General features: G+C 47.1%; 2 protein-coding genes across 3 annotated transcripts; both read right to left on the minus strand.

Moving 5' to 3' along the window:
- Positions 1–28,600: 28,600 nt before the first annotated feature.
- Positions 28,601–52,859, minus strand: Asb1 (ankyrin repeat and SOCS box containing 1). Its single transcript, XM_038340251.1, has 5 exons — positions 52,576–52,859; positions 48,381–48,522; positions 45,402–45,704; positions 35,877–36,262; positions 28,601–33,542 (listed from the first exon to the last, which is right to left on the minus strand). The coding sequence occupies exons 1-5, from the start codon at positions 52,622–52,624 to the stop codon at positions 33,415–33,417; spliced, it is 1,008 nt and encodes a 335-aa protein (XP_038196179.1). The 5' UTR covers positions 52,625–52,859; the 3' UTR covers positions 28,601–33,414.
- An 11,057-nt stretch (positions 52,860–63,916) lies between these two features.
- Traf3ip1 (TRAF3 interacting protein 1) lies at positions 63,917–102,266 on the minus strand. 2 transcript variants are annotated; one of them, XM_038339856.2, is made up of 15 exons: positions 102,056–102,266; positions 98,552–98,620; positions 96,887–97,048; positions 95,534–95,671; positions 95,025–95,441; positions 91,573–91,641; positions 88,841–88,916; positions 77,745–77,765; positions 76,441–76,522; positions 75,921–76,004; positions 74,833–74,956; positions 74,595–74,631; positions 72,736–72,812; positions 65,885–66,108; positions 63,917–64,262 (listed from the first exon to the last, which is right to left on the minus strand). In XM_038339856.2, exons 1-15 carry the CDS (start codon positions 102,176–102,178, stop codon positions 64,097–64,099), a joined length of 1,869 nt encoding a protein of 622 aa, XP_038195784.1. In that variant the 5' UTR covers positions 102,179–102,266; the 3' UTR covers positions 63,917–64,096. The 2 variants fall into 2 exon arrangements, with proteins under 2 accessions (XP_038195784.1, XP_038195783.1); XM_038339855.2 differs by having other exon boundaries at positions 76,441–76,525.
- Positions 102,267–131,485: the final 29,219 nt, after the last annotated feature.

Below are 131,485 nucleotides of genomic sequence, written 5' to 3' on the forward strand. Positions count from 1 at the left end.
GGGATCCTTGAGAAGATAATAAGAAGGTGAACTCCCAAAAAAGATATAGTAATCCTCCTGGATATTGGAAGTAGACACGATCGCCAGGCAAAATTGGGAACTTGAGGGTTGGGCAAGACTGGGCCAAGGGAAGATGGGGAGAGAAAAGTGTGAAGGGGAGAGCGGGGGGAGCTCGGAGGAATGGGGTGCTTGGGATATAGGAAGGGTGGATATGAGAGCAGGGAAGCATATATCTTAATTTAAGGAGCTACCTGAGGGTTGTCAAGAGACTTGACCCTAGAGGGGTTCCCAGGTTTCCAGGGAGACGCCCCCAGTTAGTTCCTTGGGCAGCTGAGGAGAGGGAGCCTGAAAAGGCCAGTTCCTATAGCCATACTGATGAATTTCTTGCATATCACCATAGAATCTCCACCTGACGATAGATGAAGAAAATGACAGAGCCCCACCTTGGAGCACCGGACTGAGCTCCCAAGGTCCTGATGAGGAGCAGAAGGAGAGAGAACATGAGAAAGAAAGTCAGGACCGTGAGGGAACCTCCAGCTGGCGACAGATGGGGAAGATGACTGAGCCCCACATTGGAGCACTGGACTGAGCTCCCAAGGTCCCGATGAGGAGCAGAAGGAGCGAGAACATGAGGGAGAAAGTCAGGAACGAGAGGGGTGCGTTCACTCATGGAAACGGTGGGACAGAACTAATGGGAGATCACCAACTCCAGTTGGAATGGGACTGATGGATCATGCGACCAAACCCGTCTCTCTGAGTGTGGCCAACAGCGGGGGCTGACTGAGAAGCAAAGGACAATGGCTCTGGGCTCTGATTGTTCTTCATGGACGGGCTCTGTGGGAGCCTTCTCAGCTTGGTCGATCACCTTCCTGGACCTGGGGGGAGTTGGGAGGACCTTGGTCTTAGCATAGAGTGGGGAACCCTGATGGCTCCTTGGCCTTGAGAGGGAGGGAGGGGAGGTATGGGTGGAGGGGAGGGGAGGGAAGGGGGAGAAGGAGGGGAGAGAAGGGGGAGAAGGAGGGGAGGGAGGGGGGAGGAGGAGGGAAGGAGATGGAAATTTTTAAATATAAAAAAAATTAAAAAAATAAAAAAAAAAAGAAGAAGTGCTAGACTCCCCATGGAGGCACTGACATGAGCACCTGGCCAGAGACCAGCCTCCATACAGAAAAACCCCAGATACAACCGGTTACTTCCTGTACACCTGTGTGCGTGCACATATATGCAAAGATACACAGGTTTCCTGGCTAGGTTTATGTCAACTTGACACAATCTAGAGTTATCAGAGAAGAGGGAACCTCGATTGAGAAGATACTTCCACAGGATCAGGCTGTAGGAGAGCAAGCCTCTAGGACATTAACTAGTGATTGAAGTATATGAGGGCCCAGCCCACTGTGGAGGGTACCATCCCTGGGCTGGTGGTCCTGAGTTGTGTGAGAAAACGGACTGAGCAAACCGTGAGAAGCAAGTCAGTAGGCAGCACCCCTCCATGGCCTCTACACCAGCTCCTGCCTTCACATCCCTGCCCTGTCTGAGTTCCTGCCCTGACTTCCTTCAGTAAAGGACTGTTGCCAGGAAACAGAAGATGGAATGAATCCTTTCCTCCCCAAATTGCTTTGGCCATGGTGTTTCACCCCGGCAATAGAATCCCTAGGGCCACAGATGTGCACACATACACACACACATCACACATCACACACAGATGTGCACACACACATCACACATCACACACAGATGTGCACACACACACACATCACACATCACACATCACACACAGATGTGCATACACACACATCACACATTACACACAGATGTGCACACACACACACACACATCACACGCACAGGCACAGGCGTTCACACCGGCTCCATACTCAGCCCACGTCCATTCTCCTTGCAGAGCCCAGACTGGGCCCTTGCACATGGTGAGAACGAGCAGCTCCATAGATAAACGCATGACGCCCTTCTTACACCTTTGCTTTGCTCTTTCGGTAAGGCCAGCTGGTCCTACTCTGGTTCTGCATGGCAAGTTCATCACAGCTGCTCTGAAATTCAAATCACGCACTTCCTTCCCCCCCCCCCCCGTTCTCATGTGACCCAGGCTGACCTGAACTTCACGATGTAGGTGAGGATGACGTTGAGCTCAGGTTCTCCTATCGCCTCTTCCTGGGTGCTGAAATTACACACCTACACCACCACACCTAGTTTACGGTGTGCTGGGGATGGAAGCCAGGGCTTTGTCTTCTGACTCACAGCAGCCTGGAGCTAGAAGCTTCAATGACGATCACAGCTCAAGCTTACGGGGAGCAGTGAGGAGAGGACACGAATGTACCCCCTTATTTAACACCCCCCTTTAACACCCCATGGTGTTGTTCTACACAGTAGTTTCCATCTTTCTGGTCAATGAACAAAGCAAAACTGCAACAAAAAGCATTGGCTTGAGGCTGGGGAGATGTGGGCAATGTGCTTGGCCCAGCAGGAGGACATGAGTCTGGTACCAAGCACCCACATGGAAGTGCTAGACAGGCCTGGCGGGTGTGGTGGTGGTGTCTGTAATCTTAACACTGGGGAGGCAGAGACGGGAGGATCCCTGGGGCTGGCTGAGCAGTCAGTCTAGCCTGCTAGGCCAGTTGGCCAGTTCCAGGCTAGTGGAAGACCCTATCACTAAAGAAAGAATGAACAGATGGACAAACGGGCTGGAACACACACACACACACACACACACACACATGTGCGCACACACACACATAATACAGCCGTGTACCTGTACACATATGGAAACGCAAGGAAACAAAAAGTGAGATCACTATCAAGGTGTTCTCGTGCTTTTGTGCTCTGACGGGGCACTAAAGAATACACGTGTCTGTCACCTACAACGGTCCCAAGACATTTCAGCCAGCAGCAGCATCCACTCAACTCCTGGCCGGAGCCAACCCCAAACAGAAATGGCCACTTAAGGACCCTGACAGCATCCACTTGGCAGGCAGCTTTGCTGTCACAGAGCCCTTTGTGTTCTGCTCATAACTAGGCTGGGAGGGAGAGAAAACGCATTTGCCAAAAGGGTTGTTATCACCTTCCCCGTGATTCATGTGAAGGCCCCCCTCCTGGGAATGGTGTTTTATTATGACTTCTCAGCTCCAGCTCCTTCTTACCCACTGTGGGCTGGGCTACATTCCTGCGATCCTGAGCTGTTCATAAAACACAAACAGCCCATTCAACGGGCCAGGCCTCTGGAGGATGCATGGCTCCCACCTACCCCAGCTGCCTCAGCCTCTTGCCCTAGAGGAGCTGGCCAGGAGCCTGTGGGGAGCTTGAGCTGAGGTGCCCTCTGCATCCAGGTCATGATGCAGTACTCTCAGGCCTTAGGAGGAAAGACGTGACCACTCCCAATCCTAGTACTAGGAATTAACAAGACCCATGGGATGGAAACAATGGGATGGACCAGTGATCACGTCCCTCATCTGCTATCTCCTGTCCCACTCATGCTGACTCTATCATCGGCTGGATGCTCAGATCTTGCTCAGTCATTCCCAAGAAGAACTCAATAGTCAAACACCATGAGAAGTCGGCCTCCTGGGGAGGTTTACAAGTCGGGCTTTGCTAGAGAAAGAGTGGGCACAGAAAGCACGCAGTGCATTGTGGTCCTTTCCTCATCGTGGAGACAAAGTATCTGCCAGAGAAATTTAAGGAAGGAAGGGTTTGTTTTGGCTCACTGTGTGAGGGTATCATCCATCATGGTGGGGAAGGCATGGCAACAGGCGGAGGAGGCAGCTGGTCACGCGGCAGCCAAAGTCATGAGGCAGAGAGGGGTGAATGTTGGCAGTGAAACAAATTTAGGTAGAACATGAAATACACGACCTGTCAGAATAAGCATCTGTCCATGAGAGAGGAACAGAAATAAATTAATGAGGGCACCCATGGGCCCAATGTACATCAACATTCATTAGAGGCAAATGCCACTAGCCATCCTTGTGACAAGCAAAGAAGAATCCTTCTCTTCACACACTTGGGGACCCACATTCCCATTTAATAATAGAAATATGGATAGGCTGGGATTGGAGACTCTCTAACATTACAGGATCCAGTGGAATTTACAGAATAGAGGAGCCAAGGACAAGAACACAGGAACATAATTATGAGGATACAAGAGCTTAAGGGCTAAGGCGCAGGCAATGAAGGACTGAACATATGGACCAAGAAAAACAGAAAACAGAAACGAATGACAGAACACAGGGACCAAGGACAGAACACAGGGACCAAGATGGAGTGAACACAGGGAACAAGGACAGAACACGGGGACCAAGGACAGAACACAGGGACCAAGATGGAGTGAACACAGGGAACAAGGACAGAACACGGGGACCAAGGACAAAACACGGGGACCAAGATGGAGTGAACACAGGGACCAAGGACAGAACACGGGGACCAAGGACAGAACACGGGGATCAAGGACAGAACACGGGGACCACGGACAGAACATGGGGACCAAGGACAGAACACGGGGACCAAGGACAGAACATAGGGACCAAGGACTGAACATGGGGACCAAGGACAGAACACGGGGACCACGGACAGAACATGGGGACCAAGGACAGAACACGGGGACCAAGGACAGAACATAGGGACCAAGGACTGAACACGGGGACCACGGACAGAACACGGGGACCACGGACAGAACACGGGGACCAAGGACAGAACATAGGGACCAAGGACTGAACACGGGGACCACGGACAGAACATGGGGACCAAGGACAGAACACGGAGACCAAGGACAGAACACAGGGACCAAGATGGACTGAACACGGGGACCAAGGACAGAACATGGGGACCAAGGACAGAACACGGGGACCAAGGACAGAACATGGGGACCAAGATGGACTGAACACAGGGACCAAGGACAGAACATGGGGACCAAGGACAGAACACAGGGACCAAGGACAGAACACAGGGACCAAGGACTGAACACAGGGACCAAGGACTGAACACAGGAAAAAGGACAGAACACGGGGACCAAGGACTGAACACAGGAAAAAGGACAGAACACAGGGACCAAGAACAGAACACAGGGACCAAGGACAGAACACAGGGACCAAGGACTGAACACAGGGATCAGGAAACCTTGGAACATCAAGATGTTCTTGTAGACCCTGTTTCTCCAGAGCTAGGTTGTAAAGCCAGGGTGAACTGGGCCACCTCGGTGTGGAAGCATTTCCTCTGGCTACTCCCCTTTTCGTCTACAGAGGATTCAATGACTTCCCACTTGTTCAGTCAACATTGGTGCCATCCAATGAACTGTGATACCATTCCTGCACTTGTAAGTCCTTCATTTACAAGTGCAAACTGTCTCTGCTCAGATTCTGGTCTGCAAAGGACCCAAGGAGCATAAGCAGATAGGGCTGGAGAGAGCTAAGAACCATTGCTCAGAAGATGGTTCGATCTTTGTGTTCAGCTGCTTGTAATGCTTTGAATTTGCTTTTTGGTTTCTTGTTTGTTTGTTCACATAGAATGACTCCTAAAAGGCTAGCTTCCAAGAGGTACACATAAGTAGCCCAGAATGTATCAGGGAGCTGCCCCTAGGTGGACCTCCAATGGTAGACCAGAGCCTGTGGTATACCCATCAAGTAGGATGGGCAAGCATCAAGGAGGACTTTAACTCCATGCAGAAGTCTACAAACCAGGCACTAGAACCTGCTTACTCTAGCAAGCTCGTTGCTGTGGCCTATGGTGTCCTTGCTTGCCTACTGTATTAACTGGGGGATCATGGTGTCCCTTTAGAACTCCTTGTGTGAAAGTCATCTCCCTACCCCTGACAGAGAATAAAGATCTATCCAAGCCCCAGGACAGGACCTGAGTGGCCCTTGGGGTAGCAGATCAGCCATGAAGAATGGCTCCACACAACAGACCTCAACTGTGAAGTCCCCACAAAAGCATGGGATTCTTCAATGCTCTAATGACTGGCACACACAGACCCATCAGACCTATATATGGTCAGGATGGTAGGTGACTAGGAAAGAAAGACAAAGCAGAAGAGGACTCAACGACCCTGGGATGAGACATGACTTCATATCAGGGGTGACCAGGAAGGGGCCCATCCCATCCAAGAAGTCTGGGTAGGAATAGCAGTAGGAGATACAAGCTCTGAAGGGTAGGATGCCAGGCAGACAAGTGCCCTATGGCTGGGCATTCTTTCTTCAAGGCGGTGGAAATATGCAAGGCACCCATTTAGACCACTAAGTGCTGGAGCTCTGAACCATTTCCTTTCTGTACCAAAGTCTCCTTGTGGTGGGGGGGACTCTACTCTATCCCCACAACTTGAATCAGGATATGAAGAGGAGGGGAATTGTTGGAGTAGGCTGCTTGTTTGTTTTTCCGGATGCCCAGACTCCCGAAATAATCACACAGAGATCTGTACTAATTGTAATACTGTTTGGTCAATAGCTATCTCCATTAATCTGTGCATCACTACGAGGTCATGGCTGGGAGGGATATATAGAGAGAGGGAGTAGGTGGAGTCAGAGAGAAGCCATGTAGCTGCCACAGGAGACAGACGCCTCCACCGAAGCCCCCTGAAACTTTGCCAGTAGGCTACAACCTCATGGTGACACACAGATTAATGGAGATAGCTATTGGCCAAACAGTATTGCAAATAATATAGTTTCTGTGTGATTACTTTGGGTCTGAGAACAAACGAACAGCCTCCAACAACAAATTGGTGCTCAACATTGGTACCATTTTGTTGAGGGAGGCTGCTTGTTCATTTCCTGGCCACCCAGACTCCCGAAATAATCACACAGAAATCTGTATTAAATGCAATACTTTTTGGCCAATGACTTAAAGTAAAGCCAGGCTGAAAGAGCTATAGAGAGAGAGTAGGTAGAGTCAGAGAAAAGCCATGTAGCCACCCACAGGAGACAGACACACTGGAACCTTGCTGGTAAACCACAGCCACGTGGCAATACACAGATTCATAGAAATGGGTTAATTTAAGACATGAGAGTTAGCCAGTAATACTCTTAAGATATTGGCCAAACAGTATTGTGATTAATAAAGATTTCTGTGTGATTACTTCAGGAGTCTGGGCAGCCAGGAAACAAACAAGCAGTCCCCCCAACAGGGAGGAGCCTCCCGACACTCAGCAGCTGTCCCCAAAGCAGTGCAATTCAAAGGTCCCATTCCTCCTCACCATTTTCCATCATGCATTCCTTGCATCCTTTATCCACACACACAGCCTCTAGCTGGCCCCACAGAGACACTGACTAGTTAATGGAATCACTCAGGGCCCCAACTTCTATACTATTTCCAGAGCTGGATCACCCCCCCCCCCCTGGAGTGGCAGGTCACTCACAGGGGGTATCAACCCTGAGTGCTCCCTTATTCCTAAGCCCTTCCACAGAGGGCTCCTGGCAGTTGGTGAGTTCCTATTGAGAAGAGCCACCACAGACTCCCTCTGGCCATAGGTCCTGCAAGGAGGGTACTCTTGAAAAGAGCCAGGGCCAGCCATGGTGAGTCAACTTGGCCGAGTGCAGGAGGACCCGCAGTCCCGGTCACTCCAGCCTAGCTCCAGGCCTTTCCAAGTGGGGCAGGGAGGGAGAACTGGGAGGGGAAGAAGTTTGTCAAGATGATGCTGGCCAGAGGGCAATAACCACTCAGACTTTGATCAAAGGGCAGCCTCTCCCACTTTTGAACCATTCTAGACACTTTGTAAGAATGGGAACCCCGCCCCCAGCCTCAGCCATGTAGGCCAAAGGTGAGGCTAATTAGAAACAACTTTTGGAAAGTCTTTTCTGGGACATGGGACAACATGGGAGGGAGGTCCCCAGCCCACTGAGCAGTATTTGGGAACCTGTGCCAGCTAAAAGCTGACTCAAACCTTGTCCGGGATGACATCATCGAACGTGAACCATAAACCACAGGCCTTTGTACAGGACACCGTCCATCTACCCTCCCTCATGTCCAGCTGACTGTGTTGTTGTGGAAAAATCCTAGTATCCAACGGTCACCTCCATTATGAGGTCCACAGGCCCCAGAACACTAGAATCAAAGAGTCAAAATCTATCAGGCACATGACTGAGCCCCCTCCCCGGCAGGACCAACATGACAACCCAGCAAGACACTTCTGTCCAGAAGGGCAGGGCACACTGTCTCCCCAGCCAGCTCCTACAGCACTGGGGCAATTGTACTTGCTTCACGCAGTGGCCACTGGGGGTACAGAGCAAATGTGTCTGTATCTCACCTCCAGGTCCCCTCTCCTTACCCCCTCCAGGGACAATGAGCTAATTTAAGTCCCACCCAGCCATAGGATGATGTGGATAACCCAGGTTGTCATCAGCATAGCCATTGGAGAACACTCGACACACCACAAGAATCCACCGAGTCTTTCAGCAATGAGCCTTCCTGCATGGGAAGGGAAGTTTGGATGTAGGAGATCAGGACCATCATGACCAGTGCCCAGACCCGAGATTCTAGCAATGAAAGCAAAGTTACATCATATCCCAAACACACAAGTCAAGCCACAGCCGTGGGAATATACACATAGGGTTGGGTGTGCTTATATAAGGAGTGGGGCAAACAGGAACACGGTATAGGGCGTGTGCATGCATGCATTGTATATGGGATATGTGTGGTGTGTGAGGTGTATGGTGTATATGTGGTATACATAGTATATGATATGTGTATGTATATGTGTGTGATATATATGTATGTGGTGTGTATAGTGTGTGAGGTATGGTACGTGTGTGGTAAATATGGTATGTGAAATTAGTATGTGGTATGCGTAGGTCAGTATGTTATAGGTATGTGTAATATGGGTCCAGGTGGGTTTAGTGAGTGTATATATATATATATATATATATATATATATATATATATATCTTTTTTCTACATGCTACTCATGGTATTTGCCATGTGTGGTATGTGGTATATATGATACATATGGCATATGGCATGTGATACATGTTGGGGAATAGGAGCTATGAGGTGGTTTTATGCTATTTATGGCATGTGAGTGAGGAAGGAGTGGCCATATGTAGCTATAAGATGTGTAGTTCATGTGGCATGTGGTTTGTGGGGTACGCATTGTATGTGTATTACATATGGTACATAGTGTTATAGTTAAATGTTGTGTGTGATATGGGAGTGAGTAACTTTAGTGGGCATATATGTGGTGTAGTGATCATGGTAAAGTGCGCGTGCACACACACGTGTTTGTGTGTGTGTGTGTGTGTGTGTGTGTGTGTGAGAGAGAGAGAGAGAGAGAGAGAGAGAGAGAGAGAGAGAGAGAGAGAGAGAGAGGGTGTGACATATGGTGTGTATATGAGGAGATTGTAGTGTATGTAGGGGGACCTGTCAAGAGTGGGGATATTTTGTACATGGCACGTATGGTATGTGTAGGGAGGGTATGGGGTTTGGTGAGTGATTGTGGGCACAGAGAGTAAGGAGGGTATGGGTCTATGACGGGAGGGCTATGATGTATATACGATATATATCTTCATATGTATATTATTTAAGGAGTTTTTATAGGTAGAGGACTAGATATGCATCATAAGATAAAAATATTTTTAAGAAGCCAGGAAAGGGACTGAAGACAGAGTTCCCTCTCGGCATGCGGGAGGCCCTGGCTCAGTCCATACATCACACAGACAGCATCTCAAAAATTGACAAAAAAAAAGCGAGCAGAGGAGAGCTGGGCATGGTGGCGCTCGCCGGTATTCTCAGCTGCTGTGAAACTCAGGAGAGGATTTCCATCTGAGGCAGCTTGGGCAACTGTCCTGGTTTTCCCGCAGTTGCTAGGATGAAGACCATGGTGAAAAGCAGCCTGGGGGGGTGGGGGGGGGCTTACACGTCGTGATTACAGTCCCCGATTGTAGTCCTGGCTCAACTAAAAAAGGACTGAAGCTGTAACTTGGTAGTGGAGAGCTTACCTGGCATGTAGGAACCAAAGCCATGTTTTTAACAAAAATAAACCAGGAAAGCATGTGTGGCTTCCCCAGTGTGGCATGAGGAAGGTCACTGAAGGCACTCTTTTAGGGCTGGGTCAGTGCCCAATGAGAGGTGTTTGCTCCGGTTTCCATAACAACAGACCTCAGACTAGGCAGAGAACATGCATTTATTCTCTCACGGTTCTGGGGCTGGAAGTTCAAGACCAGCATGCCGTGCGGCCAGCCTCTGGTGAGGGCAATCCTCTGGCTTCAGAGGTTGACTCCCACTCTGTCCTCACACAGCTTCTCGACTGGTCTCTTTTCTTATGTCACCAGTTCAGTGGCTCGGGGTCCACCCTAATGATCTCATTTAACCTTAGTTACTCCTTCGGGGCCCATCTCCAGATTCAGTCGCATCGGGAGCCAGAACTTTCTCGTAAGCGTTTTCAGTGAAGAGGACTCAGCCCATAGCAACAGGGAGTTTGGGGAGAGAGATATCAATGCCAACACTTGTATTTACAAGATACGAAGCTCTGAGGAGAAATGAACCACCAGGCTTGCTGGGGAAGAGGAGGACACCACCCAACTCCTCTCCAGGAGGCTGAAGTGGGAGATGGGAGCACAGTGCATTTGGTAGGGGCTCTAGGAACCACATGTGAGAACACAGATGTGTGGGCTAAGTCTACACCTACAGAAGCACTAAGAAGCTTCCAGATCCTCCATCAGTGGTCAATATGCTTACGTGGGATATGAAGAAAACATGACCCCCTGGGAGCCATGTTACCACGTGCTAAGGGTCAGAAGTGGCATTCTTAGGAGGTCACACATAGACTCCAGAATGCTCGAACCCAGGGAGTCCCAGGCTTGAGGAATGATGGTAGGGATAAAATGCCAGATGTTCTAGAAAATGTACCCTGTCCTCCAAAACTGCACTCGCAAGTCAAATGCCAACGGCGGTGGGAGAAGAGGTCACATGGGTGCCAGACACCCACCCCCACTTCTCCCAAACACACTCGGGGGCAAGGGCTATGTCAGTGCCAACTTAAGAGCCTGCTATTCGCCTGCCACCTGGGAAAGTCCTGCAGATTTCCAGGGAGGACGTAAACAGAGTCTCTTTGGTCTCGATGCTCTCAGAGGGAACAAAGTGAGTTCAGGGTTCGTAAATCGGCCAAGAGCTGAAAACACTAGGACCAAATGCAGTTCATCAAACTGAGCCCAACACGGTTGTTGCTTGGCTCCTCGCGGTGATGGCTAGTTTGCCCTAGAGAGAGCAAAAGCCAAGTGTCTGAAAAAGCTCCCCAGAACTCTCCATGTGTCTTTAGTTTAGGGCACGCCAGGGAGCGCAGAGAACGAATAGGAATGACCAAGGGTCAGAGGAGCCCTACAAAGGCTTAGCTTCACCTTGTCAGCTCATGACCTTCTTGGGTTGAATTGATCCACACTAATCTAACTGCCTGTAGTGAGCGAAAGTGAACATTCTCTAGATGTTAGCGTCTAGAGCACAGTTTCTCAAACGTGGGTCACTAACCGCTTTGGAGGTCGAATGGTCCTTTCACAAGGGTCATATCAGACATTCTGCATATCAGATATTTACATGATGACTCATAACAGTAGCAAAATCACAGTTATGAAGTAGCAACGGGATAATTTTTACAGTCAGGAGTACACCACAGCATGAAGAACTATTAAATTAAAGGGTTGCAGCTTTAGGAAGGTTGAGAACCACTGATCTAGAGGTAGGTGACGTCTTTCAGAGATACAAAAAAAAATGACCTCAATTTTGATGCCCGACATTTATCAGAGTTAGTAGACATTAGCAGGAGAGAGCTCAGCAGTAAAGGATAAAGATAAGGGCTGCTCCTATAGAGTTCACTTCAGCTATCAAGCAGCCCTCTAGAGCTCTGGTTCCAAGGGATCCTGCGCCCTCTTCTGGCCTCTGTGGGCACTGCATACACATGGTGCATAGATAAACATTCAGGCAAAACACATAAAGAAACTAAATCGGTTCTTTTTAATTGTCAGATATACTGGACATGACACCAAAGGAAAAAGGCCACAATACTGTTTTGGAAACAAATGCCCAACAACAACAAAAAAACTGATAAATAAGACACAGGGTTGTTAAGAGCAACCAGGGACAGCTGCTGGGGAACAGTGTGAAGAGACACGGTAAACAAAACTAGTACAGAGAGTGCATACAGGGGAGTCCATGACCAGGAAATTCAAACAGACAAAACCAATCTGCGGGCATAGGGATTTTAGGAACCGATTATCTTTCAAAGAGATGTCAAACACAGAAGACATGGGGAAGACTTTGGAGTCATGGGAACTCAAAACATCTCAAACTGGGTGAACTTCTCAAGGATAGAAAGGTGTGTATGGAGCACCTCATCAGGAAAAAAAAAAAAAACGAGGCCCTACCTGCACATTTTGCTATATGCAAGTTATATACTTCATTGCAAAATAAAGACCTTATTCAAAATCAATGAATAGAAACCCAGGGCCTGACTTCCCAGGCAGCTGAAAGGACAGAGTACCTGGAGAAAAGTCTAGAGAAAATTCCACAGAGAGAGGAAAAGGTGCAGCACTGGGGAGACGGCCCGATAAATAAAGCGTTTGTTGCACAGTTGTGAAAACCTAAAGTCCCCAGGACCCGTGCAAAGCCAGGTGTGAGGATAAGTGTCCTCAACTCCAGTGACTATGATGAGACAGGCAGCAGGGACAGAGTTCCCTAAAGCTCACAGACCAGCTGGCCAGGTGGATGCAGTGGCACAAAAACAAAGAGACCTTGTCCCAAACAAAGTAGAAAGTGAGGAGTGACAGACAAGATTGTCTGTCTTCACACGTGTGCCATGGAACACTCATGAACAGAGAGAGAGAGAGAGAGAGAGAGAGAGAGAGAGAGAGAGAGAGAGAGAGAGAGAGAGAGAGAGAGAGGAAGAGGGAGGAAGAGGGAGAGGAGGGGAGGGGAGGGGAGGGGAGAGGAGGAGAGGAGAGGAGAGGAGAGGAGAGGAGAGGAGAGGAGAGGAGAGAAGAGAAGAGAAGAGAAGAGAAGAGAAGAGAAGAGAAGAGAAGAGAAGAGAAGAGAAGAGAAGAGAAGAGAAGAGAAGAGAGGAGAGGAAAGAAGCAATAAAGCAAAGCAGCGAAGAAGGGCTGGGGAAATGTCCCAGTGGATACAGTGAAGACCTGGCATTTGAATTCCCAACACTAAGGCATGGCATTCTTGGTCTGTAATCTGTTGAAAGACAGGACAGTAGGATTCCAGGGGCTCACTATCCAGGCAGCAGTCTGGCCAATGAGTGAGTTCCAGGGTTAATAAGAGACTATCTCAAAAGCAAGTCTGGAGAGCAATGGAAGAAGACATAGCACTGACCTCTGGCCTCCTGCGTACTCACAAACTACATACTTGGGCCTCCGTCCACAGACACAGGCAGTGGCAGGCACACATGGGGAAAAGGAGGGAGAGAAGGGATTTTCTGCAGATGTATGAGCATGGTCCTAGCAGGGCACCCCTACCGAGACTCATATGACCCAGAAAACGGCTAAGAAATGTGTGTGAACAAAAGCACCCCTAGCATGAACTGACAGGGGGAGACTTAGCACTTCCGGAAAGGAGGCAGCTTGAGTCTGCACACCCTGCTGACTAGGAGGTATGAAACTACTCCACACCTGCACACAACCTTTCACCACGAAGAGAAAGACAGCCCAAGGGAGCAGAGGAAGCAGGGGATCAGAGGTAAGGCCATTGTTTAGCCTTCAAGAGCAACCAAGACACTTCTCATATTTGCTTAGCTGGACTTTAGAACACCTTCAGGCCAGTGACTTGTTCCGTGCTCTGCCTGGGTCACCTCTGCCCGTGAGGCACAAGGCAGAGGGCTGACCACTTCAGTATCGCGGCACACAGCTGTATTCCAGTGACAGCAAGCTTGGAGACGCTTGACCCAAGCTTGGGGGGGAAGGGAAAGATGGATGAAGGGATGCTGGAGTCTGTTCCTGCTGTCACTAAACCCCATCAGCTGGGGTGGTGGGATGGTGGGCTTATGAGCACATGAACCCCCTCTTACAGTTCTGGAAAGGTGAGAGTCCAACACCAAGGAGCTGGCAGATTCAGTATCTGGGGAGAACTTGCCCTTGGGTTCACAGGCTCGGCCTTGTGGTGTGCTCTGGTGATGGGAGAGGCAAGGCCATTGGAGGTCTGTAGGGCACTAACCCCATTCAAGAGGTTCCACCCCATGACTTCATCACCTCATGGAGGGGCCACCTTCTGGTACCACTCCTTTGGTGGACATGTTTTTTACATGAATTTGGGGGTGACACAAATATAATGCAACAGGGAATAATGAGCTAAATTTGGGGATGGCAAAACATTCAGACTATAGCAAGGAAATACAGTTTTGTTTAACAAGACCTTTTTTAGCATTTTATGGAGTATGAGGCTGTAGTATGACCTAAGAATGGATGAAAAGGGGGGCCAGACCCCACTTCTGAGTGCCAAATGTTATATCCTATTAACCTACTCCATATTTTCTCCTGTGTGCCTCACCGTGCCTCAAATTCAACATCTCTACAGTCAAACTCCCTAGTATCTCCAGCTTAGAGAACAAAATGCCCTTTCCAGCAGCACGAACCAAAAATCTAGGCCACACCGTGACACCCTCCTCTTCCTCGTTGTTATTATCTGACCCTCCAAGGTCAGAACACATCCCTTTCTAACAGTTCTGACCCAGGCCTATCTCTACCCCCTCCACCACCCACCACCACCAGCATAGCACACATGACCAGGGCCAACAGGACCCCAGCAATAACCAAACTGCTGGCCGCGCCCAGGCATCAAGGCTACTCCTGCAGTCTGCGGCTCTTTCCATAGTGCACACCCCACTGTGACTACTGTGCCAATCCTTGTCAAACCATCATGTGGATTCTCCAGGCTCACAGAGCACTGACCTTACTAAGGATGCCCCGTGGCCTTTCCTGCTGGCCACTGTGACCTCCGTGGCTTTTCCTGCTGGCCACTGTGACCTCCATGGCCTTTCCTGCTGGCCACTGTGACCCCCGTGGCCTTTCCTGCTGGTCACTGTGACCTCCATTGTTCCTCTGCCTCTGGCACACTCACCGAGTCTTTGGCCCCTCAAGGTGCCAGTGCATGTTCCCATAGATCTCTTCACCTCTGCCCCTTCCTCAATACCTACTCCTAGATGTCAAACATCAGTCAAGTGCAGCTTCCCATCGAAACCCTCTAACTAGCCTGGAGGGATGGTCCACTAGCCAGGAGTCTTTGTTCAGGAACCCTGTTAAACCTCAAGAGAGCAATAGCCGGTTCCCAGCAAGCACCCAGAAGTGCATGCAGGCAAAAAAAAAAAAAACCTGGTGAGGGAGCAAATGAAGCAAATGAACTCCTTTCACCTTTGAGGCAGGCCTGCTACGAACCCAGAGAAATGAAGGGGAATAGTCAAACAGTCACAAAGCCCAAGGCAGGCGCCTCTCCCTGTGGAAGAATCAGAGGCTCTGTTCGCAACTGATTAATGAGGAAAAAATAAGCCACTGGGAATGCACATCACCTTGAGAATTATGCCACAAAGAAAGGAGAAGTAAAGTGCTGGGCAGCACAGGCATGTGTGCTCTCCGACCCCCACACAGCCACTCTCCCGCCTGTTCGGTAGCTAACACGTTCCCTAAGTACTTCCCAAGGAAACAGCCCGAGCGGTCTTTCCCACAGATTTGAAAATTCCTTATAATAAAAATGTCAAGGGTGAAATAAGACAATGCATTTTCCCAGCGCTCCATCAGGCCAAATTACATGTAAGAGCCAACATCTGAACAATAAAACCGGAATGAGGCTCACCTTTAACTTGTTGGAACCCTGGTTGAGGTCGGGATTAAATCGCTCAGAGGTTGAAGTGAAGGTTTTCATTTCCCAAGGCTTTTTCAGACACGAGGCACAAATCTCCTTGGCCCCTTCCCAGCCTCCTCCCTGCCTCCTTCCAGCCTGCCCTGCTTGGCCCCTGTAGCCTGCAGCTAGACCCTACAAACCCTGGAGAGACACTGATGGCTGACGGCTGAGGAGCCATCTTTGCCTTGTGGCTGCGCTGAACCCCTCCATCAGAGGACGATAGGAGCCATTCCTTCCGTGCTCTGTGCTGAGTGAGTGAGGGCTGCCATCAGGGATGTCCCAGGCTGCAATTGTAAGGGCCTTTGGGGGAAATGTCCATGGTTGAGCTGCATGGGATAGACAGTGTAATCTCATGGTCTTAACTCAGAACAACCAGATTCAAATTCCCTGCTCTAACCTAATATTCAGAGTGAATCCAATTTCCCTATTGCCGTGTCTTCCCTACTGATTTTCCCCTTCGCAGACAAGAATGGAATGGCAAAGCAGCACAGATTCATCCTGCAGAGATACCAGCCCTTCTTGGTCTGCGAAGGCAGAAAAGAGCATCCAGAGCAGAGACCCATCCAGTCTCATACTTAAAGCCTTCTCTGCCTGGCAGGTTCTCTATCCACAGTAAGCCTCTCCTTGAATAGAACAATGAGGCCAGCCCCTTCAACACCAGGCCCTGTAGGACTTCAGCAGCACAGCCGGGCCCACATCTCTCCTCTTCCTGGCCCATCTGGCTCTGCAGATAACTGTTTTGGCTTTCGTCCCATGCTCTATGGAGATTGACAGACAAAGCTTGAAATCCATGGACCTCTGAGTATCACTGACAGAGCAGCATTGGGAACAAGACAAACTAGTTCTAGCAACCCCACAGCCAAGGTGATGTCAGAGAAGACCACGCAGTCATGAGCCATTCTTCTCTATCGGACAGAGAGGCCCAGGCTGTCAACTCCCTTCTCAAGTTATGAGACATCAGAGGAAGCCTGATAAACCAGAGCAAGACCAGGATACCCAAATATAGCTGAGACGCACTCATCACACCAAGAAACAGAAGCATCCTGGCTTGAGTCAGAAGAGGGTCAATGAACACGGATGTAGGAAGTCGCTGGTGAGGATTCGGGAAGCCATCATCAAAACGCTCAACAAGGCCCTAGAAACAGGCTGGAAACCTATGAAGTAGAAAAGTCTCAGTGAAGAGGTGGATTCTAAGAAAAGGGGGGAAAATGGCAACGTGGCAACTGGAAAAACACAGTACCAAACTAAGGTGGAAAACTCGCTGGGTGGGCTCCAGGAACAGATAGCAGAGGAAAGAACATGGACAGGGAGGAGAGAACGCACACATCCCACTGCAAGCGACAGGGAAACCCGGTGGCTGGGGAACACGGAGCTCAGGGGCCTGCGAGACCATAACCAGGAAAGCCACGCTCCAGTCTGTCTGCTTCATTCGTTCAGTTCTGGGAGAGATGAGAGTGAGCAAGAGATTGAGAAATCACGGCAAAGAAATAAGCAGCTGAAATTTCCCAAGACGGACCAGGAAAGGGGTTTGGGTGGGAACACAATGGGCTGCCCTGGTTTCATTCCCATTGCTATAATAATAATAATAAAAAAAAAAAAACTGACCAAAAGCCAGCAGGGGGAAAGTGGTTATACGGCTGACAATTCCAAGTCACTGTCTATTGTTGAAGTGAAGTTCCAGCCACGTAGGCATGCAGAACTGAGGTCAGGTCCCAAACACCCACTAACAGCGAGAAGCCCTGTAACCCTAGCACTGGGGCGGTGGACACAGGATGATTGCTGAAGTGTATTGGGCAGTCAGCAAAGCTGAACTGATAAACTTCAAGTTCAGTAGAGACCATCTCAGAAAATTAAAGGTAGAAGAGTTGGAGAGATGGCTTAGAAGTTAAGAGCCCTAGCTGCTCCTCCAGAGGACCAGAGGACCTCTAGCACCCCATATGGTGGCTAACTGCAGTCTCAGGGGATCCTACACTCTCTCCTAGCCTCCTCAGGCACCAGACATGCGTGTGGTACACAGACATACATGCAGACACCCATATGCATAGAGTAAATAAATAATTCAAAAAATTAAAGGCCGAGAGAGGAATACATTCAATGTTGACCTCTGGCTTCCACATACATGTGCACACACATGCACATATAGCACTAACAAGTACATTCAATACACACACACACTTTTTTAAAGAGAGAAAACAAGCAAAGGGGAAATCAAGACACTCCCATGGTAGGGCATCTTGGAGTAACAGGAAGAAAAAGGCAAAAGACTAGAAATACCAGTCAGTGAGGGCTGAAGACTTGGCTCAACAGTTAGCAGCACTCGCAGAAGATCAGGTTAGGTCCCCAGCACCCACACCCAGTGGCTTTACAGCTACTTGTGACTCTAATTTCAGGGGATCCAGTGCCTTCTTCTGAGCCCCATGGACTCCTGCACACACATGGTATGCATAAAATATTTTTTTTAAAAGTCAGTCAATACAATCACCCAGGCTTTAGGGAAATCTTTTGCTAAATGTTCGTGTTTTTCACACTTGGAAAACATCTCAAGGTTCCTGTTGGCAGATAGTGAGCAGCTGGGAAATTGCTGAGTCGCCTTAGGTTGTTTGAAGCTAATTTGGAAGAGGTTCCATTCAGTTTCACTAAGAAAAACAACTTCACCTGATCACTCCGCTTTTCAAAATATTTCCCATCCTTATTTATAAGTTAGATTTCCCACAGAGAGCATCACATACTCATAAAACTTTGAATTTCAATCACAAGCTTATGCCAAATGGAGCTGCCAGATTTAGCCAATAAAAAAAACATCTAAGAGGCTCGATTATTCTGTTTAAATGTTGCATAGAGCACAGTAATAGTAAAAACCGGTCACTGCTTGAGCATCCTGTATACGGAGTGTACATAGGCTGACAGCCTTGTGGGATGCAAGCCTCTCAGTCTGAGACACAGGGCTTCCTTCTGGTCAAAGGAAACAACTGAGAACCCCATCGCTCCAGGAACCCGCCAAGGGGCCCCACATCCCAAGTCAGCAGACCCGGCAATGGCAAGTACAATCATCCTCAGAAGTGTCCATTGCCATGGTGCAGCGTAGACTGTAGGATGGCTCTCAGAGTTTCACAGGATGGAGCATAAGACCCCGTGGGATGCTCTAAGAGGTGATTAGGGCTTGAGGGCTCCATCCTTGTAAGTGGGCTTGGGAGAACTAGCCTGGGTCTGTTGCCATTTTGCCTCTTCTACCATATGGAGACACAGAACTCAAAACACCATCACAGAAGCAGAGACCAGGCCCTCCACAGACACCAGAACTGCTGGCACCTTCATTTTGGATTTCTCCGCCTCTCCAACCCTGAGAAATATACTCTATTGATTTGTTATACTAATGGGGACAGCAAAGACACTTGCATGAGGATTCTCAGGGTTTTTTTTCAAAGTTTTAATTCATACATGGGTAACACAAATCTGGTCCTTCTGGTCTCTGAGAGGAAACAAAAGGTTTAAGTGTCGGGCAGAGACCAACTAGGTGCCTGTTCAAGTGACCCTGGGACATCTCTGCAACCAGGACACTGACCCACTCATGTTCACACTACACCCATCCCAGGCTCTTGAGGCAGGTGAGTGGCCAATCTACATTCCAGCCTTATAACGAACACTCAAGGTAGGATTTGGTCAGGAGCATGATCCTTGCAGAGCGCTGGAGAGCAGCTGCCACCAACATGAAGAAGGGGCAGAGGCAAGAAAATATGGCTGGGGGAGAGGATGGCAAGCAGCCAGGGATGCATTTGCCAGGACAGGGTGAGATGTGTTTCCAAGTGACAGCAGCAGTGGATGAGAAGGGGGAGCAAGCTGGACTTGGCAGGACTCAACCCAAAAAAAGCTTCTCAATGCAAATACAGCTTGTTCTCACACACCTGGACTTCCCATTGCATTTCACAAACCCAGCAATTCGAGCTCTTGGGTAGAGTGAGACTTCTCCCAGCTGGCCCCAGGGTCCCTTGAACTGAGCTCAGAGTCCACAGCTCACCACATCTTGGCTGAGGACCATGGTCACTCCTTCCGAAACAGCATGAACAGCCCACTTGGGATTTCAAAAGCATAAATGCACATTTTCCATGAGTCCCTTATCAGGCTGCTGGGTGTGAAGCCAGACCTCAGATCCAGGAGCTGGAAGAGAAGGTGTTACCTCAGGGAGCCTCAGTGGCCCAGGATAGGACAACAGAACCCCATGGTCTCTGCAGATGGTCCTCTAGAAATAGGTTCAACCTACAAAATGAATTCACTCTTGTCAAAGCATATCCTTCACTCATTCACTCACTCACTCACTCACTCACTCATTCATTCATCTATCCATCCAGCATCTATAAGCACCTATAGGATGCTGGCTCTGTAGGAGTAGGTAAGGTACACAGGAGGAGAATGGGTTGCTCCTTCCCTGACTATGGCCACAGGCTTCTATGGGGAACACCAGCGGGTAGGCTAAAAAGTCCCAAAGAATAGCTTGCTCTTCTGCCCAAGGGCATTGCTGAGTCCAGGTCCAGAGGATGGGGCCTAGTGTGGAAACAGTCTGGGCATGTCCAACAACCATCATGTTGTGAGTGCGACCACAGCCAGCGGCACCTCTGCCTTACCCTGAGCATCCATGTCCTCAGTGAAGACAAAAACAAGCTGAATTCCATGGGCCACTCAAGGACAAAAAAAAAACAAACAAAAACACCTCAAACGAGGGCCAGTCACTGTCTCCACCACTAAAACCACCACTACTGCGTCATCCCAATGCTTAATCTAAAGGGAAGGCAGTCTTCTGCCTTCTGCCTCTATGCAGCTTGTGCCTGCAGGCTGGGCTATGAGGAGCCAGACGGCAGAACAGAGATGGGCAGGAGAATGAGGGAGATCTTTATTCTAAAAGCAGAACAACGGGGCTCTGGATCCCTTATCTAAAGTGCTTAGAGCCAGAAATACTGCAGACTTTGGATTTTTTTCCTGTTTTGGAAATATTTACATAGATATAACGAGAAGGTATCTTGGAAATAGGGTCCAAATCTAAATGTGAAATTCATTTATGCCCCATAAACACCTTATGTATGTATACAATCTAAAGGTAATTTTAGGCAATATTTTTGAGAACACTACACAAAAAGCAAAGAAACAAGCTTTTAGGACATGGAAATTTTGAATTTGCAGCATCGCGTCAATGCAAAAGAAAAGTTTCTGATGTGGGAGCATTTTGGATGTTGGATTTTCACATCAGGAATGCTCCGTTTGTAGCTCCATAGGAGAGTGAAGAGAAGCTACTGGCCTGACATAAGAACATGGGAATCAGGTGACCCTTGCCAGCAGCCTGGAAATCAGAGCTCAAACCACAAGCCTGTGGGGGAGTGGAGGTTTCTACAGTTGGTGCTCAGGGGGCCATATCTGTACTTCAGCTTACTGTGGGAAATCAAGAGTAGCATCTGGGGCAGTTAAGTCAATGAGACCTTCATTCCGTCAGGCCTGGATCTCCACCAATCTCACAAGGAAGCATCAAGCCCTTCCAATTCACTATGACATCTCCCCTGGTCTGTCACAGCCCTACATGACAGAGCCACACAGAATAGGCGAGTCACCAACAGATATCCAGCATCACCACCGGCGTTCTGTCCTTTGTGTCAGGGAGCGGTGAACAGGGAATGACACATGCGCCTGTCACTGGTGTTCAGAGAAGCCTCCATCAACAGAGGCCTCCTGGATACTTGAACCATGGGCCACACATTCCACTAAATACTGGACCTGCCCAGCTGTTAATCCTTCCCAACACACCACAAAGGACATTTGGCCATCCACATTCATGGGTGCTCCATCCACAGATTCAACCACGGATCAAAAATACTCAGGAAATAAAACTTCATCTGTGCTGAACAGGAAAGGAACATTTTTCTTGTCATTTCTCCCTAAACAATAGAGTGTAACAACCATTGGGCCATTTGTGTTATATTAGGTGTTTAGATATTACAACTAATCTGTAGGTGATTTAAGGGATTATGGGGGCATGCATGCAAGTTACGTGCAGATATTACCACCTTCTCATCTAGGCATGATGGTGCATGCCCACGATCCCAGCATGTAGGGATTTTGAGGTCAACCTGGTCTTCCCATCTTTTCCAGCCCAGCCACAGTTATATGGCAAGACCCTGTCAGTAAAGTTAAAAAATAAATAAATAAAATTACCCCTTTTATATTAAGGCTTTAACACCATGGATGTTTGGTTTCCTAGTTTGGGGGTCCTGGGCCCAGTCCCCCATAGATCCAGAGGGATAGCCATACATCACCCTGAAGGTCTGAAGGTCCAGCTTGTAGATGCAGAGACGAGTTCAGGTGTCCCATTGCTCTTCCAAGGGCTCACACTGGTGTTTGAAATCCTAGTCTCAAAGCCTAGCTTGGAAGCCCTGGCTCGGCACCGACCTCAGATATCCCTGTTGTATTTATTAGGGTTTCTACTGCTGTGAAGACACCACGACCATGGCAACTCTTCTAAAGGAAAACATTTAACTGAGGTGGTTGCTTACAGTTTCAAAGGCTCAGTACATTATCATCACGGTGGAGAGCATGGCAGTGTGCAGGCAGACATGACGCTAGCTTCATCTTGATCAGAAAGCAACAGGAAGTGAACTGTGACACTGAATGAAGCTTAAGCAAAAGAGACCTCAAAGCCCCCACAGTGACACACGTCCCTCAACAAGGCCACACCTCCCAATAGTGCCACTCCCTATGAGCTTGTGGGAGCCAATTACATTCAAACTCCCACACGTGTATGGACGGAGGCGAAGCCAGGCCAGGCAGAAACCGCTCACCTCCTTCCCATGCATGTACGTCCCTCTCCTTCTCCCTCCATTTCTACAGGGCCTTCCAATATAGCCCAGACTAGTCTGACAATACGTGTTCCGCAAGTGTTAAGGCTACTGGCATGAGATACCACATCTGATCCCACCCAGTTTTCTTAACCACTCCTTGCTCCAGATGGGCACTTTTGCACTCTACTTTGCAGGAAAAAATAACAAAAACAAAAAACAAAAACAACAACAACAAAAAAAACACCCACCTCCCTGAAGATCTGAAGCTGTCTCAAAGTCAGGCAAGGGAATGGTCAAGTCAGAACTGAAGCAGTCCTGTCTCAGAGCCAAAAGCAAGCTGAGACAGTCTCAGCAGTGCTAGATGGAGAGGGTTCTGTGAAGCAAAGACACACTCCCACCCAGGGCCTCTCAAGCGCACGCTTCTGTGCCCGCTACAGACTGGCTTCTCAGGGGAACGGACCTGGAGATGGTTTCTGGAGGCAAGGACATCTTTTGAGACTGTGGGAGAGGACAGGACACGGGAGTGAGTAAAGCAAGAAACGGACCTCCGTGCAGGCTGATCCGTAGGAAACACAAATGCTGGTTCAACCATTAGAAGTATGGGTACGGTTTGTGTAACCGGCCAAGATGAGATCCCTGGTTGTCCAGGAGAACTGCAACCTGGCGTTTTCATCTCCAGCTCCACCATCCCATGGCGTGTTCGCCGTCTCTAACTGAAAGCAGGAAGAGACAGAGAACATGGCCATAGCTTGGCCCAGCGTTCCTAGGGACATGTGATCAGGTCCACAGCTCAGAGAGTGTGCCATGGAGAAAGGACAACCCTTCCAAGAGAGCCACCTGGTGCCCACTATGTGCCCAGTGCATTGTGTTTAACATGCTGCTAACCCCTTTGCTGTGTTTTCCTTGGGATTTTGCATCTGTGCTTATCAGTGAGATTGGGCAGTATGAGTTTGGGGGGACTTTTTTGTTGGGGTGGGTTTTTGTTTGTTTGCTTGCTTGTTTTTTCGAGACAGGGTTTCTCTATGAAATAATCTTGGCTGTCCTGAAACGCTATAGACCACACTGGCCTCGAACACACACAGCTCTGCCTACCTCTGTCTCCTGAGTGCTGGGATTAACGGCGTGAGCCACCACTGCTCGGCGTTTCCTATCTTCTTTAAACATCGAGGATGCACTCACTTAACATGAGTTTTCTGGCACTAGTTGCCAGAAAGCACACATCTGCTTTAACTCCCCCTTGTGTTGTCGGGCTGCAGTTCTAATTCTTCCCTTGCCTGCTGCCTCAAGGCTAGGCTCTGTCTGCCAGCAGAGGTCGCCAGAGTAACACTGGAGGAGAAAGTACCATCCTTTCCTGGCTCTGAATTCTTCAGTCCATCCCAGTGGCCATGGTCACAAGTGCCATAACCCAGTGAGGGCTCACTTACCAGTGCATTTAGGGGCAACTCAGCCGGGTTCCCCATAGGGGACTCAGAAACACCCAGAGCATACTGAAGACACCCCCAGCCCTCAAACCGCTCCATAAAGGGTTTCTTAGCAGCTAGCTCTTGAATCCAGCTGTGCCAGCAGGCTTCTCGAGTTTGATAGTACCATCCTTCCTCGCAGGCCCCCACAAGGTATGCTGGGGGAGGGCTCTGCCCCCTATGGCAGCTCAGTGCCTTGCTTGCTCATTTTTGCCTCATAAACACAGAGCATCTCATGCTCTGATAATCCAGGAACATGTCTCTGGTATCTGTTGAACTAAAACTACATATGACCTCTCCATTAAGGTCCCCACTTGCGCCTTAGGAAGGGCTTCGTCCCCTGACAGCTCACCCACTTCCTTGGGTACTCTTCCCAAGGGTATTCCATGAAAGTTAGATTCTCTCAAACCTTCCTCGCTCACACTAGTGCAGTTATGGTCACCTGGAATTGGTACAGGAGGCGGCGTGGAAGATGGGTTCCCAAGGACGGGTTTTGGAACTGATCTGTGGTCGTACTTGTGGGCTTATGCCGGGCTCAGCTCACAGTCGATGAAAACGAAGACACCTGTGCTCAGAACTAACTGTGGATTACTAGCATCAGAGCAAGCTGTCACCTTGGAGGACTGGGACACAGTCAACTGAAGCAAGGGTCTTGGGAGCCCCAGTAGCCGCTAGACCAGGGGCTACAGTGTGGGACCGGATCCTCTGAGGGCACTAGGAGCTGGCAGAGAGAATGATAACTAGGTTTGGAAGCAGCACAGATGGTGAGGCAGGGAGAGCAAAAGAGCTCTCGCAATAGTCCTGAAGGAGCCCCCTGCCACCCCACCCCTACACTCACATGCAGGCGGCTGGTCTGAGATTCGGAAACTATCTAATTGCTTTGGCTGTGAACAGTGCTGAACTCACAGCTTTATCATTCTCTCAGCAGAGTCAGGGCATTGGCAGGGAAAGAACAGAACTACAGTATCTTTATTGGACCCAGGTGAAACTTGGAATCTGAAATCCCATCATTTTGAGTTTCACTACTATGAGCAGTTTGACTTCTAGTGCCATCAAAGATGGTACTTCCTTTAACTGGAAATCCAATCTCACTGGCAGTAGAAGCTTTAAAAGGATTGCTCATTCTCCATATTTATAAAACTCATGTTGCCATTAGGCCTGCTGCTAGGGCCATATGTAGATGTGTCCATTGTGGCTGGGCTTCCTGTGATCCATTGATTTCTGCCTTGTGTCCAGTTGTGATATGTGGTGGTCTCCACTTACTGTGAGGATTCTCTGATAAGTAATGGTAACTACACTTATTTGTGGGTGTAAGATTTAGAATTTAGTAAGGATTTATGCCAGTCTAGCAAAGTGATGGGTGCATATTCTTTTAGCAAATGCCAGGCATGGTGGCATCCACATATCTGTAACCCCAGCTCTTGGGATATTAGAAGCAGGAGGATCAGGAATTCAAGGTCATCATCAGCCACACAATGAGTTAGAGATCAGCCTGGGCTATGTGAACCATTTTGGGGGGGGAGGAGAGACTTTGAGCTCCCAAAGTCCAGTTGAAGAGTGGGAGAAGTGGGCTGGAGAGATGGCTCAGTGGTTAAGAGCACTGCCTACTCTTCCAAAGATCCTGAGTTCAATTCCCGGCAACCACATGGTGGCTCACAACCAGCTCACAACCATCTGTAATGAGGTCTGGTGCCCTCTTCTGGCCTGCAGACATACACACAGACAGAATATTGCATACATATAAATATTTTTTTAAAAAAAAGAGTGGGAGAAGTGAGAATATGAGCAAAGAGATCAAGACCATGATGGGGACACCCACTGAAACAGCCTACCTGAGCTAATGGGAGCTCACCAACTACAGCTGAACAGGGAAGGAATCAGCATAGCTAGACCCTCTGAATGTGGATGACAGTTGTATGGCTGGGGCAGACTGCAGAGCCACTGGCAGTGGCACCAGGATTTATCCCTACTGCTTGTACTGGCTTTTTGGAACCCATCCTCTTTAGATGGATACCTTACTCAGTCTAGATATAGTAGGGAGGGCCTTGAACCTTCCCCAAAGCAGTGTGCCTTACCCTCTCTGAGGAGTGGATGGAGGGTGAGGAGTGGGGAAGGTGGAGGGGATGGGAGGAGGTGAGGAAGTGGGAAATAGGATTGATATGTAAAATGAAAAAAAGATAGTTTTTCTTTGTTTTAAAAAATAAAATTAAAAAAATTGGTTTTTTTGTTTTTTTCAAAACAAAGTTTCTCTGTGTAGTCCTGACTGCCTTAGAACTTGTTCTGTAGCCCAGGCTGACCTCAAACTCAGAGATCCGCCTGCCTCTGCCTCCTGAGTACTGGGATTATAGGTGTGCACCACCACCACTCAGCTTTATTGTTTGTGAGTGTTTTGTTTGCATATATGTCTGTGTATCACGAGCATGCCTGGTACCCACAGAAGTCAGAAGTCATCAGACCCCTTGGTCTGGAGTTGGATGGCTACCAGATGCTCTATGGAGGCTAGGAACTGAACCTGGGGTCCTTGCAAGAGCAGCCAGGACTTAACTGCTGAGCCAACGCTCCAGCCCATACATGAGACTCTCTTGAAAAATGTTTCAGTGTGTCTTCTTGCCTACTATCTAAGATTACCCTCACATGCACACCTTTTTGTCTTCAGGGGCAGTAATTCTGAACTCTATGTCTGGGGTATGTCTAGTCAATTTCTGCTCTCTGTTACTGTCCCCTTCTGTTCTCTTCGCTATTTCCTGCCCCACTAATTTTCAGCCTCCTCCTTTTGGGTGACTACTTGCTCCCTCTCTGTGTCAGTGAGGACTGTCGAGCTTCCATGCACATCCTATCCTCAACCTTCCATCCATCCATCCTGGCATGACTAGACTTGCCGCCACTGCTCTTACTATTACCCTCTCTCATCAGGCCCACTTACACACTAATCCCAGCTGTCATGTGATGGTTTTTGTTGTGTTAACTTTTTCTTGTTCAACTACTTTTCATTGTTCTGATACTGATCAGTAATTGTGGTGTTCAGTGTTCAATGCTGAAGACTAAGCAAACATATGCCTGGAGCTTTACCTTTTCATTTTGGAGCCTCAGTTTCCTCTGTAAACCTTCTTCCTTCTTGGCTTACTCCTTCATTTTGAAGTATACCTTCGAGTAATTTACTAAACTTTAAGAGTTCATAAGTCTTTCAGAGTGACTTTTAATTGATCTGGAAATAATTTCTCTTCAGAAATTTGAAGCAGAAGTCCCACTGTCATTTCTAAAGTGCTACCGGGGTGCTGGAGAGATGGCTCAGCAGCTGAGAGCACTGGCTGCTCTTCCAGAGGACCTGGGTTCAATTCCTAGCACTGACATGGCAGCTCACAGCTTTCTGTGGCCCCAGTTTCACAGACATGCATATATGCAGGAAAAACATGAATGCACATGAATTTTTTTTAAAAAGTCAAGTAAAGCACCATGAGGGAATCCCAATGCTGCTGGCTCATGGCACTTAAAGCCACTGTTTACTGGCTCCAACGGTTTCCCAGTCTGAAATCCCAGTGCTCTTCCTGACATTAGCACGAGCTTTCCCTGCTGATCTGGAAAGGGAAGCCTGGTCCTCAGGACTCTCACCTGGAGTCCTCTGGTGAAGACTACTATGGAGCAGAAAGTCTTGCAGGCTGAAGGCTCAAAGTTGTCTCCCTGGGCTGAAGGGGTTCAGTCACTTAGTGTGTGGTAGGCAGGAGCTACTTGCTTCTTAGAAAGCCGGTGGCCAGTCCTCCTGTTTCACCGCTTCCCTCAAATACGTCGGAGGCACCAGATGTCAGTTCCAGACCTCCAAGAGTTCAGGCTCTCTATGTTCCCTTGTTTCTCTTGCAGCGTTTTGTTCTCAGGTTTTTCTGAGTTATTCATCCATTCTCTTGACAGACTCTACCATGTCAGAGGGATTAGGAAGGAGCAATGGCAAACAGTCACACTGAATCATACAGGTGGCTGACTTATGCAGCTCTCACTGGAGTGAACCGAAGTGTCCAGCCTCCAACCGAAACAGTACCCTTGGGGCTGGAGAGATGGCTCAGCGGTTAAGAGCATTGTCTGCTCTTCCGAAGGTCCTGAGTTCAATTCCCAGCAACCACATGGTAGCTCACAACCATCTGTAATGGGGTCTGTGCCCTCTTCTGGCCTGCAGGCATACACACAGACAGAATATTGTATACATAATAAATAAATAAATATTTTTAAAAAGTACCATTATGAGGCAGGCACAATGGTGCACACCTGTGATCCCACCAGATCGGGAAACCAAGGTAATCCTTGGCTATATGAGACCCTGTCTCATAAAAGAGTTCCACATGGAAGATGAAGATGGATGGACGATGCATCCATCCGTCCATGGGCAGGCAGCCTCTGCCACACAAATGGCTGAAGGATGGCAGAGAGATGCTGGGAGACACCTTCCTTCCTTTCAGTATTACAACAGGTGTTAAGGAATGGAGAAAACCCCTGAAAGGGAAGACACAGAGGGCACTAGACAGCCACACACTCAAGATGAAGAAATACCTTTATTCAGTTCATTCCCTCCAGCTTATCCAAAGTTGCCACATCACTACCTTCAAACTGGCAAAATAAATCACAAATACCATTGGACAGAAAATGGCAGTGTTCTCCTCCTCCCCACAGCACAGAATGTCACTGGCTAGAAAGCTGTGAGATGCAACTCTCTTCAATCCAGGAACTCGAGCCACTAGGAGAAACAGGCTGTTAGGTAATTAAATTCTGGGCAACACTATGGGTTCCACCCTGCAGCCCCAGAATTCTCAACAGCTGTAAACTCCCGCAGTAAAGCCTTCTCTCCAGTCAGAGGAAACTCTGCAGGAGCCAGTCCCTTCTACTTTCTCTGTGCACACAGCTGCACATGGGGACTGATAAAATGGCTCAGAGGATAAAGGCACTTTCCACCATACAGCTATCTGAGTCAATCCCTGGAGCCAAACGGTAGAAGGAGAGAACTAACTCCCTTAAGCTGTCCTTTGATCTCCATACCCACACCATAGCTTACATGGGAATGCATGTACACACAAGCATACACATCACGCACAATGGATGAGTGAATGAATGAATGTAAATAAAAGACTGCACATGAAGGAAGCTTCTACCCAGTGAGATACAGGCCACAAAATTAAGGCATTTTGGAGGGAAATCAGAGGGCAAAAAGCATTTTTTTATATAACAATGTATCAAAAATGTTATTGTACTTTTGAAAGCTCTTAACTAGGCACAAGGGCAAAAAACAATCTGTCCTGACCACTGCAAACAAGCACACACTAATCCCCAAATAGCAAAGAGGGGGTTGTAGTGAGCATGTCTCCAACACAAGCACACAGACTCTAGTGCATGATACACACGCCCAACACCAACAGAAGCAGTGGGAGCTGTGCAGACACTACAGGGAGAGCAGGGCTGGTTAGCCATCAGGAGCAAACAGTCACACTGCATGTGCAAGAAAGCCATGTTCATAAATGCCAATCTCCAGTCAGATTTACAAAACAAAGAGGCTGAACACACAGCTCAGTGGTAGAGTACTTGCCTCATATGCACAGGACCAGGGTTCAATCCCCAGGACTGATTGAAAAGAACTCCGTGTCCGACACATGTGGAGGCTCCAGAAGGTCCCTATATCCTTCTCACTTCATCATCTTTTGTCAGGTTATGTAGAGCAAATACTCCACAAATCACTGTCCACTTCAGACCTGTATGTCCCCATCTGTGGGGCTTTCTTGGAATGACCGCAAATCCCTAATATTTAAGCACATGGACCTACTACTTACTTCATGCCGAGGGAGCATGAGAAGGAGAGGGGAACATAAGAAGGATAAGGAAGGAGCTCCCAAGTCAAAGAGACGGCTTCCAGAAATTGCTCTGTACTGATGGAAGCCATTAGACCCCTGCAGGGCAGTGCCTAGAGGGCAGACAGTAAGGAGACAAAAGGACATGCGGACCACCACTGGTGCCATCACCAGCACCCTTGGTGCCACTGGTTCCCAAGGCCTGAGTGGGGGACAAACAATCCTCCCTGGGGGTGGCCTTGTGAATTTGGGGTGGTAGAGGTCCATGTCTAGACTTCTTAGGCCATGCGCAGTGACCCTAGAGAATACTCTTGGACCCCAGGCATGGGAAAGCTGCGAAGCCTTTCACCACCATTCAGGCTATTAAAAATCCAAAATGTCTCATTAGTTTGTAACATCCACTATAACCGGACTGTGCCAGGATATCAGCAACAAGTAAACTTGAAAAAAAAATCTGTGAACTGCAACCAAGAGTGTTTTAAATGCAAAGACATAGACTGCAGCATCACTTCCAAGCCAACATTCTAGTATCTGCCAGGAAGGACATGTCGGCCGAATAAGACAAGTCAGTCAGCTGAGGAAATTGGATTTCCTCAAGCATTACACACTGCCCTTCTCCTTCCTACTGCACAGCTCTCTGTAGATGCTGTACTGTGGGCTGCAATGATCCCACTGTGCTACCAGAGCACAAGGTCAGTACAGCTTGTCACAAGCTACAGCTCCAGCTCTCAACATTGCTACCACCATCAAGTGCACTTCCATTAAGACCATGGGACAGAGACCACTCCCAAAGGGCCTGCCTGTGTCAGCTCTCACAGGACGTCACTGGCGTCCACTGAAAGGCACAGCACAAAGGTCCTCCTGCCTGCAGTAGAGCCTCCACAGCTCCAGGAATTGGCTGAAACAGGTCAGGCATGCTTATCTCTGCTCAGGCCCATATACAGTACTTTTCTTTTCGGGAAATTTTTATCTTAAAAAAAAAATCATATGAGAAGCCAGGCAGTGGTAGCACATGCCTTTAATCCCAGCACTTAGGAGGCAGAGGCAGGTGGATCTCAGTGAGTTCGAGGCCAGCCTGATCTACAGAGCGAGTTCCAGGACAGCCAAGACCGTTTCACAGAGAAACCCTGTCTCAAAACAAACAAACAACAAAAATTTTAGATCATGCACGAAAGAATAGAGGGAAAACTTTCAAACTGATGATCCTTAAGCCTAGTAACAGAAATGGCCAACATTTGAAAATTGCTAATTACCTACTTAAAAAGTATTTTTGCCTAAATTTACCTAATGTCAAAACAAAACAATCAGGGAAGAAGAGTATAAATAAATAAATAAACAAACAAATAAATAAGTGGATGAATAAATAAACAAGCAAATAAATAAAGTGACAAACATTGCAAGTACAATAGCTACAAAATGTATGACATTGGTAGGTTTCTGGAAATATGTCTAAAAGCACACACAAAGATAAATTCTGAGGCATCAGCACTGGCTAAACTCCAGCCTGCCTGGCCAAGACTCAAGGCATAAACCTCTGTTTAAATCAAGTGGCTGCCCCAGGAATAGCAACAATCACACAGACCCCCCCCCCTTGGATGAGCAGGGACAGCTTCAGGCTCCTTCTCTCTGGGCCACTGAGCTCCTCTGCTAGGGCCAGCTCAGCCAGAAGGCAGTAGTGTCACCAGGCCTACCACATTTCTACACTAAGGAGACACCCAGAGCTTTCAGAAGTCTATCAAATAAACAGCAGTCCTTACCAAGGCCACATCAGCTTCCCATGGTGCCTCTCATGAACCTGGGGTGCTCACAATAGCGTTGCTCTTTCCTACCTGTACCTCATCCTTGAGAGCAACAAAATGCAGAACTTCCAGAGCTACTGAGACAAGGAGTGTCCTCAGCCAGCACCAATGCTGTTTTGCATTCAGGTTTGCCAGCTCCAAGTTTTGAACAAGCAGCAGAACCTCACAGTGCTGAGATTCTAAAATAATAAGCACAGGGGACACTACTCATGTCCCCATAAAGTGCTGTGGCCTGGCCCCCCTACAGAACAGCTGGGGGAGGTTGGGGAGGAACAGGCTCTGGCCCAGCTCATTCCCACCCCAGACACAGTACTCACTGGCCAGGGCTGGGGCAAGGCCCACTAGAATTCCATGTAGTGCATTTTGGCCAGCTTGGTGCTGCTGCACAGGGCCATTCTGAGACACTGGGGTAAGGTTTGGAACTCCATCCACAGATGGTCACTAAACCACACGACGGTTCAACAGTAAAGTATCATTACAAGTTAGTTTTCTTTCATGGTCAAAAATTTTAACAGATCTAACATCTGCTTGCCCCTAAACATTCTCAAGTCTACAATCACCACAGATCCACACAATAGTCCTAAGAGGTTTCAAAATGACAAAATGCAATTTCACCAAAAAGGAGCAACCTGAGGATGATCAAGGCTATGCGTAGTTCCTGACCCAACTGCCCATGACCCTCACACCTGGACTGAGCTCATCTCTCTCACCAACAACCCTGGGCAAGACAGGGAAAGATCTCTAGGAGTGCCCACAAAGGCACTGAACTGGAAAGAGGGAGACACAGCCTCTGGTGGGCACCAAGCAGCTGGAACTGCTTAGCCTGGAACCAACCACCCAGGTAGCCCATACAGTTCCCATTTTCTGTATGGGAGGGTCTCTATAGAGCACCCCAGTGTCATCTTATCCTGTGAGAAGTGGCAGTGAGTGCTATTGGGATGGTCCCTGGTCTGAATGTGGGCAGTCACTTCCTGGCTAGTTCTAGGTGGGCCTCCTAAAGGTAATCATTGTCTGAAGATCCCCAGGGTGAGACATCCATCAGAAAACCTTTGCCAGGACAGGTGCTGCACTGTGGACACTGTGCTGGGACCTCCATGCACTGAGACAGCAGGCAGTGTATGCAGCCAAGAAACCATCTTGGAATGAAGACACTTCCAAGAGAGAATGCTGCAGCAGTAAGAAGGGATGCGCACCTAACAGCACATATAGACAAACCCGGGCAGGAAAACAGACCAGCAAGTGCAAGAACTGTGTGTCTGTTTCCTACATGTTTTCTTATCAAAACTCTCTTCTTGTTTGGATATTAAGCCTTAAAAGAATAATTAATTGCAAAGCAAGAATATAAATAGAAGCATAGCTTTGGAAAATACAAGCTCTCCCCACTGGGGCTACCACGAGGCTTGCAGGTTCAACCCATACTGCACACATTTCACAACCCATTTCATTAATATGTAACAGTAAAAACCCAGAACAGATATTGAAGAAGAACAAAATTAAGTTTGTATGCCCCTCGCAGTTGACAGTGACTCAAGGAGTGTTCAATGGCCCAAGCACCTGAGACAGAATCACAATTCAAGAGAACATGGCTGTTTCTTCTTCACTGACAGTCAGGGAACAAGTTGGCAGCGCAGGACATGGTTCACAGGATGTAAGAGTCAACTTTCACTGCAGATGATTGGCTTCCTCACTGCAGTCAACGCTGCATCTGAACTCTACTCATAAAGCAGAAATTTCTTTATAGGGTCTGGCAGCGGCAGCGAGGGAACCAGATGCAGTCGATATTTGCCAAGAGCTCTTCTCACAGCCACACGGCACAAACTCAGCAAGGTCCTGGGAACACCTGGAGAGTGTGAAGGGAAAAGATTTATTCCATCCTGGTTCTAAAAGGCCAAAGCTGACTATAGTGGGCACAACTGCACTAACACAGCATTCCTAATCTCAGAGCCAAAGAGGCCCCGGAGGCAAGGAAGGCCTTCTATCTGCTTCTATCTAACTAGGCATGTGTGCATCTGATGGCAGCACCTCCTGCAATCCTCAGTGCCCTAAAAAAAGGCTGCCCACGGGAGACCCCACAGATGAGAGCAAATGACCCACACTCTTGCTCTGTCCCAGCAGGAGCAAGGAGGCCTGGGGACACCAAGTTTGTAGTACTTGAATTCAGTACTTGAATTCAGTCCTGCCCCAAATCAAAAAGAAACAGCCAAGGCCCTACTTCAGGAAGAAAACGCAACAAGAAAATGTTGTGAATGCAAGCAGCTTCTTTCTATCAGCCTGTTTCCCACCTTGCCATCAGCCAGCAACTTGGAGGAAGGCTAAACAAGAATGTTTCCATGAACTGGCTTGGATATAGACAACAGAAATACACTGGTATTAATGTTCTTTGGGAAATACGAGACTACAGGAGCCTATTATTTATGTTTTAATAAATAAAGCTTGTCTGAAGATCAGAGGGCAAAGCAGCCACACTAGTCAGTCATACAGGCCAGCAGTGATGGCACACACCTTTAATCCCAGCAGACACACAAGTTAGCCATAGAGGCCGGGTGGTGGTGGTGCACGCCTTTAATCCCAGCACAAGAGAGGATTATAAAACAGGGGGAGACAGGTTTCAAGCTCAGTCTTCAGACTGAGGATTCATGAAGACAGGATCTCTCCTGTTTCGGTCTGATGTAGAGATAAGAGCCAGTGGCTGGCTGCTTTGCTTTTCTGATCTTCAGCTTGAACTCCAATATCTGCCACTGGGTTTTTATTATTCTTCCTACAAGAGACTGAAGATAAGATTATCAATTCTGATGTCCTCGGAGGGGATGGCAGGAGTGAGGCGGAGAGGGCACCAGGCAGGAATTAAGAATTAAGATAGACACATAGAACAATTTCTGAATTCCAGAGAGCACTGACAGCAAACCCAAGCACAGGTAAATTTCAAACTCTCTTGCCACTGACTTATTAATTCCTTGGCAAACTTCTTCTATACAAACAAACTCCAGATCTTATTTTAACAAAAACTGGATTATCACAGAACTCAATCTAAGGCTATTTGAAGGGAACTTAAAAAAAAAAAAAAAGAGGATCTCTAAAAAATGAGCTTATAACTGTTCAATAAAATACATGTGAAGAGAAAGTCAGATATAAGAAGGGCAGAGAAAGCAAAGATGAATAAGAATAAAACAAATGACCCATGAATGAGAACACCATGATGGGTCAACAGGATGGCTCAGAGGGTAAGAACGCCACGCTTAATTACCTGAGTTCAACCCAAAGGACCCATGTGGCAGGAAGAAAGGACTTCTGTAAGCTTTCCTCTGACCTCTACACGCAAACTATGGCATGTGCATGATTCCCTCGCACATACATAAATAAATATACTAAAAATATTTTTAAAGAAAATGACATGATAAAACCCCTCACTTGGTACAATGATCTAAGAAACAAGTTAAGAAAAAAAAGAAAATAACAAACTAAGAAAAAAAAAGAAGTAAAAAAGAAAAAATGTGAAAAAGAAACCATTAGCTAAGAATGAGGTCAAAAAGCAGAGCAAGAGTAGAGAACATAATTCTAAGAACGTTGAAAGCATAAATCTACTTTTATAGATTTCTGGCATCAGCTTTAGGTGTTTGGGAATGGCAAAATAACCATCTGGAGCTGGGGAGAGAGGTCAGTCGGTAAAGAGCTTGCCATGAAAGAACCGGGACTCACCCTCTCAGAGAAACCAAGAGTAGTGTGCATTTGGTCATCCCAACACTGGGCAGTGAGGAAGAGCAGATCCCTGCGATTCTGCTAGCCTGAGGGAAAATACCCAAGGCTGTCCTCTAGCCTACACTCTCTCCTCTCTCTCTGCCTCTCTCTCTCTCTCTCTCTCTGAACGGCCATTCTGGAGAACTACTGGTCCTAACTGAAGGCTTTAATTAAGTGCTTAACTGGAATTACTTGCGGGGGGGGAGTTGTTATTTTGTTATTTAAGATTTATTTATTTTCATGTGTATGGGTGCTTTGCATGCCTGTATGTCTGGGCACCATATGCATGAAGTGCCTGCAAAAGCCAGAGGAGGGTCTCCTAGAACTAGAGTTATAGACAGCTGTAAGCATCTGGGAATCAGGCCCTCTGAAAGAGGAATCAGTGCTCTGGTTCAGTCAACTCCAGATCACAAGACAGTGCTGAGCTCAGGCTACTTACTTCTGGCCTCTTTAAAGACCTGCAAGGCCTCAGGGTCCATCTTCCTTCTGCCTGTTGCCTCTGGGCCCAGTGATTCCCACTTCACCAGGTTCAGGTTGGCTCCAAAGTCTACCAGCAGGCTCACGAAGGCAGCCTCACAACCATGGCGCAGGACAGCATCCATAACACACCCAGGGGAGCCCCTGTAGAATTTCTGTGTGTTGACAGGACCATTGCAATTGAAGTCAGGATTTGCTCCAGCCTTCAGAAGGAGCCTGAAACACTGAAGGTTATGGTAGGCAGCACTGATGTATAGAGGACAGACCACCAAGGAGGTAAGCCGCCTGGTGAAAAGGGTCTGGGTATCAGGAGTCAGGTGAGGGTTGACATCAACATCCGCCCCATACCTACAGGAAGAGAGAAATAAGTTATAAGTCAAACTCAGACCACAGAGCCTGTCTAGCAAGGCATCCGACGGTCACACAGGAAGCCTCTGGAGACTCCACAGGTCACACACAGTCTACTTGCAGGTACCATATCCAAAGACTCAACTAACCACTGTTCAGAAATATTTAGGGGACAACTCGGCCAATAATGAACATGTACAGTCACTTTCCTGTCCTTACTATGTAGACAATAGATTACAACAGTACAGCACCTATAGTAGTGTTGTATTTTAAGTTGTCTAAGTGCCAAGACTACATGCAGAAACTCTACTGTTGTATCAAGGGATGACGAAGTATCAGTACTTCCAGCAAGAGAAAACAACAAGTAAAAACATGGAATCCATTCACGCACATTCCAAAGGGAAGTATTTCAGATTTTCCAAAATAAAATAATTCCAAGACTATACAATTTCAGAGGTAAGAGAAAAAAAACTTTCAAATTCATTATAAAACTAATACAATAACCCAACTCAATTTTAAAATCTACAATAAGCAAAAAATTATAATAACAAAGAAAATCCAAATATATATTTAGAAAGCAGTGTACCAAAAACTCATGGGATTACCTTAAAAATTAAAAATTAACTCCAATATTAGAAATTCCATTAACAGAATATATTGTATTAATGGATCTCAAGGAAAAATACTGATTAACACTAATAATGCAAAAAGGCAAAATCCAAGAGTTATGCATGTTTTAAAATATTCTATGAAACAGAAAGTGATAGCCATTTCCTTAAAGTGATAAAATATATTTTCTGAAGCCAGAAATCATCATCTTATTTCACAGGAAGTACCAGGGCGCCCCTTGCTACAGGGAAACACAGCACAGACCTTCCACATGGTGGCCTCTGTGCCGCCGATGCTGAAAGCATGAGGAGTGTAACTGGCAAAGGCGATCAGATAAACAAGGCTGGAAAGGAAGAAATGAACCATTTTTCTATGCTCAGAGGAAAGGATTACAAAATCTAAAAAGGTCTACAAGAAATGAATAAACAACAAGCAATAAGATAATTCACTAACATAACAGACTGAAATGACAGCCTTCATATATACATACATATATATACATATACACACACACACACATATATATACACACAAACAAAAGCCCAGCTTAAGGATTAAGTAGAAAAGCAGTAGCCATTATGACAACAAAATAATTTTTAAATGATCTATATAAACATAAACATAATAAATCAGAGTTATAATAACAGATCTAAGAAATAGACACATCAAACACTAAAAGAGGCTCAGAATCTCACAAATTTTCCCTAAGTTGATTTTATGAATGAAAGCACTGTTCCTGAACTACTGAAGCTAACTACAAATAAATAGTACCCCTGGAACTAATACATTGGTTCTAAAGTTCATCTGGAAGATCAAACAAGGTCAAAAGCAAAGCAACCACATAGAAGAGATAGCGCCACCATAAGAAGGGCTTAATATAAAGATCTATAAAACTATAACACAAGCATGTGGATGAGTCAGCAGACCCATGTAAACTCATAAAACATCTTACAACAGACCCAACTGCAAGCAAAAATTAAGTATATACAGTAAATATCTTAAGAGTGAAGGGTAGTCTTGAACTTTTTAAAAATGTTTTTAATGATTTGTTTTTATTTTATGTACATTGGTGTTTTGCCTACATGTATATGAGGGTGTTGGACCCCCTGGAACTGAAGCTACAGTCCTGCCCAGACCACTGAAGAAGCAGGATGTGACCTACCCTGATGAGAAAAGTACCGAACCATGTGGCTAACAATGATAAGAATAATGGATTAATATAAGTTATAAGAGCTAGTACAGAGCCTGAGCTAATGGGTCAATCAGTTTATAACTTATGGAGACCTCTGTGTGATTTTCTTTGGGACCTTGCTGGCTGTGGGAACTGGGCAGGACAGAAACCCCAACAAGCAAGCCCACATGTTACAAGTCCTGGTCTTAAACTTTTTAATACTTTTTTTCCCAGGACAATTGGAAATCCATATAGGAAAAGAGAGAGTTAAGTCCATTAATCACAGTGCACACCAAGATAAATTCCAAACAGACCAGAATTTACAAATAAACTATAAAACCATATGGAAACTGGAAAGATTTAGGTCAAATTTACCACCTAGGGCTGGTGAAATGGCTCAGTAGGTAAAGAACCTTGTTGTCAAGACTGATGGCCTGAATTCAACCCCTGGTACCAAGACACTGGACAGAGAGAACCAACAGCTGTGAGTTGTCCTCTGACTGCCACACCCATGCATGCCCCATACCATGAAGTGCACATTCGCACACATACACACACAAGATAAACAAAATTTTGTTAGATTGAAAAGTACCCTAAGGTTCTACTTTGTGTCTGTAGGATGGGCAAGTCCAATGTTTACTGACTGTGCTTTAATAGAAACAGAACTATCACTCTTTGGAACAATCCCTAAGGAGACACATTTGGTACTTCTATCAAAATTACACATGCACTTACCCTTGAACCCATCTGCCACACTTCTTGGGACTTGTTCCCAAAACACATTTGCAAAACTAAGATGATGTGTGCACAAGGCAAGTCATTAGAGCACTAATGAATTGTTCCTAACAGCTGAGCCAGGAAACTACCAACAGGGACTGGCTGGTTTATCCCTAGAAAGCAGAACAGGGAAGCTATGAAAGGAAGGAGGAATATTGCTCGATACAGCTCTGGAATGTCCTCCAGAGCACATGGATGTGTGAGAAAGGTGAGATAAGAAAGTGTGAAGTTTATACTGATCTTACAGGTTTGCCATGTGTAAATATGGAATACTCAGCCACACATATACATTTACTCATTTATAAAAGTGAAGGACAAATCATAGACCTTTGTAAATGTTTGCCTAGCGGGGAAGGAGAGATCAGGACAATGAGACAAGGTTAGAAGTTAGACCTTTTCCAATATACCTTGTGTAGATTACAGTTGGAACCATGCAAACACTTTATATGGTGGAGCAACCACTAAAATGTGAGAACAAAAAGGAACCAACAAACCCAAGTACATCCATAACTGGTCAACCACGTTATGCTCCCCAATATGATGAGTCTTCTTTTCAGACAGTCTAGAAGGGATTAGTGGGGATAATCCCAGCATCAGATTCAATTTCAAGGACCTGAGGACCTACACAGGAAGCATGGCTTCCCAGCAGGGTAGCATCATGCAGCCCTGCCCAGAAGGTAGGTGCACAGCAATAAGAAAGCAATTTCCTAGAGCTGACCACTTCCTGAATCCCATGGACAATCTAGATGTTATGAAGATATCTCACTAGGTATAGGTGATGAAGGACCCACAGCCAGTTTTTTGTTTTTTTTTTGCCTGCCCTTGGCATGCTCCACAAACCCCCAAATATACGGCATAATAGTTGCCTGTGGGCAAGTGCAAACTATCTATCTCTTTTACTCTAACAAGGGGTCAGCCAGCTACAACAGGGAGGGTAGCATGGCTCAGGGGGCAGAGTCCTAACAAGGCAAGCAAGGTACCTGCTAAGGACAGAGGCTTGGCATAAGGCAGTTGTAGAAGGAGCAGTGGGCTGCACTGCAAGCAAGGTACCTGCTAAGGACAGGGGCTTGGTATAAGGCAGTTGTAGAAGGAGCAGTGGGATGCATTCCGCCACCCAGCTCCCGGCCGCCTGGCTAGCTTATGCCCCTAAATAACAACACACAAATTGTATTCTTTTAAACACTGCTTGGCCCATTAGTTTCAGCCTCTTATTGGCTAATTCTTTCCACCCCCCCACCCCACCCCCCCACCCCCCACCCCCCGCTGCACCGGCATCATCCGCCATTTGGTGTTTTCCAGAAGAAGAAGCTTGGCTAATTCTTATATCTTGCTTTAACCCATATTTCGTAATCTGTGTAGCACCATGAGCTACATCCGTCTTGGGTCGAAGAATCGTGGTGTCTGCCTGAGGCGGCTGCCTCACTGCCTTCTTCCCAGCATTCTGTTGTTTACTCCGCCTACCTAATTTTCTGTCCTATCAAAGGGCCAAGGCAGTTTCTTTATTAACCAATAAAAGTAACACATAGACAGATGACTCTCCTCCATCAAGCAGTGGAGCCCAAATGGGGCAAGGAGGAATGAGGGGAGGCAGGAGGCAGGAAGAGATGCAGATTAACTACAGATGGGAACAGAAAGTAATATGGACACATACCCTCAGCGCCAGGTAAGGAACAGCAATGCTTCCAGAGTAGAACACACTCCTAAAAGTACTTCATTGCAGGTCTTGGTTTCTTTTTTTTTTTTTTTTTTTTTGAGACAGGGTTTTATTATGTTGTACAAACTGGTGGCAAACTTTCAAATAATTATATAACAGATATATGCTTCTCTGCCCAGCTTAGATCTTTGTTTCTGCAGATTCTTCACTGAAAGTAGACTAGACTCTGTAGGATTTATTCCAGGACTGACTCAGGAAAGTCTACAATGAGCTTAGACTATCCTGTTATGTGAGAAAGTAAGGAAGTGCTCACCAAGCAGTAAGGACATATCAAAAGCACACAAAGCTGGCCTAAGCCACTAGTAACAATGTGATCATCAAAGTAACAATGATGTATTGTAACTCCACTGGACAAGAAACCGTATATCTACACTAACATAAATAAAAATTTGAGATGAAATGCAAGGCATATATATGGTTGCAAAATGACTCCCCACAAAATACTAATTACAAAGGGAAGAGCATCTTTACAATGAAAAACCTGGCAGACACCACTATCACCTAAGGATCAAAATGAAAGGCAGGAGAAACAGGATCAATGACAGCAGGACTTACTTCTGCAAGATTCCTGCCCAATAGGATCTTCTAAAGTGGCAAACCAGTCACCCATCTGTCTCCTCAGTCACCTGTCACCTGTATACTTAAGCCCTCTCTGGCCCCAGATAGCTCTGGGGCGTCTCACAAACTGTGTCATCACCTGAGTATTTCACTTGAAACAGGAAATGACAATACATAGGAACTCAACTTGTGGGGACCTGATACTCAGGGTCCAGAAAAGATGGGATAATACCATTTTCCCTGCCTGGATGACAGTCTCAGCCAGAAGTCCTGCTTCACAATCTCTCTCTAGCACTTCAGGTGTCTAAAGGAACTGGAATCAAAAGTGCTTCTTTGGGGCAGCCCAGGCCTGGGGACACACAAGGCAAATATCCTTTATTGGCTCCTTTCCTCTACAAATAAAGCTTTACTTGTGCTCTGAGACTCTCTAGGAGTGAAAGGAGAATACAAGCAGAAAACTGTTCACTTCACTCACGTCACTTTTCAACTAGCAAAAGGAAATCTATGTCTCACACAGTCCTTCCTTCCTTGTTGGAGACATGCCTTCTAGATTGTTTACAATCTTTGGGTGACAGTGTGACAATCTGGTACCTATTGAGTTATAGGAAAAGACAGCTTTTGAAACTCATAAAAATATATTGAATAGGATCCAGTTCATTTTAATCCTAAATATTTTCTAAATTTCTCTATTGCTTTTATTATCTCTACACACCCAAACAGCTGAACAAGTCAATATAACCTTGAACACACAGAAACATCATTTCTTACCTTCTATCCTAAAATATCAGCAATGTAGAGCAAGGGTATTTACCAACAACCAAGGGAAGTACCTTACAGAGAGCCAGAAAATTGCAATAATGAAAGATGAAAGGCATGCCTACAGGAAAAGTGATACAGACAGGCAGGCAGGTTTGGGTTTTATTTTGATGATATTACCCATTTAGTAACTTACCAGTACCATTTCAATTTTCATCTTTGTTATTTGGACTGTTTGTTTGCTTGCTTGCTTGCTTGTTTTTAGACAAGGTCTCATCATGTACCCGAGTGATCTAGAACTTGATATATAGACCAGGCTGGCCTCAAACTCATAGAGCTCTACCTGCCTCTACCTCCCCAGTGCTGATATTAAAAGTGTTCATCACTACACCCAGCAAGCTTCAATTTTCTAAAAGTCAATCATCATAAAGTTTAGAATATAGGGAAATTTTATTTTATTTTATTTTATTTTTTTTTTGGTTTTTCGAGACAGGGTTTCTCTGTGGCTTTGGAGCCTGTCCTGGAACTAGCTCTTGTAGACCAGGCTGGTCTCGAACTCACAGAGATCCGCCTGCCTCTGCCTCCCGAGTGCTGGGATTAAAGGCGTGCACCCACCACCGCCTGGCTATAGGGAAATTTTAAATAAAATAATATATGTTAATATGCTTGCTTGCCAGAGTAGTGCCCTGTATTCCACAGAGGAAACCAGATATATCATCTGAAATGGCCACAGGGATTTCTAAACTAAAATGAAATTTCATTAACTGATCCTACTCAAAAACATTTCCATAGGGGCAAATGAATGGCTCAGTGGGCAAAGGATCTTCCTGCCAAGCCTGATGATTTGAGTTCCATCCCTGGAACCCATATAGTGGAAAGAGAAAACCAGCTCCCACAAGTTATCCCCTGACCTCCACAGGCATACTGTGGAATGTGCAAGAACATGAGTATGTACACACACAAACACACAAATATAAAAAATTCAAAAATATAGCCAGGCAGTGGTGGTGCACACCTTTAATGCAGAGGCAGGCAGATCTGTGTGAGTTTGAGGCCAGTCTGGTCTACAGAGTGAGTTCCAGGACAGCCAAGGCTGTTATACAGAGAAATCCTGTCTCAAAAAGCAAAAACAAAACAAAAAAATTAAAAAAACACATTTCCACATTAATTCCTTGAATTCTCTAAGATGCAAAAGCATGAATTCAAGGTAGTTTAGATCACCATGCTAGAAATGTCGAAATGAGTTTCTTTGAAGCCCAAACTTTATCACTCTCTAATTTAAAACTTCCTCAATCATTTATCTTTAATCTGTAGCTGATTAGTATATAAGCCTTTTGGAAGAATATACTTTCAGAACCTAGTTGAGAAACCACTGCTGGCACTCTTCTACAAGGGAACTTTTACCGGCTCATTTTTTTTTTGGGGGGGGGGCTATATTTATTTATATAAGTTTTATATTTGATGCTAAAGGCACTTAAACTAAATCTTCAATCCAAATTTTTAAAACTTAAACGTAACAGTAATAAACTGTAAAATCCTAATCACAGAAAAAGCTTCCAACTCACTTTTTAAAAATCAATCTTATTTTACATAACCAATCTCAGTTCCCTCTCCTTCCCATCCTCCAACTCCCCCACCTTCTCCCCACCCCACCCCCCATCCACTCCTCAGAGAGAGTGAGGCCTCCCATGGACAGTCAACAAAGTCTGTCACATCACCAGAGGCAGGACCAAGCCTCACCCCCCCCCCCCCCCCCCGTATCTAGGCTGAGCAAGGTGTCCCTCCATAGGGAATGGGCTCCAAAGAGCCATTTTATGCATTAGGGATAAATCCTGTTCTACTGCTAGTGGCCCCATAAACTGCCCAAGCCACACATTCAGATAGCCTAGTTTGCCTTATGCTGGTTTCCCACCTGTCAGTCTGGAGTCAGTGAGCTCACACTTGCTTGGGTCAGCTGCTTCTGTGGATATTCCCATCAGTCTTGGTCCCTTTGCTCATAATATCGCTCCTCCCTGTCTATGACTGGACTCCAGGTGTTCGGCCCAGTGCTTAGCTGTGCATCTCTGCATCTGCTTCAGTCAGTTACTGGATGAAGGTTCTATGATGACACTACACTCTCATTAAGAGCAAGCTAGCTACCTAAGCTATACTAGCCCACCCTAGAACTAACGGCCTCCACATTAAGGGATGAACAAGACATCTAGGGTGGAAAGATGCTACTGAAAGTATGAAAAGGGAGAACAAAAGCTGGTTCAAACAAAAGGAAATGTAGTAGCAATATAATTAAATCACAACACTCAGCTCAAAACCTAATTGAAATGCAGAGGCAACTGACAAAAGTCACAACAGTAATTACAGACTTACACATTTCTCTAAATTTTGGCTGCTTTGATGGCAAAGGAAAAATGGGGCTCCTGAAGAAGAGAACTTAGATTAACACACCATGCAAGCACTCACAACAATGTGTGTGAGGGGCATCAATAATGAAAAACTTCACTGTTATTACAGAATCCTCTTCCAAAACTCTAAGAACAAAGAAGAAATCAACCTCAACTACAGCTATTTTTAAAAAATGAGCTTTGGGGACTGGAGAGATGACTCACCAGTTAAGCATTTGCTGCACTTGCAGAGGATCAGAGTTCAGTTCCCAGCCCACACCATATGGCTCACAAATACCTGTAACAACTCCAGGGAATCTGATACCCCCTTCTGGTACCCACACATACACACACACACACACACACACACACACACACACACACACACACGGTACACACATACACGAAATTTTTTTTAATATTTCAAGAATAAGGATCTAACTCTAATGCATAAACTGGCTTTGTGGGGGCCCATTCTCTAGAAGAGATACCTTGCTAGCCTAGGCATTGGGGGTGGGGCACAAGTTGGCCCTGTCTCAACAAGGTGATGGAATAGCCTTAGTTGACATCCCAGGAAGACCTTACCCTTCTCTGAGAAGCAGATGGGGGGTGGTGTGGGGGTAAGGTGGGAGAAGTGGGAGAAGAGGAGGGAGGGAGACTTGGGACTGGCATGTAAAATTAAATAAATATATAAATAAATAGATAAATAAATAAACAAACAAACAAGAATAAGGAACTTTAGAGGATATGGCCAAAGCTATAAATGAAGGTAAATTTCATTGAAAATTTACATTGTTGGGCTGGAGAGATGGCTCAGTGGTTAAGAGCTCTTTGCCTGCTCTTCCAAAGGTCCTGAGTTCAATTCCCAGCAACCACATCTCCTCACAACCATCTGCAATGAGATTTGGTGCCCTCTTCTGGCCTGCAAGGATACATGCAGGCAGAACACTGGATACATAATAAAGAAATAAAAGAAAGTTTACATTGTTAAAACTAAATAAGCACACAACTCAAAAAGTTAAGAAAATTAATAGTAAGCATAAAGCATCAGTGGGTGAGAAAGCAATGAAGGGCACTAATGAAGCAGTCCTTCCAAGTCCTCTAACAAGCACACTTTTAAAGTAGAAAAAAACCAAGTACAGAAACGGGAAAGGCTACAGACCTGGTAGTACTGACCTGATAAGAGCCTTCAGGATGTCATCCCTACCCACGCGAGAGGCATGGTAGACAGGAGTGCTGCGGTGGTGCCGGCTGCCATTGGGGTCAGCACCAGCTTCTAAAAGGATCTCAGTGCTCTCCAGGTGCCCATTCACTACAGCCACATACAGGGCAGTCTGCCCCTTGACATCCACTAGGTCCACCTCGGCTCCTTTGCGTATGAGGAAGTCCACACAGTTCCCATGGCCTGCAGTGGCTGCGATTCTCAATGGTGTACAGGGAAGCCAGCCACAGCACCAGACAGACTTTTCATTGATGCGGCTATATGGGGAACACAGGGAGCTTATGAGAGTCACCCCAGGCAAATGAGTGGTTCTCCCTCTTCTCACACTGGCAGAGGCTCCCAAGAAAGACAGCTATTTAGGTAGTCAATGCCAACCCCCAGTTTTAGAATACCTTCACCTGTGTTCTGTTTTCTTTCTCACGGTGTTGAGCATCAAACCCAGGATCTTGTACATATTATGCAAACATTCTACCCCTGAGCTACATTTCCAGCCCTTTGTGTTCTGTGTCCTGAAATGCTTTCACAATTACCCTGCTGAACTTAAACAGAGAAAATAGGCATTCAGGGTCCAGTGACAAGGAAACTAGGGGCTTCAGCAAAATAATCAGCACTAAAACTGAGATTTCTAGTTCTTAGATACCTAACCTACATTTCAATGCCTATTCCTCTACAAAAGTAATATAGATCCATCAGGAACACAGGGCAGGAAAGGCAGGGCCATGCACACCCTCTTACTGGTGACCACCTATAAAGGTCCAATGCTGGAATCCTCTCCAGATAAAGACAATCAATAGTAGTAATCTATCTCCTCCTACCCTGACCCAGAATAACTGAGAGTCTAGGAGATCATTAAGATTATGGGGGCAGCATTCTTGGCCAGCAGTGGCAGCCAACTGTCCAGACACAGCTCTCAGACAGTATAACCACCAGAAAAGTATCTATGCTGTCCACTGACCCTCCAGGTCAGCAACCAAGGTGTATTTAACCTCAGCTTCCACACTGAAGCAGAAACTAAGGACCATCCCATAGCATAGGCAGTGTCTCTCTAAACCAGTCCTGGTGTTCCACCTCCAGTCATATATAGGCTGATACGGGCCAATAAAGTCCAGGAACCCTCCAGAACTCACCACCAGAGACATGGACAGCAAAAGAAAATGTTAAAGAAAAAGGACATTCATGAACCCTGAGTTTAAGAAAAAAGGAGCCAGTGTGGTGGCATGGGCCAATAATCTAGAACTCAGGAGGGGGAGGCAGAGGTAGAAGGGTCAGAAGTTGAAAACCAGCCTAGGCTATAAAGCTACACAAGGGCCAAATGGGAAGGAAGAAATAGGGGAAAGGGGAGAAAAGGGGAAGAGAGAGAAGAAGACAAGGAGAGAAGAGGGGACAGGGAGAGGGAGGGGGAGCACAATGGGAACTTCACTGAACTCTTTCATTCTACTGCTCTATCTGTATGCTTAAGTCTTTCAGGGGCTTGAGCCACATTAAATAAATTTAAATTTTGTGCTTGGTTTTTATTAGGTTTATTCATTTTATTTCACATATGAATGTTTTGCCTGTACATATGTTTTTGTGCCACATGCATGCTTGGTGCCTACAGAAGTCAGAAGAGGATGTCTCATGTGAGTGCTGGGAATTGAAACTGGGTCCTCTGTGAGAGCAACAAGTGTTCTTCACTGCTAAGTCATCTCTCCAGCCCTGTGTTTTGGTTTTTAAATACTGACATGTGCTCTATGAAATAACGCTAAGAATTAGAAGAATAAGAAAGGAACACACTCCTGGCTGGTTAGGAATCCTTTACTTGGGAATTGTCTACACAAAGGCAGTAGTGTAGGTCTCCCACAGAGACTTCCACCAATCCACTGCGTCCACTCCTCCAGGCAAAGTAGAAACACAGAAGTATGAAGTCCAGTTTCAGTTGTATTCAATATCATTCACACAAAGTACTCAAGGAGCCCTCAGAGAAAATGATGGGTGCTCTCCTAGCATCGTGCACAGGGAGACAGGGCAAGATTCTCAGCTTTAAAAGAAGATCCAGGACTCAGTAACTGGAAGGATTTTGTAATCAGGAGGCCAGGAAAAGAAAACAAAGGAGAAGGCAACCACCACATCCCTATAGTGGGAAGTCAGCTGGCCTATGGCTGATCACTACAGACCTGAGAAGTGAAAACGAGAACATCAAAGGAATGGCAATAAAGTAGTTGTAGAAAAAGAACTACTCTAGCTAAAGAGCCATAGGAGAAAGGATGAAGAGATGGCTCAATGGTTAAGGGCATGTGACACTCTCAGAGGATCTGAGTTCAATTCCCAGCACCCACATCAGGTGGCTCACATCACCTAATTTCAAAGGATGACCTCCCTCTTCAGGACTCTGTGGCCACCTGTATTGACATGCACATACCCACCCGTCCCCCATACACACATAATTAAATTGAATAAAATAGTCAGGCATAGTGGTTGGTACACATCTTTCTTTAATCCTAGCACTTAGAGGACAGAGGCAGGCTGATCTCTGTGAATTTGAAGCCAGCATGGTATACATAATAAATTCTGATCCAGCCAAGGATACATAGTGAGGTCCTGTTTTAAATAAAATAAAACAATTTTTTTTGTATTTTAAAGAGCCATAGGGGACTTGAAGGGGCAAGGCCACTACTGACATCTCTAACATTGCCTTCAAGAAAAACACTGAGGAAACTAATGCCTAGATAGGACAAGTTACCAGAAAACACAAAGGTCAATCACAGAACCAAACTTGAACCCAGGGACACCTGCCCACAGTACCCAGCCACCAATAATTCTTCCTTTTGTCCCTCCACTAAAATCAAAAGGCAATCCTGCAGCATCAGTCTTAATTGGCAATCCAAACCACAAATTTCAGTCTCCTGAAGACCCACAGGCCAATACCTGCTGCCAGCCCCAGCAGGGATGCTCACCTCCGATAGCTCTCCTCTTGCAGTAGATTCCTGAGGGTTTGGAGGTCCCCTACATAGGCTGCATCATGGAGCCTTGTATCTTCACAGTGCTCTAGTGGATGGTCACAGAACTGTTCTCTCAGCCACTCCTTCAGATTAGGACCTGCATGAAGAGAGGGGCTCCTATCAGTGTGGGAAACCGTTAGCAAAGACAACCAAATAGGACACCTTCTGCAGAGGCTCCTTCCTGCCCAGCCACACAGGAACTTTCAAATTCCCAGAAAACCTATAGGGTTTCCCTTATCAAACTAACCATCCCTGACACCAAGCCTGATAAAGTTCTTTTTCTAAAAAGAAAAAAAAAAGTCCTAGTCCATGTGATAGACTGGAGAACAACGGAACAATGAGCCAACAGGACTTTATAGCATAGAAGATCCTACATAAAGTACTGCCAAATTAAAATTGGAAATATTACGCCAAAAATTCTAGCATGTAATTAATTTATCCCAAGTATGTAAGAACATCTCTAAATTGGGGCATCTGAAAGGAGAATGGCAGCCATATCCTTTACTACAACAATAGCTGGTTACTAAAAGCCAAGGACCAAACAACAGTTGCTATACAGAAGGTAGGTGAGTTTCCTACCATGCTGCTCTGAGAAACAACAACAAAGGTGTCTAGAGAAGAAAAACCACAGCAGAATACTACTGCATCCACAGAGGTCCGTGCGTTAGAGGCCTGCCCAGTTTGGTAGTGCTGAGAGACAACAAAGACCTTAACTAGTGTGGCATCACATGTGGCCACAGGGCCAGTGGGAAAGTGTCTTCCTGCAGGTCTGCAGAATTTCTCCTGGGATCCTGGAGAGGTCTTATCAGAGGGTAATTATAAGAACATGAGACCTGCCCCACCTAGACTCTGGCTTCCTGGTTAGCCAGGAGATCACAGTTCCTCCACTGATGTCTGCCTTGAGGTGCCTACATCAGAACCTGCACAGTGAAATTCAGCCTCTAAGACTGAACTAAATAAATCACTTTTCTTTATAGTTATCCTGTCTCAGGTATTTTGTTGTAGCAATTAAAATAATAGGAAAAGTCTCAAATGTAACATTTTGTATAAAAATTACACTTCAAGATGTCTCAATTAGTAGTACTTGCCATGCAAACACAAGCCCTTAAGATCAGATCCCCAACACTCATATAAAAAGCCAAGACCAGTTGCACACGCCTATAGTACTACCAGGGGTAGGAGAGGCAGAAACAGGAGGCTCCCTAGGGCTGTGGATCTCTGAGCTGGCTAAATCCAAATCTGCAAACTCTATATGCAGTGAAAAACCTTGTTTCAGAAATAAGGTGGATAACACTAAATGTTGACCTCTGACCTCCACATATACATGTGCACACACATGCACAAAGAGAAATAGAAAAATTATAACTAAGTAAAAAACTAAAAAATAAATGCATAAATACAAGTACAGCCTATATAACAAAAAATAAAGAGGACTAAATAGAAAAACCATACACATCATGTGCTAGAATGAGAAGATTCAATATAAAAGAATTCTCAAGGTTACCCATAAATGAAATGTAGCCAGTCTCTTCAGAAATTTGATACTGGATATGACAAAAATATTCCAAAATTTATTTGTAGATATACATAAGGGAGAATTGTTTCTTAGTAAGAATAATGGGCTGGGCCATGGTGGCACACTCCTTTTAATCCTAGTATTTGGAAGGCAGAAGCAGGTGGATCTCTGCGAGTTCAAGGCCAGCCTGGTCTACAGAGTTAGTTCCAGGACAGCCAAAGAAACCCTATCTTAAAAAACAAAAAACAAACAAAATAATGGGGTGAAAAAAAAAAAAAACTCTACCATACTAGATAACAAAACTCTCACCAAACTGAACAAAAACAAAACAAAACAATAGCAACACAAAACCAGGCATCAAAAGCAGAGAGAGAAATGTAGTCAATGGAGAGTATTTGTACAATTAATCACCTGCTTGGAAACATCTGCATTGCTGCTCACATCAAAGTCCAAACTTAACTCCAGGAGAATGATTTTTTTAATAAAAACTTGCATCAAAAGATGTTATAGCCGGGCGGTGGTGGCGCACGCCTTTAATCCCAGCACTCGGGAGGCAGAGGCAGGCGGATCTCTGTGAGTTCGAGGCCAACCTGGGCTACAAGAGCTAGTTCGGGACAGTCTCCAAAAGCTACAGAAGAAACCCTGTCTCGAAAAACCAAAAAAAAAAAAAAAAGATGTTATAAAAACAGCACAAATTCTAACTGCTGCGATACAAGTCTCCCACCCTGTGATGATGTCCTAGCATGTGACCAGGCGTCATTCTAAAGCATAGCCCTTCACAAGCAGGCTTTTTCTAGATGTTGTTTTCATATTCAAACAGAATGCCCTTACAGTTCCTACCGAATACAAGATTCCTAAAGGGACAGCGTGCTGATGAGTAGGTGGGCATCCTTGCCCTCCAGGATCTGAAAGTCCACTGAACGGGGAAGACAAAAAGGCTAATGGCAACACAGGTTCACAAACACCTACGTGGCTCCTTTGGATCCCACAACCTGATGTGCAGCGGATCAACAGGTGGGCATCAAGCCCAGCAACTGCTCTTTAAGGTTCCATCCAGGTCCTCCTCTGATCATTGCCCTCCACTGCAAGTACACTGCAGTTACCGATGGATATACAAGTCCAAAGCCAAAGTTGGGGAAGATTCAGATGTGTCAAGAAAGTGGGCACCAGAGGACTTGATCAGGTCTTTGGAACTCCCTTTGCTCATCTCTCTTCAAGGCTACCAGCCCAGGGACCAGGACACCTTCAGAAATTCCCCCAATTCTTGAGTCGAAGGCCACTTCATGTTTGTGTTTTTCTGATCTTCCACTCCAGTGACAACACAACCACCCTGGAGACAGCACTCAAGCCCAGCCCCCCAACCCCAAGCACTCAAGCCCCCCCAACCCCAAGCTGGACACACTAACGAAACAGGTACTGAAAGGCCGAAACCAGTTTCTTTTACAGGACCCTTCTCCACACTAAGGAATATTTTTTTAAAAAAAATACTTATTTATTATACAATATTCTGTCTGTGTGTGTGTCTGCGGCCCAGAAGAGGGCACCAGACCTCATTACAGATGGTTGTGAGCCACCATGTGGTTGGCGGGAATTGAACTCAGGACCTTTGGAAGAGCAGGCAATGCTCGTAACCTCTGAGCCATCTCACCAGACCCCAGGAATATCTGTCTTTTACCCACCCCATGAGTGTCTCCCACGACACTCCTGCATGACAGGGCAGTCCACTCGGTTATCTTGTCTGTCCCTGAGATCAAAGTCAAAGCCAACCAAAGTTCTTGGTGGCAGAGGCTTTGTCTAGACTTTTCAGGTCACCACGCCAAGCCAACAGTAAATGAATAAATGAATAAATAAATAAATATAGCCTGTTGACTTAATGGAGGGAGAAAGGACAAGACTCTGTCATTTGTGTGGCCTTCTGAGATTTTGATACCTAAAAGAGTTCCCTGAACAAAACAAGCGCCGCTCCAAAACCAGGGAGGGGCACAGCAAGGTCCCTACCACAGGCGTGGCAGTCTCAGAAAGACCCCATGTGGGACTTCGCACCAGGAAGTTCCTCTCCTGGGACTTCTCGGTTTCACAGTGGCAGTAGGGCAAAGTGGAGATGCTGGGGCAGGTGGCGAGAGTCAGTCTTTCTCTGCAGGTAGGTGGGTCAAGCGCCGCTGTAAGCGCTGTGTCACTGGCAGGCTCTCTGGGGACAGCATGGTAGTCAAGGGGGGCGGGGGTGTCCAGTGGTTACGATACGCTGACTGGCAGGACGGGATGAGGAAAAGGAGCCTGCCCTACAGCGGGCCGACCTCTGAGGACCTTTCCTGACCAGTGTGCTCAGACCTGGAAGAGGATCCGTACTCCGTGTCATGGCTGTGGTCATCGACTAGGATCGGCTAACAGGGTGGCAGTTACAAGACCAACTCTGGAAAGAAAAAAAACCCGCGAGAGGGCTGGCCACGGGAGGCCAAGAGCGGGGGTCGCGCCCTGGGCCCCACGAAGCCTAACGTCCACTAACTGACCCCGGGTGCGGCGCCGCAGACCTGGCCGACGGGGACGGAGGACACGGGCCCTGGACGCCAGAGGGCCATTCTGACTGACCCGGAGACGCAGCCCCCGCTCCCCACCACCCCACGCCGCTCACGTTACCTGCGGCCCTCGGGCCGGCCCGCCCTTCGGGGCTCCCGCCCTCCGCCATGCCGACTCGGCCCTCGGCCTCCGCCTTGACCCCACGGTGGTCCGTCCGCCTCCTCGGCGACGCCGTCAAAGAGCAAAGCTGTCTGAGGTACACCTCCGACGCCACTGGCAGGTGGGCGTGTCCGGGGCTCGGCTTCCGGCCAGTATGCGCCTCGCTAGCGCACTTCCGGCTCCGCCAGCGGGGCGCTCGGGTCTCCACTTCCGGCCTAGCTAACGGACTTGAGCGCTGTACTGGAAGGAAGACAAAACAGTGTGGCGGCGTCTGCGAAGGAAGCTGCAAGTCTAAGGAAACGCCTTTCCCCTGGGGGCGGAGGCTTATTTGCGTGCTTTGGGAACTTCTGATTGGCAGGTTCTGTCCCCGCCCACGGCAAAAAAGGCGGGACGTGGGCGTGGCCGCTGCGGCCGTGTAGAACGTTCTCGGCCTCCCGCAGCGGCGGAAGGTCGTGTTAGAGACTCGAGGCAACGCCCGCCACCGGTCTTTACGGTGCGGCTCCTGACGGTGCCTTCCGAGTCGATGACTTGTAAAGGGGTGTAAGTCGAGTGCAGCCCAGAATGTCTGCATGGATCCAGCTGTGCTTGTAGCCTGGCGAGGCGTGTTGACCGAGTGACTTTCCCCAAGCACTCTCGATTTTACCCCGGTCACACAGTGGGCGTCGCGTTCGCCGTCGGGTCCTTAGTTCTCTCCCTCGCGACTTAGCGAAAGTCTCTTGCAGGAATCAGGGAAGGCTGCGCCTTAAGGAGACAGAAGCGCCCCGCCGTGCGGTGAGGTGGAGGCGAGTCACGGTGGCTGTGACTTACTTGTCTGCGTCTTTGTGTGGTCATGGCACACCAGCTGAGAGCTAGCAACCCATAAGTACCCCCCACATATCCTCACGGCCAGGCTGACTCAGCTACCCAGGTCTGTAGAGCTGGGTGGGGCAGCCTGGAGCCATGGGCATTGAGGGTGTTGAAGGGAAAGAGAAGAGATTCCTGCGGTGGTGTTTGGGCTTGATAACAGCAGACAGCGCCGCTGGCATGAGATACAGGTGTCACCAGTGACACTGCAGGGAAGAGAGCCAGGTGGCCCAGCCTTACCGCTCTTCTCCACAACCGCAAATCCCTAGCTCGGATGTCTCAAGTGTAAAACCACCCAGATGTGCATGGACGGATAAATACACATCAAAATGTGGCCCTGTGGACCATCCATACAGCCTTAAAAAGTCTCTGCCCCGGGCTACAGTATGGACAACCCTGGAGGATACTGCTCAGTAAAATAAGCCACCTATAAAGAACAAATCGTGCACTCGTAGGAGGTCACTAAAGGAATCAACTTGGTAGAAACAGAAACGGAATAGTGGATACCAGGTTGTGGCCAGAAGAGGAAGTTCCTGTGGTAAGGGAACAGATAATAATACTTGCTGTCACCCAAGCCAGACAATGTCCCGTTTTTCTCTTAGAGACTGCAACTCGGGCCAATCTGGATTCATGGCTTTGACTCAGACAAGAATTCTAGAACTAGTAAGAGCAAATCTGAGGTTTTATTAAAGATATTTTAACATAGATTTAACCCCAAGACTTAGAAGAGAGTATTAAGACGTACCCAAGTGTAGCTCAAGGGAGTCCCAACCTTAGCACTAGCTAATACACCATTTTGATGGCTCTCAATTTAGATCTCAAAAGGTTGCTCCAAAACTATATATGTGTGTGTATATATGAGATTATAGGGTGGCTTCAGACGTGCCTTGGATGGAATTTTTACCTGAAAAGGTAAAACCAGGAGCCACTGGTTGCATACAGAGTTTTGTACATGTCCTTTCCCGTAAATAAAGTTTCTGTGGTAAGAGTCCTAGAAAACTGCAGATTTATTGCTGGGGAGGAGGGAAGACCTGGAGCCATGAATTGGGCCGAAATTCCTGCTTCTCTGTAGGCAAGAGGCTTCAACCAAATTCCTGGATGAGGGGGCTCCTTGTCCTCCGCACAACCCCATAATTTCCCTCTCTATCCTACCTCAGGAGGAAGGGAAAGCGAAAACTTTTTAAAGACTGGGGGCAGTGCATGGAGAGAGGGTCTTACTCTGTAGCCCTTGACTGGCCTAGAGCTCACTAGGTAGACCAGTCTGGCCTTGAACTCATAGAGATCAACCTGCCTCCGCTTCCCTGGTGCTGGAAAGTACACCACCGTATCTGGCAAGATTGGTTTTTCTCTTTATTCGGTGTGGTGTGTGTGTGTGTTTGTGTGTGTGTGTGTGTGTGTGTGTGTGTGTGTGTGTGTATGAGAGAGAATGAGAATATGAAGTTGGGTGAGTGGGAGAATCTAGGAAGTTGGGGAGGGGAAAGAATATGACCAAAATACATTGTATAAAAATTATTAAATAACATGAGGTTTTGATTAGGAGCATCTTGCCTGGGTCAGGCTGTCAAAGTTTCTAGCATGCAGTCGGTTTCAGCTATGCCACCTTCCGTGGTCCCACGGGGCTGCCCTCTTTTTTTATAGCCTTTGCATGGAGGTAATGCGACTTGAGCAGAGCCTTCCTTTCACACCACCATGCCTCTCACCTGCCTCCACTGCCCCCCTGGGGAGGTCGGCTGCTCTTGTAAAGAGATTAGTCGCCCTTGCTGCATGAAGGGAAGTTAGTCTCTCAACCCAACACATGGCAGCACTCTTTGTGCCTGGGGTAAGGCAAATGGAAGGTCACATTCTCACTGACCCACACATTACCATCACCCCCAAAGTCAGAACCCCAAGGTCAGGAACCTGATTAGTGCTGTAGCTGTGCCCAAGACCTCAGAGCCTACAGCTAACTGGGTTAAGCCTTTTCTCAAAGCCCACCTAACCCTACATATCTCTCCCCTACAAAATCCCAGTTCTCCCAGGTTTTCTGAGCTCAGAAGACCTACCCAGAAAGGAATCCAGCAAGGAGCCCCTCATCCCACCTCAGCCCTTTCCCACACTGCAGGCAGGTAGAGGGCTTTCCAAAAAAAAACAACAGGGACACCAGGCTGAGTCCCTCAGTTGCATATAGGGAAGGATGCTGTCCCCCCAGTCAGGTATGTTGACCCTCCACGGCTCCTGCCCTGAAGCGTGAGAATTAGGCAATAGATTGAATCAATGGGGGCCTGAAACGGACATTTCTCTTGGTCCTGAGCCCTCGGCAGTGTTGGGGGGGGGGGGGGCACCTGTTCTCAGCAAGCCGCATCTACTATTCTCTTATGAAGCAGCATGTTTGGAACTCCATCCTTGGTGGAGATGGGAAGATTCTTCAGGTTTCACCACTGAGTTCAGAACATCTTTTCCTGTCCCTACTTGCTCCACAGACATTGCTACCCAAGTTCCAGAACCAACTTGTGAAGCGCTGGGAGGCAGAATCCACATCCTGCTGGTGGACCCCAAATGGGACAGTTCCTGTACAGATCAGTCCTATCCCGTCACTGTAGCTAGTGAGAAGTGCCACTTCACTGGATGATAACCCAGATTTGGGAAGTGACCCCAAATTCCACAAGTGCCATGTACCAGAGGATATAGAAAATCTCAGAACTTTATGGGCTGCCCTTATGTATGTTCCTGTCATAACACTTGGCTGAGGGTCATTTTACTCCATTCGAATAAAAATCACAAACAGAGGTAGCTCCCTCGGTGCTGACAGCCCTACATACCCAAAATTCGCATGCCAGACTCCTAAACCTCAGAGCTTACAGTTCAAGCCCCAGTAACTAAAGCCTTTTGGTCCCAGCCTTTCAAAGCTAGGTCCTCAAATCACAGCAATTCTGTGCCTTCAAAGGTGGGGGCCCTGTAGCCAGTATCACAGCTCCAAAGCTGAGTGATCAGGTCCTCTGTTACCTGAACCAGCTCACTGCTCACTGCTTTCCTGAAGAGCCAGGAACCGGCAAAATGTGGAAAGAAAAATTCTCAGCTTCTCTCTGCCCTTGCCTGTAGCACTGTTCCAGCTGTTAGGAAAGATTGAGCAAAGCCAGGGAACTGCGTGTGTACATACAGCAGCCACGGGAGACATCCCGCAGCTGTCCCCCTGCCACCAGGGCTTCGGGCCCCAGCATAGAAGTCCGTGAAATCAGTCAGTCAATTCAAAACCTCTCCCTCTTTTCCTCCTCTCCCCTCCCTTCTTTCTGATGGTCTCCAGCTCAGGGCAAATCTCCTGCCTCGGTCTCTTAAGTGCTGAGATTATAGGTATGAGTCACCACACCCAGCTAAAACACGTTTACTTCATATTTAAACCCTTTGAACAATTTAATTTCAAAACCCAAAATCTGTCCACAGTTGGACCCTGGAATGCGACACTCTCTTGAGAAACCTGTGCCCCCTCCAGAGTGTGACCACTGTCCTTACTTTTCTTTTGAAAAAAAAAATGTGCCGGGCGGTGGTGGCTCACGCCTTTAATCCCAGCACTCGGGAGGCAGAGGCAGGAGGATCTCTGTGAGTTCGAGACCAGCCTGGTCTACAAGAGCTAGTTCCAGGACAGGCTCCAAAGCTACAGAGAAACCCTGTCTCGAAAAACCAAAAAAAAAAAAAAAAAAAAAAAAATGTTATTTGTATATACTATATACATGCAGTGCCCAAGGAAGCCAGAAGAGGTTCCGGTATTGCTTCCCTTGGAGCTGGAGTTACAGGTCCCCTGAAAAAGTGGCAAGCACTCCTCTCCACTAGCCATTGCCCCATCCTAACTGTCGCCTCTCTTAATCCCCATGCCTCAGTATTTGTGAACGCTTTTTTCTAAGTAAACGTGACATTGGCTTTGTCCTGACCTACACTGCAATTCTCTCCTGCAGTGAAGAATCCTGGCTTCATCTGAGCAGAGTCTGGGGGTGCTCCGTGAGCTGCTGGAGGCAAGGGTGGCGGAGACGGCACTCGCCTGTGCACGGTGCCTCCTGGGTGCTGGGACCGTGGGACATTTAGAGCTGAAGAAACCTCAGCCTGAGGTGGGAGAGGAGCAGAGGGGCAGTAACTCAGACAGACAGAGCATCTGAGTGACTCCCAGCCCAGGTCAGGAAGTGAATCCAGGACAGGGGGCTCCAGAACACAGGACTGCAGTTTCCCAGCAGGGTAGGCTGGGGCTGCACACCCTGGACTCTGCCCTTCACTATAAGGTCCTCCCTGCCAGGTAACATTTTCCTCCCATAAAGCCTGGCTTCTGTTAGCTGGACTCATAAATCTGCTAATGACCCCTGAAGACCAGCCTTGTGCCCATCTGGGGCCCTTTTTTTATTTTTTTTTCTTTTTTCTTTTTCTAGTTTTTCGAGACAGGGTTTCTCTGCAGCTTTTTTAGAACCTGTCCTGGAACTAGCTCTTGTAGACCAGGCTGGCCTCGAACTCACAGAGATCCGCCTGCCTCTGCCTCCCGAGTGCTGGGATTAAAGGCGTGCGCCACCACCGCCCGGCTTCTGGGGCCCTTTTTTAGGCAAGTCCAGCTACCCACCCCACCCCCTACCTCCTATTGTACACACACGGACATGGTTGCTTTGCCTCCTCACACCATCCCTGGAGCTCTTTCTCCAGTTCACCAGGTGTCCCATCTGCCCATCAGGGCCCTGGGCTCCCAGCCCTGCTCTACCTGTGTGACCCCTGGCATTTACCTCACCTCACCTCACCTCACCTCACAGCTGCCCGAGAAGCTATCTCCTGCAGACATTCATTTCTCCCTTTGCTGGGATGAGTGTGTGTTTCTCTCATGGGAACTTGCCTGACTTTATGAGGACAAGTGGATCAACATCCCTCAACAGCCAGAGCCAACAAGATCCAGAAATACAGCGACAATCAAAGTGGAACACTGTCCCTTGGAACCTATGGGCGTCGAATAGTGGCCTCCAAGAGAACTGGCCCCAGCCGGGCGGTGGTGGCGCACGCCTTTAATCCCAGCACTCGGGAGGCAGAGGCAGGCGGATCTCTGAGTTCAAGGCCAGCCTGGTCTACAAGAGCTAGTTCTAGGACAGGCTCTAAAAAAGCTGCAGAGAGACCCTGTCTCGAAAAACCAAAAAAAGGAAAAAAAAAAAAAAGAGAACTGGCCCCTGTGAATGCAAGCCAGCTACACAAAGGTCATTGCAAATGTCAGTGAAGAACCTCAGAAAGAAGCCACTTGGAGTAGGGTAGACTCCTACGACAGTTTATTCCCAAAAGACACAGATATTACAGGCCTAGTCCCCAGTCCGTGGTATTAGAAATTGTGGAACCCTTAGGAGGAGCCAAATGTCAGAAACTGGGTTGACTGGGAATGTACCATCAGACTGTGGGACTGTGGGACTCAGACCTTCCTCATTCTCTTTTACTTCCTGGCCATGCAGTGAGTGGCTTTGCTCTGTCACGTTCTCCCATAAAGTACCATCTTACCACCAACTCAAAAACTGTGAGAGACTGCTCTGTGGCCTCACCAGCAGGCCACCCGGCTCCTCACTCAGCAACTAAAGGAGTGCTTCTCACCACTCGCCCACACTGTTTCTGGCTTCCCTTGTGGACCAGGAGCAAGTCCAGCTGGATCCCCAGCCAGGATGTGTGGTGTACGAAAGGCTCCCCTAAAGGACCTGGAAAACAGAAGACAAAGAAGTCATAGCGTGTAAGTGCTCTTAGCTGTGCTATCCACAAGCACCATTTGTGGGACTTTTTCTTTCAGAAGTTAATTATTCTCATGCTTAGAATTTATTTCCACCTGGGCCCAAACCAAAGGACACAGCACAAAGCGGGGCTGTTGTGGAAGCTGAGGCTCCTGCAGAGGCCACACCAGGGTCAGAATCAACGGCACTACCTTGGGAACCAGCAGAAGGCTATTTCTGAAGCCATAAAGGCTCCAAATGCCCTGCACTGCAATTAATAAATATCATTGTTGATAGACAGGAACAAAACCTGCCTTCACTTCTTGATTTGGTGGCCCGTTTGGTGAAGCACTTACGAACAGGCTCAGCCAACATACACACGTAATGGCTTTAATTACATCCTGTGAATTTATTTTTCCAGAGAGAAATATTTCTGAGGGGAAATGTCCATAAAAGCAGCTTTAGCAGAGTGTGGTTGTGTGTGCATTTCCTTTAGGAAATCTGTTTAGTTTAAATCCCAGCTTAAGGGCACAAAGACGGGACCCAGAACAGCCTGCTGACAGCCCAGAGGGGGTGGTGTCTGGGGCCACTGTGCCCTTTGCTCTTTGCCCTTGAGATGACTCTCTCAGTTCTGCACTCAGTAATTCAGGCTTATTCTTAGAACGAAGGGGGCTATGCTTTCACGGCTGCATGCTGGGCACTGCTGTCCTCCGAGGTGAGACCCCTCCTGGTTAGTAGGACAGGACGACAAAGACAGGTTTGAGATGGAATCCTATTTTCTTAGGAATACGTGGAGTCACAACCTCAACTCTTTTCCAGGGACCCATTCTCAGAGATCCCTGAAAGCTGGCCAAACTGTTGTTGTAAAGTAACTTCTGAATTCTAGAACACACACATGTCAATGTTATATTAACATGTCTCCATATGCCACTTCTCTTTTTTTTACATGACCAAGACGAACCATTCTTTGTAACTTCCTGAATCTGGCTCTCCAGCTTCCAGGACAGGCCTAACATCCAAGCGCCCAATCTGCACTGAGAGATGCTGAACCCGAGCGCATGGAGGGAGTTTTTGAACAAAACGAAGTCCCCCAGTTACTTCAGGCCCACTTTCAGGCACTGAGGAGAAAGCTCAGAGGGCAGAGTGCCTGTTGTATAAGCATGAAGGATTGTGTCTGGATCCCCAGCACCCACATAAGGAGTGGCACAGGCACAGCCACACAGGACGACAGCCCCAGTGCTGGGGGAGGGAAAGGGACAAGAGCGAGGATCACTGTCTTGCTGAAAAAAAAAAAAAAAAGGAGTTCCAAATTCAGTGAGACTCTTATTAAAGGGTAAGGCAGGGTGTGCAAGTTTGAACATCCTTCTCTGGCCTCTGCACACAGGCATGAGCACATGCACACACATGCATTTAACACACACACGTGCATGAGCACACACCACACGTACGTAAATAATCCACGTTGTCCATGTCCTTACTCACAAACATATAAAATTGTGACCTTGGTATATAGGTACACTCCTTGCTTTCCTTTTTATCATAAGTTTAAATTTTTTTAGATTTTTTTATGTTTATGGATGTTTGCCTGTATATGTGTGTGCCCAAGGAGTTCAGAAGACAATGGAGCCCCCGGAGCAGGAGTTACTAATGGTTCTAAGTCACCATGGATAACCCCTGAGCCATCTCTCCAGCCCTTGTCATGAGTTTAATGCTTCATTTATCTGTACAAAATTTTCTCTCTGTCACACAAAATGTTTCTGATGTCACAGTGTGTGTATGTGGGGGTGGGGGGAAGATCAAGATATAGTTAGAAAAGAGATGTCTAGAAGTAGGAGTTTACATAATTTCACAGATTAGATACCTGACTGATCCACGCAATGGAAACTGCTAGAATACCATATACAATGTAAAATATGTTTTTAAACTCTGTGGTAATACATTTTCTCAATAAATACCAAGCAAGGCCCTTTGTTAGGGACAGGCACAACACATCAGAAAGACAGATCTGATACACAGATCAGAGGACAGACAGACCAGTAATCACAAACTACAGACAGAAGGAAGGAAAATTCAAATTTTGGTTCACACTTGGTCAAGAAAGTAACAAGCAAGCAGTGTCTGGAGGTGACTGGAGCCGTGTCCACTCTCTCCAGAGGCCTCTTGGCTCTGTAGACATTGTAACCTTCCTACGACTTAGGAGTCCAAGTATTTAACAGCAAGATGGATGTCTTGACAGGTTTAAAATAAAGGAATGAGGAGGTCTTGAGTTCTAGCGGCAACAGAAGAGCTCTCTTGGAGGAGCAGCCTTCGGCGCCTGGCCCCTCTGTGAGGCTCGGAGAGGGCTGGGGAGCAGCGGCTGCGAGGGTCCCAGAAGGAACGCTTCTGTGCACAGCACTGCAGGCCGCAGGCAGGGTCTACGTGGAGCCCTTCCAGGATGTTTTCAAACTGCTTCAACCAACTTAATGCTTAAAACCCATAGCTAAAGAGTTTCTCTGCTTATTTGTGCCCATCAAAAATAGAGGGTGAACTTGGTTAGTTCAGGCAGCTTGGAAACACAAGTGAAGAACACCAAATCCTTTGTCAACACCAACTAGACGCCTGCCCACCCCACACTCACTGGTACTTCAGGCACAACAGGGAGGGTAACTCTGTCTTCACATATTTACTCGCTATTACTTTTTGTACAGTTGATCACTGGAAGGAAAACAAGTACGAAGGTTAGCCCGAGCTACCGCTTCAGCTGTATGTCTGGGTCTGTGTATGAGTGCACACACAGAAGGGAACTCAGGCCTCACCTTCCACCTCATCTGAGGCAGGGGCTTGTTTGCTGCTGCAGAGACCAGGCTGGTCCAGCCCCCGGGGCTTCCCTGTCTCCGTCTCCCATCTTGCTGGAGGAGCCCTGGGACTGAAGATGTGAGTTACCACATCTGGCAGTTTTACGTGGGTGCTGGGGTCCCTACTCAGGCCCTCACACTTGCACAGTGAACACTTTACCCACTGCACCCGGGCTATTTCCACACACTTTCTCTAAGCCCAAATAAGTATCGGCTGAGTCTGTAACTTCAAGTCCCTAACGTGTGACTCCACACTTCTAGAAAACTTACGAACCACAGGACGGAAAACACAACTAGAGATTCCACTTCTGTACTCTCTTAAAATAATTTGTATGTCTCAAGACAGACAGTCACACACACAGGCCTTCAGAAATGTCACAAGTGATCTTAAACCTTCTAGCAGAGGATGAGCGGGCTCATAAAGTGCCGTCACTACAGGAAAAGCAGTGTGTCCCAGAACGGATGAGAAGTTATTTCCCCTGAACACATATGAATATTAAAAATCCAAAAGCTTACAATCTTTTTTGTATCAACTTGACAATCTGTACACTTATAGGAAAAATAGGTGATTATTTTAATGATTTATGTATAAAAGAAAAATAAAACTTTATGATACAATCTGATAGACTACAGAATATAAAATTTACTCACATACAATGTATGTAATTTTGCAACATAAAATTCTATTCATATATACAAATTCATAAAAGGTTTTATATATACATACATATATGTATATATATGTATGTATATATATGTCTTAACTTGAGCTGCATAGGGTTCACTTAGGGTTATGGCTAAGTCATTCAATTTAGTAGAAAAGAGATTATGAACATACAAAAGACTATTGACAAACAATCCTTCCCTCCCCCTCAAAGTATTCAGAAGCATCTGGTTGGCAGAGTACTGTGGTGTGCTTCAGCCAGGAGAACTCCTACCAGCTGAAGGGAGTCTACACGATGTCCCGATGGCCCCCAGTTGAGAACTCGGCGGCTGCCTTCCACTGACTGAGAAACACTAGCTGTGCATGTGTGTAAGTCTTTAGGAAATAAATGTGCTCAGGCAGTCTTCACACTTACCAGGGCTCGCCTTGGTGAACATAATAAATACTCAGAAACATGAGGGCCACCTTAGACCTTAAGCCGGTAAGAACCTCCAAAGACAGTGAGACCCTTTATACAATAATTCAAGACCTTAGGAAGTATTTACAGTACTTTATGTAGGAAAAAAAAACTGAATATAAACCATAAAAAACCTATGCACCTTTAAAAAAGGAAAACAAACACAAACTCTAGGTTGGTGTACTCTCTTCCTTAGCTCTCCGAAATCACAGCTCTCGGTGCACGCACCTACACGGAGGAAAGGAACTGTGCTGCCCTTCATGCTACAAGGTCAGGGGCCCTGGGGGACTGCTTATCCGTCGCGAGTACCCTAGAGGCTGAAGGAAGCCACGGAGGTGGCCCAGGACAGTTTCCCATCAGACAACGTCCATAAAGGCCAGAATGAATTCTCTTTCGGCATCTGAACTTCAAGGGTCAGAAAAGCAGACAGCAGGGCCATGAGGGGACTGCCCCGAAGCATGTGCAATAGTAAGAGGGCAGCGACCCCACAAATGACAGGCACCTTACATGGACACAGGCTGAAATGACCCCTTTCAGGTAGAAATCAAAATGTAACTTAATCATTTCAAGCCTCGTCCTATTTTTAAGTACCCACCAAAAAGTATACAATCATTCTGCTCGGTGCTGGTAGGAAGTCCTCCTGGGGGACTCAAAAGCAGAAATAAAGACCCGCTGTTTCCCCAGTAGGGCGACACAACTTACTTGCTAGAAAATTCGGGGGCAGGATTAAACAGGCTGCAGCAGAAAACATATTTGCCAAAGAACAAAGAAACAAGCCCTCCCACAGAGGCGAGCTGAAGACTAAAGTAGCGAGCACGGCAGCTGGAAGGAGGTAAGAAAACACAGCCTTTTAATAAGTTTAGAGCCTAAACCGAAAGTTCTGTATTTAGCTGGGTCCGGGCGTCTGCAGTCCATTTTCTCAACAGACTGGGCCTAGAGTGACAGTTTCCTGCCTTTTCTCCCATCATGAGGATGAGGGCTCCATCTCTGCAGGGCTGGCCGTTCACCTTCGGGACGTCAGGTTGATACTATGCACCATTTTCTGGATCTTCTCCTCGTTCTTTAGGATGTTGGCCTTTATGGCACAGATCTTGTCCTGCTGGTCTTTGATCTGCTGCTCCAGCTCAGACAGCTCGGCCTTCAGGGGTTCCACTGCACTGTCTGTGATGCTGCGGGGAGACAACCAGCGGCTCATCAGTGTCCTGAGGGTTCTGTCTGTGACGCTTCCTCCAACCCAAAAGGCAAGAGTTAAGTGTCAGACCCCTAAGAATGGTGCCAAGCACCACTCACAACTAGCAGGCCTACAGTGCAATCAAACCTGAGAATGCCAAGCTTGTTAACATCCCACAAAACCAGGGAGAGCCCAGGGCTTTATGCTAATTAGACACTCTATCAGAGAGCTATTTCCCTAGCCCACGTGGGATTCCCTTTAAAAACTAAGATGAAAAGGAGCTAATATTTCCTCAGTGATAGGTATGAAGTCCTTAAGTATATACACAAAAAGGAGCGAGGGGCAATAGGGAAGTGGGGCCCAGCCTGGACCAGACAGGAGACACCTCTCCTCTGGATAAGGCTCACAGGACTTAGAGGGGCTCCCTCTGCCCATGCCCCATTTGTTCAGAAGGGACAGGTGACCTCTTCACTGTTGGGCAGAGCACTGGAACAAGTACAGACTATGCCTCAGAATGCTGGAGTCAAACGTAACCTTTCCCTGCAGGCTGCTAAAGCCTATAACAGCCCTTTGCTGCAGTAGAGCAGGGTCAGGTTTTACAAGCAAGGCTCTCAGGGCTGACACTTCAATCAGCACTAGTAGTCTCGGTGATTTTCTAGATTTCATCATGTTGCATATTTACAAATTCATGGGACTGAACATAATAGTAAGAAAGAACCCCCATATTGGTTGTCTAATACAAATACAAAAAGGTCAGTCCTGAAACCATACGCACAATAAAAGCAGACTTAGCACGAGTGTTTATGTATTTGTGTACACACATATATGCATATACAATCAAAAAGAAAAGGCTAACCATTTGAGAGTGGGGGCATCAGAGGGGCTGGAGGGATACTTAGGATGGGCTAGAGGAAAGAAAACAGGAAAAGTGATAAAAGTGATGTGTGTAATTCTACTATGAAATTATTATTAATTTTGGGGGGGTTTTCGAGACAGGGTTTCTCTGTAGTTTTAGAGCCTGTCCTGGAACTAGCTCTTGTAGACCAGGCTGGCCTCGAACTCACAGAGATCCACCTGCCTCTGCTTCCCGAGTGCTGGGATTAAAGGCATGCGCCACCACCACCCGGCTGTTGATATTAATTTCTAAAAAATGAAAAAAGAAAAGACAGTACAGTTTCATTTTGGCATGGCAGTACACATCTTTAATCACAGTGCTCAGAGGCAGGTGATCTCTGTGAATTCAAGGCCAGCCTGGTCTACATAGTGAAGTCCAGGCCATCCATGCTACACTGTGAGACCCTGTCTCAAAACCCCCTCCCCCAAAAAAAGGAGGTAGGGGAACCAATTATAACTCAGCTTTTTCGTAACATGAATTTACAAATTTATCATTCAGTCATATCATGTGTTCTGGAAAAAAAAAGGTCACACATTAAGCCACATGCTTCTAGATTATTGACTAGAAACACAGGACACCTTTCTAAAGAAATCTGCTCTAAATAAAACAGCTCTCTAAATAAATCTCACTTCTCAGTGGCTAGTCTATTTCTTTAGTTACAATTCTGAACGAGCTCATCAGTATCTCAATCATAGCCCCCATCTCTCCCCTCCTGCAGCCCCCACCTCTGCTCCTTGCTCAGGGCCTCAGCATGCTGCCTGTTCTCGCTGTGCCACAGCTGCAGCTCGTTCTGCATGGCGTCGACGTCCTCCTGGATGTAGTCCATGATCTTCCCCAGGGGCAGCGCGCTCTTACACAGGGTCTGGATGGACACGCGGAGCTTCTCTATCTCCTTCGACACGATGTCCTTCTCCTTCTTCCAGGCTGACTCAAAGACCAGTGAGCGCTCCTTCAGTTAGGGAAAGCAGGAAGAGAAAGTCTTTAGGAATGAGCCAGGCAAGTTAGAGGCGGCAGAAGGAAAACCCGTGGACCAGAACTTATCAGAAACTAAAGTGTCTACTCTGCGGATTCATCAAGAAGCTGGAAAGACAAGTAGAGGACGCGTGTGCATATTGCCCGATGCAGAGAAGACACGGACAGTCAGTGAGCACAGAGAGCTCACAAAACTCGGTGACAGCAAGCGGGAAAACCAACATGAAGAGGGACAAGAGACAGAGAGTTCACTGGAGGTGACACGCGGTCAGCAGTAAGCCATGAAAGTGTCCAAGAGCTCCAGCGGCTCGAAGTGCAACGCCAGGTGCAGGCAGAAGAAACGGGGTCTCTAGTGATTGCTGGTGAGGGAGTCTGGGTGTCTTTAAAGACTATCCCAGGCTACAGCTTGAATAATGAAGGGGCCTTTGAAGGGTCTCTCTTCACCCTTGAGAACTTCACAGTTACGAGGCGGGGCCTGCCTGGAGGAAGTAAGCACTGGGAGCTGCTTTTGAGTGCAGCTTGCTCCTGCCATCTCCACTCCCTCTGCTTCTCAGCTGCAGGAGTGAGGAGCTGTGCCCTGCTGCCAGCATACCCTCTCCACCATGATGCTCAGACTCGCCGTGCCCTCAATCCCCCCCTGGTCCCCCGCCCCCTCTGCCCCCCCATGCGCAATGGAGCTGACTCAGCACAGATGGAAACCCCAGAAGCTGCAAAGCAAAACACAACTCTCTCCCCTGAAGTTGTTTTCTTCAGGTAATTCTGTCACAATGACAGAGAGGCGATTAATGCACAGACAGCCTACCATTTACTCAGAAAAAATTAAACTTACATTCACAATAAAATCTATACAGAGCAGGGCAGTGGTGGCGCACACCTTTAATCTCAGTACTCAGGAGGCAGAGGCAGGCGAATCTCTGTGAGCTCGAGGCTAGCCTGGTCTACAGAGTGAGCTCCAGAACAGCCAGGGCTACACAGAGAAACTGTCTCAAAAAAAAAAAAAAAACAAAAAAACAAAAAAACAAAAAAAACCCAAAAAAACAAAAAAACTATGTATAAACATTGACATTTTATTCAAGCTAGTTACAAGCTGGACATGGTAGCATATGCTTGTAATTCCAGAACTTGGATGGTAGAACCAGGAGGCTCAGAAGGTCAAAGTTATCCTCAGCTACAAAGCCAGTTTGAGGTCAGCTTGAGATCTGTCACAATAAAAATAAAAATAAAGGAAAACAAACAAACAAAAAGTAGTCACAAGCTAGAAATAGCCCACATATGTTAAATAAACTATGGTATATCAATACAATGGAAGATATACAGCAACAAACACACACACACGATCACCTGGACAACTCTTGGAGAATCATGCCAAAGGAAAAACCCTGCTAAGCTATAAACTGAGTCCTTTCATATATACAGGCCTGAAAAGACAGAATGACGAAAGTGGAGGGCACGCACACTCGTGACGGCCTGGAACAAAAGGTGGGGGAGAATAGGTGAAGTTATAAAAGGGCACTGAGAAGGATCGTGCGACAGGAACGTTCTGGAGTTTGGCTATGCTAGTGTCGGTAACTGGGGTGTGGGGGAACCCCAAAGGCGAGCTAGGGGGCTTCAGAGCACATTTCCAGTGCTTCCCACAGCTCAGAGAGATCCACAGGTACCTCAAATTAAAATGTTTTTGTTAAGAGAGATGGGAAAGCTAGGCATGGTGGTACATTCTTGTAATCCTAGAGTCAGAAGTGGAGACAGGCAGGTGAGCTTGCTGGCCAACCAGCCTGCCTACTAGGTGAGTGAGACACCTTGTCTCATAAGAAAAGGCAGACAAGCTAGACAGACGGCTCCGTGCTTAGAAGGACTGGCTCTCTTTCAGAAATCCAGGTGCGATTCCCAGCACCCACATGGCAGCTAACAACATCTGTACAGAGGGTCAAACCCCTCTTCTGGCTTCTGTGGGCACTAGACACATACATGGCACACAGACATATATGAAGGCAAAACACCCATATACATAAAAAAACAACCTTTTTTTAAAGGTGGACAGTGCCTGAAGAACTTGATACCTGTGGTTGTCCTCTAACCTCTACATGCATTTGCATAGACAGGGCACACACACACACACACACACACACACACACACACACACACACTCGAGGGAGTGATTATATAAAGCCTTTTAAACTAAAACACTTAAGGACTAAAAGGAGTAAAAACTACTTCTAAGGGGAAAATGAAGTATATCATATGCAAATCAGTAGGCCTCTATGTCTGCTGCTGCAAAAGCTGAGCAAACGTGGAACAGCCATACGCTTACAGCACCATTACTCTCTATCAGGAAGCAGAGTCAAGCATGGCACAAGCTACCACGATGCTGGGAGACAGAAAGCAACCTGGGTCCTGTACAGTGGGCAGGAGCAGATCTCCTGCAGGGCGGAGTCCAGATGGGAAGGAGAATTGCAGCAGTCTCTGGGAAGGAACACACTGGTGTGCTGCGCTGCTCGTGCCCAGGGGAGGCTGGGGGCTGGGGAACAGGGAGTGTCACAGGTGGGAGACAACTGACTAGCGATGTGCTGGGAAGGCAGGGGCTGGGGGAAGCATGTCTGTCTTTGGTTGGTTGTTTCATGTTTTGTTTTGTTTCAAGATGGGATCTCAACTGGCCTCAAACTTGCTATGTACCCAAGGACAACCTTGAACTTCTGATTCTTTTCTCCATCTCCTGAGTCCCAGGATAACAGAACTGTGCCACCAAGCGTAGCTTAGGAGAGTATTTCAGTCATAATTTTTAAAGTAGAAGTCTTTCATTGCATCGCTAAAACCCCACAGATCATTCTCACACTCCGGGATCCTGTTTCAGCAACCGGATCTTACCAGCCAGCCTCTGCACTGGTCCTTTTCAGAGACACAGGTACCATCCACTCCACCACCCCTGCCCACCGCGGCCTTGTTTCTAACTGCTGTGACTTGTGATTTGAAACAATGTCGATATCATTCTGAATCAGAACCAACTCAGCTTCAAGGCCGCAGACACTCAACAGGCATCTGTGCTCACCTGGACCCTGCACACGTACTCTTGAGGCTCACCCTCCGGAATGACAAGACTGGTGAGACCGCACAGGCCATGTGACACTGTGATCATGTCCTGTGCACAGCGCAGACTCAAGGACAAAACCTCTCTCTCTAGTTCCCTAAAAAACAAACCCAAATTCCCCCAAACTAACAGACCTCTTCTTCAGTTTTCATGAAGGAAACAAATCCTAGCAATAATAATAATAGTTAATATTGTTATTGTATTAATAGTAGTTATTATACAATAATAGCTGCTATTATACTAATTATTATTATTATTGCTATTAGGATCATTGAGGAAACAGCACTGAGTATGTCCCCTCTGCCCCTCTCACAGAATGTCAACGGAAACAATGTCCCTAAGAAATCAACTCAAACAATATAAGAATCACAGGTAAACTAAGTCAAAATAAAAACACTTGTGTATTGACCCAAGCTTCAGAAAAGGGCATTCTCTAGAACCACTCCCTGGGAGTTGACATGCGGCTGATGATACCACGCCACCTGGCGGCCAAGTAAGAATCTGAGGAGCAGCCCAGATGACCAAGCAAGGAACCAAAATCCCTCCCAGGAGACTCAGTTAAACAAACTGAGCAAGGCTATTTACCTAAATTAAAATATAACACGGGAAGGTTATTTAGTTCATTAAGAGGCATCTGAAGATACAACAGGTTTTTACATTTCCCCGGTTTTTTTTTTTCTACCGTGTCTCATGCAGCCCGGCTGGCCTCCAGCTCCTAGGATTACAGGAATATGCCACCATGCCCTGTTTTAAATGCTTCTCTGTGATATCACCCATAATTTCTTGACAGTTGTTACCTTTTTCTTTCAATAAATATAAGCAGATCACAGGTGACATAACACCCAGTTCCCACCGGACACCAACAGGACCTGATTCACAGGAGCAGGAGGTTAAAAAAAAAAAAGCAAAATCACAGAGACTTTAAACCAATCCGGAGAGAACAAAATCCACGGAAAGATGTTTCAGTAGCTACCTCTGGACAGGAGGAAAACCACACAGCATTTACATCTGATCAGAGCAAACCAAAATAAAGAGGAGCCAAGAGGCAGCAAGATAAAAAAAAAAAAAAAAGACCTGAAGACCTCGAGTGAGAAACAGTCAAATGTGTTAGGCGCGAACTGCGACTGCTCACACAGTGCACAGTGCCTTCACCTACCAACCTCAGGAAGCAACAACTGTTAGAGTGGAAGGGACACTGTAAAAACTGAATTTCTGGTTATTTTTCAAAAGGATTTCATGAATTTTAACTACGGAAAAAATGCCAGTGGAAGCTAGTACTAGTGTATAACCTCTTGAGCAGCAAGCATATAACTGGGGAAATGCATAAAGCGTTTAATACAATAAACATACAATAATAAAATACAATAATACACTAAATATGATCAATGTATTTATTCTATTACATGTAGTTCAAGCCCATTAGCAAGAGATCTCTTTCCTTCCAATGAACTTCAAAGCCAGGCTGGAGGAATACCCAGATTAGAAATATTAGAAATAGTATTTCCTTAGCATCAAAAAAAAAAAAAAAACAAACCTGTTCCCTCCAAAAGGAAGTGACAGGACAAAAGGCACGCCTGATTCATGAGTCTGGTCCAGGAGCACTTAGCTAAGCACTTATGGAGGGGAGGGAGGAGGGATGAACACAGTCTGCTGGCAACAGGCAGCTGCTGTGATGGAGCTGAGTAGGATGTACATTTAGGTGAAAGCGTCAGCACGGAGCTGGGAAGAGGATTTACTCAGAGGTAAAGTGCTCACTGCATGAACATGAGGTCCTGAGTTCAGTCCCTAGCACCCATGGCGGTGCAACCTGTGCTACCCATGCTGGGGAGGTGGAGCCAGGAGGGTTCCTGGGGCTTGCTGACAGTCCAGTGCAGCAGAGCAGGAAGTTCTGGGTCCAGTGAGAGACCCTGCCTCAAACAATAAGGTGGAGAGAAACTGAGGACACCTTGTTGACCTTTGACATCCACACTCTCACCCACCAAATACACACACACACACACACACACACCAGAATAAAGTATACTGAAAAGAAACTGTACAGTCTCTTTACCTTTTAAAGTGTACTGATTTGATTTTGTGTTTATGTAATGAATATGCATGTATGTGTCCAGGTGCACACACCTATGCTCACTTGAAGCCATAGGAAGGTGTCAGGTGTATTCCATCCCTTTCCACCTTATTTCTTTTGAGATACAGTCTCTTCCTGAACCTGGGCTCATGGTTTGGTTTTATTCTGTTTTTGGCTAAGCTGACAGCCAGCAAGACCCAGTGATCCTCCTGTCTCCACCTCCCACAGTGCTAGGGCTACAAGTTTGTGTGGGATTCATACTCCAGTCCTCGTTTGCACAGCAAGGTCTTTTACCACTGAGCCATCTTCCAGCCCCTGGTTTACTTAATAAATAAACAAAACAAAGAAACAAACAAACGACAGGCTGCTAGATAAGCACTAGGAAACTAAATATTCAAGGGAATCCAAAAGAAAAAAGGAAGGTGGTAATGGTGTGACAACAGAGGCATTTGTCAAACTGAAGCTGGTCTGCTCCAGGGTCCAGGCTGGTGCAACTCCCATCATGGGGGTCAGGGAGGGATAAAGACAGCCTGGCTAAGCAGAGGAGGCCTGGAACTGCAGGCGAATCCCTGAAGTCAGAGAGGCATACTTCAGAACAGCCTGGCAAACACAGATGGAGTAAACAGCTCCCAGGAAATGTCACGGAAGAGACAGCTGGAGGACCCCATTTCTCATCTCCCTTTGTGCCAAGCTTCCTGACATAAATGCACACATGGGAGACCACCTCAGCCCACTTAGGCGGCTCCCTCCCCAACCCGGTACCTGTCAAGGCTTCAGCCTAAAATCCATGCCCCAAGCTTCACGAAGGGTAACGGAATCTGACTAAAGTTAACAAATCAACAGAGGCCAAAATACTCTCTAGTGTTCTTTGTGACAGTTATGAACCCAACTGCCAGCAAGCATGCTAAAGTGCAGGGCATGCCTTTTCCTTCATCTTTTCTTGCAGGCTGGAATGCAGTTCTGGGGAATTGAGTTGGGGCAGCCATCTTATCCCACGCCTAACTTTGGTTAGGCATGTAGAAGGATGACTAGGCCATCGCCAGCGGGATTTCAGCCTCCAGACTTTGACATATCAAATAAAATTCTCCTGACCTCACTGAACTTTGTGATTACGTCAAAATTAAGAAGAACTATAAAAATGTATGCAACTATTAAAGAAACTGACTCAGTAAATCAAAAAGTTTTGAGAGAATAAAAGATGAAAAGATCGAGATTTCAATGCTCAGAAAACAGCAAGAAAAGGAACTAGCAAGGGACACAGTGGTGGCCAGGACAGAGCAGGAGAAAACACTGGGCAGAACAGCAATAGGAGGGCAGGGGCCTTGAGAAGGACGTCAGCTGCTGGGGCGGGGAAGGGCATTTAAGCACATGAACAAGATCACTGATTTCACATCTGTTCACCACCGTGATAGCTAAAGGAGTTTTCAAATGCCCAGGTCAGCCCTGCTCCTTACCTTCTCGCCAGGCTTGGAAGATGGCTGCAGTTTCTCATAATCCTTCTTCGTCTCCAAGATCTTTTTCACAAGCCCACCTGTTAAAAATCAGAAGTTTTCAGTCTAAGCTTATTCCCCCAAGAAGCAACTTATTATTCTTAGGCCTCACTGGAAAGATGGACAAAGGGCTGAATTCTCATCCTTTCTCTTTCCATATCAAAATGCCTTCCTATTGTGCTCTGAGAGAACACAGTGCCACCTGCTGCTGGCAGAGGCTAGTCACAAAGTGTCACAGAGGAGTTTTAGAAATAGATTTTTTTTTCTTCTTCCACAAGTTAAGAAGAAATGTGGATTTACACCCCAAACGTAACTACCCACTGCAAACAGAGCAGTTCTAATGGCTCCTCAGAGCTGCTATTTCTTTTATATTAAGCGAGAATAGAACTCTCCATGGTATAAATAGCTTAGGAAAAATCATTCCCTTAGAAACACTGCTTTACTGTGCTATGTGGGCTGCAGGGGGCGGTGTCTCAGCGGTGTGATTGAGCCGCACAACCTGTGAACCACGACCAGTAAGGCACGGGGCCACCAGGGGGAAACCCTGGCACAAATGCTATGGCGGTGACAGCCACTTTCTGGTTGAACTGAAGGCCTATTTCACAGAAGAAAACTGGCCAAGCCCTGATGGTTGGGAAGCTCACCAGCCCCAGGAGAGAATTCTTCCTCTTCTGCTAACTGGACAGAGCATCAAACCGCCCTCTGAATTTGTATCTCCACCCACAGTCGGCCCTCAGACCTCATCAGGGAAGCGTCTTTGTGCTGTGGATGGTGGCTAATGCACAAACTTGCAACTGACCAAAATACATTTCATGAAACTCTCAAACAATTAATAAAGTATTATACTTAAAAGTGTTTTGGGGTATTCTGTTTTGTTTTTTGCCAGGCAGTAATAGTGCACACCTCTAATCCCAGCACTTGGGAGGCAGAGGCAAGTGGATCTCTATAAATTCAAGGTCAGCCTGGTCTACAAAGAAAGTTACTGGATACCCATGGCTGTTACACAGAGAAATCCTGTCTCAAAAAAATATAAACAAAAAAGCACTTTTTTTACCCAAATATGCTTCAATGAGACTGAGCTGATGAATTATGACATAGTCCCATGACCACTATGAAGAGTGGCCAAAACTGTGCCTCTGTGCTGGAACGAAAGCCAGCAGACTATCAAGTTCACACACACACACACACACACACACACACACACACTTTTTTTAAATGGAAATATTACTCATATTTTTACCTGAACCTATAGGGAAATTATAGTAAGAAAGAACAAGATCTAAGGTCTTACACCTCAGTGCTGAGGGGCGGTGTACACTTATAATCTCAGTGTTCATGAGGCAGAGGCAGAGGATGTTCAAAAGTGGTCCCCACAGTCAGTTCTAGGCCAGCCAGAGCCACACAATGGGACCTTGCCTCAAACAACAACAGCAAAAAAACAAACAACAAACTTCTACTTCTTAATGCATTTAGCTGTGTACATTTAACCTTAAAGCCATGGAAATATTTTATATGAATAGAAAATGAAACTGAGTTGGGTGTGGTAGCACATGCTTATAATTCCAGCACTTAAGAGGCTGAGGCAGGAGGATGGAGAGTTCCAGGCAGCCTGGGCTACATAGCAAACTCGATTCTAGAAAATTTATGTGTGTATACAGGCATTAATTTCTTGGGCAGAAAAAAATGATTGCATTGTGACCAGAGCCCATACTAATCTCAGGTCCCGTGGTTTCCTACAGGTCAGCATGGTGGCAGCAACAGTGCGCACCCTAGAACACAGCTAGGCACAGAATGACCACTTGCATCTCTGTGAGAGCACTCACCGTGCTTCTCCTCATCCTCCAGGTCCCCTGCCTGCACCTGTGCAGAAAAGGAGAAAGATCAGGTGTGCTGAGTTTCAAAGTCATTAAACAAACAAACAAACAAACAAATGTAAACCAGAAAAAAACTAAAAATATTAAACAGCTTACAAGAAAAAAATTAGGGGAAAAAACTTTATCAAATAAACTGAAAGCTGATCTAACTATATTTACTGAAAACAGGACCCTCTGGTGAACTAACCATTTCGATTTCTGACATTTCTGCAAGCTGAGGGGCGGCCTCCACCACAAACTGCTCATCATCCTCGTTGTCAGAATTCTGCGAGTCGATGATCACATTGGAGACAGTCTTACCACTTCCTGACCTAAGCAGGACGAGAGTCATTGACATTAGAAGCGGCCCATCAGCCACCAGCTGTCATCAGCCCCAGGCATCTGGAAACATCAAGTTGGCCCAACAGGTAAAGGGAAATCTCAGGAAACAGTGGGGACAGGGAGAACACCACCTTCCACCACCCAAAGCCTCCAGCTGCCCAGAGCTGTAGGCCACTCCACCCTCGGCCTCAGCCCTCTATCCCAGCCTTACTGGTCCTTCTGCTCCACAAAGGCTCTTGGGACCTCCTTGTTCCCTGACATTGGCTCTAAGATAGACATAGGATGGCACATGTGGCCCTTCCGGCCACACTGACCCAGGACTTCTCTTCACAGGGCAGCTTCTCTAGGCCCAGCCACCATAACCATTACCTTTCTGGCATGTTCAGCTTTGGGGACCCCTTTTGTTTCTAACTTTTGTGCAATTAAGCCTTCAACTCTTCTTTCTTTTTTTTTTAAATATTTATTTATTTATTATGTATGCAATATTCTGTCTGTGTGGATGCCTGCAGGCCAGAAGAGGGCACCAGACCCCATTACAGATGGTTGTGAGCCACCATGTGGTTGCTGGGAATTGAACTCAGGACCTTTGGAAGAGCAGGCAATGCTCTTAACCTCTGAGCCATCTCTCCAGCCCACCTCTTCTTTCTTTTTATGCTTTGAAAGTCTTCTATCTAGAGGTCAGACAAACACAACCCAGCAAGGGCACATGCATTTTGAGGTATCATAAACATGAACACACACATTTCTCTCTTTTGCTAGTCTGGAATGCATGCTGATCTGTGGCTGAAGGCAATGACCTAACCCCACCTTTCTTCTAAAGCAAGTGTTCCCAGCACTACCTCCTACAACCCCACCCCGTTTCTCAGCACAGGCCGAAGACCCCTGCATCCCAGGACCCACACACTAGAGAACACGGGTCAAGTTCTCTAAAACCTCGCAGCCCGGCAGCCTCACCTGTCTCCTACCAGGGTCTCAGTGCTCTCTTGTCGTTTGACCCTGGGAGGTGCTGGTCGTGCACTCCCAGGCCGAGGTATTCTTCTAAGTAAGTATTGGAAGGGAAAAATTAGATATGAAACACACAATCATCTCACAGTGGACAAAAACTAGGTTAACATTAGTACTCATTCCAATGCCACTGTCAGCATGACAGTCTGACACACTCTGCAGAGGACTATGAACACCAATTAACACAGAAAAGCTGCCATCTATCAGAGCATGACAGACATTCGCCATTACTAGAGTCTTCCCCAAACTGCTACTATGTTCCAAACATGGTCATGTAACCCAGGTACAAGAAAACTGTTCAAGTAGTTTTCGTTTACTGTGTACAGATAACTATGACATCACACAAGTGTTGGATGCAGCAGAAGCTATGACCTAGCACAAGTGTTGGACGGCAGCAAAAGCTACAGCAGGAAGCACCACAGCTTGTCCTAGGAGTGGTCACACTTTCAAGCACTGGGGAAGGACACACCTGAGATTGGAGGAAAGTTCACTGGGGACTTCTGCATTCTCTGACACCTCGGGCTTATCTTGGCCAGTAGGTCCAGCTTCTCCTTCTGAACAGGTGACAATCCAACCAGCAATTCAAAAACAATTCAACAGTAACAAAAAAAATTACTCAAATATACCAACTAATTCAAATATAAATATTTGAAAAGGCATCAATCAAATGACGAAAATTCCAATGAACTCTTTATCCATCACTGGTGAAGTTAAAACAGAAGGGGTCTGACTTCTAAATGCAGACATCTGGGGCATGGGCATACGCAAGCTCCATTCATGCAAACTGGCCAACTAATCAAAGAATAAAACTCAAAGGAAGGATGGATCCAGGCAACAACTTAACACCAGGAAAGAATCAGCACACCTAGACAGATAGTCCATCGCTCAGCCAATCACAGTCCACTCACATGCTGGACTCATCCTAACATCTAATTAACCACAGAGTAGTGACAGACATCAAAGTCACACACATGGGGGGCCCTAGAAGCATGTGTGGCTCAGTTGTAAACAACACAGCCATCAAGTACCTTGCATTTTATTACCCTGGTCTGCATTTCTAAACTATCTATAGCAGGTGCTATATTCTTTTCATAGTCAGTAAATAGTTTTGTTTTTGTTTATGAGACAAAGTCTTGCCATGTAGTCCCAAAGGGCCTAGTTCTCTCTATATAGACTAGGGTGGCCTTAAACTCATAGAGCTCTACCTGCCTCTACATCCTGAGTGTTGAGATTAAAAGCATGCAGGACCACTTGGTTAAAACACAGCTTTTTCATTTTAATAAAAAGATTAAGCCCACAAGTTACAAGTCCAAACTACTAGGACAATGGAATTTATTCTATTATTCAAAGTAAAAGAAATTTATACTTTAGAAAAAAGTAAAGGTAAGTTAGAATTTGAACATCAGAAATAAACTTTATACTCTGAAAAGAACCCTGAAATGTGGTCTTTTCAAGATTAAAATACATGAACACACAGAGGTAGGTGAATCTCTGTGAATTTGAGGCCAGCCTGGTCTTCAGAGCAAGTTCCAGGCCAGCCAAGGATACACAGAGAAATCCTGTCTCAAAAAACCAAACAAACAAAAAACAAAACAAACCAAAAAAAAAATTATAACCCAATACAAGACTGGAACTTAAAGCATAATAAATTAACATAAATTCATATGATATATTTCCTTAGTATTTCACTGGTACATTTTTTAAGCACAGAAATAAGCGCCAATGTTGACATTTGCACACACACAATACCAAATGCATCAGAACCGCTCTCACCTGCGTCACTGGGAGAGTCGCCTAGAAGAGAAGAGGGTCAGAAAATTAGCCTTTGTGTACGGGAAGCACAGCCCAGTGAATCACTGAGCAGTCAGACGAAATACACCTCCAATAACTGGGAACCTGCGAGGGACAGGGTCCTCTGGGCGCTTCTCTAGCATGTTTTCACCACCAGGCTGCTGTGGTCAGAAGAACCACAACACTGCACATTAAACAAGACTGTGGCTGGGCAGTGGTGGCGCGTGCCTTTAATTCCAGCTCTCAGGAGGCAGAGGCAGGTGGATCTCTGAGTTCAGCACCAGCCTGGTCTACAGAGTGAGTTCCAGGACAGCCAAGGCTACACAGAGAAACCGTGTCTCAAAAAACCAAAAGAAAAACCAGATGGGAAAGAAAGAACGGGACTGTGAAGAAACTATGCCACAGAGCTAAGTGACACAGATCCTGAGGTCACAAAGCCACGAGAAACAAGCTGCCGTGACAGCTCGGGGCCAGCAGGACCAGCAGGCCAGCCCACCCTAAAGAACTAACTCGACCAGCTTTCTGCAGCCTAGACTGCACCTTCACCCAGGGTCCTTTCTCTTCAAGTGTTGCGCTCTGGGCACAAACACAGCCCATTAAGTCTAGGGTCCCTCGGGGTTGACTCAAACCAAAGCTGTGGGCTGGAGATGTGGAGGGTGGCAGAGCTTGCCAAACAACTATACATCCCTGGGTGCCAATCCCAGCACCACCAGACAACAGAACTGAAGTCACATAATCCTTGTGTCACATCCAGGAACACGTTTACACAAGGTCCACACGGTGAGGGCTGAGGCACCTTGGCTGGGGAAAGCAATACACATTCACATGTGCCCTTCTCCACACAAGAGCAGTCCTGTCCTCAAAGGCACAAGGTGAGGACCCACGTGTAGGCACGGGGTGGTGGCCCCTGGAATCTGACCTGAACATGAGCGCTACAGCAGAGTTCCTGGACAAAGTAGTCTTAGGGAGACAAGAGATCTTGGGGCCACAGAAGAGGAGATGACCTAGGATCTTTTCTCTGTGGCCCCAGGAGACCCCAATGTCACAACACAGAGTGGGAAATGGTCAGGGATTAGACAGTAGGGACTCCAGACAGAAGGACAGTATGAAACAGCAGTGGGGATCCAGAACAGCAAGCAACAGGCAAGCGGGACTCCCAGAGCAGGCACATGAACCCTCAGGTCCTCAGGTGCCCACAGACCCAGGGCCTCCTGCAGGCTGCGCTGTGCTCTGCTCACCTCTGCCCCACTCTCCAAGCCTAAATCAACATAGGGCCTTTGAAATCCCCATAAATATCACTGTCTCCCACCACTCTACACCAAAGCCTAACCTCCCTAACAAAGCCACCTGAAGCTGGGAAGAACCTAGCTATGTCCTCTCCTCTCCTAGGCCCATATCTTGCTTTGCATACTTCTGCTACACCAGGCCAGTCAACTCAGCACTTCCTGTCAGGAAGGCTGGTAGGGTCTCCTGTTTCCCAGGTCACCTCAGGCTCTCCCCTCCCTCTCCTTCCATCACCTCCTGTGCAGTTGTTTCCCCCCATGTTCGCAGCCTCACCTCAGTTCCTGTACCAATGCCAGGACAGGTGGCCCCTGTGGCCCTGCTCTCTCCCATACATTTCCTGCCTTGGTCCTGACATATATTTGCTCTCGGACAAATATTCTGCAATTAACCTAGGGCAACCATTGTCCCCCACCATGGCAGTCCCAGCACAAGCCCAGCCTGTTGGAGGCCCCCAGGCTTTAGGAACAAACCAAGGGCTATTCCCCTGCAGTCCTCTGCAGGAACCACAGAAGAGGACCAGGCAGCAGCCACAGTTTTGGGTCTAAAGTCCTCTGAACAGGAGTGGCCTGCAGAGCTCTGACCAGGAGCCCTGGAACCTGTTTTAGAGATCATTCATGACACCGTCGGTGTCACAAATGCCACCACTTCACACTAGGCCCATGAGAGTCCTGCTTGTGCTACCAAGCAATGACCTTGTTTTATAGGGAAGACAGGCGCACCTCCCTTGCCACATCCGGGTATATTCAGCCTGGGCCATACCCTGAAAGGACACCAGCGCCTGGCAGCTTCCTCTATGCTTCTTTTATGCCACTTAGTCTCCTCCCACCAAGAGCTGTGAAGGGGTCATTCTTACCTTTCTGTTTTACTGCTGGCTCTGGCTCAACGCTCTCCCGCCACAGACTAGCTGAGTTATCATCTGAAATACTAGTTCAGTTAGTATTGGCTTCTGAGATCCTGACATAAAGAGTTCAAAGCTGGGCACGAGACTGCGCCCTGCAGGGCTAGAGAGACTAACGGCCTACCCAGGACCTGCACATCTGTGTTTTCGTGCCTGCCACATGCCAAGGATGACAGGGGTGGCTTCTGAGAACATGAGGCTCTGGAATGTGAGCGTGGCCTGGACCTCAGGTCAGCTGGGATCAGGAACGCCCCACCCAAGCAGACTGGCCCTACCTCCCCATCCTAGAACCACTTATACTGGCTCCCACCAGCCAGGCCTGAGAGCCAAGCTTCATGCAGCCAGCATATCAGGAAAGAATGAGAAAATGTGGTGTGGTACACATCCCTCGACACATTAAAGAGTCCCAAGTACTGTCAGTTGATCACTAATGTTCAAGTCTTAAAAATGGAAAAAGTTCATAGTGTGGGGTAAATACTTCCCATATTAAAAACAAAAGCGTGAGAGAGGGGCTCAGAAAGCAGACTGTGCATGGCAGCGGGCGCAACTCTGAAACTGACCCATCAACTCAAGGGCCCCTGAAAACAGTCTACTTCCTAAAACCCAACTGTGTAACTTCTTAAAACCATTCAATCTGGCCAGCCTGGTCTACATGAGCTAGTTCCAGGATAGGCTTCAAAGTTATAGAAAAACCCTGTCTCGAAAACAAACAAACAAACAAACAAACAAACAACAACAACAAAAATACTACCCTAATAGTCTGAATGATGTGACCAAGAACTTCACACGTTTCATAGAGCACAGCCAAAGAGTGAGCATGAGATTCTAAGACCTAGCAAGCTCGGCGGCTGCAGACTGCCAACTGCACCAGCCCCACTCAGGCCAAGCTGCCTCACTGCCCTGGTAAGTGCCAGCATTTCTGGTCTATAAAACCCAGCATCACAGTGAAAAGTGCAAATACACCACTGTCTGTCTGTCTGTCTGTAGGAAGCCCACAGCACCAGGGCTCTGTTCTGTCTGTCTGCCTGCCTTTAGTTTATTGATTTTGGGGGTGGTAGAGGGATCTAAGCCCGGCCTCGCCTGGTATGTTCTAGGCCAGCATCCTACCTCTCAGCTCAGACACTTTAGAATCTTACCCTTCTCAAGGGTCCACTGGTTTTGTTTTGCTGGGTTTTGTTTGTTTGCTTTTACTGTTTTTGGAGTGAGGTTATTTTGCTTTGTTTTTAAGACACAAGTTTACTTGATGTAGCCCACACTGCCCCGAATTCAACATGCAGCCAAGGTTGCCTTGAACTCCAGATCTTCCTGCCTCCCCCAGCAAGTGATGGGATTACACGCAGTCACCACTATGCTCAGCGTCCACTGGCCCTCTTTATGGTTTTAAATTGATTTATTATTTGGGTGAGTGATAGAGACGTAACCCATGGGTGTGGGCAAGCGCGTGGCGGTCAGAGACGACCTTCTGGAGTCAGTTCTCCCCGCCAGTCCTGCGGACTCAGCCCCACTCTTCCGGTGTTCTTAACCCTCTTTACTACTCCCATGTTGTGTTAGTGGTTTTGCATGGCTGTTGCCTAGCAATGCAAGGCTGCTGTTAGCTCTGATTGCATAACCACATTTTCAAACAGTAGAAAATAATTTTTTAAAAATTAGAACACAGCCTGGATTTTAAATGATAATCAGAAAATAAATCTGTCCAAAGTTGTTATGTCAGAGAATGTCTATTTTGTCGTGCTGGATTTGGGAGCTACATCCTGAAGTGTTTACAGAAAATTATGAAGGTGTACACTGTAATCGTTCCTAAAAGTCCACAGCTACGGTAAAGCAAGCATAAAGAGTTTAAACTTCACTGGGCACTGGGTGGGCTGCACTGCTGTACTTTGCTGTATTTTTGATAACAGCAATGAAACAAAATGAGTGGTAAAGTGAGCAAAATAAGCCACGGCTTAATGTGCCAGAAAAACCAGAAAATGTGTGACTAGAGAGACCAGCACACGTGGTGCAAGCTCACACTACAGCAAGCACGCAGGAGGCAGGTGCTCGTGGGCAGACTCCTGGTGAGCTCAACACACCTGAAGAAGCGAAATGGCAACAAAACCCATCCACTCCCTTCTGGCAAGCCACAGCCGAACTGTCATGTTCAAGGACCGGCCAGCCAGCAGACGGCGGCTTTCTTTGAAAACACAGGCAAGCATGTTGGCGCACCTGCCATTCCAGCTCCTGTAGGCAGAAGCAGAAGGATCTTGAGTCCCCAGCCAGTCTGGGCTAGGTTCCTCTCTGAGGAACTAGGAATAAAAGTCTGTCACAGGGAAAGGACCCTTCAGCTGACATCGGGACATTGGATCTGGAAATCATATTCATGCAGGGCACTGGAGAATCCACAGCTGCTGGTAAATTCTCAATTCCAAAACAACTGTGCTGGGAGACAACGCTAGTGACCGTGATGGCAACCAGGCAGGTGGCACAGAGCTAGTTCCTGGCTTGTGTAGCAGCAGGACTCGATGGCAGACAGGTTGGGGAAGAGATGCCTGGGGCACTTCCACACCAGGGCTCTGCTGCTGACCACTGCTATCTAAATCCACAGTATCAACCCTACCACCCACGGGCAGCATAGGAGCCACATCCTGATCACCCCACTAGGGGGCAGTATAGGAGTAAAACGCCACCCGAGCAGGGGCATCAGGTTTCACTCGGGGTTACTGAAATCTCAGCCGTACAGTTTGCACTTCTTAAGGACAGAGCTTATGATTTCACACCTGTAGATGAAGATTCATAAACTGTTCAATATAAGCCTAAGAATGGTTTCGATTTATTTTAAATCAACGGTCCCGCCGAGCTGTCAGTCTTAAATAGATTACATCTTACTCTGAGAGCAGCTTTCTCCAGACCCAAAGCAATGAGGAACACCAAGGCTCAAGAACATAGCTCAGGGAATCACCTGACTGCTTGCTCCAGGCCAGGGAGGGACAAGCAGAAGAGGTGGGGGTCATCCACTGGTCTTGGGTGAGGAGTCACAGCTCAACAGGCAGAGACGCCCTCCCGGCTCTCTCACCTTCGCATGACAGATGGGAAAAGCTCTTTACAAAATAGACATTATTACAATATGGGGTTACAGTGTCAGTAAGAACACTGACTACCCCAGGTCAGAGTCTTGCATCTGACCAACCAAGACTAGCAGCCTGGAGAAGCCACAGATGACTTTCCCATTGCATCTTCTCACCAATAAGGGAACAGAATGGTCCAAACATCTCTCTTAAAGATGTGATTTCCAGGAGGACCCCACGCACAGATAAGCCAGCCATCATTCTATGTTTTCAGAATTGTACTGTTTGCTGCACAGTATGCAAGCCTGAGCCTGGATACCTACAACCTACATAAAAAGTCAGGGAGGGTGCACATTCCCATAATCCCAGCACCAGGGATGTGGAGACAGGCCAATACCAGGAGCCTCCTGGCTAACCAGTCTGAAAGAAATGAAGACCCTGTTTCAAAAACAAGAAATAAAGGGGCTGGAGAGCTGGCTCAACAGTTAAGGGCACTGGCTGCTCTCCCAGAGGACTGGGGTTCAATTCCCAGCACCCATATAGCAGCTCACAGTTGTCTGTGACTCCAGTTCCAGGGGATCCAACACCCTCACACAGACACACACGCAGGCAAAACACTAATGCACACAAAAATAAAAATAAATCAAAAAAGAGGGAAAAGGCAGCAGGAGATACTCAGATGTAGACCTCTGCCCCCCAAATGCACACATGTGCACATATACAGACAATACCCACAAAAGAAAAACAAACTGTACAAAATCTGGTAGGTATATGGCAGGTTAAATCCAGAAAAATGTTATCTTCTCCTAAAATCAAAATTGGTGTCATGTTTTTCCTTGAGTGCAATTCAAGGATTCTGTTTCTAAAGATTCTAGTTCTAAACAATGTGCTTTAGAAGTACAGGAAACTAGAGTGCCTGGCAGTGAGTGTGATCTTGCACACTTCTGTTCCTCTCCAGCTTTAACTGTAATGACTGTCACGATGCCTGCAGACATGTCTTTAAGGTCCCAAAGAATTTATACATTTAGAGTGTGGTGTGTGCATATGTGTATCTGTGTGGGCCACAGCACACATGTGGAGGTCAAAGGATGACCTGTGGGGGTCAGTTCTCTCCTTCTACCATGTCGGTTACAGGGATCAAACTCGGGTTGCCAGGAATGGCTGAAGGCATCTTTACTTGCTGAGCCAGCTCACTGACCCACCTGTTAAAGCCTTAATAGTAGAGAATTGTAAATGAAACAAAGTAGAGCCGGTGGGGTATAAACTGTAACTCTATGGAGCCATCATAGAGTTCAATTATCCCATTGAACTTCAGCATCAAAATGGGCAAGAGCAGGGTGGTGGTGGCACTCAGGAGGTAGAGGTAGGTGGATCTCTGAGTCTGAGGCCAGCCTGGTCTATAAAAGGGAATTCCAGGAAAGCCAGGGCTACATAAAGAAACCCTGTCTCAAAAAAACCAAAACAAAACAAAAAGATGAACAAAATGTCTCGACTTACACCTTACATGTTATGCACATACATCATGCCTGTCAAATACGTGTATTAGCATGCACATGTAATATACAGAAAGGCATGTAGCTAAGTGTGACACACATCTGTAATCCCAGCATCTAAGATAGGAAGATCACTATGAGTTTGAGACCATCCTGGAATACAGAATGAGATGCTGTCTCAAAAGAAGAGAAAAATGGAGAGGGGGGCGCTTAAAGATTTACTTCATGCCTGCCTATTAAAATTTCCATGTAACTTAGCAAATTAAATCAAACTGGAAGGTAAGTCATATCTGATCCTTCTGTACATAGGAGGAAACTATGATGAGAATTAAAGTGCTTAGGATAAAAATAATCCATGGCTACACTGACACGTAAATATTTGTATCAAAATCATAAAGAATTTAGACTGAAGGATGGTCTCTCTTAACAGCACTACCGACTTGGAACTGTTTTGTATTGAAACCAGAGGAGTCAAACTGAAGGGTGCATTTCTCTTACCTATTTCTGAAGCTGCCGCTTTCTGATCTGGTTCGTCAGTTAGTCCCGACACTATGGAGTCTAAAATCTTAGCTGAAATATTATCCTCTTTCCTTCCTGACATAAAACAGTTAATAGTAGATTAAAATGCTGAGAGGCGTTTGTATTTGGGCTGCTTTAGTGGGATTTACAGGGCCTACTACCAAGGTCACCAAGAGACTGCCGGGTCCAGTGCTCACTCTCAGCTGGCCCAGGCACCCTTAGGAGACAGTGTCCTCTCCAGTGTCCTTCCTTTGGCATTCAGGATACCCTCTCCAACCTTTCCTCTGCTCCTCCCTGCATCTGGGCTCAGAATCATCTAAAGCCGCACTGTGGCCATCACTGCAGACTAAGAACACTCATCTGTAGTCTCCTCCTGTTTCTATGACTCCCTCTAACTGTTTCTGTGACACGCTCTAACTGACTCACAGTCTGTGCACGCACACATGTGCACCTCCACTTCAGACACCGCAAACTTGATTGCTGCCATCTAACCCACCAACCAGTACCTGTGCCCCATCTCCCAGACGGGTCTTCCCTTTGAGACCTTTCTTCTCTAACTAGTGGCCTCCAATCCATCACCTATCTGCACTGCCGAATCCCTGACTCCTACCTGCTCCCACCATGGCTCTGGGGCTGAGCCGCCATTACTTCATCACGCACCACCATCTCTAAATGCTACAAACTCTCAATGTTTTCCAGCCTCCACTCCCACCCTCCAGAGCCAAATCTTATCTTTACCCTGTATAAAATCCACCAACGCCTTCTCCACACGCCTGCAGCCCCTACAGTCAAGAGGACAGTTTCTCAGGGCCCTGCTCCAACCACTGTCCCTCTTTCCACTCTAGTCTACTGCTGGGCTTCTGCCATGCACGCACGCATGCACTCACGCACGCCCACAGCCTGAAGCAGTTCACAGCCTCTCCTCGGAGCCTGCTAAAAGGCCTTTTTCTCCCCAGGCAGCTCTGAGCTGATGCCCTGGCTCCCGGAGCCTGCTTCTCTTGGGTTCATCTTCCTTCCCTTACACAGGTTTGCATTCCAACAGGCTCTTTATACTTTAGATTCTGCCCAGGAAAGAAGGGAAGGTTCAAATGGGCAACTTCAGTCCATGGCTGACATGAAGCTGGATGTGGCAGCTCACTGTGGCAGCTGGCAGAGCCCAGAGTCCTTCCCCATCTACTTCAACCCGGGGAAACAGTCTGGAGATGAGGCCTGATATCAAACAGGAATAGGCACTGAGTGGCCACCCTCTATGGTCAGAAATCACTCAGAACAAAGGACCAGACACTAACTAGTTCCCCGCACAGACACGCCCTCCCCAGCTTCACTACTGCTCGAGTGATCTTACCAAGCTGCTTCATGCTATGGTCCTTCTTAGCTTTATGGTAGGAAGCGTTATGTTCTTTTTCAGGGGAAAAGCTATGTTCACTGGCTCTAGAGGCCCTTCTTCCTGACATGAAATTGCACAATAGAAATAAGTGTTAAACTTACAAATGCTGCAGTTACCAAGCAAAGGAACTAAGATGAATTCAGTAAGTCATGAATATATAGATATATGAATATATGCAGATATATGTATGTATACACACACACACATATATATATTGAACTATTTCTGAATAAGTAAAAGTGTCATATTCGCATTTGTCTCCTAAGTGATTCCAGAAGAGCCTAGTTTATTCATTCCTGAATCCCTTGTTCTTTGTAGTAGATACAAGGCTCACCTTGTAAACCAAACACCCAAGCCCTGTGTCCTGGGCACCTTTGAGTCAGGACATTTGCTCAAATGATGACCCACTCAAGAAAGGCAGAATGTCTGGTGTGGTGCCAGCCTTGCTGAGGGAAGGGCCTCTGGTGAGTCAGTGCCTGGCTAGTGAGGCTGGCAGCTAAAAATCAACCAAGCTGCTGCCAGCTCAGTGAAGCTCACAGTCAGAATTCTTGCAAGTCCCTGATGGCAAATTCTCCTGAGGATCATAGAAGGGAGGAGACAGAGAGTAGGGTGAGGAAAAGGATAAGAGAGACAGTGTCACTAAGCATTGACAAAGGAACAAGTATTAGAAGAGAGAGTGTAGAATGCACACTTGTATGCTCGCTCTCAGGAGGCTGAGGCAGCCTGCTGGGCTACAAAGTGTTTGAGGTTGGATACATAGCAAGACCCTGTCTCAAACAAAACCACCAAGAAAAAGCAGGATGAGGAGGAAAACATGGCTCCCAAAAATAAAATTAAAACAATACAAGGTATCACCAATTGCCTCAAGTGAAAGACTCTCCAGCACACCACACACACAGGCAGGACTTCCCAAACTATGAAAACACAGCTAACACAAGTCATGATGAGTTAGTCTACCTACTTCCTGGCCACAGGGTAAGCATAAGTGATAGAGTGATTTAAATTCATTAATCTGAAAGAAATTTAACTGAAGAAAAAAACAAAATAAAACACCCCAGGCATGGTGGTGCACACCTTTAATCCCAGCAGTCGGGAGGCAGAGGCAGAGGAATCTCTGAGTTCAAGGCCAGCCAGGGCTATATAGTAAGACTTCATCTCAAAACAATTTTTTTTAACTTGTAAAGATAAACAAATCAAAATAGTACAATTTAATAAAACTTTTAAAAGAGCAACAGCAGAAGGCAGGTAGTAAGAGAAGACGTGTGTCCCAGAGACCAGGGAAGGGCAGTTCACCAGGATGCCATCCTAAATCCTAATCCTAAATCCTAAATCCAGAGCGCCAGCTACACTGTCAGTTACAATGAGGAATTTATTTAAAAGACTAAATAGTAAAAATGTCTGATAAAACCAATCTTCATGTCTCAAACCTCTAGACACATTTCCAAGAACTTCAAGTAGCTAAAGTACTAAGCGCTCAGAAAGTCAGAAACCAAGCCAAGGGAAAAAGAACTAAGACACCAGAAGAGAACATTTAACATTTAAACACTGCAGACATCCTAACAAGGAGTGTGTGCCAATGACCACCACCACAGGCCACTGACGTAGGTGCACCAAAGCCATCAAAAAGTTACCACCGTGGGAAAATACGTCCCCACATTTACCTGGAACATCTGGAAAGCTTTGAAGCACTGGGAAGGGATGAAGGAGCTGTCTGTCCATGGAGCCCTGTGGCTAAGGCCTAACATCACCCTTGCCCTTATGCCGGCAACTGCCTCTGAGGGCTTCTCCCACAGACGACACACATAGGAAAAGGCTTTTTAGCATAAAATGTCACCACAACATGACAAACTAGGCGAGGCGTCACTGCTGAGTGAAAAACCCCAACCACCATACTCCTGCCAGTTATGACGTCACTGTCTAGAAAGAGGGTAATTCTTCCAAAACTACTATTGCTCAGCCAAAGCCACTTCGTACTTCAGTGAAGTTCGTAAGCCTCCTACACTAGCGGCTGCCCCAGGATCCCCAAGCTCTCCTGTCCTGTCTGCTAAGCAAATCCCAGTCCAGGCCTGTGAGGCCATTTCTCAACAAGATTCTTTCTTTAAGTGCAACAGCATCTGCCTGGGGGCTCTCTGTGTCTGATCGGCAACAGGGTTAAACTCTTTCTACCAGAGCAGAAGAGCCAAGGAGACCAAGATGGCTGACAAGTAATTCTGAAAGGAAGTTCAACGCACCCATCAGATTTCAATAGGTTCTCCTGCCCTGGGCGGCACGAGCTTGCAAGTATATACACACCCCTCTATGGATATGTGCAGAAGCCACAATCTCCAGTTTCAGCGTCTACCCCTCTCCCCGGAGTGTGGCAGTGCTGTGCTCCTCAAGGATCCTTCTACTACCCCCTGGCCAGACACAAAGGCCAGCCTCCATCCCAGCTACAGGCACAAGCAGCTTTGCAGTACCTTCCAGTGAATTCTTGGATCGCCGTTTTGATGTTTTTGATGGCAAGGACCTGGATGCTCCCGAAGAAACCTCAGCCTTAAAGAAGAGAAGGACAAGAATTACTTGGCACATTGCACATCGAGCCTATCAGAACTTACTTTTCACGCTCTGCTGGAAGAGTGTAACGGGACACATCCTTTGGCCTGAGAGACCACACCAGCCCATGTGACTAAAGCCTTGAACCTGAAGTGAGAAGTAGAGATAAACCTCCTCGCCCTGCATGTAGATTCGTCTGTGCCACTGACTGGAAAACACTGTGAGATGTGCCTATGAGGAGCCTACCTCTGCTGCTGCACAGTCCCAGGCTGAAGGACAAGATGCTTGTCAAACTGTGCTGTGCAGCAGGTGATGTCCTCAGAGGCTCAACACCTCAGGGGGTAGCATCTGCACAGGCTAAGATGTCAGAGAGTTAATCAGCAACATAGCTTTACGGGCCCCCATCGCAGATGCAGCCCATCACTGCCCAAGATGTCACACACGGCACATGACCGTACTCAATTACGGTAATGGATTTGTAGAGAACTCTGTAAGTAAAACCTTCTGGCATGGTTTAAAAACAAAAACAACAACCAGATAAAAGGGAGGGGGAGTCAGAGAGAACACAGTACAGTCCTCTCCCTCAGTTCCTCCCTCCCTCCTCCTCTCAAACCTTCACCCCTCCTCCTTCCTCATTCTCTCTACCTTCTCCTCCCCGACCCCTGCCTTGCCTAGCACAGTCTGCCACTCTCATCCCCAAATAGCCCCATGACCTCCCCATGCGGTTTCCTGCATCTCCTGGTTCTGAATACTTCAAGATGAATTATGGAAGTTGGTTTCAACTCTTCAATGGTTCCTCAATACCTATGATGAAGCTGGGTGGTGGTGGCACACACCTTTAATCCTAGCACTCAGGAGGCAGAGGCAAGAGGATCTCTGTGAGTTCGAGGCCAGCCTGGTCTACAAGAGCTAGTTCCAGGACAGGCTCCAAAGCTGCAGAGAAACCCTGTCTCGAAAAAAAAAAAAAAAAAATCTATGATGAATCCAGCCTCCCTAAGTAGATCAAGATAGCCTACAAAGGGATGACATCGTGATTATGCATCAGCTACAGAAGAAACATTGTAGGGTCTGAAATTCACCAGGCAGAGCTTAGATGGATCCCTCTACCTGGCTGTCCCTGGAAGCCACCTCCACCATCTCCCCCAAATGAACTACACATACTAGCCTTGTCATGCAAAGATGTGCATAAACCTCGAAGGGCCCACAGAACACTATCCCACCTGCCCAGCAGGTGATAAGCCAGGCACACCACAGGTGGCACAACAGGTATTAAACACATCACTCTCTCGGCCCAGGCCCAGCAGACCAGAGAGGATAGAGCACTCTACAGCTTTAATGCAAGTCTAAGCTGACATCTCTTAAAACTGTTCCTCGGGGGCTGGAAAGATGACTCAGTGGGCTAAAGTGCTGGCTGCCAATGATCCTTCAGCTCAGTTTGCCAACCTGGGAATTGGGCTTCTGGGCGTGTCTGTGGGGTCACCTTGGGTAGACTAATGAGATGGATAGACGCCCCACCTCACTGTTGGTGGCACCAGTCACTGGCTAGAAACTGATTAGATCCCTAAGCTCCTGTGGTCTTCCTTGCTATAACAGACTGTGAGTCAAATTAAACCCTTTCTCCCTGAAGTTGCTTTTGTCATGGGGATTTTCATTGCAGCATCAGAAAAGTAACTAAAACATCACACAAGCAGAAAGGCCTGAGTTTGGAACTCCAGAATCCACAGAAAAGCTAGATGCATGGCACAAGTGTCTATAATCCCTCTGTTCCCACAGAGAGATGGAAGGTGAAGTCAGGAGAACCCCAGGAAACATGGCCCAGTTGGCCTGGGGCATAAATCAGAAAAACAACAAAGATCCTGTTTCAAAAAAGGTGGAAGAGAGGACTGATACCAAGAGTATCCTCCAATCTCCACACACAGCATGGCAGACAAATGGCTACACACACACACACACACATACACACACACACACATTTTACATATACATATACACACACATGCCTGCACACGCACACACACATGCATGCATGTGTGCATACACATGCTTCACACACAAATATACACACATGCATGCACACACATGCAAGTATGCGCACATACACACACAACACTGGCTTTTATTGTCAACTTTCCACATACTAGAGAAGCCAGAGAAAAGGAAACCTCAGTTTAAGAATTGCTTCCATCACGAGCGAGGTGTAATGGTGCAAATCTCTAATCCCAGCACTCAGGAAGCAAAGAAAGGCTACTCTCTGAGTTTGAGGTTAGTTTAGTCTACAGAGCAAGTTCCAGGACAGCACTACACAGAGAAACCCTGTCTCAAAAAAGCAAAGAAAGAAAGAAGCACCATCAGGTCTGGGAGCGTGTCTGTGGGGTACCTCTGGACTGCTGATTGACGTGTGCAATGCCATCCCCAGCAGGTGGGCCCAGACTATAGAGAAGCCGACTGAGAGTCTGGGAGCAAGGCAGTGTGCAGTGCTCCTTTGCTCTCTGCTGCAGTCCTGCCTCCAGGCTTCCTCTGATGATAGGCTGTGATGTGGAAGTATACACCACAGGAACCTTTACCTCCCCCAGGTAGGTTTGGGTCAGTGTTTTAGCGTGGCAACAGAAAAGCAAATATGAACAGACAGACAGAAAGTCTGGTTTGTAAACGTTACCTCCATCTCTGCTTTGGCATCTTTGAAGGATCCATCCGACTTTTTAGGCATCTCCCCTGAGCTTGCTGACTATAAAAAGAAGAACTGTTAAAATCTGTAATATTAACAATGGAAAGCCAAGCACCGAGATACAGCACATGACACGGAGGAACACACAAGACTTCTCACACAGGAACACATTGCCACTCCAGGTCTGAGAACCACGTTATTCTACCGAGAAGTTCCAGAGTCTTCCAAGAAAACTGCGGAGATCTAGAGACACCCTCAGGTAGGGAGGGCCTCTCAGGAAATCACACAGGACACCCGGGATCCAGAAGTGAGGGGTAGCGTGACTGTAAACCCACTCCTGTCTTCTGGGTGTCTCCTGATAATGGAGAAACTGCAGAATGGAAGGACTCCTCACAGCTACAGTGAAAATGCTGTCGGGAAGCAAGTGAGTACTGTAAATTCCATCTTATTCCTTAAACTAGCTCTCTGAGAACCGAATCATTAGTAATTGCTGAATTCAGGTCAGCCTCAACCTTCACAGCCATAGCTTCTAGCCTCAGAGAGGCAATGAGACAATGGCCAAGCCCCAGCAAAGGCTGAGCCAGCAGTTAGGCTCTAATGCCACCCTGGAGCCCCGCTGACTGTACCCACCTGGAGCCCCGCTGACTGTACCCACCCTGGAGCACCACTGACTGCACCCGCCCTGGAGCCCTGCTGACTGCACCCACCTTGGAGCCCCGCTGACTGCATTGCCCTGGAGCCCTGCTGACTGCACCTGCCCTGGAGCCCCACTGATTGCACACCTTTGCACCTTTCTTCACAGAAGTCCACCAGGCAGCCTGAGAACATCTCCTTCTAGATAGTAAAAGAGCCTGGGAACTGGCCAGAGCGGGAGTGACTGCAGCAAAACACTAGGGGGTCCTTTGTGAGGGGTGTCACATCTGCATGGCACTTCTGGCCACAGGAAACTTCACTGTTAACCCACAGAGCACAATAAAGGCACCCCAGAAGAAGAGCCAGGCGAACAGAAACACCAGGAGATCTCAGCAAACTAAACTTCACTTGACTGTGGTTTTCCCTCCTTTGAAACGAAACCATCATTTGCATTTGACTCTTACACAAACGCTCCTCTCTGGAACAGCAGCAGCTTCAGTGAGCAGGACGTGTGGATGCTTGGTCTGGAGTCAGGCCTGAGGAAGGCTGTTTGTGTGAGGGACTGACTGCCTCACATAGTTGGAAAACAGCAGAATACACTCGTGCCTCTCAAAACTCAGCTCAATGAAAAATACTTCCTTAGGCCACTAACAAGAGGAAATAGCTCATTTCCCAAAGTCATCAAGGAACCCAGGTTACCATGACACAGGTACATGATGACACTGGGTACATTACTCCAGGATGTGTGTAGGAAGTTAAAATGTGACTTAAATAGCAAACGCCCAAGTAAGTACCCAGCAGAACACTAAACACAATTATACCACACACAGCCTCACCACACCAGATCTAGAAAAGGAACACGCGATACCCAGAAAGGCACAGGACACCGGCACGGCTGCTCCTACAAAGTCCACTCCTCCCCCAGACAGTCACCTCGCTGCAGCACGAGCAAGATGACTGGTTTCGGGCCAGCCTACATCTTGGCTGCCCTCTGGTCAGCAGCTGCAAGCAGGTGGACTCTCAGCCTCTAGGATGCTTCGTAAACACTGGGCTCTAGCCACCTGTGAGAGGGTTCTCTGGACACGCAATGAAGGACGATCTAGATTTAACTGAACTGGGAAGACCTGCAGACCATGGGTAGCATCACTCACAGGCTGGGGTCCCAAAACAATTATGAGAGAAGGCAAACTCCTCTGGGACTCCATGTCTCCAGGGCCTGCTGTCGAGTCCTCTCTGTCCTCTCTGTCGAGATGGACTACACCCTGGAGCCACAAACAACAGGAAACCCAACCTTCTTAGAAGTGTTTCTTGTGAGCTATTTGTCACAGCGCAGAGAGAAATAACTAGGCACCTGCATTCACAAAGCCATGAGAAACAGGACAGTTTCCCGGCCAACCTCGACTTTACCTGAAAATGTCATTAAACAGGAAGTACAGGAAAATGGGAGTCTTAAGACAATTATAATGCATAAAGAAACTTTGAAAGTAGCTCGAATCCTTGGTAAGCTCAGCCATGTCCACACTCCAGGGGAGACGACACCGGGATATGTGGTGAATGCCACAATTTGCAAACAGCAGCAGACAAAGGACCTGGAACCATCTAGCAGACAAAGCAAGGCCAACAGCACACCAGCTCACTGTCAGGGAGGGGCTTTCTCCATAGGCCCAGCACTCTGAGGACAGAAGACATTTGGCAGCAGTGTTTCCTGGCTCCCTCTCTGAATTCCCAGACACTTCGAAAGCTGCTATGAACTGATCAGCACCATCCAAAGATTCAAGATCGGAAAAGCCTTCTATCCCCTGCCCGATGCTTGACTCCTTCCTTCACCTAAGGTCTACTATACACCTACTATGGGCTGGCACTCAGCTCAACCAGGAATTCAACGGTGAACGGAAGTACCGCCCAGAGTATGTGCTCAAGGGTACTACTTTCAATGTTTGAAAACTTCCTGAATAATGCTGAGTTAAATGGTTGAACTACTATTAATAAGTAACAAAAACATTTAAAGTTTTTTAAAAACTAGGCCAGTAAGACAGTCCAGTGTGTAAGAGCATTTTTCATGCAAACCCAGCACCTTAAGTTAGATCTCCAGAAACCAGCATAAAGGTTAGGAGAACCAACTCCGCAAAGTTGTCCCCTGGCCTCTACACTGTGGCATGGACACACCCACGTTTACAACTACTTCATGCACCATACAAAACAATTAATAAAGCATAAATAAATTTAAAAAAAAATTTAAGACACCTGACACAAAACTGGTATCTCTTTGAATTACTACAAGGAACCAAAGAGAGCTACAACTCAGCGTCAAATTTCCTAGGATGACAGGTTCAGCAGCAGCGAGATGGCTCAGCAGTCCCTGCTGACGCTTGCAGAGATGCAGAGCTAGATTCTCAACACCCACACATCAGGCAATTCACAACCACCTGTGCCTCCAGCAAATGTTACGCGCATTCGCACAAATTTTTAAAACTAAAAAAAAAAAAACGAAAAAAAAAACGAAGTCTTTTAAAAAGCACAAGGAGGACAGATGCTGTGTTGAGAAGCACGCCACGCTGTCCCTGAGCGGACCTCGGGGCCTGGAGGATTACGAGAGCTGGCTCCTCCTGCAGAGAACTCGGGTTCATTTCCCAGCATCCACACGCAGCTCAGAACCTCCAGTAACTCGGGCAACAGGGGATATGATGTCCTCTTCAGTCCCCAGGGCTCCTACATATACATGGTGCCCATACACTCACTCAAGCACATACATAAACATAAAAATAATAACACATCTAAAAGGAAAAAGGAAGTCGCGATCATGGCCATGCCTTTCTCTCTGGCTTGTCTGGATCTCTGCTTTTCTCCCTGTCAGTGTCCCGGGAATGCTCCCCGTTCTTCGATTTCCGCCGTTCCCGGTCTTTCCCCTTGTCGCGGTCTCGGTCCTTCAGCCTCTCTTTTTCTTTCCCGCCCTCACTCCTCCTGTCTCTCTCCTTGTCCCTTTCGGCTTCTCTGTCCCGGTCTTTGTTGCTTCTGTCCCTGTCCTGCTTGGCCCGCGTTCTGGCTTTCTCCCGTTCTCCTTCTCTGTTTCTGTCCTTGTCAGAGTCTCTGTGTCGGTCTCTGTCAGGCTCCTTGGCCTTCTCCTTGTCCCTCTCCTTCTCCCGTGACTTGTTTTCATCCTTCAGTTCCTCCTTCTGCTTGTGCTCTGCGCTCCTGCTTCTCTCCTTCACCTCAGCGTTCTTTTTGTCCTGAAGAAAAGCGTATGGACACATACGTCATTTTCACATTTACTTAAACTGTGAAGACCTGCTGTTTCGAAGATGCGCGGCCTACCACTCACCTCTTTATGAGCTCTGGACTCTTCTTCCTTCACGCCCTTGTTGTCGGACTCGGGTGCTTTGGAGGTCCGAACGGCCCGTCCTCTCGAGTCTCCCTTCTCCCCAGCTAAGACTCTCTTCACTGCCTCATCACTGGAGAGCTTGTTGGCCATGTCAGGGAAGGGGAAATGATGTCAGCACGGACAACCAAAGAAAATGGAGCACTCAAGGACAGTTCATTAGACAGATTTTCTTCCCGCCGTAAAGGATAAAACATAAAATGGGAGTGACAAAGCCCCCCATTTGACAGCCACTACTAAGGACACCCAAGCTAATAATCCTGCCACCCCTCTACCCGGACTGCCAGTGTGGACATGTGTGTGGCTCCAGTAACCCACACAGCACTACAAATGTCTTCAAACAGAATCCCAGGATCTAATCCCCACACATCTATTAGTACAGTTATTACAAAACAAAAAATTTAAATTATAAGAACGATGAGGGAAAAGTAGAGCCTGTGAGTCACTGGGGATGCAGAGAGTGCCATCCTCCAGAAGACAATGAGGCGGCTCCTCACAGTCAGACATAAAATAATCAGCATGACCTGGCCACCACCCTCCCGGTTTACAGCAAAAAAAAAAAAAAAGGTCTAAAGAGACAGCTCCACTCTGTGCTCAGAGAGACACTGTTTGCGGCAGGCAGCAAGTGGAAGCAACAGAGATGCCCTTGACAGACGAGTGGGCAAACAATGTAGTCTATCCACAGAGCAGAGTGTTGCTAACTAAGTGGGAAGAAACCTGACCCCGATACACAGTGGGTGAACTCTGAGGATGCCATGCCACTGAAAGGACAAATACTACCACATCATGAGGGACGTGGACAGTCACACTCGTAGTGACACGGGACAGCTGTTAAGCTATTCCTGAGGTAGGAGGAACAGGAGAGTACATTCTAACCTGCTGGGCACAGAATGTCAGCTTCACAAACGAAGCGTGTGACAGCGACGCCACACATCACTAATGTACTCAAACTAGAGCACTAATGCATTCACACACTCAAATGCATGACGACCAGGGCGGGTGCCACTTGGGTTTGACACAACAGAAGGCTACCTCAAGTCTCATCAAACACAGATTCTGGCTTCTGCAGCCCTCCCAGTCGTCCAGGGTACGGGACAGCTCTCTGTCGGCTGACTTTTCTGTCCCGCCAACCAATTTCCAAATAACCAGAGAGAGCAGCACAGGACCTGCTCACTCACACAGCTGCTCCACCTGCTCCACAACACAAGCATGGACGAGGAAAGCTTCCCCACCAGCTCAACCAGTCTCGGACACGCTGCCTACCAGGAAGGCTCCCAGAGGCAGGCTTCCACCTACCTTGTTGAGGCAGCACTTGCCAATCAACTGAAGCAACTCGTTGGTTCTCTCAGGCTCATGCCCGGCCACGATTCGAGCTGGCTTTGCTGCCAAGGGTTCTCCTGAGACCATCATGACCACATCTATGGCCTTCTGTAGGAAGCTAATTTTTGCATCTTTATCCTGAAATATTTCCATGTAAGATACAAATATTAAAATAAATACTTTAGGGCTGGAGAAATGACTCAGTAATTGAAAGTGTATAGAGTTGTTACAGAGGACCCAAGTTTCCGTTCCCAGCACCCACATCTGGTGGCTCATAACCACCTGTAACTCTAGCTCCAAATGATCAGACATCCTATTCTGGACTCCACAGGCACTGCACTCACACATTAACACATTAACACACACGCACACACACACGCACATGCACACACACACACACACACACAGAGAAGTTTTGGGTTTTTTTTTTTTTCCTTAAAAAGAAAGCCATGAACTTGGGAGGGAGGGAATGTAGGAAACACCAGGGGAGTAGAAGGGAGGCAGTGGTAGATAGATATGAACAAAATACTCTATAAAATTATATGAAATTTTCAAAAAATATTTTAAAGTAAAACTTCGATTTTGAAATAAAAACTTTGAGGCATCTGTACGACCCTTGGTATATTCAATAGGCACAGAATGGCCTCTTTACATGAAAAACTATTTTAGATGGATGACAAATCCAGGGTTTCTGATTCTTTAATAACCTTTTATGAACTTTCATTGTTCACAACAAAATCTACTCATTCAAGCTTTCAGTGCCATTAATGGGCTAGCATCAACCTAAAAAACACTAGACCTGTTTTGGGTCTTTTGTTTGTTTTTGAGATACGGCCTGCATGGCCCAGGTGACTCATCTCAGCCACCCAAGTGGTAGGAAAGCAGGTGTACCCCACCATGTCCGGCGACTGAGTCTGCTTTGCTTTACTTTTGTGTTTTGGGATAGGGTCTTGCTGTAGCCTTGCCTGGCGGGTACTCGCTACGTAGTCTATGCTGGCCTTGAACTTGCAGTGGTGCTCCTGACTCAGTACCTGAGTGCTGGGATTATAGCTCTGTATCAGCAAAGCTAGCTGTAATTCTGCCTTTTTGTTTTCTTCCTGTACGTGTATGGATGTGTGTGTGCATAGACACGTGGGTATAAATGTTGGGGCTTCTGTACAAGAGCAAGTATGTGTGTACATATGGAGGCCAGAGATCAACCTCAGGTGTCATTCTTCAGGATATATCTACTTGGTGTGTTGAGACAAGGTCTCTGGGTCCTAAAGCTCACATATTTTTCTAGGCTACTTGGTCAACAAGCACCTCCTCAGCTCTGGGATTCCAATATCCACTGTCACACCCAGCTTTTCACACGGGTCCTGGGGGATATAACTGCGGTCTGCATGTTTACATGGCAAGCCCTTAGCCAACTGAGTGCTCTCTTCAGCCCCAAATTCTTTTTCAGAAGATCAATTTAGCATAGCATACTGTTATCACGAATGAGAAAATGAAACAAGAGAAGTATACATAACTCAAAATCAGCCTTGCGTTCTACCCATCAAACGGCACAGGCATGGAACACATAGTGGTGTGCAGCTTGGAAAATATGCTCTACTCCTGAAGGCAAGGGTTTGGAGGAAAGGAACGCACAGCAGAACCTACCTTGACGTTGTCTGACTTCATCTCAGCATCTGTGTAGAGGCCCTTCATAAAGCCAGTTATCCTGATCACCTGCAGAAGGCAGAAGGCACCATCATATGCACCTCACTGGGCAGCCCCTGCACTGACTCACCCACTGAACCCCACTCCCAGGAGAGGTTAGAACCCGGCCACACCTACAGCTCCAACTGCCTCATCCCCTTCCTCAACAAAGGTTTGATACCTACAAAATTCGAAGCCCAGGCTTCAGAGAACAGTCAGTTATAGAGACAGCAAAGACTACCAACGCTGAGCTGGTACTGGGAAGGGAGACCAAGAGGTGCCAGGGACAGATTCCCACTGAGGCCAAAGACTGACAAGGAAGAGCTTGAATGTATACACTAAACAAAAGAAAACAACCACCAAGTCCAGACTGACAGGTTCCATCAGAGGTACCAAAGTTATGTGGGATGGCAGGAGCCTGAGGCCACGGTCACAGCAGGCCTGATTCTAGTCTCTTTGCAGCAACTTGAGACCACAAACCAAAGCACTCAAGGAGATACAGATTTTATATAGTAGAGGACCTAACCACACAAACCTTCGCTAGGGCACTTAGAACATGCTGGTGGAATGAACTCCAGAAAGCAGCTACTTAGCCTGGGTATCTAAAACCAGTTCCAGAACAGTCTGTCATTTCTTACCACCATGGAGCGTTCCTCCATCCGATCACATTTGTTCTCTCCCTATCGTGCCCCTCCCCATAAGTAACCTATAACCTAGTTACCTCTAGCAAAGCACTATGATTTTCTGTTCCTCTATGCCCCTACATCTGGCTAGAGTCCTGGGTTCTCGGAGGAGTAAGTTACTAGAAAGTCAGTAAGACAGGTAGCAACAGCATTTAAAAGGAAAGTAAAAAAATAAAAAGCCATCAGGAATGTGAATGTGGTGTTTAGTAAGGACTCGTATGACCAGGCAAATGGTACACAGTAACACGTTACCAGGAGGCAGGTTTAAAAACATCAGCTGCAAGACAGCCCCATGTGAATGCCACCTCCTCCTCTGGGATGGGGCTACAGCTACTTTGGCTGCATCGTACTAGTTATTAATTAATCTGGAAGAGTCCATCTCACAACAAACTACAGGGGAGTCACCACTCTGCTGGGTTGGGCTTGTGCCGGGGCATTTTGAAAAGATAGCAGGCACATGGACCACCAGGGCATTCTGATCTAAGGTTTAGCGACGATAGCTGGCATGGGGACCACCAGGGCATCCTGAACCACCTGATCTAAGGTTTAGAGATGATAGCTGGCATGAAGACCACCAGGGCATCCTAATCTAAGGTTTAGAGATGATAGCTGGCATGGGGACCACCAACACATCCTGATCTAAGGTTTAGTAAAGACAGCTGGCGTGCTGACCATCCTCAGGACAACGACAGTTTAAACCGTGAGCAGCAACTGTGACAAGAGACATTCATGTCACAGAACAGAGGCATACTTAATGAAGAAACAGCCAGCTAGCTGTAGCTAACCCATGAAGGTGACTTGAATATTCAGGGAGAGAAAAGAACCTTCCAGGAGGCTCTCTACCTGTGATCTGAAAACACTTCCAAGTAGGCCAACTCTGACAAGGAGGCGACAGCTAATATATTTATCTTTATACCAGAACATACTGGCTTCACCACTAGATCCAGAAAAGTCTAGAAGAAAAGTGCCTCACACCTTACCTGTCTACCTGCACATCTCTTCCGCTTCTCCCTCCCTCCCTCCTACCAGCCCCACTCCATTCCTGAGTGACTTCAGGAAGAGGTGCACTCAGAAAGCCATGGGCTGACAGTGCAGAAAGAAAGCACAGGTTTGGCAGTCTCTCCACTGTGAAAGGCCAGTGCCAGACTGGCACCTTCGTGTTGGAGGGCAGCAACTGCCTGCTTCCCAGGGCTCCCACAGCCAGTCCCTTCGACCAGCCAGCGGAGTTCCTCGGGATGTGAGCAGATTCTAGAGTATTCCTGGGCACACCTAAGACTGCTAACAGACAGGGCCCTGTTCCTCGACAGCACCCATTACAAGCTAAGGTAGGAGGGCCAAATGGAGTCAAGCAAAGGGTAGACAAAGATGCTCAACCAGCTGAGAGGAGGAGGGACAACACCAGGGGAGCCCTTGAGCTCTGGAGACTGACTGGTAAGTCCCAACAACACCCCAAGTTCCAGAGTACCCTGTGGACCATGCCAATTGTGCTCATCCCCTGCAGTGATACTCTGGAGCTACCAGAAGCCCCAACAGACCCCACACAATTGTGACTGTTGTACAATGCTATGTACCTCATCCAGGGTAGCTCCCAGGAGATTCACTAACAAATGAAAGTCATGCTCTAAAGAGACGCAATGGTAAGTGGGAAGAAAAAATATGAGTGTTTTTTGGGGGGAGCCCAGAAGCCTCCTTGTAAGAGGTGGCAAAGTAAGGCAGGTCCCAAGACCTTGTAGGCTGAGTCTCCAAAACAGAAGGCACCATGGTCCTAGCCAAGCTCTCATTCAGGCCCCAGACAAGGACCTCCACCCTATACTCAACTATAACCAGAGCCCAATTCCAGGCCTCCAACACACTCTCCAGCTCCTAACAACATTCCTCACCCTGGGCCCCAGACCTGTTCCAGGGCTCAGCCCCACATACTGATGTCGGCCCTGGCCTCCATCCCCACCCCAGTCTCAGCTTCTGGCCCCAGCAACCCCTAACTTACAGCCTGACTCTGGTCTCCAGACCCGAACCCTGACCCTTAGATCTCCACACAAACCACTTGACCCAGCCTCTAGCCTGGACCCTCACCTTGATCTGGGCCCACAACCTGGCCAAGCCCAGCCCTCCAAACCTACAACCAACCCTAGACCTTGGATTCAGCACCCTCCCTATCAGCCTGGCCCCAGACCCAGGCCTCAGACCCGCACCTGGCATTGACCCTCCAACCCAACCTGAACCTGCAACCAATCCTGACCCTCACACTCATGAGCATCCTCTATGCTACCTTGACTCCAACTGAAGCCCAAACCTGACCCTCACCCTCACCTGGACCTGTATCTCCACCCTCACCCCACTCTTGCTCCACCAGCATCTGGGGCCTGACCCTCACTCACCTCAGTCTAGACCTGCACCCCGAGACTGATCTTCGCTTCCACCTGAGCCCTGATTGTCACCCTACCCCGACCCTCACTATACCTGAACACTCACCTTGACTCGACCCTTATTCTAACCCTCACCCCAACCCACATCCTATTCAGACCCGCATCCTACCCCAACCCTCATCCCACCCGGACCTTCACCCGGACACTCACTTCGTTCCACACCCAACTCTAACCTTCATCCCGACCCTCATCCAGTCCCACACCCTACCCCAAAGCCACAACCCGTCCCACACCTACCCTGACCCTTAACCGGTCCGGCACCATACCCCCGCCCTCGTCCAGTCCCGCACTCTATCCCTTCCCTTACCCCACCTCGACCTGAGTCTGACTTGACCCGCACCCAAGCCCGCGCCCACCTCAGTGATGATGTCGTGCAGGTAGCGGAACGGCGGCTTGTTCAGCAGCTTCTCGGTGAGCGGCGGCCTCCGGATCACCTTGCCCAGAGCCTCCTGCGTCCGCCGCACCACTGCCGCGTTCATGGCGCTGGCGCCCGCGACCGCCCGCAGCCCTCCTCGCGCGCCGCGCCTCCGCTCGGTGCCCCGAGATGCCCGCCGTGCCGGCGCGCCGGTCTCCCATCCCACAGTGCACCGCAGCTCGCCACCGCGCTTGCGCGCGCCACTCGCGCCCGGTCTCTAGGGCCGCGCGGCCTTGGCAACGGACGCGCGCCGAGCCCGGCCCAGCCCCTCCGGCCTCTCTAGCTGCGCAGGAGGACAAGCGCGCTTGGCCTCGGTGGCTGCTTGAACCAGAGCTGCTCCGTCCGCCCCACGCACCCCAAGGAACTGCACATCGCTGCCCAGAGACCCGGCTATTCTGTGTGAAAAAGGAGCGATCGTTTCTAAAGAAAGCGTAGGAAGAGACATGTTTAAAGTAACACCCACCCGGAAAATAACACTTCACATTAACCTGGAGAACGGATTTGGCTCCCTTCATCCCTTCATTCCAGTTCCCTACCCAGCACCCTCTGCCTTGGGTAATCTTGAAAATGCTGCCACGTGGGGAAACTGTGTCCTTCCACATTTTCTGTGCACTTAGTTCACAGAAACTGAGCCAAAGCTGTGAAGTGGCTAGGTCTTTAAACTAGGATGCTGCAGCCTTCCCCCCCCCCCCCCCCCAGGCGATGTAGGAGAGAAGCCTGTGGTTCTCACCGGTATACCGCATGAGAATCAGATGCTGCTGTGTCTGGGATCTGGAGTTCCTCCTCCTCCTCCCAGATTGAAGGAACCCCAGATAGGACGTTGTCCCTAATCTGCCTTCCATAGCCACATCAGGGGGGGCTAGAAACTCTTTAAGAGCCCTCTCAATCTTGAACCCCAGCTCGAGTTGGTCTCGGGGTGGGCAGAATTCAGAAAGAAGAGGTTCTATCTCTAAACACTGTCCCTGAGAACAGACCCACATACACATAGGGGTAAATTAGAGATACCCCTGACCTTGGGAATTTACTGAGGACCTGGGTCCTAGGCCATACAAAGGGAAGGTGATGTCTGATCCTCTCACAGCCTGTAGAGTGCAGGACAGTAAATGGAGCCAAGAGGCCCTGTGGAGGTCCAGAGTTCAGGGTTTGACTGCTCTTTGGAAACGCTAGCCACCAAGGAGCCTTCAATCCACTTACGTATCAAAGTCTCTGAGAGGATCCAGAACAGGAAGTATTGTCAACCAACCCCTCTGAGAACTGACCTAGGAGAGGCAACCATGTGGTAGCCTTTGAAGAGTATAGGTCCATCTTCCAGAGCCGCTAATCCATCCCACCCCTCCATCCTGGTGAGAGATTGGACAACATTCAGGTCACAGAGAAAGCAGGTCCAAAGAAGACGTAACCACCGATTCCCAACGTCAAGAAAGATCTCTAGATCCAGAGCCTCCCCAGAGAAAGAATGCAGAGGCCAACCTGGAGCCTTGAGAGGTCAACAGAGTAGGGCCACTAGCCTAAATCACCCCCTATTCCCAAGATATGCCAGAGAACTGTGAAGAGTCATTCATGAAAAAGGTAACTACTTAAGTATGGAAAAAGAACAGCAAAGAAAAGGTTTCTAACACAAAAGACTGGCAGGGGAGGCTTTCAAAGTGAGCAGTTTCTGAGGCAATGAATGAGATAACCATGTCTGTGACTCACCCCAGGAAAGAGAAGCCACAAAGCAAAGTGGCTTCCAGGCCCTACCTCCCCCAGCTGGGAGGCAAACATTCCCTGAGACAAAGACCGGAGGATGCCAAGAGCCCAGGATGTGGGTCAGGTTTGGGGAAGTGCCTAGATTTGGGTACCAGGGTAAAGAGCAGGAATCATGCCAAGGACAGACAAGCCTCGCCGATAAATACAAGATGTCGACTCCATCTGAATCACAGATAAAGCAGTCTTTATCATAAAGTTATGGCAGATGTCTTTCAAGTCTTTTACTTGAAATTCAAAACTGAATAACCTGCAGTTTGTTCTCTAAGCCTGCAAGCCCTGGTTGTGGAGCAGAGCACATCGCAGAAGCAGGCACCTCCCACAAGTGGTAAGCCTCTCCTGTCATTGCTGCCTCCACTCCTTCAGTCAGGAGTACAAAGCAAGGAGCCCACTACTACCATCCAGCCCTGGATGCTGGCACCTCCATTGCTGAGCTTCCTGTCAGTCTGGTGGAAGCTGGAGGGAGGCACAGTGAGAGAGGGAGCTGGGGAAAGGCACTGCTGGGAGTTTTCAGGACTTTGACAGGGCTGGGGTCTGAGTCCCATCACCCCCAAAGGCCTCTGAGCTAATAATCATCCCAGTTTCCAGACATCTTTAAGCTCTGCTGACCACAGCTTCTCTTCAGGGAGCGGGAAAGCTCTCCTTTGTGGGCACACAGAGTTAGGGTCAAAAGCCCCACTAGGAAAGTGAATCTGGGGGTATTACAAGCCCTGCCCACTTTTGAGGGGGAGGAGCCAGGTAGGAGCAAGCTCCCAGCCTTCCTAGGGAAACTAATTTGTAGGGAAGGGGGCAGCTCAGCGATAAATCCTAGCAAGTGTGAGGCTCCAGGTTCCATGACCAGCACTGCATGGAACAAGGGGAGTAGGAGGGCTTTGCAGGTGACTCAGGAAGCCCCTATTTACGCTGCTGCCGTCCACCTTCCTCTCAAAGCAAGGTATAGTTTGTATATTTGCTTTATTCTTTACTATGTCATTTATGCATTTATATTTCTTTCCTTTACTAGGGTATAATTCACAAATATAAGTCATATATATAGCTTTGTAGCATACAATATGACATTTTGATATTTGTATATATGGTAAAATGTTTAAATTTAGGTCATTATCATGTCATTACCTCCAATATGTGTCATTTTATGACGAGACTATTTAAGCTCTATTCTCTCAGCAGTAATTTGGTATGCAATGTGTTGTTATGGTCCATAGCCACTATACTGTAAACATGAAGTGCCTTTTCACCCTGTGCAGCTGAAAGTCAGCCAACTCATACAGCCTCTACCAGTACCCTTCACTCTCTCTCATTCTATGAGTTCAACTTTAATTCTACATGTGAGTGAGATCAGGTGGCATTTGTCCTCTGTGCCTGGCTTATTTTACTTAACATAATGCCCTCTAGGTTTATACTCATTGTTGATTTCCTTGTTTTATGGCAGACTATTCCTCTGTGTGTATCATATTCTGCTTATCCGTTTATCTATCAATAGCTACTTAGGTTGATTACTGTCCTAGTTAGCTTTAATTGTAAAGTTGATACAACCTACAATAATTACAAAAGGAACCTCAATTGAGGAATTCCCTAGATCAGATTGGCCTGTGGGTCTATGTGGAATTCTCTTAATGACTGACTGACGCAGTACAGACCAACCCAGTGTAGGCAAAACTGTCCTAAGCTATATAAGAAAGCTAGCTGAGCCAGATGTGGTTGCTCACACCTTTGATCCCAGTACTTGGGAGGGAGGCAGAAGCAGGAGGATTCCTGTGAGTTCGAGGCTCCCTGGTTATACGGCGAGCTCCAGGACTACACAGAGAGACCCTGTCTCATAAAAACAACAGAGAAAGAAAGAAAAGGTTGGTCATGGCCTGCCTGCCAGCATTATCTTTTGTGATTCCGGCCACCTTCCCTTGGCTGTGACTTCCCTGATTAGAGGAAATACTTTACTGGATAGCAGCCAGGCCTGCCTTCAGGCTCCTGCCTCGACTTCCCTCCACGATGGACTGTGATCCAGAACCGTGAGCCAAGTAAAACCTTCCTGTCCCAAAGCTGCACTGGGTCTGTGTATTTGTCACAGCAACAGAAATGAAACTAGGACGGTTATGCATTGTTTGAGCTTATTATTTATTTATGCTTCTGCGTGTGTTTGGGACTTGTGTATACAGGTGCCTACAGAGGCTGGGAGAGGCCATAAGTCTCTCTGGAGCTGGAATACAGGTGATTGTGGGCCACTTGATATGGGTCCTGGGAACCAAACTTGGGTTCTCTAAAGTGCAGTAAGTACTCTTAATCCCTGAGCCATCTCTGACGCCCATGGATTTTCCAGTTTAGTTTAGTTTAGTTTTTGTTTTTGTTAGATAGGCTCTCATGTTCCTCTGGCTGTCCTCAAAATCACTATGGAGCTGAGAATGACCTGGAACTCCTGATCTTCTGCCCCCACCTCCCAAGCACTGGATTACCAGTGTGTGCCTCCACTCCTGGTGTTTGTGTGTACCGGGGATCTGGATTTGTGCATACTAGGTCAGCGATCAAGCTGACCCAGCCCTGATTTCATATCTTGAACAATGCTGCAGTAAACTTGGGGATGCAGGTAGTTCTGTAAGACACAGATTTCCCTTGCTTTGGATGTACACATCCAAATGGGATAGCTAGGTCAGACAGTAGTTCTCTTGCCAGATTTTTAAGGGCACACTGCTTTCTACAATGGCCTTGCCACTTCACATTCCCACCAACAGCGTCGTCTTTGCTCCACCTCTCCTCACCAGCACTCCCTAGGGGTGCTGGTCCGAAGAAGCATTTGTTCATCATCCCCCTTTTCAAAAGATTTACTTATTTTTACTTTATGTATTTGAGTGTTTGCCTACATGTATGTCTGTGCACCATGTGTGTGCAGTGCCCACGGAGGTCAGAGGGAGCTTGGGGTCCCCTGGAACTGAAGTTACAGACAGTTGTAATCCACCACATGGGGGCCAGGAATTAAAATTGGGTCCTCTGGAAGAGTAACCAGTGCTGTTTAACCTCTGACCCCTCTTTCCAGCCTCTCATCATTCCTTTTTGATGACATAATCCCCAGTTTCTTTCTGTCACAACCAAACCTTTGTCTTATGGGCTGAATTGCATCCTCCTAAAGTCCCATGCTCAAATCCCCAGTACCTTGGAAGATGACTCAGTTTGGAGACAGGAACTTTAACGAGTTGATTTATAACTAAATGGTCACTAGAGTGAACCTGAATTCAAATCCAATCTGACTGGTGTGCTCTTAAGAAGAGGTTAGGACGCAGACAGACAGACAGACAGACAGACAGACAGACACACACACACACACACAGAGAGAGAGAGAGAGAGAGAGAGGAGAGAGAGAGAGAGAGAGAGAGAGAGAGAGAAAGAGAGAGAGAGAGAGAGAATCATGTAAAGTTGCAAGAATAAGGCAAACATATACAAACCAAGGAGAAGCTCCTCAGAGCAATACCAACCCCATCAACATTTTAACTTTAGATGTCTAGCTTACAAAACTCAGCCCCCAAACACGTGGTGCAGGCTGTCACAACCTCCTCAGGCTAGCGCGCCCCAATAGGTTTTGTGTGGCCCATGGTCTTTGGTCTACAGCTAGCCCGTGGGGCTCACTGGCTATTGACAATGGAAGAGCAGCATGTTCAGCGAAGCAAAACCTACCTGCCCCAGGACACAGGGTGAGACTTTGCCAGGAACCTGGTCCAGCCCTAAAGGAACTCAGATCTTAGGACAGGACGCACTGTCCATGTATTTGGGAACTCAGCAAATATTGTGGCGTGCATCACACATGAATGAATACGGCATAATAAATGCTCGCTGTTTATTTGGCCCTTGCTGTGTGTCCAGGCCCATGCATACTTGGCCTCTGAGACCTGCCCAAACCTGCCAGTGGAGGGATCACTCTTTCCATTTTCCAGATCATGTTCCGAGGCCACAATGGCTGTCTCTGTTCACATGTTCATTGTGGAAGTCAGATGAGGAGATGGATGGCAAATAAACAGCTCATGGGCTGATCAGCAAAAGTAAATAAACTTTATGTACAGCCTGGGAGACATAGGTCTGTTGGCATAGCAACCCAGGCTGTGATCCTACCTCCACTGGACTCTTGGGTCATGAGTCAGCCTTGGCCAGCAAGAGCCCAGACTTTTTGTATTCCTGATCTTCATATGGACACATCCTTGCCCATCTTTTGAGCATCAAAAATAGATCACGTTTGGACTGGAGAGATGGCTCGGGGTTAAGATCATTTGTTGCATTTCCAGAGGATCTGAGTTTAGTTCCCAGCACCTATGTTAGGTAGTTCATAATAGTCTGTAATTCCAAATCTGGGGGATTAAATACCACTGGCCTCCACAAGTACCTGCACTCATGTGTACATACCCACCTGAAGACACACACATTCACGGTAATTAAAAATAATAAAAATAGGGGCTGGAGAGATGGTTTAGAGGTTAAGAGCACTGGTTGCTCTTCCAGAGGTCCTGAGTTCAATTCCCAGAAACCACATGGTGGCTCACAGCCATCTATAATGAGATCTGGTGCCCTCTTCTGGCGTGCAGGCATACATGGAGGCAGAATGTTGTATACATAATAAATAAATCTTAAAAAAATAATAATAGGCCAGACGGTAGTGGTGCACACCTTTAATCCCAGCATGTGAGAGGCAGAGACAGGTGGATTTCTGTGAGTTCGAGGTCAGCCTGCTTTACAGAATGAATTCCAGGAAAGTCTCCAAAGCTACAGAGAAACCCTGTCTTGAAAAACCAAATAATAATATTAAATATTGTTTAAAAGTTGACCACACTTAAACTCTCCAGCCTGTTATCTTATATCATTTTCATCAAAGTATTTGTTTTATTGAAATAATGCAAGACAGTACTCATGACCCTTGTTTTTTGTCTTCCTCAGTGTCCCCTAAAAAGTAAATTCAATAGATGCAGAGGCCCAGTTGCTTTGTTCACTCCTCAGTCCCTTCTACCTTCAACACTTCAGACACACAGACACTTTGAATTCTTTTATTGTTGCCATAAAATATCTGTCAGAAGCAACATAAGCAAGAGTTTATACTAGCTCACTTTTGCAGAGTCCAGTCCCTCTTGGCAAGGATGGCACGGAGCCAGAGGCAACTGGTCGCACTGTGTCCAAGTCGGGATGCAGGGAGAAATGTATGCTGCACCTTCCCTGCCATTTTCCTTTCTGTTCAGCCCAGGACCTTAGGCCTTGGGAGGATGCTGCCCACATTTGGGATACCTAATCTAGAAACTCCCCGATGGACGTGCTCACAATCTTGTCTCCTAGGTAGATTTAGAGCTTGTCCTAGCTAGCTTTCTACTGCTGTGATAAAGGCCATGACCAAAAGCAACCTGGGGAGGAAGTCCATCATTGAAGAAAGTCATGGCAGGAGCCCAAGGCGAGAACCCGAGGAAGGACCTAAAGCAAAGCCATGGAGGAAGACTACTTACCGCTTGCTCCCTGTGGCTGGCTCAGTTACCTTTCTTCTATATACTACTTGCCCAGGGGTGGCACTTTCACATCAATTATTAAGCAAGAACTTGCTCCCCACAGACTTGCCTACAGCCTGATGGAGACATTTTCTCAGTTATGGTTTCTTCTTCCTAGATGACTCTAGCTTGTGACAAGTTGACAATAACAAACAATACAACCCCACAGAACTAACCAAGGCAGTGATAGCATTAACCTTCACAGGCTCCTTGTTGAATAGTGACTAGATTATGATTAGAACTTTCAAAGGGTTCTTAATAATCTGACTATAATCTAAAAGTCATGGTTTTAATACAAAGGGAGTGTTAACAATGTTCCTTATATAATGTGGCAGTAATGGTATTTGTGCATGCGTGTGTGTGTGTGTGTGTGTGTGTGTGTGTGTGTGTGTGCGCGCGCATGTGTGTATGTGTATGGCTATGAAAAACTCCAGTGGTTCCAGGCTCTCAGAGAATATTTCCAGGTGTTGTGGTTTGTAGGATAGTTGTTCTAATTTTTATACTTCATTATAATCTAGATCTATTCCTCAATAAATAGTAACTATCAATTTTTTTAACTTTGAAACTGTTAGCGTTGGGAAAGAAATTGGGATGCCTTTGTGGGAAACACATCTATACACCCTCTGATTTCTCATTTTTGGGTGACTGTCTTCTCTATCAATCATGTCTGGAACTTAAGTTTACCCCGAACTGGAGAGAAAGCCTGGAATTAGGGAGACAGCTGTGCAGTGGCAGACAAATCTAGTCTTCCAAGTCCCTAGTCGTCTTACCAGCTCATGAAGGATTTGTATGTAAGAAGCTCGGGAGAACCCTGCAATCTCAACCTGTGTGGAAACCTGAAAGAGCCCCTCCCCAAGGCAGGATCAGGGCCCAGCAGCTTGACCTGAGTCTTTCTTATAAGAAGCTCTGAGCTGGGCGGTGGTGGCACATGACTAATCGCAGCACTCGGGAGGCAGAGGCAGGTGGATGAGTCTCTGTGAGTTCGAGGCCAGTCTGGTGTACAGCGTGAGTTCCAGGACAGCCAGGACTGTTTCACAGGGAAACCCTGTCTCAAGAAAGAAAAGAAAGAAAGAAAAAGGGGGGGGGGGAGAGAGAGAGAAGCGCTAGGCCTGGGGATCTGACATACAGAGCACATGCCTTGGTTTCTTTTCCATTGCTGTGATAAACTACACTGATGGAAGCAACACAAGGGAGAAAGGGTTTATTTGGCTCACGGTTTCAGGTTGCAGTCTCCCACGGCAGGGCTGTCACAGAGACAGGAGCATGAGAGACCCGGTTACAACTCATCCACAATCAAGTGCAAAGAGCAAGGATTAATAGACACAGACACCTGCTCAGCTCATTTCTCCACCCTCATTCACTTCAGCCCCCCCTGTGCTACCCACAGTGGGCTGGGTCTTCCTATGTCAATTAACGGAATCAAGATAATTCTCCCACAGACAGGCCTGAGGACCAACCTAACTTAGACAATCCCGAGTTGACACTCTCTTCCCAGGTAGTTCTAGATTGTGTCAGATAACAGTACTTTGCTGGAGGGAGGGACAAAGGCATGTATCCTATTTCTCAAATAATGGGTAAAAGGAAAAAATGTCCTTGTTGCTTAAGTCCTAAGCAAACACCATAGAAGTCTAGCTGACCGGTATCCAAAGTCAAGCACTATTTGCCCTTTCAGAAAAAAAGTGAGGACAAGGCACACAGGTCAGGCAGGGCACAGAAGCTTGGAGCCGTCTGCAGGAGTGAGAAGTCTTGGCAGGCAAGGATCAGAAGATGCACCTCAGGCTAATGCCAAGACTTGGGGAGCCTCTGACACAATGGGGAGCCCTTGGCCTTCCTATCTTCCTATGTACTCCACAGACTTATTATCTGAACCTCGGCTGCCCAGGCCCACAGGGAGTTCTCTTGCCTGGATAGCCCTACCTGCCATTCCCACACGCCTGTGATTGGGCCCTGCTGACCTCGTGGTCCCACATAGACAGCCTTGAGCAGACACTCCAGTTGTTGTGTTAGCTCTCCCGAGGTCTGTACTGCCTCTTCTGGCCAGAATTCAGCTCCCAAGAGGCAACTGAGACCCTGGATGTCTACTCAGGACATCCTAGACATAATCAGCTGTATGGATGGATGGAGGGAGGGAGGAAGTCCTGAACAGAGGCCTGGCAGATCCTATGGCATGTCACCAGATACCACCTCAGATCACAGCCCTTGCTTCCATGGCTGTCAGGAGTGTTGGCCTCTGTAGTATCCTCTCTGGGGAGTCCTGACCAAAGCTCTTTTTCTCAGTCTCAAAGCCCCAGGGAGCCTATATTTAAAAATATTGGTGAAATGAAGGTTTAGTTTCCAGAAGTTTTTACCAAAAGTTGTCTCAGGAAGCAGACTCTAAAATGAGGCTTGAGAGCTAAATCACCACCAAGGGTTCAGAAAGGGACAACTGACTATTAAGACTTAAGTCCCAAGAAGGGTAGCCTTCCTTGTGGTGAGGTTAGGCGGCTTGCCAGCAGGGGGCACCATCTCCACTATTTGAAAGGACTTTGCTTTCCCTTGCTCTGTTGAGAAGACCAACAGAGGCTGAAGACCTTCAGGACAGCACAGAGACTTGCGGCAGCAAAACAGAACTGGCTGATAATCAAATCCAAAATTAATTCCCAGGTAGTAGAGTTCCAGGAAGGCTGAATTCTCACCTCCAGGAGGGGGACTCTTCCAAGCACACATTCTCAACTGAGAAGCCATGGGGCCCTTTGACTGGGTAGAGAATATCTAGGCAAATGTCCCTGATTCTTTCAAAGAGCCAGGCCTTTGCAGGTGGCCCACTCTTAGGCAAGACCAGAAATCTTCCTTTTTCTCAAAGACAGCAAGGTGATCATGACTATTCCAGAGCCCAGCCCCTTCTCCTACTCCAGCGGAAGACTAGAGTCAAGTCATAGCAGAATCTCAACAGAACCTTCCGGGTCCGTTCAGAGAACAGATATGGTACTTCAGGGGTTGCTGGTACTCCTGGACCAGGCAAACAACACACAGGACTGCATCTAGAACCCAGGGATCTGGGCCGGAATGGATCACACAGCTGGATGTGAGGGTTAACCAAAGCAAGAAGGAGCCTTCCCATTTGGATTCCAGACCTAAAAAGAGGGATGACTCTCGACTAGTGACTGAGAATTCTCAAATGGCCACCAGTCATGAAATAAGATGGAACTCCAGTTTCCTTCCTAGGTAGAGCTCCCTCTTCACGTCAACGCTGAATACTGTGGGGAGCGTTTCCAGGATCTTCGCCAGTGTTGTTTCCATTCTGCAATGATACTGATTTGATTTCGAGAATCAAGCATTAGAGAAAGGGAATTTTGAGCGTGTTTCCGGGGTGATAAGCAGGCTTGTTGGGGAGTCTCCCAGCCTAGCCCATAGGCAAAAGGAAAGGAAGATGAATTGGGTAGGTGGGCCAGAGCAGCCAGGCCGGGGATGCTTGGGCAGCCTCAGGGAGCAGGAAGTGAGGATGACACATAGCCCCCTTCTAAAAGGAGCCATGAAAATCCTTCCTGGGCAAGCAGTCATCACCATGAGCCTCCCAGGATAAGCAACTCAAGAGTCCTTTAGTTTACTCTCGTTTTTTTTTTTTTTCTTATTCAAACAAAATCAAGTGTATTGTATATACTGTGCTGAGTAGAGGAGCAGGCTGAAGTATTCTCAGACTATTCACAAAGTTTAACCATGTTTTCAAAAGTTCCTATCTGTTCCGACTCTGGCAAATCAGACCCTAAGCTGACACGCCACGCTTCCCTGTATGACGCAGCTCTGTGCAGAGACCAGGCTAGGTAGTGCTAGCCAGAACCTTGAGAAGCAGGAAATGTCAAGTAGTGTGTGGTCCCTATGACGCTAGCAGGGGCAGGAGCCTGCTGCAAAGTTCTGCCTTCTGTTTTCTGTCAAGTGGTGTTTCCCATCAAGGCAGGTTTAGAGCTGACTGCCAGCTAGCAGTAGCCACCGTGCTCTGGATGTCATGCTATGAACATTTAAGGAACTGTCTCGTTTAGTCCTCAGAACAACCCCAGGGTAAGACGACAAGACAAGACCCCAGTTGACAACAGGCAAGGGATGAGAACAGGTCTTTCTCCAAAGATATACAAGTGACCAAGTCGTTTAAAGACAGATGGTCAGTGCTAATAACTGGAGAAATAAATGCAGGTCCAGGGGCCGAGAGAGGACTCAGTGGGGGAAACCATGCAATCAGTGGATAAAGCCTGACTATTTTTTTCAACACACAATTATGAATTTATATATATGAGTGCTCTATCTGCATGTACAACTTTATGCCAGAAGAAGGGCAACAGATCCCACTGTAGGTGGTCAAGAGCCACCATGTGGTTGCTGAGATTTGAACCTGGGCTCTCTGGAGGAGCAGTCAGTGCTCTTAACCTCTGAGTCATCTCTCCAGCCCAAGCCTGACATTCTGAGTTTGGTTCACAGGGACCTACATAAAAAGCTAGAGGTGGCAGCATGCATCCCAACACTCCTAGGTGGTAACATGCATCCCAACACCCCTAGGTGGTGGCATGCATCCCAACACCCCTAGGTGGTGGCATGCATCCCAACACCCCTAGGTGGTGGCATGCATCCCAACACCCCTAGGTGGTGGCATGCATCCCAACACTCCTAGGAGAAAGTGGAGAAATGTTCTCCCAGAACCTCATTGGCCACCTAGTCTGGAGTATACAGCACAGCAGCAGAAAAACAAGAAAGACAAACCCTACCTCAACAGGGGCCAACAAAGGAGAAACCTGACTCTCAAAAGTTACCCTCTTAAAAAAAAGTTACCCTCTGACCTCCACAAGTGTCATGTAGCAAATACTCACCCACACATATACATAAGCATAAATATGTGAAAGAAATGCAAACCAAATCATAATGAGATTCCACTTCTCGTCCCTCGGGATAAGGGTGTGGTTTGAATGTGGGCTGTCCCCACTGGCCGATGCTGTTAGTGTTTGGTTCCAAGCTGGTGGCAACGAGCCTCAGTTGTGCAAAATGGAGCATGCCTAAAAAGCTTGGGGCTGAGCCGGGCGGTGGTGGCGCACGCCTTTAATCCCAGCACTCGGGAGGCAGAGGCAGGCGGATCTCTGAGTTCGAGGCCAGCCTGATCTACAAGAGCTAGTTCCAGGACAGGCTCTAGAAACTACAGGGAAACCCTGTCTCGAAAAACCAAAAAAAAAAAAAAAAAAAAAAAAAAAGCTTGGGGCTGGAGAGATGGCTCAGCAGTTAAGAGTACTGGCTGCTCCTCCAGAGGACATGCATTCAATTCCCAGCACCCACGTGTGAGTTCACAACTGTCTATAACTCAGTTCCAAGGGACCTGACACAGGCATAGATGCAAGCGAAACACCGATGCACATAAAATAAGAATAAATAAGTAATTAAAAAAATTAACTAGAAGAGCTGTTCAATTCCATACTATGTGCTTTACCATGGTGGCTTTTTATGTATTTATCAGGGTTGGAGAGATGACTCAGTGGGTGAAGCTCTTGCTGCACAGGGGTGACGGCCAGACCTTGCATCCTAAGCACCCACATAAATGCCAAGCAAGGGTGGTGGCCCTCCTGTAGGGAGTCCTCTGTGCCAACCGGCCAGCTCCACTAGCTGAACTGGCAGACTCCAGGTTCAGCGAGAGACCCTGCTTAGACAAAATGGAGAGTTGATTGAGGAAGACTCTTGGTGTCAACTTCTGGTCTCTACATGCACACACACATATGTGCATGCACACCTGCATTCATGCAAACACACAAATACACGTGCAAACACAAACCCTTTAAAGGAGCTGCCAGTATCAATTCCATTTTGTGGAGGAGAACACCGAGGCTCAAGGCTTTTATCAGTATGTTGTGAGTAGCTGATGGCAAGTCTAACCTGGGGCTGGATAGTAATGGCCACAGGACCTAGGCTCTCCAGAAGTTATTGACTCTTGGCCATTTGGAACATTATTTCTGTGATGACCCCATGATTGGGAAGACATGACCATATTTGGTCTTTCCTGAGACAGAGATCCAGGCAAGTTTTCTCAACATTTGTTTAGCAATATAGGCCATTCTCTTTGTTCAGTTTAAATGGACATATTTTATATGTGCTTTGCAATTGTTATAAATTTAGGACAGATAATACTGGGCATAATGCTGGCATTGAAGGGGGAGGGGGGAACCAGGTCTGCAAGAAGCTGCTGAATGAGGCCAGGTTCATTCTGGGGACTCTCGGGGGTCCTCATACAGGAAGAGCATGAAATGGCTGTTTTTATTGAGTGTAATGAAATGTTACAGACAAACAAAGCATTCAACTTGCTGAGACTTAGAAGGTTCTCTACACATAAATGTTCGGTCCGCCCTGATTAGTTCCTAGTAGTGAATGTGGGCTATGCTGGGCCTGCTGTTTGCATGGTGATTGCGCCAGGGTAGGGCAGGGACAGGAACTGGTTCCCAGCTGGCCAGAATGAACCCATTAACAGCTGGGGCCTATGCATTCAGAGAATTCCCGTTGTTCACTGTTGACTTTATGTCTGCAGAGAAGTTGAAACCTGAGAAAGGAAACCACAGTCTTCAAAATTTTCTAGAAAGAAATAAAGGGTGAGATGTCACTGGAGAGTCACACCAAAGCTTTGTTCCAACAGGCAAAGACTCTTCTGGGCAGCTAAAGCACGCCCAGGACAACTGGAGACCAGCCGCAGGGCTCCTGGACAAAGCAAACAAAGGATTGGACTGCTACAGAAACATTGTTAGAGAAAATGGGTCAGTCTTTTAATGATAGTGGAGATGGAGGTCCCTGCTCTCTCTCTCTCTCTCTCTCTCTCTCTCTCTCTCTCTCTCTCTCTCTCTCACACACACACACACACACACACACACACACACACACATTGGGCAATACATCTCAAGGGCTTGGGTATCTAGGATAAACAGACATGGCTCTCAAAGGTATCACTCAGGTGACTTTGACTAGAGAAACTCCAGCCAGAAAGGGCCAGTTGCCAGCAAGAGAAGCCAGACTTTGAGGCCCACAGTGAGCACCAACAGATACTAAGCTGCATCCTCGCCAGCACAGAAAGTTTTAAAGGAGCAGAAGAAAACATAGGGGGAAAAAGAATAGAGGAAGCAAGGAGATAAGAAACTTTGGATAGAATGGTTCTGTGGTTTGACCACAGTTTGAGCATGTCCCCCAATGACTCATGTGTCAGAAGCTTGGTTGTCTGTGAGGTGGCACTGAGAGGAGCCAGATGCTTAAGTGGTGGGGTCTACGGGGTAGAGAGACAACTTAATGATTAAGAGCACTTGGTGCTCTTGTAGAGAACCCAGATTCAATTCCAAGCACCCACATGGCAGCCTACAACCATCTGTAACTCCAATCCCAGTGGAACCCAAGCCTCCAAGGGCACTGCACGCTCATAGTGCACAGATACACATAACAGGCACACACACACACACACACACACACACACACACACAAAATCTAAAAAAATTAAATCTGAGGCCTAGTGGTAGTCATCGGAGGCTCCATCCTTAAAGGAATTAAGGTTATTATAGAGGAACCCCAAGTTAGTCTCTAGAGAAAGTTATTTTAAATGGCCGGCCCCTCCACCTCCTCTGACTTCCTGTCTCATCATGTGACCCTTTCCCTCCTGGATTCCTGCCACAGCACCATCCACCATGATACAGCAGGGCTAGGGAGACCTTTCCAGAACTGGCAGAATCTTTACACACCAAACCTGGATGCTGTGAGACAGAACAAAACTTACCTCTAGGGGGAAATCACTCTTAATTTAAGTAAGCTCCAAATTGAGGAGGACTCTGAAACCTACAGGTGACCTAAGGTTGAGGCAGGAAAGTGCAGGGGAAACAGCAACCCTGGGATCCACTTGACTTGAACTGTACCTGTACCCTTTTTAAACAGTGCCAGCCTTTTTAAACTGCCCAGCCTGGGACCTCACCCCAGCATCAAACTGCGCACACACTACTCCAAACAACACAAGACATCTCCCCTCCCTTAGTAACTAAACTCATGGTGATCCTCCTTTCATAGTTACTTTCATTTCACATGTGACCCAGGACACAAACGGGAACTAGAGACGGGGATGATCTAGCATGAACCAGTTTGGATGTATGTACAATAGAGCAAACTGCATCTTCTGAATAAACCTTTGGTGGGGGGTCCTGTTTATTGTTTTATGCCTCTGCATAATTGGGTGTGCATATGATTAAAACTAAATGTACTGTAGGAAAGGACATGTATAATAAAGACCTACATAACCTAAACCTGTCAATCAAAACAGAGAGCCACCCCCACACTACAACCTTTAAAAACCAACTCCTCCTTGTCTTCATCTTTCTCCTCTTTAATTGTCCTCCTCTTCCTCTTAGACCCATAAAAGAAGTCAGGGACAATAATCACTGCTCCTGGACACACTAATTTCCTTGTAGTATACTTTGCACTGTCTCGTTAAACAAAGCCTCTTGCTATTTTTCTCTGTGTGTGCTTTTTTTTTTAATTATCTGAATAAGACACTAAGAGCCTAGAAACACCTAGCTCAGTCTAAAGAAAGCCACTGACAACAAGGTTATGATACAACTTAACTCCTAGGGTGAGACGCCATCAAAAAATGCCTCTAAAAAGAGTTGTGTAATAGTAATAAAAACTGCATAGTATTGGCACAAAAACTGACAGGCTGATCAATGGAATCAAACTAAAGACCTAGAAGTAAATCCATACACCTATGGACACTTGATTTTTGACAAAGAAGTAAAAATTATATGGAAAAAAAATAAAGCATCTTCAACAAATTGTGCTGGTCTAACTGAATATCAGCATGTAGAAGAATGCAAATAGATCCATATCTATTACCCTGCACAAAACTCAAGTCCAAATGGATCAAAGACCGCATCATAAAACCAGATACACTGCACCTGACAGAAGAAAAAAATGAGAACCCTCCTTGAACACATTAGCACAGGGGACAACTTCCTGAACAGAACGCCAAGGGAGCTGGCACTAAGAAACTAACCTCATGAAACTGAAAATCTTCTGTAGGACACAAAAGGACAAAACAGCAGCCCACAGAATGGAAAAAGATCTTCACCAACCCCACATCCGACAGAGGGCTGATCTCCAAAATATATCCAAATAATCCATTTTAAAAATGGGGTACAGATCTAAACAGAGAATTCTCAACGGAGGAATTTCAAATGGCTGAGAATCACTTAAAGAAATGTTCACCATCCTTAGCTATCAGGGAAATGCAAATCAAAACAACGTTGAGACTCTATCTCACACCTATCAGAACGGTTAAGTTCAAAAACACAAGTGACAGCTCATGCTGGAGAAGATGTGCAGCAAGGGAAACACTCTTTCACTGCTGGCAGGAGTGCAAACTCATACAGCCACTTTGGAAATTAATGCTTCTCAGAAAACTAGGAATCAATCTACCTCAAGATCCAGCTATACGACCCCTGGACATACACCCGAAGGACGTCCCAACACACCTCAAGGACATTTGCCTAACTATGTTCATAGCAGTTTTATTCATAATAACCAGAAACCGGAAACAACTTAGATGTCCTTCAACTGAAGAATGGATTTTCAAAGTGTGGTACACTTACACAATGCAGTATTACTCAGCTATTAAAAATAAGGACAACATGAAATTTGCTGGCAAATGGGTGGAACTAGAAAAGATCGCCTGAGTGAGGCAACCCAGACCCAGAAAGACAAACATGGTATGTACTCACTCATAAGTGGATATTAGCTGTAAAGTAAAGGATAACCATGCTACAATCCACAGACCCAGAGAACCTAAGTAACAAGGAGGATTCAAGGAGGGAATGCATGAATCTCACTGTGAGTAAGAAATAGAATAGACATAACTAGTGGATACATGTGGGGCGGTGGGAATAGGAAGGACCAGGTTGGGCAGGATGGAGGGAGAGAGTACTGGGAGAGATGATTGGAATCTGGGGGCATCTCTGGAATGTTTTAGAAACCCATGCAATGGAAACTCACAGGAATCTATGAGGGTGACCCTAGCTAAGGCTCCTAGCAATGCTGGATATGGAGCCTGAACTGGCCATCTCCTGTAACCTGGAAAGACTTGCAGGGGAAGGACTGGTGCACCAACCCAGCCACAAATCCTTTGACCTACAATTTGCCCTGCCTACAAGATCTGCTGGGGTAGAGATGGTGCAGAAATTGTGAGAGTGACCAACCAATGAGTGGCCTAGCTTGAGACCTACACCATGAACGGGAGATCACCCCTGAGGGCCAGAACTCAGAGGAGGGATACCCCAGAGACTTAGGATAGAACCAATTACAATTGACAGCAACAACAAAGTCAATCAAAATGATTCCTAATGATAATCTGCTATACTCAGATTGGTGCCTAGCCCAACTATCATCAGAGAGGCTTCACCTAGCAATGGATGAAAACATACGCAGAAACCCACAGCCAAACATTAGGTGGAGCTTAGGCAATACTGCAGAAGACTGAGAGAAAGGATCGTAGGAGCCAGAGGGTCAAGGACACCACAAGAAAACCCACAAAATCAACTAACCTGGGCCCATCGAGGCTCACAGAGACTGAACCTACAGCCAGGGAGCCTGCATGTGACTGACCTAGGTCCTCCGTATATATGTTACAGTTGTGTAGCTTGGTCTTCTTATGGAACTCCTAACAGTGGGGAGCAGGGGCTGACTCTGTTGCCTACTTTTGGCACCCAACCCTCCCATGGGATTGCCTCGTCCAATCTTAATAGAACAGGAGGTGCCTATTGTCACTACCACTTGATATACTATGCTGGCTGATATCTATAGGAAGCCCATCTTTTTCTGAAGAGAAACAGAGGAGGAAGAGTGGATGGAGTAGGGGCTGGGAGGAGAGATGGGAGGGGAAACTTTGGTTGGGATGCAAAAACAAACAAATAGAGTTGAAATAATGAATTTTGAGTTTAGAAGAATTCCGGAATTTGAAATGGGTAGCTGGGGAGAAGGAAGAATGGGAAGGGGTGGGTTGAGGCCTTGTGTGACTCAAAGTGAGGTCTTGGACATTAAAAGAAAGTGAAAGTTGGGGAGAAATGAAGACTTCTCGTATTCCATGACAGATGGCCTCTAAGTAGCCGTCCCGGCATCGAGAACAGTTGGGATATAAGCATTCAGTTCCATGATTCCGTGGGAGGTCACAGCCCCATGCTTAAGGACCTGGGCTTTGCACAAGCCCTGCACTACTGAAACAGTAGCACAATGACCAAGATGGCCAAGTGACCATCAGGAGGGTTGTGCACATAGTGTGGACACGCAGGTCATTGAGATGATTCAGATCCCGGGATGGTCAGAATGTGGCAGGTGGGTGAAAGCAACACCATTTCAAACTGAAAACGTGCTTATTCCTAGATCCCATTGGATGTTTTTAGATCAAGTTGAAATCAGCAGTTAAAAGTGTGGAAAGCAGCCGGGCGGTGGTGGCGCACGCCTTTAATCCCAGCACTCGGGAGGCAGAGGCAGGCGGATCTCTGTGAGTTCGAGGCCAGCCTGGTCTACAAGAGCTAGGTCCAGGACAGGCTCTAAAAAAGCTGCAGAGAAACCCTGTCTCGAAAAACCAAAAAAAAAAAAAGAAAGAAAGAAAGAAAGTGTGGAAAGCAAAATCTCAGATAAGAGAGACAACGCTATAAGCAAAACCAGGAAAATTACACAGTTCCTGGAAAGTAAGTAAGGCCGACGTTGTTGTTGTTCTACTGCCTCTATAGAAATGTGCACTTTCTATAAATGGTCTGAGTCTTACAAAGAGAAGTTTCCTGGATGAGGGATGAGGACAACAATGAGTAAAAGAATAAATATTTAGGACGTAGGTAGGGATCATGCTGGTTTAGTTAAGTGGTGGTTGTATGTTCTCCTCCAAGATCCCTAACCATCACTAGCCCTGGGTAGCTGACTAGGTTTCCAGGGCCAGGCCTGATTCCCCTCTTGTTGAGTGGGTCTCAAGTTCAACTAGAGAGAGGTGGTTGGTTACCACCAAGGTATGTGTGCCTCTACTGCACCGTTAGGGTTATTCTGTATGCTCATTATTGCTGTGGGTCACAGCTGGCTAGGACTGCTGGTGGCTTCCTTCCTTTGGATGCTTTCATGGAGTTTTCTGGTACCATGACAGCCAGTCCTCAGAGAGGAGGCTTTCAGGCCAGTGCCAGCTCAGGGGCCCCTGGGCCCTGTGTCTGAAGTGCACACTGTCTTCAACAATAAGGACTTAACCTTCCACCTCTAAGGAGCAAATATGGGCGATAGCAATCGCTTGTAATGTTTGGAAGTCTCTTGGACAACCCTGGCCAACAACTTGAAAGAGGACTTCTCAAGCCCAGTGTTGGGGTTTTTGTTAAATGGTCTGTGGCTCCTGGGGGGAGCATTGAGAGCCCAGGAAATTTTCATTTAAACTTTATATGTATATCTATACATTGAGTTAAGTGTATTAGAGGAATTTTTGGGAGATAGTTAATAGTATGAACCCTCTTAACTTTTCAGACATCCTTCTGCTCTTTTACCCTCCTTCTTCTTCTGTCTTATCTCCCTCCCCCTCCCTAATTAGAGTTATCCCATTTCCTTTCAAATCACAATCAATCAAAATGCAGAGTTGTGGAGACTGACTCCAACTGATACACCTGTAACACAGCTCCTGCACCGAAGGCTCAGGATCATTGTGGAAGGGGGGAGGAAGTTTGTAAAAGACAGAGGAGCAGGCCGGGCGGTGGTGGCACATGCCTTTAATCCCAGCACTCGGGAGGCAGAGGCAGACGGATCTCTGAGTTCGAGGCCAGCCTGGTCTACAAGAGCTAGTTCCAGGACAGGCTCTAGAAATAGAAACTACAGGGAAACCCTGTCTCGAAAAAACAAAAAAAAACCAAAACCAAAACAAACAAACAAACAAACAAACAAAAAAGACAGTGGAGCATGGAGTTTGTCAGATGGTGTCTGCTCGACATGTCAGAAGCTACACCCATCAGGTCTTATCAGCACAGCTGCCTAGTCATGTTAGCATGGACAGAGGAAAGGCTTCAACTCCACACAAAGAACGACACACAACTAAAGAATACTGAGAGCAGAAGAAACAGTCTTCCCCAGAGAAGAGCACACCAGTTGGTCATCCAATACCAAATGGTCGGCTCTGAAAACATCCATACAAGTAACATACAGACTAAATGGGTTCTATTTATATATTGAGGAACACACACACACACCAACAAAGAAATAATGGATATGAATTTGAAGGAGAGCAATGGAGGTTAGAGGGAGGAAAGAGAAAGGGAAATGATGCAATTATATTATAACCTCAAAAATCATCATCATCATCATCATCATCATCATCATTATTTTATATTTAGTTTTTCGAGACAGGGTTTCTCTGTGTAAGCCCTGACTGTTCTGGAACTCTCTCTGTAGACCAGGCTGGACTACAACTCAGATATCCACCTGCCTTAGCCTCCAGAGTACTGGGATTAAAAGCATGCACCACACACCTTTAATCCCAGCACTCGGGAGGCAGAGGCAGGTGGATCTCCATGATTTCAAAGCCAGCTGATCTACAAAGTGAGTTCCAGGACAATCAAGGTTCTAAAAACCAAAAGAGAAAGGAAGGAAGGAAGGAAGGAAGGAAGGAAGGAAGGAAGGAAGGAAGGAAGGAAGGAAGGAAGGAAGGAAGGAAGAACTGACCTTTAATCCCAGCATTCAGAGACCGTCAGATCTATGTGAGTTCAAAGACAGCCAGTTCTCAGCCAGTCCTACATTGCAAGTTCTGGACCAGCCAGGTATACATGAGACCTTTTCTCAAAACAAACAAACAAGCAAAAAACTTTTACACATCCCCTTCTTGTGTTTGTTGATAGTGCATATATTCTATGTATGTACATAGCTTTTGTACATAATGATACATCCCGAGAAAAGCACATATTTTTGATATTTAGCAATATTGCCACTTCTATTTTCATTTGCCTCACAGACTGATCCATGCTTGTCATTCTCTTTTCACCATGCTAGAGGGTTTGCCTTTAACAGGACTGGCACAAAGCCTGAGTATTGAATGTCGTGAGTCCCTCTAGGGACTAGCAACAGCTCTGATTTAAACTGTGTTGCATTGCTATCCTCCCAGTTCTGTCTATGTCTGTGTGTGCAAGTTGTGTGTGTGTGTGTGTGCTTTGTGTGTGTGTGTGTGTGTGTGTGTGTGGTTTATTTGTTTTGATCATCCACCATTTGCTCCGAGGCTGTTCTTTGTTTATAATGCCTGCAAAGGTCTGGATCAGAAACATAAACTTGGTAATCTCCTGCAACGAGTTGTTCAAGATAGCATGAAGTTCATATTTACCTAAGTATTGAAGATAAAGTCTGGGAAATGGATAAAAGTCAAATAAAAGCTGTGGCTTCACCACGTGAAGAATTCAGCGCCACTTCTAGTCACGTGACCAGAGACACCAGGCAAGTCATTCTAAGCCTACACTGAGCATCCTGTTTTAAAGAAATGTTTTATTTTATATGTTAGAGCTGATAACTTTTAAAGTCCAACTTATTTTCCTAATTATAACCATACTTATTATAATATATAAACACATTATATATGTTACTTATATATTCAAACTTATGTACCTTTTTTCTGGTTTTTTGAGACAGAGTTTCTCTGTGACTGTCCTGGCTGTCCTGGAACTCACTTTATAGATCAGGCTGGCCTCAAACTCATGGAGATCTGCTTGCCTCTGGCTCCCAAGTGCTGTGATTGAAGGCATGTGCCACCACTGCCCAGCTTATGTACTTTTTTCTGTGATTATTTTTTGGTGTGTGTGTGTGTGTGTGTGTGTGTGTGTAGATGGCACATGCATTTACCCACTGAGCTACCTCACTGACCCTATGTAAAATAAACTATTGTGGGATATATATAAAGAATCCTAAATCTGTAAAGAAGAAAACTGATGTTTCCTTGTATTTCAGAGAGGAAGGATGTAAAACCAGGTATATATTTCTGGTTTGCTTTTTTTAAATATATACTCACACAGGGACAGGTGACAGACACACCTTGCTGCAAGGTAAATTCATTTTAGAACAGCTTGCAAACCTGGGTTTCTCCACCCAATATTTCGCTTCAAGGTAAGTGTTTCAGGTGAAGCCATTTCACAGCAAACCTTCCTCCCTTCAGCTCCCTAGAATCAGAAGAAGACATTCCAAGACTTCTGTGAGCTCCCCCTGACCTTTGACCTCAAGGTCAACCATTCGAGGCCAGAATGGCCAGATTGAAGCAGGTTTGCGATTCTGAATGATCAGTTAGCACATCAGAAGAGCAGGGACTGGATAAAGGAAGTGCTCGGCGACTTCCATCAAAACTGAAACACCTGGGCATACCTCTGCCCTGGGATGGGGCTCCATCAGCTCTCATTGCATGGGGAGAACATCTTGTGTCCACCAAGAACAGGAGTGTTACACAGTCCCTGCCACTGCAACAAACCCAATGCTATCATTTTGTTGTTGATGTGGCTGCCTTCCAGCAAAGTCCGCATCTAAGGAGCTTGAGGTCTCTGTGGCCTTGAGAGGTGGCTGGTGGGGAACATGTGACTGAGAGCACCTGGCGACAGTGGTCCCACTTTCAATTTTCTTTAGAGAGCCTGGGAAGATTGCTCTCTAGTTCATGAATTCCAGAAAGGCGATTCGTCCTTGCAGCCGAGCAGAGGCAACTCTTGCTTTCTAAGAATGTGCTCTAGTGGCCATGCTGATCTGAGTCAGAGCTGGGGACTGAGTGTCTCTCCATATATGTGGCCTTGATTGGTTTGCCACTTTGCGAATGGGGTCATAGTGGCAGCTCAGAGTTGGTCACAGTAGAATTTCATTTTTTTTTAACCATAGAAATGGGCACATGCTGTAAGCTTTGGCTTCCTTTCCTCTACTGTTTTTTTTTTTCTTTAGAGAGCTGTTAAAGATTTACTGTCTCTTCACTCTGTTGAAGTCATTGCCACAAGTGAGAACTAGTTCCTGGTGCTTCCGCCAGACACTGCAAACACCGCAGTGCACATCACAGAAGAGAGCCGAATGCCAGCTGAGCCCTGTCCTCCATCCCCTGTGGCTCAGCGAAGATCCACTATACTGCATGTGCCTGCAGAGTCTCCCGGCATGGGTCAGCCAATTTTGCAGGTTGGTGGCTAGTGATCAGACTCTTGCCAGAGCAGAGTTCTGGACTGTGCCCCTGGCTGGAGGCCTGTAACCTGAGACGTGTGGGAAGGCTAGGGGCTTAAGTCAAGTACCATCCTACAGGCACCTGCCCCACGCGAAGGATCCATCCTTCGGCCAGAGCAGAGTCCTTTGGGGAAGTAATTGCTCCTGCTCCATTGAAGTTTCTGGAGAATTGGGAGGGGGGGTTAGGTTCTTAGCCTATCTACCCAATGATCCATATCACAGGGTCAGGGCCATGCCCTCACTGGCTGATATGAACACCGGATGCCTGTCAGGGCTGGGATTTGGGTCTCTGACCCTTGTCATCAGGTTCTAGGCCTGATTTTCAATAATCTAGCAAGTTCTACAGGAGCTAAAAATTTCTCAACCTACCTTAGAGGCCCCAAGGCTTTCAAGACTTCTCTTAAATGGGAAATTGTCCTAAGCCCATTCCTTTTCCCTTTTCCAGATGTCCAGGTCCAACACCACAAGTCATCTTTCTCCACAGTCATTGTCATTGTCCCCGCCCGCCACTCAGCAAGCACCGCACCTTGCTGATGTCCAATGCCTCGTTCCCTCTTTGCCCCACTTCCATTACAGCGGTCTAGGCAGAGTCTAGGAATTATAGTGCTGCCAACACTAGGTTATTATTATTTTTTTTTTTTTTGGTTTTTCGAGACAGGGTTTCTCTGTGGCTTTGGAGCCTGTCCTGGAACTATCTCTGTAGACCAGGCTGGTCTCGAACTCACAGAGATCCACCTGTCTCTGCCTCCCGAGTGCTGGGATTAAAGGCGTGCACCACCATCGCCCGGCTCAACACTAGGTTATTTACAGGGGTCAGCGAACCTTTCCTGCAAAGAGCCAGACAGCAAACAGTTTCTGCTCTGAGCTTTCTTTGTTGGGTTACAGGGAAAGGGGAGAAGAAGAAAGCGCCAGGATACTACATATTCTTAGAAAGCAAGAGTTGTCTCTGCTCGGCTGCAAGGACGAATCACCTTTCTGGAATTCATGAACTAGAGAGCAATCTTCCCAGGCTCTCTAAAGAAAATTGAAAGTGGGACCACTGTCGCCAGGTGCTCTCAGTCACATGTTCCCCACCAGCCACCTCTCAAGGCCACAGAGACCTCAAGCTCCTTAGATGGGGACTTTGCTGCAAGGCAGCCACATCAACAACAAAATGATAGCATTGGGTTCATTGCAGTGGCAGAGACTGGATAGCACTCCTGTAGTATCCTGGCCCTTTCTTCTCCCATTTCCCTTTAGCTCATAGGCTATGCCAAAGCTGGCCACAAGCCAAATTTGACTGGCAAGGCCTAGTTTAATGATCCCTGGCCATTACAATCCCACTGGACACAGGGACAGGTGTGCTTTGCGTGTTACAATGTGATTCGTTCCTCGGAGACCCATGTAAAGGGGGGCTTGGTCCTCAGAGCGGTGGCACTGGGAGGTGGTGTGACCTTAAAATGTGGGGCAGCTGATCATTAAAGCTGCTCAGGAGTGAGTGCATGGGACACATTGATTCATTCTGAAGTTAGGGTGCTAAAAAGAGCAGCCACAGAAAAAGAAACTCCCTCCTCCCTGTCTTCACTTCTGGTGATACACTCTCCCCTTCTCTGATGCACTTTGCCCTGATGCCATCCAATATGGACTCTCACCAAAGACATAAGCCATGGGCCAACCGGTCTTGGACTCTTAGCCTCCAGAGCTGTGAGTTCAATAAGCTTCTTTTCTTTATAAAAGCGGCCCCTGCCTCAGCTATTACATCCCAGTATTGAAAGATCAGTCATGGTAAGCGGTTCAATTCCAGACTGCAATCTTGGTTACAGGCATATTTACAGAAGCTTTTCTAGTCTAGGATTCCAGTTGGGGTTCTTTTGAGGGTGGCTCAGTCATTCCCATTTGTCATTTCCTGCTAATCTTGGTCTGGGAACAGTCAGGGATGTTTTTCCATGTCAGGCTTTAAGAATTCAGCAGGAGCACCCCAAACCCCCAAACCACACAGTCCTCAGCAGGCTTGGAACAGACTTCACTAAAGGGTAGGCTGTCAGGCAGAGAACAGACAGGGCTCACTGTGCCAGCTTGACACGGCTGGAGGGATGGATGGCAGGGGCAACCCATGAGGAGACCCCTCACTCGGCTCTTCACCTTCCAGCTTTAGAAGGAAATCAGAGGAGTTCAGGGAACACTTTGCCTGCCACATCACAATGGAGCTTCCTGCTGGGGAGAATATTCCAGATGCAGAGAGACTGTTGGAGCTTGAACTTTGGTCCTTCATAACCCGCGCCCTTGGCTTTCCTAGGCTCTAGAGGGTGGAGCAGTGAGGGTGACCATGAGCTCATGCTGTAGACAGGGGTTATCAAAGGTGTGATTCCTATCACACTGAGAGCTAGCGATGTCTTGCGCAGAGTAGCCATGGGGACGGGCATCCACCTTATACAGCTGTGAGGATTAAGTAAGAGAAGTCATGTTAGTGGCAACTGTGACTCTGTGCACACGGGCAGTCACAGCTTGTGAAGTCAAGGCGGGGCCCTAGTGGCCACACCTACCTCCAGCCTCAGCCTCCTGCTTGCTTCTTTGTGACGTCCAGGATTAAGAACCCTGCTGGTGACTAGCTTTGATCTCCTCAGGGCATGAAAGGCCTCAGTTCCTGATGCTAATCCAGGACATCCACATTAGGGGGAGAGGAGAGCAGAGAGGCTGTCACTCAATGCCACTGACAACGTTGGAAGGAGACTAAGATGACTTTCTTGGGGACACGGGAGCCGAGGAAGATAGAGCAAGAGGAACTACTGCAGGACTTGCTGGGAGAAACCTATGGCTCAGAGGAACAGAGAGCTCAGTCCTTGACTAATAAGAGAACCTTTCCCCTTGCGAAGGAGGAAGAGCCTCATGGATGGGGATCACGTCAAACGTAAGGCTAGGATCAGACAATGAGATCACCTCAAAATGGAGGATTGCCTCAGATAAGGAGGATCACCTCAGATATGGTCACCTCAGACACGGAAGGATCACCATAGGCATAGAGAATCACCTCAGATATCAGATATGATCACTTCAGATATGATCACCCAGACATGGAAGGATTACCATAGACGGGGAGGATCACCTCAGATACGATCACCTCAGACATACAGGGTCACTTCAGACATGCAGGTCATCTCAGGTATGCTGTTCACCTTAAGTGTGTGGTGTCACTTTGGACACGGATACTAGCTTTGCCATTATAACAAATACATGAGATAATCGGTTTATAAAAAGTTTATTTTGGCTCATAGTTTTGAAAATTTTCCGTTCATAATTGGTTATCACCACTGATTTTTGGCCTCATTACCAGAAAAGAGTGATCATTGCACCAGCATGTGTTCCACAGTCCCTTTAAAGGCATTTCTCCAATGACCTAAAAACTCCCACTAGGCTCCACCCCTTCCCAACAATACCACCTTGGTGACCTACTCTTTAATATACGGGCAAATTCCAGATCGAAATTATAGGAGGGCTTCACCTTGAGTATGGGGAAGTATTATCACCGTGGATGTGTAGACCATTCCAGGCACAGTGGTCAGTCATCTCAGACATGGGACATTTTATGACTGGCTCAGGTGTTTGAGTACTTTGTCCTTGGCTGTTGGTGCCATTTTTGGAGATTGCAGAACCTCTGAAGGCGCCAAGCACATACACGGTGTACAGATGTACATGGGGCCAAAATACCCAGATGCACAAAATAAACTAAAAAATTAAGAAATTAAAAGTAACTGATACAGGGCATTGCCATGGACATTGGGTGTTATCTTAGACATGGGGAGCACATCAGATTTGGAGAGTACCTCACAGGTTGTGCATCACCCTAGACACAGTTTCTTGTTGACAGGCTGGCTGCCTGTCTGTGGGCTCCTTCAAAACTGTGAGGGTTACGAGTGGCCCCCAAGCCCTGGGAAGAGTCTCACACCTCCAGAGACCAGAAAACCTGATCCACAACTCAGTTTTCAAGGCACAAACCCTGAGAGCCATGGCTACCCATCCCTCATCAAAAAATATAGCACTCATCTTAGAGAAGCCATTTGTTTTTCTTTTAATGTCCATATAGCCAGAATGGCTGATGCTTTAATCATTTCTTACATGGCATGGTAGCAAATAGTTATTTTAGTAGAGGAGGAGGCTTCTGTTAAAACTGTGTCTTCATGGCTGGAGAGGTTGCTTAGCAGTTAAGAACGCTTGTTGCTCTTACACAGGATCCAGCTTCCCAACACCCATATAACAGCTCACAACAATCTATAACCCAGACAAGCCTGGGATATAGGGCAAGACCCTGTCTTAACAGCAACGACGACAACATCAAAGACCAAGGAGGTGTATTTTTTGCATTTCTCTCCACATGCAGGAGTTAGCAAATATTTGCGGAGTGAAAGTTCCTTAACAAGAAAGTAGAATTCAACTGAGTGAGACGCCGAAGACAAATTAGATCCCAAAGAGGCCTAGAGTCCCACAGTATTGAATTCCCAAAGGAATTGATTTCTATGTCTTTCTAGAGGATTTACTGGTGGACATAAAAATGCTAAATTTAGGAGGAACTGTGACATTAGGCCGAATATGGAGCAAGGCATGAAGAAGCTGAGCAAATACGAAGAAGACTCTGCAGGTGGATGAGCTGTGTACTCTTGTTTCCAGAACAATGCAGCTGCCATTGACGTCAATGTCAGCGAGGAAACAAAAGGCCCTTTGGGTGTGTGCAGGGTGCAGCTTGGCCCAGCTTTGCTGTTTGTGTGTTGGGGAGCGTGGTGAGGTGTCAGTGTCAGAGGAACTAAAGGCACTGCCCTGCTCTCTGCAGTGTGGGGCAACATCTGGCTTACCAGGGCTCCTTCAGGGAGAGCTGCTGAGGTGAACTTAGTATCTGCTCCATCTGCATCTGAAGAATTGTGTGCCTGTCCTGCCCAGGCAGAGAGAAAGAAGTGGCCCACACCCAGGAATTCTTGAGTGTGGGTTAGCTGGCTGTGTAGACTAGTGGCTCAGTTTGTTCACCGGCTTTTGTTTATAATGTTTGCTTTGTTTCCCATCCCTGGTTCCTAGCAGACCCCAGGGGAAGATCCAGAGTAGTGGATGCTGCTGGGCTTCAACTCCTAGGCAGTGCCAAGTGACCTTTTCACCTATCAAAGACAAGACAACCTCGATTCCCCCCGTCACACCCTAACACTTTCAGAGTTTTTAAATGGTCTGTGTCATACAAGTAAATCTCGGGCCTCAAACCAGTCCCAGGGCAGTTCTACTCCCTCCTTTGCCCTTTGAACGGGAGCCTGAATGGTTGATATGCTTCCAGACACTGCTCTTGAAACAACAAATAGCCTAAGCCGAGGTGCCACAGGGGCAGGGCTGCCCTATCCCTGGGGAGTTCCCTAGCCTGACACGCGAGCGTCTGCAGCTTCCTTCCACCTTGGAAAAGTTCTGATTTCCCAGATGCGTTCCCCATTTACCCATCCTCAAGTGCCTTGCCTCCATAGGGCCTGTAAGGTTAATAAACAACAACATCCCATTTGCTTACGTTCCCCTTTAGAACGCCAGTCTTTTCTCTCTATACAATTGAGAGCAGGGGGAATCACTTCTTCCTTTTATCTCTGCACAGTAATCATAACCTTATTTCCCGAATACACCCTTGCAACACATGGCTTCAAAAACAAGAAAGGCTACAAGGAAGCGTTGTGTTCTGGCTGACGGTCAGCCTGGGGCATAGGATGTCCTAGGTGGGTGTGCAGCAGCAAATCCAGAGAGGCCGCCCTGTCTTCCGGCGCCTAGCCACGAATGAATGAGAAAGGAAATGAATGAACTGGGCTGGGTGAGCGAGGAGTGCCAGCAGAGAGCTTTCTCTGTCCCGCGGGACGCCCGGATCAGAAGTGTCGCCGCAAGCGGTGGGATGGTAGGCCCGCAGGCTCGCGGCCCCAGGACTCCGCTGGGCGCGA

Source organism: Arvicola amphibius, chromosome 8 (genome assembly GCF_903992535.2).
Source record: "Arvicola amphibius chromosome 8, mArvAmp1.2, whole genome shotgun sequence".
Classification (NCBI taxonomy): Eukaryota; Metazoa; Chordata; class Mammalia; order Rodentia; family Cricetidae; genus Arvicola; species Arvicola amphibius.

Coding starts and splice junctions, on each gene's coding strand:
- Traf3ip1 (XM_038339855.2), bottom strand. CDS start 102,178: ATGAACGCGGCAGTGGTGCGGCGGACGCAGGAGGCTCTGGGCAAGGTG. Junction 91,642..95,024: donor CAGACAAGCCAGAGAGAAAG/GCATGGCCATGA, acceptor TTCTTTTTATAG/TCAGCAAGCTCAGGGGAGAT. Junction 88,917..91,572: donor ATGCCAAAGCAGAGATGGAG/GTAACGTTTACA, acceptor CTCTTCTTTAAG/GCTGAGGTTTCTTCGGGAGC.
- Asb1 (XM_038340251.1), bottom strand. CDS start 52,624: ATGGCGGAGGGCGGGAGCCCCGAAGGGCGGGCCGGCCCGAGGGCCGCA. Junction 36,263..45,401: donor ATCCTGAAGGCTCTTATCAG/GTCAGTACTACC, acceptor CTCTTCCTGTAG/GTATGGGGCGGATGTTGATG. Junction 33,543..35,876: donor GGTCTTTAAAGAGGCCAGAA/GTAAGTAGCCTG, acceptor CACACTCTCCAG/GTGTTCCCAGGACCTTGCTG.